The sequence below is a fragment of the Lissotriton vulgaris genome, chromosome 12, assembly GCF_964263255.1.
Source record: "Lissotriton vulgaris chromosome 12, aLisVul1.2, whole genome shotgun sequence".
Classification (NCBI taxonomy): domain Eukaryota; kingdom Metazoa; phylum Chordata; class Amphibia; order Caudata; family Salamandridae; genus Lissotriton; species Lissotriton vulgaris.
Window position 1 is genome coordinate 499,310,926 of NC_141700.1, and position 144,179 is coordinate 499,455,104.

Sequence of the window (144,179 nt, forward strand, 5' to 3'; positions counted from 1 at the left end):
GGGCCTTCCGATAGAATTGCACTCTATGCGGATGGCGTCCTACTTTTCCTCATGGACCTGAATAGATCCGGTCCGCGGGTCCTTGACATTATGCGAATATTCGAGGAGGTTTCAGGCCTCCGCCTGAACTTACGTAAGTCTGTGCTGTGGGTGCTGGGAGAACGCGGTGGCCTGGGGCCCTGGGCGGCTGCGTTGCAAGAGGCGACGGGAGGCCTTAAATACCTGGGCGTGTTCCTAACGGACATGCGTGAGGTCTCCTGGACACCCAGCATAGTACCCGTGTGGGATTGTGTCCGATCAGACATGGCCACATGGTCCCGCATGCCCTTAAACGTGTACGGCCGATCGGCCATATTTAAGATTGTGGCCCTCCCACGTTTATTATACCAACTGCAAAACCACCCATACCCTATTTCACCGCAGTGATTCAGGCAAGTGAACTCCGCTCTTAGTCAGTTTCTCTGGGCGGGGGGAGTGGCGAGAGTTGCACTCCGCACATGGTTCCTATCTACGTATTGTGGCGGTCTAGCAACGTCGGACATTCTGTTCTATTATCAAGCCTCTCACTTATTGATACTGAACGAGTGGTGGTATGGAGACCGGGGTGACCCGACCTCTGTCCTTGAGAGACATCTAATGGACCCTGACACGCTGCACACCATACTTTACTCGACAACTAAGAGAAAGAGGCTCCCGGTGGTTACTCAGATATATCATATATGGCGTGGAGCACTTCGCCGCATGGGGTGGTGGAACAGACTAACGAGGGAAACCCCATTGTGGCAAAACGGACTGTTGCCGGAGTTGGCGTCCCTGCAGGGGTTCCGAAGTTGGGACACAATCGGTATATCAACCTTAGGCCAAGTTACGGGAAGGTTTGAACCTCAAGTCGTTCCAGGAGTTGCGGGAGGAATTTGACATGCCTCAGACTCAATTTTTTAGGTATCTACCGTTCCGTCATGCTATCACTCTTACCCTGAACGACCTGGACTCATTGCCGGAATTCAGCCCACTGGAAGCTAAGGTATTTATGGGGGAATTGGACAGTAAGAAAATATCTAATATCTACCAAACACCAGTCACACACTGCTCCTCCTCCTTAGACAACCTGCGGACTAAATGGGAGAGTGATGTTGGGGCGTTAGAGGAGGAAGACTGGAGTGAAGCGCTTGAGGCTCCAAGAGGAGCGGCAATCACGGTACGCCTACGGTTCATTCAGTTCAAATATCTGCATAGAGCCTATTATACTAGGGAACGGCTGTGGAAGGCGGGCATGATTGCGTCCCCTGATTGTTTGCGATGTGGTCGAGAGGTGGGAACATTTATACATACAGTATGGTCGTGTGACGGACTGAGGAGGTTTTGGTCGGGAGTGTGGGACTGCTTGTCTGAGGTGTTGGGCTGGGAACTCCCCCGCTCGCCACAATTGGGGCTACTCCATGTTTTGGAACAATTGGGGGGGAATATTTACAAACGCCATTTGCTGCTCTTGGGCCTCACAGTGGCTAAGAGAGATGTGGCCCGAGCCTGGAAGGACATGCTTTTGGTTTACAGACTAACTAGACGCTGTGCAGGGGGTGGGGGGGGGGGGGGTTCCGGGTGGGAAGGGCGGGAGAGTGAAGGGAGGGGGGATATAGGAATGTTACTTTATTATTATTATTTTTGTTTTAAAAACAAGAAAGCACTGTTGTTTGAATTGCCTAAATGTGATTATTCTATTAATGCTCACAGCTTCTCCGGTCCCCGGGGCGTTGTGCTTGTTTGACATCTCTTCAACAACATAATAAAACTGTGTTCTGAAAAAAAACTTGTTATATAAATGTTAAAATGTTAAATAAAAATGTTATTAAATATATATCTGTAATAATAATTACAAATATTATTAACAAAGAATTTTTTTAAATTTCATAATTTAAAAAAAAAAAGATTAACAATTTATTATTCTAACTCCAAATCCAACATAACTCAGGGAAAATGCTTGACAGTAAACCATAATAATTTACTATTCTAACTACAATCCAAAATAACTCAGGGAAAGTGCTGGACAGTAAACCATAATAATTTACTATTCTAACTACAAATCCAACATAACTCAGGGAAAGTGCTGGACAGTAAACCATAACAATTTACTATTCAAACTCCAATTCCAACATAACTCAGGGAAAGTGCTGGACAGTAAACCAAAATAATTTACTATTCTAACTCCAATCCAATATAACTCAGGGAAAGTGCTGGAAAGTAAAGCACAATAATTTATGAATCTTACTCACCCTTCCCCCTATAAACTCAACTAACAACTCCTACAACTTTTTCATTTTTTTTAAATATCAAATTTAAAATAATATTAAAATTATTTATTTTCAAATTTTAAATTTCCAAATTTTTTTGAATTATTTTCCCTAAAAAATGTATTAAAATAATAAATTTAGACACAATTTTACTATTACTACCCACCCTTATCCATTATAATCCAAATTACCCACTAATAAAACATCACACACTTAATTTAAAAAAAAAAACTTTCTTAATTTATTTCGAATTTAAAAATTAAATTTTTGAGTTTTTAATTTGTTTTAATGACAATATAACATTTTTATAAATATTTACACACAGTATTTTTATTTAGTACCCAACCTTAGCACCTATATAACCTACAACCCACTAATATAACAATCACACACTTAAATGAATATCAATTATAAAAATTCTTAATTTCAAATTTCTATTATTTTTTTTAATTTATAATAAATAAACAAACTATTTTTAAATTACTACCCACCCTTATCCCCTATATAACCAACAACCAGCTACTAAATCTTTCACATACTTAATTTAAATACATTTTTTAAAATATCCAAATTATTTTCACTTTTCATTTTCAAATTTCTAAATTAATTAATTTTTTCCTTAGATTTTTAAAATAAACACACTTTTTTACACATTTTTAAATTACTACCCACCCTTATCCCCTATAAAACCAATAACCCGCTCCTAAAAAATTTACTAACATTTTATTAAATATATTAAATTTATTCAAATAATAATAACATAAAACATTGAATTACAATAAAATTAACATAATAATTACATTTTAATAAACAAACATAACACAACAAAGTATTATATCGATATTATATACATCGATATTTCTCTCATCTATATTCTATACAACGATATTTTTAAATGTCGATATTTCTGCTATTCCAAAAAATCGATATTTACAACATCGATATTTATTTTGTCGATATTTAACAAAGTCGATATTCTTACCTCAATATGAAATGAAATGAAATGAAAACGGGATTTCTAGAGCGCATGGCTGCCCGGGGGCGTCCCAGCGCTGGGATTGTACTAGCCATTGAGGGGGGAAGCAAAAAACGGGAAGGGAATAGGCAAATTATTGTGGGAACAGGTGGGTTTTGAGAATATTTCTGCTAGTCGATATTTTCACGTCGATATTCCAGCTGTATACCGTTCTAATTGACTGTACCCTATTCTAGCAGTGCATCTCCCCTGCTCACTGTGAGGGCTCAATCTCAGATCTGATTTTTTCAAAGAAAGATCATATAGAGATCTTCTGATCTCTCCAAGTGATCTTGTCAGACCACTTTCTCGTTTATTTCAAAATATTTACCTCAACACACCTCAACACACCTTCACGTACCCTGGGAATACATTGGGTTAGGTTTTGGCCAGGGAGATGCAGGATTGCACCCTCCCGTGGCCGGAGTCGTAAAGAGGGAACAACAACTTCTGTCTCTGGTAAGAGAGCCTCGTTCCTCATGATTCCTTTTGTCCTGTTTTGCTGTCCCAGTTAATGACATTGGAGTTGTACAATTATATATTTCGAGTCAAGCCAAAAGGGCATTCTGTCCGGTTGTAGTTTCTTTCAGAATCCACGAACTAGATTTTTGTACTTGAACTATTTTCTTTTGTTTTCCTCTGTTCTTCCTACTTCTTGTTTAGCATTCAGAAAACCTATCCTGTTTGGTTAGACTGTCCTAATTCAAGGGGCAAGACCGTATGGTATGTAGGAGTGGCATTAAGGGATTTTTTATGGGAAAAGGTAAGGAAGGACCGGTGTAACAAGGGCTTTTGTTCTTTTAGGAATCTTGTTCCATGTATCATTTCGGATAAAAGAAGGAAGCTAAAGTCTGAGAATTATCAGGTAGGGGTTGGGTCTATAGAGCTATAAGGAAGAGAAGTGTGAGGGACTGGTATTAATGTATGGCATTTTGTTTCTAGAGGCATCCCTTCTTCAGCGGTTCCCACCCCGGCATTTTTCCCTCACCTGCTTACTACCGTACTCTGTAAGTAATTATATGCAGAGTGCGGGGAAAGCTGGAGGTGGACCCCTATTAGCATCACCCTGATTCCGAGGAGCCGTTGGACCGTGACAGAATCACGTGCCCACAAAATAATCTCCTCCTGATCAGGGCTTAGGTATGGCTACCATGGATGACGTACTGGCGGCCCTAGTGTTAGTGCAGCAGGAGCTGGCCACTTCCAGGGCTGAAACTGCAGCCTTAAAGGAACAGGTTGATAGGCAGGCCAGAAACCCTTTCAATGCTTCGGCAGGTGCTCAACAGATCCAGGTTACGGTTCCACCGCCCATTTCGTTAGCTAGCCCTGAGAGATACTCAGGAGACCCTCACACCATACAGGCGTTTTTAACGCAGGTCTCCTTGCATTTTTCCTGCCGTCCCGCATTTTTCCCATCTAATTTGTCTAGGGTGGCGTTTGCCATTTCCTATTTAATGGGCGATGCAGCTAATTGGGCAGGGCCTTTGGTTAGGAATGACGATCCTCTTTTGTCGAATTGGACTGCTTTTAAGAGGGAGTTTGAGCGAGTATTCAATAGAAGAGCCACGACGCTTAGTGCGGATGATTCGTGACCTTCTTGAATTGAAACAAGGTAGGAAAGACTTGGTGTCGTATATGACCTCTTTCAACAGGCTGGTTGCAGAGACTGCATGGCCGGAAGAGAAGAGAATGGCGCTGTATTATCTGGGCCTTTCTGATGAGTTGAAAGACGTGTTAGCGCAAATCGACCCACAGCCCACCACCTGTACGGCTCGGATTAACTTAATGTTGAGACTAGATCATCGTCTTTCTGAATGTACAGGAGATAGGAGAAGAGGTAATCGTAACCCTGGGGGGTTGGGTAGGGTCAAGTCTGCTACCCCTGTTGATAAGAGTGGTTCGTCGGAACCTATGGAAGTAGGGGCCGTAAGGGCGCCTTTGTCTAGGGCTGAACGAGAAAGTCGCCGCTCCCAAGGTCTCTGTATGTATTGTGGCAAGAAGGGGCATTATGTAAAGGACTGCACTATGAAACCTAAGAGATTGCGTCCTTTTGTCGCTGGAAAGAATTTTTCCCTTCCTGCGGTACAGAACAGCACAGATGTGGAGTCCTCAAAGTCCCCTAGGAACCTAGAAGGCACAGGATGGCAACTGCCGTCTTTAGCAGGGGCGTATTCGGCACACACTGAGTCACATATAGTCCTCTCTATGATTCTGCAGGTGAGAGGAGAACAACACCCGGGTCATAGCATGCTTGATTCCTGGGCCACCGGCAACTTCATTGATGTAGGGTTGGTGCACCGTCTGGGTCTGGAGAGGGTCTCTATTCTGAAATCAGAAAGGGTGTTGGCAGTGGACGGCACCCCACTGAAGTACGGTCCGATTACAGAACAGAGGGAAATAGTAGAGCTGCAGCTCCCGGGGGAGCCTTTGGACCATGTGGAGAACATTGTCTTGAATATCATTGAAGCCCCTCAGTATGAGGTCATCTTGGGGATGCCCTGGCTAGGGCTCCACAATCCTACTATGGACTGGAGACTCAAGACCATTAGGTTCCTTTCGGATGAGTGTCAGATGTCTTGTCTGAGGGAGGCGGATAAACATCTAGTGGCCTTGGCTCAGGTATTTTAGGTGGCCACGGCTGCCGAAAAAGAAGTGGTATTGCCAGCGGCTTATGAGGAGTATAGCGAGGTGTTCAGTGAGGTCAAGGCGGCAACGTTGCCACCCCACCGAGAATATGATTGTCGCATTGATCTCATTGACGGTGCAGTGATACCCTCTTGCAGAGTGTACGCACTATCGGAGCCGGAGACGAAGCACCTGCAGGAGTATTTGAAACAATTCTGTGCCATGGGGTTCATTCGTCCATCTAGGTCCCCTGCAGCTTCGCCTCTGTTTTTCACAGCAAAAGCCAATGGTGATCTACGAACCTGTATAGACTATCGCCTGCTGAATAGACAGACAGTGAGAAACTGTTACCCTCTTCCATTCATCCCCGTTTTATTGGACCAAGTACGAGAGGCCAACATTTACACCCGGTTGGATCTCCGAGGAGCATACCATCTGGTGAGGATCCGTAGCGGAGATGAGTGGAAAACAGCCTTCAAAACAAGGTATGGCCTTTTCGAATACTTGGTTATGCCGTTCGGGCTGTGTAATGCCCCGGCGGTATTCCAATATTTTCTAAATGATGTTTTGAAGGACTATATAGACCAGTTTGTCATAGTGTACATCAATGACATTCTGGTCTATTCGGTGTCTATCCCACAGCATGCCAGTCACGTCATCTTGGTCCTGAAAAGGTTGTTGGAAAACTGCCTTTACTGTAAACTCAGTAAGTGTGAGTTTGGGGTGTCGGAGGTGGAGTTCCTGGGGGTTATATTGAGTCCCCGGGGGTTTCGGATGGCAGACAGGAAGGTTGAGGCGGTACAGCAGTGGCCAGTTCCCAAAAGTGTGAAAGAGGTACAGGGCTTTCTAGGCTTTGCAAACTATTATAGGAGGTTCATAGCCCAATTCTCCTTGGTAGCCTCTCCTATCACTCGTTTGTTGAGAAAAGGAGTACCGTTCGAGTGGACCCTGGAGGCAACAGAGGCTTTTGAACTGTTGAAGACATTGTTTAGTACCGCTCCTATACTGTGACATCCACAGATGGATGTACCATTTGTGGTGGAGGCGGATGCCTCGGATACAGCGGTAGGGGCCATATTGTCCCAGAGAGACAGAGGAACCGGACAATTGCATCCGGTGGCGTTTTTGTCAAAAAAGCTGTCCTCGGCCGAACTGAACTATACGGTGGCAGAGAAGGAGCTGTTCGCTATAAAGAAAGCATTTATGGAGTGAGAGACACTATTTGTGGGGAGCAAGGTATACTGTTACTGTGTATTCAGACCACCGGAATTTGGTTTTCATGAAGACTGCCCGTCATCTTTCTCAACGTCAGATGAGATGGATGCTATTTTTTGCCGGGTATGACTTCGTCATTACGTTCCGTCCAGGGTCCGATAACCGGAAGGCTGATTCTCTATCTAGACAGGAGGAAGGTGTTGCATCCCCTCAGGTGATACCACAAGCCATCATTTCCCCAGAGAAAGTGCTTTGTGCGGTCTCAGCAGACCGATTCTTGAAGCAGGTAGTCGATCTACGTAGTCCGACCCAGTGGCAAACATGGGCCGATCAGGACTTACATCGGACATTGAAGCATGGGGTACCATTGTACACAGGGAAACTATATCTACCTTCGCATTCCCTTAGGTTGCAGGCATTCAACTGGTGTCACAACGCGGTGGTGGCGGGTCATCCTGGTAATAAGAAAACGCTACTCCTGGTAGAGCGCCAGTTCTGGTGGGAGGGAATGTCTAAGGATATGGAAGGATGGGTACAACAATGCGACACTTGTGCAGGGGCTAAAGGTGAACAGAGTAAGATGAAGGGGAAGCTTATGACATTGCCGACTCCTGCTCATCCATGGCATACCATCAGCATAGACTTCATCGTGGGGTTACCGAACGATCAGGGTTGTAATGCTATACTGGTGGTGGTGGATGGCATCACAAAGATGGGGCATTTCATTCCCTGCCGTAACCTTCCCACAGCCAGCCAGACCGCTCAGTTGTTGCTAACCCACGTGGTACGGTTGCATGGGATTCCACGAGTTATCATCTCGGACCGAGGACCTCAGTTTGTAGCTCGTTTCTGGCACATGTGGTGTAAGGCCATGCATACGGAGGATGCTTTGTCCACAAGTTTCCATCCGCAAACGGATGGACAAACGGAGAGGATGAACCAGACTCTAAAAAAATGTCTACGATGCTATGCAAAGGAGCCAGAACAGTCTTGGGTTTCCATGTTGTGGCTGGCCGAATTGTCCTACAACAATGTGTGGCATAGCTCGATCAAAGAAACGCCCTTTAGAGCCAATACCGGATTTCATGCCAATACCCTGCCGGTGGTGATTCCATGCGAGGTCCAGAATCGCCCAACTGTTGCTGCTCATATGAAGGCTCTTCATAGAATTCATGGTGCCATTCAGAAGTCACTGGATCAGGCTAATATCTTCTATAAAAATGGGCTGACAAGCATCGCCAGGAGGGACCGGAATATAAGGTGGGCGATAAAGTCTGGCTTTCCACTCTGAACATCCGTTTTCGCTACCACAGTATCTTTCACCCTCGTTTCATTGGTCCCTATGCCATTGTTCGTAGGGTCAATCCAGTGGCGTACAAACTCAAGTTGCCGGCTTTGTTGCGGATCCATCCAGATTTTCACTGTAGCCTGTTGAAACCTGCGGGGAGGGCCTGTGTCATGGCGGCTCCTCCGGTGCTGAGAGATGGCCAGTTGGAATAAGAGGTCCGCAGGATCCTGGATTCTAGGTACCGCCAGGGGAGGTTGTGGTTCCTGGTCTCATGGAAGGGGTACCAAGTGGAGGATGATTCGTGGAGCCTAGTGCTGCGGTTCATGCTCCTGTGGAAGTTCAGAGTTTTTTTTTGTGGAATCCGGGGAAGCCTGGAGCTAGGAGGCACCTGGGAGGGGGGCATACTGTCAGGGTCCGACGTGTGCCTACCCAATGGTGAAACCGGGAACTACATCTCCCAGAGTTCCTGCGGGCTAGAGGTGTGGGAGAGGCCATATAGCACGGAGAGACGCCGGGCGCTGTGCACGTGATTTTTGTCTTGCTGGGACATTGCTACATGGACATCTTCGTTCTCCGTGTTTTCCTGTTGGTTCGAGAGGAACTGTTGCTTCTTTGGAGGTAATCCCGCGGCTGTGGGATTACGTTAGTGGGAGTCCTGCCTGCTACCTGTGTCAGGGCAGAACGTGGTGTTTGTGGTCGGAGAGGGAGACGCTGGATCCATTCCTCCCGAGTCCGACTTTAGGAGCCTTGGCAGTGCCGATGCGAGAGACGCAGGAATTGCCCCCTCTCGCGTCAGAGTGGTTGTGAGCCGGTGCGAGAGACGACGGATTTGCCCCCTCTCGCGTCGGAGTGTTTGTGAGCCGGTGCGAGAGACGCCGGATTTGCCCCCTCTCGGCTGGTATTCTGTACAGCGGGTAAGAGGTGCTCTGAGTCGTTACGAGAGACGCAGGATTGCCCCCTGTCGTGATCAGAGTCCTCTTCACGTACCCTGGGAATACATTGGGTTAGGTTCTGGCGAGGGAGACGCAGGATTGCACCCTCCCGTGGCCGGAGTCGTAAAGAGGGAACAACAACTTCTGTCTCTGGTAAGAGAGCCTCGTTCCTCATGATTCCTTTTGTCCTGTTTTTCTGTCCCAGTTAATGACATTGGAGTTGTACAATTATATATTTCGAGTCAAGCCAAAAGGGCATTCTGTCCGGTTGTAGTTTCTTTCAGAATCCACAAACTAGATTTTTACACTTGAACTATTTTCTTTTGTTTTCCTCTGTTCTTCCTACTTCTTGTTTAGCATTCGGAAAACCTATCCTGTTTGGTTAGACTGTCCCAATGTAAAGGGCGAGACCTTATGGTATGTAGGAGTGGCATTAAGGGATTTTATATAGGAAAGGGTAAGGAAGGACCGGTGTAACAAGGGCTTTTGTTCTTTTAGGAATCTTGCTCCATGTACGAGAGAAGACATCTCATCTTATCATTTCGGATAAAAGAAGGGAGCTAAAGTCTGAGAATTATCAAGTAGGGGTTGGGTCTATAGAGCTATAAGGAAGAGAAGTGTGAGGGCCTGGTATTAATGTATGGCATTTTGTTTCTACAGGCATCCCTTCTTCAGCGGTTCCCGCCCCGGCATTTTTCCCTCACCTGCTTACTACCGGACTCTGTAAGTAATTATATTCAGAGTGCGGGGAAAGCTGGAGGTGGACCCCTATTAGCATCACCCTGATTCCGAGGAGCCGTTGGACCGTGACTCTACGGTATGCACTCATAAATAGATGTGAGCTAACGTTGTTAATACAATATGTCACCATGTTCAGTTCATGTCCTTTGAGGTTTTGTGCTGAAGCCACTATTACACTCCTTCAACTTTACTTTCCCTTCAGCTTTAGATTTTTCAGTGAACTGAGGAATGGATTAGGTCGTGGCACAATAATATATGTTTGATTATTATGGCTGGAACAATAGGGCTCTTTCTTCCTCTCTGCTGCAAGTGATAATGGCAGCGAACTGATGGCTCACAGGTTGAAGTGTTAGCCTACCTGCACTCCGTTGACACACCAAATACAAAATTCAAGTGAGCTGGAGATCTAAGATCATTAATCTCTTTATCGGTTCATCAGCATATCTCGCATAGGCAATAGCCAGTGATTGTATCGAACAATAGGACAGCAATTGTATCTTTAATTGTGAACAATAGAACAGCAACTGTATCTTTGGTTGGGAACAATAGTACAGCGATTGTATCTTTAGTTGTGAACAATAGAACAGCGATTGTATCTTTAGTTGGGAACAATAGAACAGCGATTGTATCTTTAGTTGTGAACAATAGAACAGCAATTGTATCTTTAGTTGGGAACAATAGAACAGCGATTGTATCTTTAGTTGGGAACAATAGAACAGCGATTGTATCTTTAGTTGTGAACAATAGAACAGCAATTGTATCTTTAGTTGGGAACAATAGAACAGTAATTGTATCTTTAGTTGGTAACAATAGAACCCTACAGGCTCTCAGCATAAATGGCAACAGCCTTCAGCCCTAGTTCCACACTAATAGTGAGGACAGCACAGATGTTTCTCACCAAGAATTGTTTTCCAGCATTTGCACTTCATATTCAATTTTCTGACCTTTTCTTATATTGTGGCGCCTCCTAGTGGTGGTATTCCATGGCAGCTGCTTTAGCTTGCCTTTTAGGCGTGCCTCCCCTGCCCAACGAATCAGTTTCTATCAGAAGACGCCCCAAATGACTACCCACCAGTACACTAAAACTTTAATAATACAGATAACAAAAAGTCTTTCCAAACGTATTCTTTCCAAACAAAGACCATGTTTGCAATATGAGGTTCACCTACTGCCCTCTTCTTGCATCATCCATTCCCCACTCCCGCTTTAACAACAAGCATGCTAGAAAACCGCTGCTCAGGCAATAACTACAGGTTCTCTCTATACTGCAAAAGGAATAATCTTCAGAAAAAGCCAGAGGTTTCACAAAAAGGAAAGAGGCTTGCGCCAAACGAGATATCGTGCACCACCACAGCTTGTGTTGAAATGTCGCTATCACTCCAAGGCCTGTGAGCAGCTGGACCTCCGACAGGTGCTACGGCTGCGTTGTTTGCCAGACAGTTCTCACTGGGCACTGGCTCAAGGTTGGAGGTATACTGGTATAAGAGCAGCTGTGTGCAGGGGGAAGTCTCTCAGAGCAGCCACACGGTGAAGACATGAGTATCCTCTGGGCCCTCTCCTGCTTCCTTCTTCTTGGCAGCACCTACAGCCAGGGTGAGTAACACTACGGCTGGACTGGGGCTGGAGTCAGGACAACATGTCCTCTTTGTCTATTGAGACCCATGCTGATGATTTATGACAAGAGGGAAAAGAAACCCAAAGTTGGGACAGATGTGAGGTTTACAAGAATGCTTATTGCAGCAAACAGGATTGCAGAACACAGAGAAGCCCTAGTCTTTAATGAGGCATGAATGAGTCTCATCTTCATCACCACAAGTAATAAAAAGCAGAGGCCTAGAACAAGGAACTGGCTGACCAACACACCTCATAATAGTTTGATCATTTGGTCACAGAACTCGTTGGATGAAAGTCCCCCTCATCACCTTCACTGAAACCCTACCTCACTGCCCCGGCTCATCTTTCCCACCCTGCCAGCCTACCACCCACCACTCTCCTCTTGGTGTTGCTTGGCTGCAGGGCCCATTTTCCCTTATGATGACAAATACTTTTGTGTTCACCTTCTCTACTCAACTCTCTTGCCACTCTTTATAGTCCCCTCTATTGTACTACACTCCACTTGGTTGCAGGTAGAAATGAAGAAAGAAAGAAGTGACACAAACAAGAGTGCTCACAAAAGAACAAAAATATATTTCCACCACGTTTCGGGCTTGAGCCTTTCTCAGGTAGTACAAGATTGTTGCTCAGCGAGCTCAGCTGAGACTGCAGCGTTTTTTAAAAGCATCATCAATGAATGTTCCATTTGGGATGTGAAAATCAATTCAGTTTTCCCACAATAGACAGTAATCGGGCGTTTTTGTCACAGTCCAGAGTCGTTAAGACATGTCCCACAGGGAATAAATTCAAATCTAATACCAAATGGTTGACTTGGCTACAGGCGGGTGAGGTTTTTAAATTAATTATTGCAGATTTAAGATTTTGAAAGCATGTATGGAGTTCATTTAACGTTTTTTACAGCTTTAGCACTGGCACTAGATCACATAAATGGTGCACGTTTATCGGCATGTACGATGACATCTTATGCAAGGTCTTTATGTTAGCGAGCTTGTTACTGATGATGTTTGTAAAAGGTATACACTTTTCCTGCACTCTAAGCCACTATTCTCTACTCTGGACTACTCAATACCACTGCACTCTATGCCACTCTACTCTGCAGCACTCTACTCTATGCCAATGCACTCTATGCCACTCTACTCTACACCACTTTACTCTCTACCACTCCACTCTAGGCCACTCCACTTGTCGCCACTTTGCAACACTGCACTCTATGCAACTGCACTCTTTGCCAATATACTCTACGCCAATGTACTCTACGGTGTACCACTCCACTCTAGGCCCCTGCACTCTAACGCCAATTCATTGTACGCCACTCTAACATAGTCTGCACTCTATGCCACTGCATTCTACACCACTTTATTCTACACCATTACACTCTGCGCCACCATACTCTACACCACTACACTCTACCCTACACCACATCAATCTACGCCACTTCACTCTACTCAAAAACAATCTACTCTATTCCACTGCAATCAACACCACTCTACTCCACTCTGTGCCACTCCACTCTATGCCACTCCACTCTATGCCACTCTACTCCAATGCACTTTATGAGACTCTACTCTACAACACTGCACTCTCCGCCACTGAATTCTACACCACTCTACTCTACACTACTGTGCTCTATGCCAATGCACTCTATGCCACTCCACTCTCTACCACTGCACTCTTCTATCCACCATTCTAATCAATGCCGCTGTATTCTATGCCACTGCACTCCATGCCACTGTACTCTGCAGCAGTCTATGCCAATGCATTCTATACCAATCCATTCTACGCTACACCACTCCACTTCACTGTACACCACTGCACTCTGCTCTACTCTGCATCACTCTACTCTATGCTACTGCACTCTACGCCACTCTGCACCACTGCACTGTATGCCACTGCACTCTACACCACTGCACTCTATTCTATACCACTGTACTCTATGCCACTGTGCTCTACACCACTCTACATTACGCCAATGCACTCTATGCCACTCTATACCACTGCACACTATGATACTCTACTTTGCATCACTGCTCATGCCACTGAACTCTCTGCCATACTACTCTGCACTATTGCATTCTGTGCCAATCCACTAAATGCCCGCACTCTATGCCACTCTACTCTGTATCACTCCACTCTATGTCAATGTACTCTGCAGCACTCCACTCAATGCCACTGCACTCTATGCCACTGCATTCTACAGCACAACACCCTGCAATACACTCTATGTCACTCTACTCTGCACCACTCTATGCCACTGTACTCTACGCCACTCTGTTCTACTCTGCATCACTCCAATCTGCATTACTGCATTCTACGCCACTGTACTCTACTATGCAACATTTTAATCCAGGGGTCTCCAACCATTTCTGTAGTGAGAGTTACTTCTGATTAGTGAAAGAAATCGAGAGCTACTGAAAGCTAAGCAATGTGTGCATTGTTACCGGACACCCTCACGCCCAGCTACATTGAGTTTAAGCCTAATGTCCATAGAACCAGATACTATGGTTAGACAAAATACTTTCAATGTGGGCACTATGACAGGGCTGCCATGTGTGGCAGTGAGTGTGTGGTCGTTAGGGATGAATGAACATGTGTGCGTATGAATATGATAAATGTGTACGGGTGAGTGAGAGTCTGTGTCATATGTACTTTTGGCACTGGAATACTTTTTTGTTTATGTGGCACCATTAATACAAACATATAACCATTTTTTTAAATGGGAGAAATTTAAAGTGCAGAAAACGTTCTGCGAAAATGTCCATGATATGGGGAATTTTCCTTCTCTTTAAATTTCTCTCACTTAAAATAATGGCTGTATTTTTCACGTATAAATATGGTACCCTGTCTACCAGCCACTGGGAGCAAGATGCCTGCTGTGTGTATAGGCGACACTTTGAAATGGGAGAAAATTAAACTAAAGAGTTAACTTTATGTTTATATGGATTCCATAAAATTCATTTTTTTGTTTAAATCTGTTTTATTGAAATTTAAAAAAAGTTACAGATGTATGAAAGTCGTCATAGGCTCTGTACACTCAATGCATAGTAGCACTTAATAGCGATAGATACAGATTTTCGTCGCACACAGGTTAAGCCTCGTAATAGTCCATGACACGTCTACCGCACCAGATTAGGTGCAAGGATAACATTCAGCTCAGTTCATGTATAGGATGTCTTGCTATTTAGTGACTACATTGTTCCGATAGTGCAATATGTAAAGTCCTTCTGCTATTTCCTCATGGACTGCTAAACAGACATAGTAGAGTAAAAACAATTAGTTAACACCCAACAATCCCAACTCAGACCGGCACTTGATGCGGTATCCCCCCTCCCGTTTTGGCTTTCCCAGCTAGACTTACAAATTGATTGCTATCCCCTTCCAACAGCATTTCTCATTATCTCCACTTATGGTGATTCTAAATAACACATACATAAAACATAGTGGTCGCACTGGGTCATAGATTCCAGCATCTACCCTTGCCCTAAGTCTCTCTGTGCGTTCCTCATCAGCCCTCTGAAGTGCTTGGAGTAAACCTTCCCATTGAGCAGCTATTGGCTCCTTCCTTAATCCCAACGTTTCCTCCCTTTTGATGGCGGTCACCTCCGCTCTAGCCCATGCATAAAGTGAGTGTCTCCATGCCTGCACGTGGGGTGGGTCCTGCGCCTTCCATCTTCTGGTGAGCAATCGTTTGGCAACCACTATTCCCAGATCCAGAAACCGGGATGTTACTTTCGTGGCTGGCGTTCTGCGGAATAGGTGTAACAAATATACCTCTCACTCAAAGGGCAAGTTGCAACCTGTACTATTGTGTAGCAATTCGCTGATCGTACGCCAGTACATGGGTAATCTGTTACAGCTCCATAGCATGTGGACTAGACCCACCCCAGGTTCGGCACATCTGGGGCACACTGCATCTGCCCAGTGGAAATACTTGTTGATGGCCTTTGGTGTAAGGTATGCCCTATGTACTATGAACAACTGAATCTGTTGGAGCCTCATGTTCCTGGGGATGCGCACTGGTCCCTTCAATACTCGCTACCATTCCCTGTCTTCTAATGGCCTCCCCAGATCTGTTTCCCACTTCTGCCGGAGAGGTTCCAGTGTGATCGCTGCATGCGTGCGTAAGGATGCTGCGAACCTGCGGACCAAATGCCTACCTCGCCCCATAACATGGAGATATTGTATGGTAAGGTGCTGTTTGGGTTCTGTGGACATGTCCCCCCATGTAGCAACCAAGGTTGCACCTAACGAGCGGTGTATGAGGAATCGCCCCAGCGGTAGTCTCTCGTCTTCCACTAGCGAGTCGTACGATGCCAGCGAGCCATCCCGGTACAGTTCTCCTAAGGTCTGTATGCCAGCATCTCGCCAAGGCGCCAGAGCAAGAGAGGTGACTGTCCACATCCCAATAGGGGAGCCCTCTAACAGTAACGCAGGTGTATAGGGAACCAGAGTTCTGGGGATGAATAGGCTTCTTCCATAGCATTTGTACGCCACCGTCAGAAGGAGTGGTGTTGGTGTCACGTGTTTGACAGCTGGATGAAAGAGTGTGAGGAGCCGTTCCATTGAGTATGGGGGCAGCATAGTTGCCGTGTCTTCCCGGCCTTTATCCGCAAACCAGCGGGCAACCCATTGCAGCTGTGCCCCTAAGTAGTAGTGTTTCAAGCAGGGCGCCGCCAGTCCCCCCTGATCTGTGGGTAGATATAATTTTGCTAGTGACAGCCTATACCGGCTAGTCCCCCAGATGAAGTCCCGGAGCAACTTAGAGAATGTGGGGAAAAAGGACGGCGGTATATATAATTGCAGGTTGGCAAAATAATACATTAGTCTAGGGGGGATCACCATTTTGGACAGTGTCACCCTGCCCGTGACTGTCAGCGGCAACGTGCCCCAGAAACGCATCTGCGACTTAATAGCCGTAACAGCCCTGCCCAGATTTCCGTTAAAAAGGTCCAGTGGTTGACGGTATATCTGTACTCCCAAGTATCGGAAGGTGTCCTCTTTCCACTTCACTCTCGATCCGTTAAGGGTATATCCCGGATCGTGCCTCCCTCCTCCAAACGCATAAAGACAGGATTTACTGGCATTTACTTGCAGGCCCGAAACAGAGGCAAAATCCGGCAGGACAAGGGCCAGCTGAGCCGGAATACTCTCAATGTCCCTCACATACACCAGCAGGTCATCCGCATATAATGATACCTGGTGTGTTGTGTCCCCCAGCAGTATACCCTCCCCCACCAGTGCTCAGAGGGCCGCCGCAAGAGGCTCAATCACCAACACGAACAGTAGGGGCGACAGTGGGCATCTCTGTCTGGTGGGCATACACACCGGCACTGCTTCAGATATGTACAGGCCCAACCTTACCCGGACCGTGGGGTTTCTATACAGGAGGCCTACCATTTGTAAAAAGTCCCCCCTAGTTCATAGCGCTGCAACAGCATTGACAAGCGCCTCCACTCTAAACAGTCGAAGGCCTTTTTCAGGTCCAACATTAGGCAACTCACTCTTGGACACTTTTTTACGCTTTCTGCCACCACTTTAAAGAACCTCTGCAGGTTCAGGGATGTGCTCCGCTTAGGTACAAATCCGTTTTGGTCCCTGTGGAATAGCCGTGAGACCACTCGCACAAAACACTCCGCTAGAACTTTGGCGAGTATTTTATAGGCAGCATTTAGAAGTGCCAGCGGCCTATAGGATCCTAAATTCGTTGGATCTCGGTCTGGCTTCAACAGGGACACCAAATACACCTTGCGCATTGAAAGGGGGAGTGTGTTTTCCTCCAGTGCTTTTGAGTCGAGCGCATGTAATTGCGGCACTAAGGACGCTCGGTAGGCCTTATAGAATTCGGCCGGCATGCCGTCCAGCCTGGCGTTCTCCCGGATGCTAGGGATGCAACAGCCTCTCCTATCTCTTCCAGTGTGAGAGGGCAGTTAAGCATCTCCTGGTGTTCGAACGAAGCCACAGGCAACTGGATCCACTCCAGGAACCTCTCTAGCTCGGGATCCGAACAGCGGACTCAGGAGTGGTACAGCTGCGCGTAGTGGTCCATCATAACCTTGTGGATCTCCCTTTGTGTGTACACCAAGGCTCCTTCCCGTGTACGTATCGCCACAATCGGGGCGCGAGCGTGGTCCTGCTTCAGCAGCCAGGCAAGCAAGCGGCCCGCCCTGCCTGCTGTGGCGTGCATGCGGGCTGTGTGGGCTGCGTAATTGTGACATTGCAGCCTCTCTAAGAGCTCTGCTAGCTGTGTCCTAAGGTCCTTTAGGCGGTTCGAGTGTCTACCCCCTCTCTCTTCTTCACGCTTGTAATGTAGTAATAGGGATTTGAGGTGGGCAATGGACGATGACAGCTGTTTCTGTATGTTACAAGTGGTGCCCAAGCAGTGACCTCTGAGTGTTACTTTGAGGGCATCCCACTCTATCAGTGTGTTACTCGCTGTGCCTTCGTTAAGTTCGAAATATGTCAGGATGGCTGTCCCTAGTGACGAGCAGAACTTGGGGTCTTCCAGCGCATTGGGTTGAAGACGCCATGTGGGAATAGGCGGTCAATAAGCTTCCCAACTGATTTGAATCCGAAAGGGATTATGATCAGAATGCGTTCGGCCTAGGTATTCCGAGGTCTCAATCAACGGCAGCTGAGACTGGGATCCCACTACCCTGTTGAGTCAAACATGCAGGTCGTGTGTCGCAGAGTAATAAGAATAAACATGGTCAGCTGGATGGAGGACCCGCCACACAACCTGTAATGTCCAGTGTGTGAGCCAGTCCGTCAACGTCTGTGCGTTGGACCGGGCTGACGTGACCTGAAGGGGGGGAAGGATCTATCCATATGGATGTCAAGTACTGAGTTGAAGTAGCCGCCTAGCAGCCAGGGGAGCCAGCATACGGAGTTAGCACCTGTGACAGCCGCGTCAGGAAGGGCGTTGGATAAGTATTCGGAGCGTAGATCGAGGCTAACAATATGTGTTGACCATTGAGCATCCCACTCACCAGGGTGTATCTACCTTCCGGGTCTACTACCGTGTCTGTGCTAAAAAACGGGACGCCCGGTCTCACCCAAATGAGTGTGCCTCTAGCGTGTGCAGAATATACTGTGTCATGCACCTGCCCTCTCCAGCGCCTAAGCAATCGGTCGAGCTCCAGCTGTGTTAGGTGTGTTTCCTGTAATAGTGCGATGCCAACTGAGTGCCTTGGAGATAAGCAAATATGGAGTATCTGCGTGAGGGTGTGTGCATTCCGCGTATGTTCCATGTGATTATATTAATGCGTGCCATTGTGGGGGTAGACCTTCTGCTGGGAGACCAGGGGTGTGGTATATCTTAGTAGGCACCGGGCGTTTCCAGGTGCGTGCGAACAGGTCTGTGGTAACCATAATAACTTGTGAACTATGAAGAACATAACGTGTGGGGCGAACTTCGCGAGGTTGTCCGTCCAAACTATGTGACCATTCATAAGGTATAACTAGGTCAATGTGTGGCCTGGTGGGGCGTGTGCACAGAAAGTAATCTGCCTGTGAATGACCACGTGAATTGGCTATGTGTTCGTAAGTGTCACCCAGATTGAGACTCACTAGTGTTTCTTCATAAGTGCAGTAGAGCGCAAGCAACAGCCCATCAGAAGGCACGCATAGTACCCCGCCCGTCCCCTCCCGCCCCCTCATATCATTAACAAACCAGCACGGCCCATTACATGGTACTTGAGTGTGCAGTCCTTTACAATGTTTGTGTTCTCGGCCTTCTCATCCCAGGATACCATCTGCAGTCTGCAGAGTGACCACCGGCAAACAGAGTTCTTCGGAAAGTTCAGTCGACAGTGTTGACGATCCACTCGACACCACTGTACGTTGCATGGAAGACTTCGGTGTGCCAAGGGTCGTGACCGCTTACAAGACATTTTGACGTTCCATTCTCATCCTCTCTGGGCTCGGGCCACCGTTCTGGCGGTGGCTCCGCAAGGTGCCCTCCAGCGTAGTCGATGTCTGTTGCTCCTTCCTGTGGCCTCACCATTGTCCGATTCTGATGGCCTCTTAACCGCCCAGAGGCCCGATCCTTCCAGCCAGTCTCACTCCTCCGCTGGCATGTCAAAGAAATGCATTTTACCCTTAGCTACCACTCTCAGCCTAGCGGGGAACAATAGGCAGTATGAGAGTTGCAAGTCTCTGAGTTGAAGCTTCACCGTGTGTAGTGATTCCTACAGAGCTGCACCAGGGCTGTATAGTCAGGGAAAAGCATAATGCAGCTTCCACCTACTGTCAGTTCGTCCAATTTCCAGGTCTCCCGTAGCACCGGGTACTTGTCCCTGTAGTTGAGTAGTTTGAACGGGAAAGGGAGTGGTCTGGCTCCCGGGTGAGGCCTCTGGGCTGGCACTCGATGGGTTTGTTCCACTGCAAACTGCTTCGATAGTGTTTCCTGTGGGAGTAGGTCTCGCAGCCAGTTCTCTGTATACTGTTCAGGGTGCTTACCTTCTTCCCCTTCCTGTAATCCCACTACTCTGATGTTGTTTCGAAGAGAGCGTCCTCCCGCGTCTTCCGCCCTGTCGTCTAGGGCATGTATCTGCTCCATCATATCTTGTAATGCAGCTGCATGACTGTTAGCGACCGGCTGGAGATCTTGGAGCACTTGACCTTGAGCAGCAACCCTGTCAGTAAGTTTGCAGTGGTCTGCATGCAAAAGCGTAAAGTCTGACGTGACCTTGTCAATCCTTGTTTCCAAGGATGTCCGGGTATGTTCTAGTGCAGATCCTATTTTCTCCACTGCCGCAAGGACGGAATCCATGTTGGCCTCCAGTGCTGGGGATGCTGGCTCCATTTTGCTCTCCTCCCTCGTGTGTGGGGGGTCCAGGGCGTCGGCTCGCAGCGGTCCCTGTTGCATTTTGGCCCTTATGCGGCCCATCACGAGCTGTTGCCCCGTGGGCATTCAAGGCAGGCACTTGGCGGGACCCACAGCAAACAGTACAACCATGTTGGGGGTTCAGTTCACGAGTTGTTGCGCCGTGGGCATTCACAGTTGGCGCTTGGCAAAGTCCGCTGTGAACAGTACAATCGCGCTAGGCACTCCCCAGATATAGTGCCCGTAGAATGAGCCCTGCTGCAGCAACAGCTTGGATTAGTGAAGGCGGCTCCAGAAGCGTGTCCACGCCCAGTATCCCCTGGTAACTAGTCGTACACTGAGAGGGCTGTTAGCTGCTTGATGTTGTGCTCAACGTCGAATTGTCTGCCTCGTCTCTCATCTCCAAATTCCCTGGTAGATTCGTCTCATTGCAATTGGAGTCCTGCGCCTGTGATTGCGGCCACACGGTTCAGTGCTCGCCAGGCGCAAGCTACATACTGACTTAATGGCGATGTGGGCCAGGAAGGGCAATTCTCAGGACACTCCTTCAACTATTGCTCCCGGGCGGCGTGTTGTGTTGGGAGGAACTGTCGACCACTTGCAGCAGTTATCGTTGTTAAAATGTCTGTTGCACCCCTTGGGTTACTAGAGATATCCGTACCACTACAATTAGAATCCCGCAGCTACCCGCAGGGTCAAGGTGAGGTTCGGTGCGTGGAATGGCGGGAAGCGCTAGTCCGCGAAGCGACAGTGGATGCGGTCCTCGTGTGCAGCCTACTCCGGATAGACCTCACCCAGTGTGGCCTCACAGGCCGTCGTCCACCTTGCCTTCAGAGCGTTTACTAAGCGCTTGAACTTTGGGTCTCCCCAGCTCGTTCCTTTGTATGAGCATCCCATCAAGTGGGTCCTCCCTGGGCGCCGTCACCACCATGCGGGCTGCACGTCCTGTCAGCAAGGTCATCACCACAACCCTTAGTGTGATTGCTTCTGCTACTCGCGCAGTCTCAGGTGGTCCGCAGTCCCATCGCCTGAGCAGGTACCACCTGGAGGCCCGTATGCGGGGGCCCCCCCGCGTGCTCAATTCAGACGGCCCCAGAGGCGCTGCTCCCCGTCACCACTGTCTCCTTGTTGTAGCGCTCCCTGAGAGGCCCTTCTCCAGGCCTGAGTTAGTCTTGTGGGATCCGGGCCTGGGCTAAACTTGTAGGCTAGTGGGGTACACTTGTGCCCAAGAGAGTGCCCCCAAGAGGTCAACACACCCAGTTCAGTCAGGCCCGGAGGTGCTGCTCCCTATCACCACTGCCTCTTTGTTGTCACGTTCTGTGAAAGCCCCCCCCCCCGAGTCTGGGTGGACTTGTGGGGTCTAGGCCTGTGTCAGATTTGTGGACTTGTGGATTTTAACTTGCGGGGTCCTGGCACCCGTGAAAGTGTCCCCAATGGTTGCACTCCCTGCAAGGCCCCCCTCTGGGTCTGACTCAGTGTTGTTGGGCCCCTCAGACTTCCAAGCGGCCAGTCATCTCGCCCCCACTCAGGCCGCTGTCTTGGGCGGGACCACGCGCTTTCCGGAGGCTGCCCTCTCTCCTCACCTGCCAGGGCGCTCCATGCCTCCTTTCCACTGCAGTCTTAATGCTGCACCGCTCCGCATTTTCAGTGTGTGGGCAGCTCCGCCAGACTCCCCACCTCCCGGAGCGATGTGGTATGGTGATCCGCTCCTCGAGTCAGGTCAGGGGAACCACGGGATCCGCTGCAGCTCCTGCTACGCGTTTAGTGCCCACACCGCCAGCGCTCGCTCCACTTTGAGCCCCATACCACTTTCATACCAAGGAGACTCATGAGACAGAAATGTGGAAAACGGTGGTGCAGGTTTATTTGCATAACAAGTAGCAGATAAGGTGGGTCATCTTACAGGCGATCCAATGCGGCGGCCCCTCGCTGACCCGCATGCCTAATTAGCCATCTTGCACGGTAAGTCGATGCTCTTGACGGTGCAATACGTTAACACTTTATTTCGTTCTACTCCCGCCCCCCCTGTCAGGGCGGAGCGATGAGGCACACCCCCGGTCGGTTCAGGCCCCCCGACCGCCCGAAGGACTAACGGGGCGCCGACGCTGTTTCCTGGAACCCCCTCGGCTCCAGGTTCTTGGCTCAGGCACCCCTACTGTGCCAGGCAGAGGTATTGACTGTATCCTTCTGCCGCAGAGGTACCCTTACTGTCCATCTGCTTCCAGATCGCCCTGTGACTCCGCCTGCAACACAAAACAGACCATTAGTTGTTCACAACTCGCCTGCCGCTCTGCTGCTGGGTCAGGGCCAGGGTGGGAACAGCGCAGAGCAGCCCAGGAAACGTGGCAGGAAAAGACCGAGCGCTGCTAGCTGTGCTAGTTATAGGTCTCGTGAGTCCGCCTCCCGCTTGCTCAGTATCGCCACTCATTGGCCGTTAGACAAAGGGGGCGGCTCCCGGGCCGGCGCGCTATCGTTCTGCTCGCGCGGCATGTGGCACTAAGACGCTGTCTCGCTTTAGCTCCCCTTCGCGTCGCGCGGCCAGCGGCATAGTGCCCACACCGCCAGCGCTCGCTCCACTTTGAGCCCCATACCACTTTCATACCAAGGAGACTCATGAGACAGAAATGTGGAAAACGGTGGTGCAGGTTTATTTGCATAACAAGTAGCAGATAAGGTGGGTCATCTTACAGGCGATCCAATGCGGCAGCCCCTCGCTGACCCGCATGCCTAATTAGCCATCTTGCACGGTAAGTCGATGCTCTTGACGGTGCAATACGTTAACACTTTATTTCGTTCTACTCCCGCCCCCCCTGTCAGGGCGGAGCGATGAGGCACACCCCCGGTCGGTTCAGGCCCCCCGACCCCCCGACCGCCCGAAGGACTAACGGGGCGCCAACCCTGTTTCCTGGAACCCCCTCGGCTCCAGGTTCTTGGCTCAGGCACCCCTACTGTGCCAGGCAGAGGTATTGACTGTATCCTTCTGCCGCAGAGGTACCCTTACTGTCCATCTGCTTCCAGATCGCCCTGTGACTCCGCCACAGCTCTGGAGGAGGCCCCCGTCGATGACAGAGCCCCCCCACCCACCTAGCTACTACAACTCGCTGTTTCGTACCACTTGTACCCAGGAGGGATATGTTCACCCCCAGTCCAGACAGCGTACCCAACCTAAGAGCATTCTTACCAGGCAACAATTTTAAAGCCCGCAGATGGTGCGGCACGTGTAATTCGGAAGCCTCTCTTAAGCCCCTGTGGAAAATTACCACAGTCTTTCGCCTCCCATTGTACTTTATTTCTCTTGTAGCCTGCCCCTTCTCACTTTGCCCCTCTGAATGCAGCTAGCTACCTCATGTATTTGTTTACCTGGTGGCGTTACTTGTCCCCGCACATACATTCGGGATCTATTACAGGGGCACCCTTCACCTTGTTCCCACCATTGCCGTTGTAACCCTTTCATTTAAGCCCATTATTCCGATCCCTAAGCCTGCAGTGACTCTTAGTACCCTTCACCACACCACAATGGGATTTCTTAGAACAGTTCTTTAGCCCGTAATCAACACATGTCATTCCCAGTTCTCCGTTGTATTGCAGTATTTCACCTCTAATTACACTTAATTACCCACTTACGCAAGCGTTGACCACGTATAATGTGCATATTACTTAAAAACGCTCTACCATCTCAATTAGGAAAAGTGGTGATGTAAAATTCGGCTGCACTTATCTGTAGAGTAAGCCAAGTCAAAAGCATGTCTTTAATCCCTGCTGAGTGTTTGCCATTTAATGCAGTATTATCCTTGTATCTGCGTTTCGTACTCCTTTGTAACATTAGCCCGCCACTTTTCTCTGGTAACACACAGTTTGCAACCAGCAGCCCAGGAAACGTGGCAGGAAAAGACCGAGCACTGCTAGCTGTGCTAGTTATAGGTCTTGTGAGTCTGCCTCCCGCTTGCTCAGTATCGCCACTCATTGGCCGTTAGACAAAGGGGGCGGCTCCCGGGCCGGCGCGCTATCGTTCTGCTTGCGCGGCATGTGGCACTAAGACGCTGTCTCGCTTTAGCTCCCCTTTGCGTCGCGCGGCCAGCGGCATAGTGCAAGCGGCCGCCACCCAGCAGGGGTCTCCACCGCGCGGTCTCACCTCGCATGGGCATGCTCCTCGGCCGAATGATCCCTCGGGTTTTGGGCGTGGATGGCGCAATGGATGGGGAATTATGCCGGCTAACAGGGGATTAGCGGCCGGAGCACTACAAGCTCAGGTGTGCCATGTTGGCTGGCTAGCCACGGCCCCTGGATTCCATAAAATTCATTATTTCAATTAAAACCCATTTGCAACTGTCACATTTATCAACACCAGGCATCATGCTCCCAGTGGCCTGTAGGCAAGGTGGCATATTTAGAACAGAAAAATACAGCCATTTGTTTAAAAGGAAGGAATTTAAAGTGAAGAAACATGCTTCATAAAACGTTAAGGTATAATTGGACTAATTGAAAGTGGAGGAAAAATATGAAGACCTAATGTTTCATTGAAATATTTTTCTTCACTTTAATTTTCTCCCATTTAAAAAAGGACCGTATTTATCAGTTATAAATATGGCACAATCTCCCCTGGCTAAAGGGAGCAAGAGGCCTGCTGTTTGTAAACTCAACACCTTGAAATGACTGACTGACTGACTGAAATATTTATAAAGCGCTCGAATGCCGCGGCGTCTTGGCGCTATAGAACAGAAAGAGCGGTGAGAGCAGGTTTTTATTTAATGCAGAGAGAAAAGCCAAGTTTTCAGTGCCTTTCTGAAGCACATGAGATGGAGAAAATTGAGAAAATTAAAATGAAGAGTTAACTTAATTATTAAGGTAACTTCTTATCAATTTTCTATCATTTAAAAGCATTCAGAAACATAATTTTGTTATTACACTCCAATACTGAGATGACAAGGGCTTCTTTAAATATCCCAGTGCTTTAGTTTTTCACCTCTGTGCCCTGGGTCATAAATCTGAGTCCACCACTGCTCGTTGTCAGTTCCTGCAATATGCAGCCTGAAGATAATAATGTAAAATAAACACAGACTTCCCTTAACTTTAAAAGAAAAATGTGACCCTGTGCTTTTTTCTTTTTAATGAGCTTAAGGCTGTGAGCTACTCTTAAGGTGTCAATGAGCTACTGGTTGGTAGTTAGTGATCAACCAGGTTGAGACACCTGCTCTAATCTATGCCAATTCTCTCTTTTAAATCCAAGGTTTATTTTTGCAAAATATGCCCATTTCTTAAAAAGATTTGACTGACCTCTGGCACTTTCTTATGATAAGTTATTAGCAGTCTCATTTCCAACTCATTCTTGTCACCAATAAAAGTGAAGTTATTTTTAAAAGTTAAAAAGTTTATGGGCCTTATTTATGAAGGCCTTGCGTCAGTTTTGCGCCGCCGGGGGCTTTTTTTTTTGACGCACCAGTAGTGTAAAAAATGCGCCTTGTTGCGCCATATTTAAAAAGTGACGCATCTAGGTAGATGCGTCACTTTTTAAACCCCTGCACCACATTATACCTGCGTCAGGTATGATGTATGCAGACGGGGCGTTCCCCCGCAAAAAGCCTCGTAATAGTGACGCAGTGAAATCTATGAGATTTCACTGCGTCACTTTTAGGACGCTGTTGCGTCAAAATCTTGCGCCTGCCTCACAGCAGGCGTAAGACTGACGCAAGCCCTTTCACATGGGGCTTTCCCCATGTGAAAGGACGCATTGCTGGAGTTGCGTCACTTTTGAGACACACTCCAGCAATGCGTCACTTTTGCGCTTACAGATACGTCAGAAATACTGACGCATCTGTAACTCCTTGCGACATGATGCGTCATACATTAAATATGACGCATCAGGAATGTCGCAAGGAGTGCGCAGTGAAAAGTGACGCATCGCTGTTTTCACGCAGCGATGCGTCACTTTTCATAAATGAGGCCCTATGAGTCTAAAAGTTAAAATCAATTAGAGTAGAGCACTGGATAGTAAGCACACACACATTAAGAACAAAAGCCAAGTTAAGTAAAGTGGCAGCAGCCTCACCAACATCCATTAGTCATAGTTGTCATTATCAGATTTTCCTCTTCTAGATATATTACTTCATCCTCACTCACGATACCTCTCTCGGTCCATGTGCGGTCGGTTTTCAAAGATGTTACAGCTATAGTGACTAGCAAGTACTTCATATTTCAAGGAACATTTTGCAATTGATGCAGCAGATTGGTAGTATCCCTAAGATAAGAAATATGTTATTTCACTTATGGTGGCGATTAAAAAGTATGGGCCTTATTTATGAAGGCCTTGCGTCAGTTTTGCGCCGCCGGTGCGTCACTTTTTGTGACGCACCAGCGGTGTAAAAAATGCGCCTTGTTGCGCCATATTTAAAAAGTGACGCATCTAGGTAGATCTGTCACTTTTTAAACCCCTGCGCCACATTATTCCTGCGTCAGGTATAATGTATGCAGAGGGGGCGTTCCCCCGCAAAAAGTCTCGTAATAGTGACGCAGTGAAATCTATGAGATTTCACTGCGTCACTTTTAGGACGCTGTTGCGTCAAAATCTTGCGCCTGCCTCACAGCAGACGTAAGACTGACGCAAGCCCTTTCACATGGGGCTTTCCCCATGTGAAAGGACGCATTGCTGGAGTTGCGTCACTTTTGAGACACACTCCAGCAATGCGTCACTTTTGCGCTTACAGATACGTCAGAAATACTGACGTATCTGTAACTCCTTGCGACATGATGCGTCATACATTAAATATGACGCATCAGGAATGTCGCAAGGAGTGCGCAGTGAAAAGTGACGCATCGCTGTCTTCACGCAGCGATGCGTCACTTTTCATAAATGAGGCCCTATGTATTTTGATGTTCTTATGAATAATAAACCTATACTATTGGGCAACCAGGTGGGTTCCTAAGGTTCTTAGGCAGTTTGGGTAAAAAGTATGTAGTTGTCATTATCAGATTTTCCACTTCTAGATATATTACTTCATCCTCACTCACAATACCTCTCTCGGTTCATGTGTGGTTGGTTTTCAAAGGTATCTTTGATTTGGGTCATCGAGTTTTCATTACATTTCTCATAGATCATAGCTGGTAATATTAAAAAATTGCCTTTTTTTGGTTCTCTTATATATTGATCTTTAGACTGGATGACAATTATTTATCTGTTTATTTTCTTATTTTTTTATCAACACACTTTAAGTTGAATCGGACAATTCTTTCGTTTTTTGTCAGATTTACTCCTTTCTGTTTTTTGCACCAACTCAAATGTTCTACTTTTCGACATAACGCACACTGAAAAGAGGTTGATTTGATTTCCTGGAGCGAAAGCCAGGCAAAATTAGCATTTCCCTTTTAGGTTACTTAACCTACCCCAACATGACCAATCCTACATTTCCTCAGTAATCCAACTGTTGGAATCATTTCAGTTACCATCTCCTAGGCACTCTCTGGGGTACAGAATGAAGCATTTCAATATCCTCTATCTTTACATTGTACTGCATTGCTTTTCCTTCCATTTTTAATAATCCTTTTATTTTCCTTCATTGCATAATACTTCAGCATTATTGGCTTCCTTGTGTATTTATAGGTGTCTATCTTCATGTGCTGCTCAGTACAGAAACTCGGGCCTTTTTCCAGTACCATTTCTTCCTCTTCGGATAGTGGTCTGTCATCAAGGTTAACTACAGCCATTTCTAATACATTTGGCTGCAGTTCTTCTGTTTCCCATATTGTGTTCCCATCTCAGTCTTTGTTTTGTGTTCTGCTTATATTTTTCATTTTTGACCTCTTGCTTTCATTTGCGCTCATCCGCTATATCTCAGCTTTTTTTGCACCAAAAGCACTAGACGCATCTCATCTAACAAAGTACATTTTGAACTTGTACTGGCTAAGGTTCCTTACCCCCTAGAATCCTAACTTTCGAGCTTTACGTACTTTCATGTATTTTCTTTGTTTTATCGAAGATTTCTCTTTTACAAATTGGTTCATATCTTCCTGAGAAAGTATAAACTAGTCCATTCATATAATCATTTTAATGCGGCAAGAACTTTCTTTGTTTTCTTAATTTAACCGAATACTCATGTTTTGATAATCTTTCATTCATTTTCTTAATGATTTCTTACATTTTATCCTGTTTTAGTTCCTTCTTAATATCTTGTACTATGTCCACTATTATCTCCTCCAATTTCTCTTGCTCTATTCTGGCATATTAAATTAGTGCCTAACCTTTCCTTCTACAGTATTGCATAATGGCTTTACCCTATCCCATTCTTACACTATATATATATATATATATATATATATATATATATATATATATATATATATATATATATATATATATATATATACATAGGTTTAAATCTTAAATTTTTAAAACAAGTGTGGCAGTCACTTCAGCTGCTGTTTGGAAAGTTTCGTCAAGTGGGGGCTGAGAAACAGAGGTGGTCTCAAAAGATTTTTCCCCATGCAATTTCTCATAGGGATTTTAGACATGACTACTGCCCGAACCGCTGAACAAAATTACACCACATTTGGCAGAAAGCTAGATCTTGGTCCAGACAGTGGTTTTTGGATTTCGCTGCAGATGTTTTGGAGTTAATAAAGAAAAAAGATTTATATAGATCTAGAGACGTGGATCCGCTGTGGGTGATCCACAGATCCACTCACCAACAGCAATGCCGTGATTGGCTGTCACCACTTCAACCAAGAAGTTGTGGCATTCCAGGTTGGCTTGGATGGAATTTTACCATTCCAAAACTGAAATACTGCGCCTGGAGTGGTAAAAGGCGTTTGTCAATTTACAGTTCGGCGTGGATGGCACTATGCCAATCATATGCTTAAAGACTTTGCAGTAGAAATGGCAAAAGACTCTGTACCTTTCTATTTCAGCATGGATGGCAACTTGCTAATGCTATGCCTAAATACATGTATAGAAAAGTGGACATTTGACGTGAGCAAATTCAGAGGTCGCTGGTGTTGTAGGGTGCGCTATCCAGGAGCTGCTTTCCACCTAAACATAGGAACTACTCAAGAGTTCTCTGCTTCTTTTTTGCATATTTTATGCAGCACTCTATGCCTGAAAGGGTATTATTTTTCGTTAGGACCAAAGTTCCCAGCTGCTGTGTTGAAAGTTTTGGGGTGATCCATCAAGCTGGGGCTGAAAAAAAGGAGTTCCCAATGCGCGTTTTCCCCATACTATGTCTATGGAGATTTTTCATTTGTTTAACACAATTGCTGCCCGAACCACTGAACAGAATTACACCAAATGTGGCAGATAGCTAGATGTTGGTCCAAAAAGTGTGCATTTGTTATTTGGTAGAAATCCGTTCAGTAGTTTCTGAGATATTTAAGTTTACAAAATCTAGATATCTGGGTATGCATGTCCTAGCAGTGGACTCGCAGAACCTACTGAAATTTGGTTGGCTGCCAAAACTTCAACCAGGAATGGCAGCCATCTTGGGACTCTGCTTGAAGCTGAGTCCCACAAAAAAAAAAAAAAGGGGGCAGTGTAGCAATTCCCTGACCCCCAGACATGGTGGAGGGTGGTCCATCAGAAACACCGCCGGGGCTAAAAGTATTTTTATAAGTGTGCCACAAATATGTGTGGGGTGCCCATGAAGTACCCCCTGCACCCAGGGGACCCACACCTCCCAGGGCAAACAGTAAATATGTGGGTGCCCACAAAGCCCCCTCGCAGCCACCTCAATAGGTCCATTTACTAAAGTAGCGTGGGGGAGGGCCGTGTGACCTCCTCGCTGACCCGGGAACCGCCAAATCCTTGGGGCTAATGTAATGGGTGGCCGCGAGCCCCCCTGCTTCAGGGACCACCACCTCCCCAGGGCTTTTAATTTTTGCTATGGAGAGATTACGGCACCCCCTAGGGACCACCACCTCCCCAGGGCTAAACTTGTTTTTGCAAATGGGAGGGTGGGCCGCATGGCCCCCTCCTGGGCCGTCCTCGCCCAGGGACTATCACCTCTGCGGGGAAGGGCCTTAATTAAGAAAGGAGTGAGACCACATGGCGCCCCCTCCTGTAGCCATTCATGGCCCTGGGGACTGCTACCCCTCCTGCCATGTCAACAAAGAAGGAGTGCACAGTTCCCCTAAATCAAACAAGAATTAAGGAAAAGACAGTTGTAAAAGGAAAGTGAGTGAAGGCACACAGGAGGGGGATCCTCCTTTCGGAACTAGAGACCTCACACACCCAGCAAGCTAGGTGTCATGCTTCATCATATGGGCTCGCCTCTCGTTGGGTCGGTGGTGCAATACCTGAAGGGCACCCATAAAGGGGCTCTTTGGTGGGGATCTTTTGTTCCTGTCGTATGGTGCTGTGGGTGTGAGGGCCCTCACACCCACAGTACCATATGACAGGAACAAAAGATCCCCGCCAAAGAGCCCCTTTATGGGTGCCCATCGGGTATTGCACCACCGACCCGACGAGGGGCGAGCCCATATGATGAAGCATGACACCTAGCTTTCTTGGTGCGTGAGGTCTCTAGTTCCGAAAGGAGGACCCCCCTCCTGTGTGCCTTCACTCACTTTCCTTTTACAACTGTCTTTTCCTTAATTCTTGTTTGATCCAGGGGAACTGTGCACTCCTTCTTTGTTGACATTGTGCTACTGGGGCACGTGCACTGGACCCCGTTAAAAAAGCCCTACCTGTCCCCTTCATTGTTTATAATAACCCCTCCTGCCATGTCTCGGGGTGCCCACCCGCGGGACATAGCGGTTTGCTATGGCTTGGTGGCAGCATCACAACTCCCGCGAAGCAATAACAAACTGTGCTCGCTTTCAACAAGCGAAAGCATAGAAAATGCTCTCACTTGCTGAAAGCAGAGCACAATTGCTTTGACACTGAGGGAACTGCATGTTAGCAGCTCCCTCTCTTTCAAACCAATGCCGGATCCCACAGGAGGCGGGGAGCTGGCAGGGACAGCGGGGGCCTTGAGGTTTCCCCTGATGTCCCAGTGGTGAGTGGGTGCCATGAAAGCACCCACTTTAAATGGGCAGATCCCGGGGATGGGGACCCCAAGGCTCAATTCAATCTGGAAAGGGGCCTCTCCCCATCTGTAGATGGCCTGGGACTGGTGGATGGGGTCTCTAGGGCCACAATTGGTCCAGTGACGGGCCACTGTGGCCCCCCTCCCTTAGTATTAATGTAAACATTTTAAGAAAAGGCATGGGCCGAGGGATGGGGTCCCCAGGGCCGAAATTGGTCTGTGAGAGGGGTCGCTAAGCTCCCTTCCTTAAATAATAAAAAGAAAAAGGCCAGGACCAGGGGGATGGGGTCCCAGAACCAAAGTCAGCCCGGGGAGTGGGGTCACTGGAGCGGAAATTGGCCCAGGCCATGCAGCCCCCCTCACATTTTAAACCAAACAAAATGGACCGGAAAGCTGCTGGAGGCCCGTCCCTTTTCTCCACCACTCTGCAAATGCACCTCCTGGCACACAGCTGGTTGGGGATGAAGTCCCTTTGGTTCTAGAGTGTCCTTGGAGGCCTACAAGCCCTCCTGTTACCTGCAGTAAGTCCCGCACAACGGAATTGCAGAGAGGTCTTCGGAGACCACGCCCCTTTTCTCCACCACTCTGCAAATGCACCTCAAATAGCACTGCTGGTTGGGGGATGATGTCCTCTTGGATGCTGTGGGTTCCTGGGGGCCAAGAAGCCTTCCAGTTACCTCCATTAATTCAGACACAGCAGGTTTCCTGAGAGCTGGTCAGAGGCCCTTCCCCCTTTCTTCAACACTCTACAAACGTGAATACTAGTTAAAAAAACATAGGAATTCACTTTAAAAACAAACGTTACAGGGACGTTATAGTTAGGAAATAGAATTTTAAAAACCTGAGAATTCACTTAAAAACTCAAAGATTACAGGGTTGTTTTAGTTAGGAAATAGAATTTTAAAAAACCTTAGCAATTCCCTTTAAAAAATCTAAGGTTACAGGAACAATATAGTTAGGCTCAGATTTCACTCGCACAAAACCAGAGAAATTCAGCAGTAATAGTTAGCTGATCTAACTATAACTTATGCCCCCGCAATGCACTGCTTATGACCTGACAGATTACATCACTCATAACATGGTCAGTGACATCACTGATAACATCTTAAATGACACCACTGATGTCCGTGGAACCACTGCCTGCTCTTAAAAAATTTTGCTTTTCACATTCACAAAGGGGAAGATGTCTGTTTGAAAATGGTTTACCGCATTCTTCATGAAGTGGGTAAATTCTGAATGTTTGGAGACAGCATTACGGTCGCAAAACATTCATACATGCCCTTGCGAGTCGTTATTAGGAAGGGACGCCCCTGGCATGCCCTTCCTAATAGCGACTCACAAACCCAATTTGCAAATCGGTAATAGCTCACCGAATGGCAAATAGGGTCTTGTACATTTAAAAATGCTTTTTTCAGGTTGCACACAGCTCTGTTGAGAGCTGAAAAAAACATTGTACATCTGGCCCTAAATTATTTACCCTATTGATAACGATATTGTTTCCTCTTTCTAGTTCAATATCTTTGATGGCAGTGTCCATGGGTGCAGATCATGTACAGTGAAGACTGTGGCCAGTACTGCTGGACACCGACATATGTAGCGATAACTGGGAGACTGCATGCCACAAGTGGCAACCAATTTGTGTTTGGTGGTTTTGTATCATAACCACAACGTCTTTTCAGGAGTTGTTTCAAAACCAGCATTTTGCAGAAATTATGCCCATACCCATGAATTATTTATCTTGCATAACTCAGGGATGTTATCCCCTTGATTTACAGATTTCAACCATTGAGAAGCCAAATGATGAGCTTATAGTACTAAATGTACTTGATTATTATGCAGTACCATTTTCAATAAACAATTTACATTTTCGAAACATATGCTGTGCAAAATACACAACAAGAGGCATGTTCTGGAGTTCGGGAGACATTTATAAACCAGCCAATCCCATGACCGATTATCATGCCACCACAACCCCACAGTGGCACAATGTTATGTTATGGTATGTTACATTATGGTGTGTTTTAGTATGTATGCTCTATTGGTATGGCGCAGCAAATTGTACCCAATGAAATATATTGGCGCTTCTGCTGAAGTATATGACCAGTAAAAACGAATGAGAACAGCCAGGTTTTTTTTAAACTTTCCCAGCTCTCTGCATAAACTAATTGTTAAGGGACGTTTATTTCAATAAAAAGGGGTCAAGTAGGAAAAAGACGACCCCTCCAAATCTGGAGGTACAAATCCGTGGAATTTGAAGAAAGGCTTTGTCTGTAGATCTCAGCACTCTAGTTGGTTGATGGTAACTGATTCTATTTTGTAGATAGGTTGGAACCTTATAGTTTAGGGTTTTTTAGGTAAGAAAGAACATCTTAAAGATGAGTCTTTTTCTTATAGTTAGCCAGTGTAGAGAGTGAAGTATTGGGGCAGAGGGAGAGCCAGACGGGAGATTACACACCACTCTGGCTGCCGTATGCTGCACCACCTGCAATTTAGATAGTAAAGTCTCATTTGCACCAGCAAGTAAGGCATTTCCATAATTGAGACAACTTCTAACTAAGGCTTCAATTATGGTTTTCCTAGAGGTAGCAGGAAGCCAAGGAAATGCTTTCGTCAATAGTCGTTTGGTATCAAAACAAGTTCTGCAAAAGGTAGAAACATGTTTTTTCATGGACATAGAAGTGTCAAGCTTCACACCAAGATTTTTAACTACCTATTTTGGGGACAGGGCAGGTCCTAATTTGGATGTTCGCCAGTCTTACTGCCATAGATGTTGGGCTTTCCAGAATAAAAGTATTTTGGTCTTTTCTCCGTTTGATTGCAGGCAGTTGTTAGACTTTGAGGAAGCAATCCTTCTCATACAATAAGAGAAGCAGGTTTTCACCCCTTCCACATAGGGGCCAAAGGAGATAACAACTGTGTGTCATCAGCATAAGAAGTTATCACGAAACCGAAGGCCTTGACAATTTGAGCCAAAGGGGCGACATACACATTAAACAATGTGGGACTTAGTGTAGACCACTGCAGTACTTCTTTCTTGACTCGAAGGGGACATGATTTAAAAGGGTTCAAAGAAATGGTTTGAGAACGGTCTTTCAAACAGTCAGCAAACCATTTAAGAGCTTTGCTATAGACCCCAGGGTCATGCAGCATACGAATTAGAATCTTGTGGGAGACTGTATCGAAGGCCGCAGTTAGATCCAAGAGCACCAGCATCATTGGGGTTCGCCATCCAGGGATGATCTAATAGTGTCAGTGACAGAGACTAACAGCATCTCTGTGCTGTAGCTTGTTGCAAAACCTTAATGTGGTGCATTGAGGAGCCTGTGCTCTTCCAAAAATGTGGAAAGCTGCTTATTTATAATACTCTCCAAAGGTTTGCTGAGGAGAGGAAGCAGTGAGATAGGTCACTGGAACAATAATATAAAGGTACCTGTTATTTATCATCTTTAAATAAGGATGTACAATATATATGGGATAATGTACCTACTGTGTTCATCAAAAAATATACATACAACAAAAAACTATTGGAATAACTGTGGAATATTGATGAAACTTGAGAAAATTAAAAGGAATAATAATGAAAAACTGTTGGAACTGTCCTGTTTATGAATTTATTTTTTGCTGTGCATCCTGAGGTGGGACCTGACGAGGTTCCATCATTGACACATAACGTACCTACTGCCATACATTATAAAGAGACTGCAAGTAACAAAGGAGTTTTCTGCAAATATAGAAGAACAAGGCCAAAAGTTGAGTTCTTTTATTAGGTCATGGAACTCTGAGGTGACTTACAATGTCCCCGCAGACATATTTAAGTCTAATACCCTTTTGTGGGTCTCATTACTAACACACGTATTTAGAGCTGTAACCCGGGCCAGATTCGCAACTCCTGGTAGACTGCCCTACTAGTCTCGATATATAAAAAAGTAGGCAGGCTACAACTGACATCCTACTGACCGATCTCACTCATCGATTCTAGTGCAAATATTTTGGGCCGAGTTTTACTGTCCCACCTTAAAGAAAGGGTTTCAGCAAATAATGTACTATCTGACGCCCAATTTGGTTTTAGACCTCGTCTAGGGGCTATCGAACAATGCCTAAATCTCTACTAAATCCTGGGGAAATATGCGAAAGCCAAAAATGAATCAGTGCACTTGTTTTTCATGGATTTATCGAGCTCATGTGACCTCGTGAATAATGATAAACTGTGTGGGATATAATGGAAGGGATGGGTGTAGAGCCGGAACTTTTACCCTTTATTCGCCGCCTACACCAAAATCTAACAGTAAGGGTGCGCTATGGCGCTTCAGGCGAATGCTCCCCCCCATGAAGTTCACACTGGGAGTCAGGCAGAGGTGCCCCCTTACTTTTCCTGCTATAGATCAATGGAAAAAACACTTTTTTGATCGAAAACAGGAAAGACGTGCTGCGTATGGGGAATAAGCCTGTTCCCATTTTATTATACCTAGATGACGCAGTGCTGATTGTACACACAGCAAATAGGCTCCAGTTTCTCCTTGATCTATTTTCTGGCATTTATGAAAGACATAGATCATCAAGTTAACTATTCAAAGTCTTTAATAATTACGTGTGGCCAACCCAGCCCAAAGACTATGATTTTTATAATTAAGGATTATTAGGAATATTGAAGCCATATTTAGATTTGCTTGAAAGCTGCAAAGCACACCAATGTTATAAATGTTGGCTTTATAAAGGAACATGTGCATCTCTACAGGCTTACATTGTGCTGGGCTGTGGGCTTATAGTAAAGCTGGTATCCTAAAAAGAGCAGAAAATACCCATAGACTGTTGTTAGTTCCGTGCAGCAGACACTTTAATATGGCATGAAGAACTGGGGCTGACACCTGGAAGACCTGATTGGCCTGGCCCCTTTATTACTTTGGGTTAAAATCTGGGCTACACCTGAGACTGTTGTGACCAGAACCTTCACTGCTGATTGCTTGTCATTAGATAGAGCTAATCAGATACAATGGCTATCTTATGTGAAAGACACCTTCAAGACCCTAGGCCAAACAGATTTGTAGGACAATCCCTCCGTGATTGAGCACCAACATAAATCACGCGTCAAACAATATTATATGTATTACTATTTAAACACATGCCTGGAAAGTGCCCAGGTCAAGGATTCAATTGCTAGGTACACCCTAGTCACCAAAACACGCATCACTGCGCCTTACCTAGGATACATTGAGAATCCCACATATCAGTATTGGCTAACAATTTTTAGGCTGGGAATATTGCATTTAAAATGTGACTTTCCTATAGCAAGGGCCTAGAAAAGTGATATCCCGCCCTGCGGGTGCGATGGTACTTCAAAACAGAGCACTAGTTACTTTTTCTTATTTTGCATTCTATACTCGAGGCCAAGACGCGCCTTCTTGGTCCCGATACCATGCAAATCCAATCTGAAACTCCATAAGGAAAGACTAATGTTCCTACAATCCTTGGGTTCCCAGGACTTGTGCTATTCATTAATAAATTTCATTAAAACTGCGGGCCATATTATCAAGCAAGGGCGATACATTAAAACCAGAACCTGGGCTTTTTTGGGAATTCACAAGGGCATATTATCAAGCCCATTATCGCCACTTTAGCAGCAGTTTCCTGGCAATAAAAGCGGCGATAATGTATCACCCTTGCTTGATAATATGGCCCTGCTTTTTATATTCAGAAACTATATGAAACTTAACATAATACTTTTAACAGATGAATTTAAATTTTTTATGCATCTTTTAGATTTTTGTTTATCATTCATATGGATACATGCCGCTGGATCTTTATAAAATTGCACTCTATGATTTTTACCTTTGTGCTATGCTTTTATGGTCTCTTAGTCTAATGAAGTTTTATTTAACTTGACTTGACTTACAATGTAAGCCAGTGGGTAGTTTATTTCCTATAATGCATTGTCACACCATCACCCTTTCCATGAACCACTTAAATCCTTGGTATGTTGCTCTCTCTTATGAAAGAGATAGGCTGTTTGCAGACGTTAAGAATAAGAATAAAAACAGAATCTGAAATGCACAATTAAGCACACAAGCCAGGAAGAGGGAGAGGATGTGGCCTAACGGCTAAAGTGGACGACCTCGAAGCTGGTGAAACGATTTCAAGTCTCAGCAGGGACGCTAAACATCCTGTGATTCTGGGCAAATCACAATCTCCCCGTGCCTAACTCAATGAATGTGTCCATCTGTAATGCAACTGTGCTCATGTAAAGCGCTCTGATACCTTCTGGTCGAGTTTGCGCTATATAAAACTAAAAAAAAGGCAGTACCTCAAAATGTGTAAAAAACATACAGAAAGAATCTATCATTCCTATCATTATCTCAAATGTGCAAAAACACGTTGCCATAAACAGCTCTGTTTTGCTTACGTAGAAAAACAGAGCAGAAGAGGAAAGAGCTAGGTTTCATTTTCTATTTTTAAACTGTAGCTTCAAATCTGTTCCCTGTCCTGCCTTTCTCCTTGTCTGCTGGCTCTGGCAGCAGGCATTGTGACATCAAAACTAGAATGTAATGCATTTTTACAGATGAGCAGCCATGTCATTTCTTTATTACAAGCGGGAGTCTGGATTGTATACACGGATTGCAGGCTCCCATGTATTTCCTTATTTAAAATATGTTTTTTCAAATTTGTATGAGCTATTTCAACATGTGTATCTTTGTATTGGATCTACAATACAAATGTATTTTTGCATTCAATTTCACCAAACTCCTCATGCACATAAAATCTACTTGGACCCCATGTACATTAGAACATGATTGAGATACCACACTTTAAATATTTTCATGTTGTAACTGTTTTTGGATGTGCGCCCAAAAAAAATCACACGCAGCCAGATTCAATAAGTATCAGAAAAACATGTGTGTGTTACTCTGCAAAGATTCCATGCAAGTTTCTGCATGTTTGGTTAAGCTTTAAATGGGCATTACAGAATAAACCTGGTATCAAGGCCTCTTCATTAAGTCTCTGGGGCACGACAAACTGAGCCAAAACCAACGTGCATTCCCTCTTATGACTGCATAGTCTACTGAACAAATGTGGATTCATTATAACAGTGGCGGCTGGTGAGATCTGAAAGCAGTAGGCGTGAAAGTTCGGAATGAGTGCCTGGTGGTGAGTGAGCTAGGAGTCTTTTGGGTTGTTCTACCCCCGAGAAAAGTTTGAGAAAAGAGTGGTCAAATGGTGTATTTTCAAGAAAATTTGAGAAACAAAGAAGGTTAATAAAGCAATTGTGAAAGTGTAGTTATGACATCAATAAAGAGATTTCATATGAGAATGGCATAGGTAGTTGCTTATTCAGTATAACCACAGAACTTCATAATGGACTTTGAGATAACAATGCTGATTTAGCGCCACACGGCCCTCTGCCCTCAGGATGAAAGGAGCCTGTTGTGTCCATAAAGGTAGACACCAGGAGCCAGGCTGTATTTTCAAAACTTCATTATTTAGTTATGTCCAAGTTACATCAGTCTTGAGTCCAGAAAGCACTGGTGTGGTACCAGCCCCACCAGGAGCAGCCTGCCTAGCTGCTCTGCCCATCTCTCACTGACCACACTCATCCACACAGACACCCAAGCATTCCACTCATCACAGGTACACCAACATTCCATCACCAACTCACACTCTGGCTGAGCAGCTAGATGCAGCAGGGCTGGAATACATGTAAATACAGCTTAGTAGGGTATAACAGAGCCCTTCACCCAAACAGCAGAGAGTAACTCAGGAGGAAAGTACCATTACCTCCTCGTTAGTCTTCCTCGCCCCCTGAGTTACAAAGTGAGCTTTAGCTCCACAACAGAACCCTCCAAAGCAAAAAGAAACCACCTCCCACCCCCTCCCAACATGGCCGACCAGTCCCACCTGACCTCTATAAGAGGCGGGCCGGCCCAACCAATCAGCCTGTTTTTTTTGTTCTGCACGATTCTCTCCAGAGCACGGTTCAGGTAAGATGGGCCGGCGTGAGCTGGCCCTGGGGTTTTAGGGTTGTGGACCTGCTCTAGCGGTCTCTGGTACCTTAAGCCTAGAAACCCCCCCCCCCTCTTCCTTCCCCCGGTCCTGTGGGGCCGGTTAGGTACTGCTATAGCATACCAGCGGTTTACAGGGGGGGGGGGGGCGGCAGGGGATAGGGGGTGTTCGGACATCCTTGTGTATCCCCAGGTCGTTACTGATGGGCCCTGGCCACTCTGTGGGTTGTTTTGGGTCCTACGCAGCTGATACCCTTCATGTGTATGCACATATGTGTGTGCTAGTCTGCCTGCTCACATACACAGCTGTGGTATGTATCCTGGTTCTACCATTCTGATGGAATCAGCTGTTAAAAGTGTCTAAGGTTTTGCATGGGGTATTGGAATCGAGCTGCTCCCCTGTCTGCCTGCAGTTTGTTATTCACGACATGTATGCTGCGGTAGGGGGTTGAGATTCTACTTTATTTGTGTGTAATTGTAAGCATGTCGAACGCCTCTAGCCGTAGCAGAGGTCTCAGGACATTCACCAGTTTCTCTTTAAATTATGAGGCTAGTCGGGTCAGTTTCCACTCCCGACTCTGGTTTGTTATTGATCCATGCTTGTTTTTTCGAGCGCCCCGGCGAGGCGGGCGCCTTCAAGGGACACGCACGTGTGTTACCCGGCCTCGAGGGGGTCGCTAAGCGCTCCCTCGCAGAGCTCTGCCCATTCCGGTCGCTCGGTGAGCGGCCGAGGGTTTCCGTACACCAGTTTTTCCTAACAGGTGCAGTTTAGGCTCTGAATAAAGAAAGGGAGTCTTCACTTCTTTTAATGACTCGAGCGAAGGGGTCTCCAACCCTGGTCCTGGCGAGCGCCTACCATGCCGGATTTTTACGCGGCTGGCCTACCTTGCCTGGCGGCGGGTCCTCGGAGGCTCCGCTGTCCGGGTCCGGTTGCTCTCTCCGCTGCTGGGCGGCTGCGGTACGCCGCCGCCTCCTTGCGTGTCTCTGGCCCTACGGGCCGCGGCGGCTTGCGGAGCTGTAATTATCTCCGAACGCCCCCCGCCCCCCGGGGGCGGGGTTTGGTTGCCTCCAGGTGTTTTTTCTTCGCGCGGCGCCTGGTGTCTCACGAGGTCTTGGAGGCAGCTGGGGTACTATGACCGCTGCGTGCAACCAAGGAGCTATAGCTCAAAGGTAAGGCTTGTACTTTTGGTGGGGACAGCCCTCACAGGCCAGGGTTCGAATCCTGCCAGTGCTGTAGAAGTGTCCCAAGGTGGGATATTTTCAAACTGTGATTTTAAACTGCCCTCACAGGCCGGGGTTCGATTCCGGCCGGTTCTGTGTAAATATCCCAAGACCCAATGGTTAGAGCAGCAGACCCTGATGCAGCGGTCTAGCCCGGGACCAGGGTTCGATTCCCCGCCTCGGCGGGTCTTGGGCTCAAAATCCCACGGAACTGATAGGTCTTGGGTCCCAGAAATTCCGCAGATCGGAGAATTCTCGCCTTGGTGCCTCTTCCATTCGGGGTGTCCCACTCTGCATCTCCTCCTCGAGGACTCCGGGGTTCGTTCCTCGGTGAGGGCATTCTTTTATTTTTCTGTGCGACATCACTGGCACGTTGTGAATCCCGTTTCACTACTGTATGTGCCGGATTGTGTGGCTCGTGGGTTGGAGCAACAAGGGCCCCCACGTCGAATCCTGCCTTTGCTGTGGCCCTGTTTGGGTGCCGGTGCCTATCTGGCGCGCTCTGAGGGGGCGCGGTGCGACATGGGGACATTCCCCCTTTGTCCGTGTTCCCTTCTTTTCTGGCGCCCTGGGCGCCCTGGGCCGTCGGGTTGAGCCGGTCGCGAGTGTTCCACTCGTGTTGTCCCGTTCTGCGGCTGTGGAGATGCGCATCAGACCCTGGTGCAACGGGGTTCTATTCCCCGCCTCGGCGTGGACTCGTTATCCCAGGGTTCAGTTAGTGCCCCGGGACATGGCACTCCTCCTTGGGGTTGGGTCTTTCGGCTTGTGATTCAGTGGTTTGATGCGTCTACTGCTGGGGCTAGTGTTGGCCTCGTGGTCGCAGGTTCACATGCCGACGGGCCCGCTCGGCTTTTCGGCCATCAGTGGTCAGTGAGATTCTTTCCGTTGAGTAGGGTCACAACTGACATCTGTTATTCGGCGCCACGATTCCCGTAGGTGTGAATGGGGGTTGTGCGCGATTTTTCGCGGCTTGGCCCCTGCGCAGTTCAGGTGAGGACGTCCCGCCCTTGCATGGGTGGGGTCCTTCGGCGGGTCCGGGCCCGGGTTTCGGCGGTGACCGGTCTCATACTGGTCGGCCGCTCCCTGTCTCATCCTTGGAGACTGGCTTTTTGCCCTCTCACTCCAGGGGGTCCCCTGGGGGGGAGGGGGGGGGGGCGGTTGCCTCCGTTGCCTCCCGTACTGGGACGTGGCTGTCCCGGTTCTCGGACTCTTCGGGTTTGCGGTCCGGTCTTGCGGTTTTCCGCAAGGGATTTGTTTCGATCCCCGGCACCGGAGGCAGGTTAGCCCTGCACCGTTTGACTCTGGACTATAGCTTGTCCTTCCCGTAGGCTCCCAGTGCAGGTATGCCTTCGGGTTACTGTTCGCTTTGCATTCAGGTAATCCACCCACCGTCTCGACGAGGGTCCCCGCTCTCGGTTGCGGGGGCTTCCGTTGTGCTGGCCTTCGGGCCCATGCGGGGGGGGGTGCTGTGCTCCTGGCCCGCCTGGTGGGTCTTCTTCGCCGGGTGTGGGTCTTGGGGTTCCCTGTCTGGCCGTGTGCTTCCTCACGGCCTCGTCCCCCACCCCTCCCTACCCGTGGGTGGGAGGCTTCACAGCTAGCGGTGTCTCGCTGCCGTCGGCTTCCGGGCCGATGTACGGTGGTCCCTTCGGCCCTCGTCTCGGGCTTGTCCTCCTTCGGGGGGGCGTGTGCCTGGTCTCGGTGCTTCCCTCTGGTCTTTCATCTCCGGCGGCCGCTCAGCTCCTCGTGCCTCGGGGGTTGCTGGATGTCTTCCTGGCGGCCGTCTTTTTTGCTGTGCTCGCTTCAGCAGCACTTTTGCTACTCTGGGTCTGGCTGGGCCCCGGCACAGTTTCGGGTGGCATTGCCATTGCCGGTGCCTAGGTCCCCGGGTGTTGCTCGGGTTGGGCGCCCTGGTGGGGGTGTCACCGGTCCTGGCCCTTCGGGCTGTCTTCCCCCGGGGTCCGACGGAGTCGGGTCTGGCCTTCGTAGCAGGGTCTCGCCCTGCCCCGGTGGTGTTTCGTCGCCTAGGGCCTCGGCTCGGTCTGCCTCCGTGGTCTCTGTACACGAAGGGGGGCTCGGCCCTCCGGCCCGGGTTCTGCTCCTCCTTCCGGGTCCTTATTACCTGTCTCTCGCATGGCCTTTCGGTCTGCTGGGCGCATCTCCCCCGTGCCCTCTGAGATCGCGGTTCCTCGGCAGGAGGCGCTTGGGCAGGGCCGGGGTGCTCAGGGGCGATCGGCTCGGAGGCACATGGCCTGGTTTTGGAACGTTACAGTGGTGTGGTGCCTGGCACCCGCGCGTGGTTGCCACGCAGGTCGTGGTGCGTTCCTGTTTTTGGTTCCCGGCGGGGTCCACCGCCCCGGGTTCCTTCTCCTTTGGCCGAGCTGGCGAATCGTGCCTCCTGGCCGATCCCGGATCTTCCCGTACGGTGGTTGGGTCCCCCGCTCTCGGCGTCGGCGTTGAGCCGGCTCTTGTCGGCTGGCCTGCCTCCTTGTGCAGGCCTGGTTCTGGAGCGGAGGTCACTGCTTGCTCGGGCTTTGCTGCTGGGTTCCCGCAGGTATTCCAGTGCTCGCTTCGGCAGCACGTATACACACGGCTCCTGCGCTAGGTGGACGCGCAGATTCGTGGAGCTTTCCATGTTGTTAGTGTAGTGTGTCTCGGGACGACAGTCCCGGTGGCTGAGATTGGTCCTGGACCGGGGTTCAGTTCCCCGCCTCGGTGGGTCGTAGGCCTACATCCTTCCATGGACTCGAGAATTCTCATGCCGGTACCTTCTCGTCTCAGATGGTCACGCTCTGCAACTCTGGGCAGATGCTTGCTTAGTCTCCACTGGGGCCCCTTGCGGCGGGTTGCCTGACTCTCACCTGGTATCCTGCTGGGGTTATCTCGCAGGGGTATCCCAGGTCGGGTTCCCAAGGCACGCTCCTTGTTGCCTTTGGGTGATACGTGCGCTATGCACATCGCTATACACTTGCATACTCCCGCTCTCGTTTTACGAGCTCTTCGGGGTCCGCCCTTTTGGGCCCCGGCCCTCGGTGGCTCTGCGGTTCCTCGCCTGTCAGGTGGTTTTCCCTGGTGGCGAGGGTGTCTGCTGGGCGGATGGGCGTGCGGGGGTCGTTCCTCCGCTCCCCGCCCTTCTTGCGGGTTTTGCCGGACGAGGTTGTTCCTCCGGCTTGTCCCCATTATCCTTCCCGGGGTCCCTTCCGTGGGGCCTCGGACTCGGGTGGTATCTTTGCCGCTGTTTCCGGCCTACGTGGCCACTCCCTTGTCCGGGCTGGTTGTTCGGCGTGCTGTTTTGGCCTCTCTTGGCCGCACGTTTTTTTCCTTTCCCGGTGGGATGACCTGTGTTATGCCTTCAGGACCCGTTTCGGTCGGTCCCCTTGCCCTCGTTCCTCCTGGGTTCGCGGGCTTACACAGGCTGGCATCCTTCCCTACTCTTCGCTGGGTTCGGTGGATCCGGCGGGGGCCCAGGGTCGGTCCGCGAGGTGTGGCTCTGTTCCCTGGGCCGCCTTAGTGGGGTCTCCTCTGTGGAGTTTTGGGCTGACTTCGGCGTGGTCGTCACCCGCCTGGTTCATGGGTCTCTAGCAGTCCCTGGGGGACTTCGCTGGGGCCGTTCTGAGTGCTGGAGCTGCGTCTCCTGGTTGGCCTCCTTTTTCTGGAGGCCTTGATTTCAGGTTTCCTGTGAGTCCCTGTTTTCTTCTCAGTAGTTTACATCAACCCTGGGTTGGTTTCTCTGCATCACCATGTGGTGTTGTGGTTATGGTGGTCAATGAAGCCTTGTTGGCTTGGGTATTGGCTCACTTTGTAACTCAGGGGGCGAGGAAGACTAACGAGGAGGTAATGCCCCGGTTACTTACCGGTAATCTTCATTACTCCGAGTATAGTCTTCCTCGCCACATGAGTTCCCTCCCCCCCTCCCTGTCTGGCTATCGGCTTCATTGTTTGCTTGGTAGATCAGGCTGATTGGTTGGGCCGGCCCGCCTCTTATAGAGGTCAGGTGGGACTGGTCGGCCATGTTGGGAGGGGGTGGGAGGTGGTTTCTTTTTGCTTTGGAGGGTTTTGTTGTGGAGCTAAAGCTCACTTTGTAACTCATGTGGCGAGGAAGACTATACTCGGAGTAATGAAGATTACCGGTAAGTAACCGGGGCATTAATGCACGAAAGGGCACACAGTGCTTGGGTTGCGCAGGAAATCCTCATATCATTGCGCTGGGAAGCTGGGAAGCTGGGAGCTCCAGCTTGCAACTGCCTCATGATTTCACAGCTCCTTAAGCATCATGGGCCTCATTTATGAGCCCTTGTGTCACTTTTACGCCGCCGGTGCATCACTTTTTGTGACGCACCAGTGGCGTAAAAAATGCGCCTTGTTGCGCCATATTTACAAAGTGACGCATCTAGGTAGATGCGTCACTTTGTAAACCCCTGCGCCACATTATACCTGCGCCAGGTATAATGTATGCAAGGGGGGGCGTATTGACGCAAGAAAGGGTCGTAGAAGTGACGCAGTGAAATCTATGAGATTTCACTGCGTCACTTCTAGGACGCCGTTGCGTCAAAATCTTGCGCCTGCCTCACAGCATGCTTAAGACTGACGCAGGCCCTTTCACATGGGGCTTGCCCCATGTAAAAGGACGCATTGCTGGAGTTGCGTCACTTTTGTGACACACTCCAGCAATGCGTCACTTTTGCGCTTACAGATACGTCAGAAATACTGACGTATCTGTAACTCCTTGCGCAACGATGCGTCATCATGTAAATATGACGCATCATTGGTGTCGCAAGAAGTGCGCAATGAAAAGTGACACATCCCTGTTTTCACGCAGCGATGCGTCACTTTTCATAAATGAGGCCCCAGCTTTGCAGATGAATTCTATGGCCTGATATCTGCTCAAGGTTTGCAATTTTGTGAGACACGCTTTTCTTGCTCCTACTGCCAGTACTGTGCTACTGATGGCCCTGCTTTAATTATAATCTGCGTCACAGCGTGCACTGCACATTCCCCCACAGTTCGCAAAAAAGCGCCACCCGTAGGCACGCACAAATCACTTCACACAGGAAAAAATACATACTAACAACAATCATATTTAACAAGGAATAGGAATGACAGTGAAACAAATGGTTTACTGTCAAGAAGATCCGAAGCGAAGGAAGTGAGGCAATTTAACATCTTCCCGAGTGTTTTCGAGTTAATGGAAATACCGCCAGGCTCCGATGAATCAAACAAGAACAGCACCTGTGGCGTCTATTTAAAAAGCACAGTCTGTGCCCTGCACTCTCTCTTGCTTCGAGAGAGAGTGGGCAGAAGTGCAGAGGAGCACACGTTCCCACCTCCTGTGGCGGCTTTGAGAGGCACTGTTTATCTCTTTATCCACGCAGCACATGAAGAGCTGTTTCACCCCTGTGCCTTTGTGTGAAGAACTCGGGGATAAGTGCAGGTGAACAGCATTTAAATTATGCGTCACACTCACAGCTGCCGTGATGGAGAACAACAGAGAGGGCAGTGCTGTGCCACATCAGCGTCTGTGCTTGTTCGCGTGGTAATCATCTCTTGACGCCTTGAAGAAAGGGCACCCAAGACAGGAGAGCTGGGAACCTTCTCCAGAGTGAAGGTCACTTTAAGATGTGATTGCAGGCGAGGCTAGGGGAGGGAGAGAGGGGAGTCAGTGCTTAGAAGCTGCAGCAAATTGTTTTCAAGCAAACTTCTGGTACTTCCCCTAAAAACTAGGAAAAATATTTTAAAGTGAGTGAAGCTTCACTAGAGTCCAAAATCTAGACTTTGAAAGTGTCTTTACTGCTGAGTTCCCCGAGAAGAAAAGCGAAGCAAGTCACACGCACAAAAGGCTCTGTTGTACAGGACTGATTTCTGTTAAGCAATCTTAAGGAGACCCAAGTGCTTTACAAAAGTCCAAAACAAACATACAGATAAATACAAACATACATTTAAAAATAATAATAATACCGTGCTTTTGGATCCGTGCTGTCCTTCCTCAGATGTTTTTCATCTGTGCTAGCTTTACTCTCCCTTATGTTGGCCTCAAGGCTCATGCTAATGACACGAGAGACTGGTCTAGGCTTTCCTGGGGTGCAGGGTGGAGGAACCAGCTCCATGCATCAGAATCACTGCGCAGCCGAAGGTTGGTGTATGTGAAGGAAACTATGAGTGATGCTAGCATGCGGCCTTATGGATGCATTTATAAGGCCTACCTTCCCTTGCAAAACGACATTAAATGCAGCCGCGAGTTTCATCAGCACGGAATCCAGACTAAATGATAGGTTTTCACTGGCAATGTACAGTGGCGCTCTTTAGTTTTTTGTGTTCGCCCTGAAATAATAAAAATAAGTACAAAATGTACTTACCCGCACTACTCCGCCCTAAAGGAGTTACCGCCGCTGGACAGGGAAAGGTAGGAATTTTGATTTCCACCTCTCCCTTCAAAACAATCCTAGCTAACACCCAGTGCCCTTGTTGGTCTCTTTTGAATTTTTCTAGTCTGACTTCTCATTGCTTTTGAATAACCAAGAAAATCCCTCTGTTTACTACTACATTCTTCAACTGTATTACCTGCTGGACCCATTGATTTTCTAAGGAGTTTATTAACCTCTATTGTAATATGTATTTCTTTAAGTATGAAAAGTTTGGCCTTCACTAACTGTACCGTTTACATGTGCTGATACCACCTTCAGTTTCTAAAATGTGTGTTCAATCATCCACTCTCTTTTTAGCTTTGTTCCTTTTCTGTCCTATCAACCCCCAGGCCCCTCACTCCCTTCTCCCATGCCTTAACCCTCTCCAGTCACCCCTACTTCCATATCTCCCTCTCCAAAGTTGGCAACAAGAGCCTGAGCCGGCTCCTCTGATTGCATACACCGTCAGTGCTTAATAGTGCCAGGGCGCTCGCCAAGAGGCTACTGCAGCTTGCACCACAGGTTGCCCTGCCAGCGCTGCCAGCGATGGTAACAACACAACTACTAACAATCAAAATCTATATGTGTGACAATTCAGACTATTTCAGACCTCCAAAGCTATCAGAATGGCTTGAGCGACAGGTAATAGTCATTTTTGATGTACATTGAATTACTATTTAACTGCTGTTGTGGTCAACTCTAACTTGGTCAGACAGCGCCACCTTGTGGCAGACTGTCACAAGCACCGGTGTTGACAATTAAGTGCAAGTGCAGAGCACCGGAAACCACGAGCTCAAAATAAACACTGACACTCCCTGATCCGAAGAAGGTGGAATGCATATACAGGGATTGCTTAAGGAAACTATGGTGTGAGACCTGTGAAATGTGACCCCATGACCCACTAAAGCCAAATGTGATATATTACCAAGGGGTTAACAAATCAGCATTGTCCACTTGTTTCTACATCCAAGCTTGTCACTGAAAATTCTAAGTATACAGTACACGAATCTGGTGTTTAGCAGACTTTTCTCAAACTAATTCCTCCCTTTTCTGCCTCCAGTCCCTTTTTTATCTTTTTTCCTTTCCCTTTTGCCTTCTCCGAGGAAACAGCAGGGAGATATGAAAGGCTATCATTCTATCTCTTATGACACTCCTGTGGACCAAGTGGGATATTTATGAAAATAGTGGCACAGGGTAGTGTAGCAAGTCACCTTGCTTCACAGCACTGCATCACTGGAAAAAGGCAGGAATATGCCGTAACTAAGCAATATAGCTCATTCCTGTCCTCTTCCCTTGTGCTGGAGCTGTCTCGGCAGCCTAGCACCAAAGCAGGCACTCTTACAACATGGTGCAAGGGTGCCTGTGTTGTGTTCTAGGCAGTATTTTATTCTGCTGGAAGGGGCACCTTCCTGCACAAAAACAATCCATAGAGGTGTTTTCCTCTTTCGATGTGTGCAGCAGAGTTCAGCACACATAAAGAGGAAAAAAGAGGAGAAGTAAAGATATTTATCCTTGTCACCCCTGGGGAGGCTATCTTTTTTAATGTATTGCCAGGTTTACCAGGTTTGGTAACTTTGGCAAAGCGTCAAAACCATAGGATTTGCATCTGAACACCCACCGCAATGCCCATAGAACGCTTCCTTTGCAACGATTTGTGCTGCATTGCCTTCCTTCAGTTTTATGAAGCCATTCAAAGCCTTGCAATGTGGCTTGCGAGGCCTCATAAATCTGACTTAGAGGCTTGCGTGGTGCAGAGTGAGGCAAGCTTCTCATAAATATGCCAGTAGATTTTTTTTATCTGTTTGAGAAGTCTTTGGTCTCTTTAGGCTTTTGTAGCACATAAATAGAGCCTTCCTAGCTAACCATAGGATTTGATTTCAGGATTATGACTATGGATACTCCAATATTCTTTTTTTAATTCACAAAATGATCTTCTCATCTCTTATAGTCTCTTGGCTGTGGCAAACACTAAATCTGGAAATGCAGAGAATTCGTGCTGGTTAATAGTCTTGTATGAGCTTTAGTTGAAATCATTTCATTGATCATCAAATCTTAAAATAAAATCAATGAGTGTTCTTTGAGACACACTATTTGTAGGTGCACTAGATGGTAGAATATATGGCTCGGCTATAATGAGGTGAGAGGGGAATGCTGATTTTTTGTGTCCAATGGTATATTGTTGTAAGAGTTTAAGACCCAGTTGATGATTACATTCTCAGATTCAGTGCCAGGGCTAATTCCTTCAGACCCCTCTCAGACTCCAACTATGCAAAGGTTGACTGGCTTGATCTCTTTTCTAGATCTTTATATTTTCTTTCTACCTACTTAAGCCGGCCAACTTGGTGCATGAAGGTTGCGTTGACAGTATCCTCCAACAGGGTGACTGTAACCTCTCTTGTCACACAGGTCTCTCCAACAGTTGAAATCTTGTCTGCAATGCCATTAGCCTTCTGATTGAGATGGTCAGAGTTTGAATTGCGTACAGTTTGCTTGGATTTTATCTCTTTCACTTCTTGAAATATTGATTTTATTAATCCATTGCCTAGGAGTCTGCCAAAATTGAGCTTAGAAAGTACTATTTCTCCTCACAACTATGTTTTTTTTAATGTATTCCGGGGTGTCTCTAATGTGTTTCCTTTGAGGTTGATTCTTGGCCATTATCTAGCTTGATTCTTTTAATTCACTAGTTACCAAGCAGTCTGTAGGTTGGTACAGTGATCGATACCCTGAACCTGCTCAAGTACAGATGAAGCATAATCCTTATGCTGCAGTTCAGTAGTGGCCTCTTCAAGGTGATGTTTTCTTACACTCAAATGTACATGAATGAAGGAGTATGGGGAGGGATAAATGTAAGGTATTGGGGGATTGAGACTGATGGGATGTATACTTCTTCCTTTCTATTTCTGTTTTTCATTTATAATTTAAAAGAATAAGGTGTATTATAAAAAAAGTTCCTTTCACTCATTGAATGCTGTATAACTACTGCTGTCCCCAGCAAAAACGACTCTGCCTTCTGACTCTAATTGCTGACCTGTTTCCCTTAGTCAAAGTGGCAGGCCTTGAGTACAAATTCAATTTCTGGTGTACTTTCTTAATGGGAATAGCAGTTTGAGTGAAAATGAGTAGCATGTTGAAAAAATCAGAAGTTTGAGTCATGTCACAGATCTTCAAGATTGCAAGGTCTCATGTGCGGCTGACCTTTTTGTAATAGGGGATATTACTTGCGACCTTCTCTGGAGATACCATTGAATCAAACTTTTCACTTTTGATGTGCACTCAGTGTCTTTGGCAAGATATGTCTTACTCATCAAATCTGCAATGCTAGGACTCCAGACCAGGGTGTTTCTTTTCCACTAGCTTCATTAATTTCTCCTTCTCCGTAGGATTCACAGCTGTTTCAGGTCGACTTGCAAACATCAAATCATACAACTCTAGAAGTGTTTCTAAGGTCCTCTTTTAGCTAATGATTATAATTCCTTATCCTCAAAATTGTCAAGAGTAACAGGTGTCCTCTTCATCAATGATTGACTTTTAGAGCTTGGATCTGCATTCGAGTTTATGTTTGGCGGCCTGGGAGATTTGGCGAGGTCTGCAATGTCACTTCCAATTTTAATTTCTGACTTGTTTAATGGAAAAGGAGCATTCAATTGTTCGACTCTACCATCTTTCACCTCTTTGTCACTTTCACCGTAGAGCTACTTCTGTTGATTTGACTCCAGCAAAATTAACTGTTTAGCTTCCAGACTTCAACTTTTCAATTTTTTTCTGCCTTTTTAATCTATCACAGCCATTGCCTTATCACTGCCACAGTGGTTGTGGTCACAAAGCGTCAGCATTTCAGGTTTCAATTTCCGATTCTCAGCCTCTTCACTTCAGCCTTTAAGTCACTTTCTTACTTTCCCAAATCAAGAACATCTTCTGTCGAAAGTCTTTGTTCCACATTTTCATAGACAATGTAACGAGAGAAAGAGACTACTGGCATGCATGGCTGTTGTCCCCTGCTAACCACAAAGTTGGCACAATCCTCTGAGATGCTACTGAGGAGGCATCATATCCGTTTGAGGAGTTTTCATTCCTAGCACTTCTTGCTGTGTCTCCCACATCACCAGTGTGGACAGGCGTGTCCCATCACCAAGGCTCCTTGCATAGTGCTGCCAGTGCTGGTTCTACTGCTGTCAATAGTCTCACTATCATAGCAACACAGTTGTGTATCCACCTGGGTGCCTCCACCTCTGTAGACAGTACTTCAACCTGAGACTGGTACTGCTAATGATGGTCTTGACTTGAACAAGCATTCACAGACAGTTCTGGTGAATGCAATGTGCGTTTTTCGCCTATGGGTGGTTGCTGCAAAGTCCCATTATTCCAACCTTCCTGGAGCTTAAGCAGCCTGCTGTGTCTCAGCAAAGCTCTCGGTGGCCAGCTTTCTACTGCAGCCTTACCTTTGATACTAATATGTAGTCACACATCTAAGATAAAAAGTACTGGCTGTAAATCCTCTGAGACATATATCTTGTGAGGAAAAGAAGTCAGAGACAGACCAGGAAGAGTAAATGCCCCTCACCCCCTCAGCTACACCGCCAATAGCCTATCCACATATCTGACAGTGAGCTTAACAGCTACAGGCCTCAGAAAAGGGAAAACTGTTTATTCTGTGGGGTATTCTGAGAGCCCACCTTGATTCTCAATCTTGTAATGTGTTGTGGTGAGAAAAATGTTTTTACCATCGGCCTGTATCAGAGAATGTGGCTTCTTATGTGTTAGTGGGGTATTTGGGCAGGAGCAGGCTCTGGTAATCTTTTGAGGGGAGTGGCAGCAGCTGTATCTTGAGGTTCTTCTTGATGGGATATCACCTCTACTTGCTTTCACAACTTGATTTATTGGGGCATACATGTGGGTATTGATCTGTGGCCTAAAGATAAAATGCATCACATAGTATTTACAGTCATGTAACCCTGGCATAGGTGATGCACATGAATGTTGAGTAATGTAGGAGATAAAGTAGTTCAGAAATGACTAAACACATTTTTCCATAGCCCCACCTAAGTTGTTTACCATAAAGACTTCAACCAATGATTTTCTCACTCCTTAGAATGTGGTGTTCCCAAAATTCCACCAGTGGTGAAAGATTATAACCGGATCATCAACGGGGAAGACGCTGTGCCCCACTCATGGCCCTGGCAGGTGTCTCTACAGGTAATATTACACTAGTATATCTTTAATGTAATGAATTAAGCTTCCTCCTGCACTCACTCTTTTCACATTACGAGGTAAGTTGCTTTAATTAAATCTCGCTCACTGCACATGTTTTTGGCCTCAGACAGTCTCACCAGATTCTTTTGCAGAGCCTGGAGGACATTGGCATCAGTGTCACTGCCCTGGGGTGGTGTTCCTCATTCCTTTCGGAGAGATCTTTTCAAGTGATCGCCCCCCCTTTTTTGTATAGACGCACAGCGTCTGCCAGGGTGTTCCACAGGGCTATGCCCTGAGTCCAACCCTTTTTAACATTTACATTTGGCCCTTGGCAGTGTAGGCAAAAGATAGGGGCTTGACTGTTGTCTCCTACGCAGACAATACACAGTTAGTGACTGTCCAATAACTCTGCTATAGATGCTGCTAAGTTTAGGGAGGATTTAACAGAGGTCACGGACTGGATGACATCAAATTGCCTTCAACTTAACGCCACAAAATCAGTAATCTTGCTGGTGAGAAAACACACCCATTTGTGGAGTGAGCAATGGTGGCCTTCTGTCCTTGGTTCTGCACCCTCACCTAAGCAAACAGTTAAAAATGTGGGCATCTGGTTTGATTTGGCCCTTTCCTTCCAGCCATAAACAAGGCTGTGGCCGCATTTTGCTTCGGCGTCCTTCGAGGTCTTAAACCTCTGTTGGGCTTCTTTGAGCCCAAAATGCAGGAGGTCATCATCCAGGCTACCATATTGTCTAGGCTGGACTATGCTAGTGCTCTATATTTGGGAGGTAATAGAGCAGAGACACAGCGCCTACAGAGAATACAGAATGTGGCAGCCTGACTGTTGTTTGGCCTCCCCAGGACTTGCCACATCTCAGAATTCATTAATAGACTCCATTGGTTCCCTGTGGAAAAGCATGTTCTTTGAAAAACTCTGTGTATTACTCACCGGATGCTCAACGCCTAATCCCCAGAAATCCTTGCAGACCTTCTTACACCGTACACGCCAACCCGCCTCCTGAGCTCCTTTAATCAACACTCTGCGGTTATACCGCAGATTAAGAAAGCCAGAGCCGGAGGACGTACGTTTCGAGATTTAGCTCCTAAACTTTGGAACTCCCTCGCGGTGAACATCAGAAGCATTGATGATCATATAGCTTTCCGTAAGGCCATAAAAACATTTCTGTTCTCTAATTCATGGGTTGGGGCGTTGTCTCTGTCGGTCTTCCGTTTGCTGTCTGTGCTTAGCGCTGGGATGCCTCTTTGCTGGGACAGCCATGCGCTCTACAAATTGTATAACATAACATAGCAGTCAAATATAGAAGCACAATATTTTATTATAGACTCAGTCCTCAAAGCAGGGCAGGTGTACCGTAATGGAGCTTCACTCATTTACACATCACTCATATTTCCCACAGAAAGCTCATTGACTTTATTCACTCTGTGCTTACGTGCATTCCCACAAATAGTCCCCTTATTTTATTTCTGGAATGTTCAGTGGTGTTGGTAGGTCGAGGGAAGCCTTATTGAATATTTAGGATTTCAGAGTTTTCCAGAGTGACAGTAGATGCAAAGTATCTACTAGGTTGTTGAATAAGCTACGCCAACTCAAAAGAACTTCACCTTTCTGGCTTTGGTGCCTACTTTTTGGCACTGTGAGGAAGATTTGACCCAGTGATCTCTGGGGTTTGCTGGCTTAAAGAGCTTCACAAAGGTGTTCTCAATGCCCTGCAAAGCACTTTAAGGATAGTTTTTAACATTTAATTTGCATTCACTATAGGTAAAACACTGTTGCCAATGTCCGTAAATGGCGTCACATGACAATGCTTGTTAGACTGAATTTAAGATGAGTATCCCTACTTTGCAATGTCTACTGTTTCTGCTAGAGACAGCTGCTCATTCTCTCCTGACAAATGCTGTAGTTGTTTAGTGTGGTGCACAGCAGCTTCCACCATGGTGTCTGAAGAACTTTGCTTACAAAAAAGTAACATTTGCTGTCCCTTTAGAGCATGGAATCCCTTAGATATTTATTATAAAATCAATTCGCAACATTTTCTGCTCGCCCCAGCCGAATGTGGGTGCACAACATTTGTCATGTACATCCGCAAATGAAAGACCCTGATTCACTGTGGATATACACCAAGGGCATTTAATACTCCAGAACATATGGACACTTGACAGAACTTTCTGCAGTTGTAACAATGAGTCAGAGAGAAATGTTGGGGAAATGGGTATTTCATTGGATTAGCCATCATTAATGTGTTGAACACACACAGACTTGCATCTTTGTGAGTATTCACAAATATTTGCAATGTATTCGCCACTCCAGCTGCTCATGTAAAGTTAAATCTAAAAAAGGTACATGAAAGTGGTGAAATTACCGTCAGAAAAGGTGAACTCCCCCATATACCGTGGGGGTGCAGATGAAGTGATTTCTCAAGATAGAATTTTATTTTCCAGTGGAGAAACAAATGTGCATTTTCATGTAGGATGCAACACTAAAACTGTGGAATTTCCATGCAGCCGACAAGCTATAGTTATAGAATCTGCAATTACTAGCGCTTGGTTGCATTTATGTGGCAATGTCTAGTATGAGGAAGATGATGTTTTAGGTTGGGTACACTAAGGTGATTTGGGAGTTAGTTTGAATCACAAAAAAAATAATGAATTTGTTGATGAATTCAGCAGCTTAATTTGAAAACTGACTGGGGAAACGTATTGAATATAAATTTAAAAACTGATTGGGAGAGTCAGCTGTACCAGTAGTAGCAACAATGATGCGTTTTCCTTTATGTATGCAAGATGTAGTGACTGAGAAGTTTCAGAAAATGAGTGATGAAGGGGTCAGAGAATCCATAGAGGCAACAGAATGGTTATCACCCACTGTGGTAGCACACAAGGGGAATGGAGATGTTTGCCTTTGCATTGAACTGAGGGCTTTAAACAAAGAAATAGTGGAAGACATGTTTCCATTTCTCGATATAGCAGAAATTATTTCCACGTTTGCAGATGCAAAGAGTTTCACTACTCTGGTTTTGGTATCAGCATACCATCCAGGCCCGGTTCTATAGGGTGGGCCGGGTGGACCAGGCCCACCCAAACATGAGCCTGGCCCACCCAAACATGATGTGAGCCGTTTTTTTTACCTCCATCTGTGTTCAGGCTGGCTCTCCTGATCCGATTCAAGAGGCTGCTGCAGCCTCTACGCAGCCCAGCACAGATTATTGCGGCCCATTGTCACATATAGAATGACAATGGGCCAAAGCCAGCAGTCACAGCATGTGGTGGGAGCTCCTGCCCTGGCCTTAGGGCGGAGGTCTTCAAACTTTGGGTCAGTGGCGGCAGTCCCAGGAGGGTGCAAATGCCTCTTTAAGTACTGAAGAATGAAGATGGCCTGGAAGAGCAACTTTTTTTATTTTTGCATTTCTAGGCTGTCTTCATTTAAAGTCAACAGCTTTGCTAAAAACAACACAATATTTGTTGTATTTTCACGTTCAGCAACTGCACTTAAAATAATGCTCACGCCTACAAGTGAGTAAAGAGGTGTTAAATAAATGCACATTAAAGTAATTGATGGGACACACACATCATGAAACTTGGTTAATGTGATACCCGAAGATGTCTGTATGAGAACAGTCACAAAATTGAATCCAGGATGGTGGAGTGCATAATAGTGACGTGTATTTATATAGTTTTGCGGTCCCAGCATGTAACAGAAAGCAATGTGAATATGTAGGGCATTATTCTAGAATTGTAATAAACACTGTATAACATAGGTTGCCACACAATGATTATGTGATCAGGGCCAATGGAATTATGTGGAAGGGGAGCACCTTAGACAAATTATGCAGTATAATGCAGCACATTGTTTACTAGTATAAGTTAATTATTTTGATTTTTTTTTTACTTGGTAGAACTGTCTGGGTATAGATTTCACCCCATTAGTACCAATTTAACAGCCAAATACAGAAATAAGCTACTGAAAGATGGCAAGTTATCCTTTGAAAAGGGCTTCCAATGCGCGCAAACACGTCACCATGTTTTGTAGTAACGTTTGATCCATTTGAGCTTCAATTGTTTTTTAAATCTGCATGTTATACTGCATGTGGTGGATTATGTGGGAAATACATAATTATGTGAAAAATGTCACAGATGCAGAATCGCATAATTCCAGCAGCCCTGAATCAGATAAAACAGTGCTGTACGCTAACCAGACTGTACCTATTGCAGACATTTTTTATGACCATTAAAAGTACACGTTTTAAAACTCAACAACCTTACATTGCCTCTAAAAAAAATTTGTTTTTGTCATCATGATGCTTCAAGTTATTCCATAAATGAAATCACATTAGACCCCCTCCTTGAACTCACACACAGAGGTACCTCCAGGTACCCATTAACACATCTGGGATGGTTGTTTTTACCAAAGGGTATGGGAAGTCTTTGCAAAATGGGCGCCTTAGTCCCCAGCCCTCAGCCAACTTGGCCTCTGTTTACATGCAGATGTCCTTTCAGGTGAGTTGAGAGGGTACACGGGAAGAGACCCTGCATTCAGAAGTTTGTGGGTTGAGTGGTGCTGTACGCGGTGGGGATTGAGTGGCGCTGTAGGCATTGCAGGTTGAGTGGTGATGTAGGCGTTGTGGGTTGAGTGGTGCTGTACGCGGTGAGGATTGAGTGACGCTGTAGGCATTGCGGGTTGAATGGTGATGTAGGCGTTGCAGGTTGAGTGGTGCTGTACGCGGTGGGGGTTGAGCAGTGCTGTAGGCGTTGGGAGTTGAGCGGTGCTGTACGCGGCGGGGATTGAGTGGTGATGTAGGCGTTGGGGGTTGAGTGGTGCTGTAGGAGGTGCACGTTTTCAGCAGGCACACTCCTTCAGCCATCAGTGCACACTTTCACCAGGCACACACCACTATCCGTCACTGCACGCTATCACCAGACATGCACACCACCAGTTGTCAGTGCACGCTTTCACCGGGCACAAACACCACCAGCCGTCAGTGCACACTTTCACCGGGCACAAACGTCACCACACCTCAGTGCACGCTTCCACCAGGCACACACACCACCAGCCGACAGTGCACGCTTCCACCAGGCACACTTCCACCAGCCAGCAGTACACACTTTCACCAGGCACACACACCACCAGACGTCACTGCACGCTTTCACCAGACACACACATACTACCAGCCATCAGTGCACAATTTCTACAGGCACACACACCACCAGCCGTTAGTGCACACATAATTTGTTAACGCATCCACAATTAACTATTGTAGCAATCGCAGTATGGCGCACTTTACTTTTAAACATATTTTATCTAAAGCGCAGCATGCCACCATTGCTACAAAAATACATACACATTTTTTTGGCCTACAATTTATTGACTTTTGTTGCAGTTGGTGTTGCAATATTTAGCAATGCCAATAGCTCAAATTTAATTATCCGGAGACCTATTGCATTGTAAATGCTTGTTATCATTTTATTGACCATGGATGCAAGGCAACAATAAAAATGTCCAGATAACTGATGATTACTGATCCTGCTGGAGAGCAATCCTTTGTTGGTAGTTTTGAAATGCAGATCAACTGTATTTTATGTGGATAGCTCAGTGGGTTACTGTCTTTGTCACAGTGATTCTTGTTTTACTTGCAACTCAGAAGTTACAATCCTAACATAGAACAGTGATCCATGAACTGTCATCAAAGAGCTGCATACAAACCTGAATGGTTTAGTTAGAACTTCACATTTTGTTTGTGTTATATAGTTAGAACTTCCTCAGTCTTTCATTATTCTAATGTTGCTAAAAAGAGTTAGCTTGGGCAGATATACATTTTTATTAGTATAGCCAACCCACCAACCATTAGGGTATGCTTTAAATCCTGAGTTTGTGCTTCTCCAGACCATACCCTCTTAGAATATATTGCCCACCAGTATGGATGACACGAGTCCTACACTTTCTAATCCTCAGTGGCTTATGTGACATTCCCTATAGACGGATTTACCTACTTGCATCATTCATTATCTCTGTATAATGTGTGTGTGATGTGAAGTACTGTGACACCCTACACTGATATGAGTAGCGCTATACAACAAATGAAATGCATATGAGAGAGGGGCTACAGAGGGTTGAAGGGCACTGTTGAAGGGTGGTAGTAATGGTATCTACGGATGAAGAGGTCATTGGTGGGGCGCCAAACAAGACTTTCGCATTAGTGCTAAAGCCGGCCCTGTCATGCCCTTTCGGTTTTTGTTTATTTAATTAGCTGTCAGGTCATGAGTGCACAGACTGTTTGGTCGGCCCTCTGGGGCTGCCCAAACTAGTCATGCCCACTCTGTCTTTCTCCATACAAGCTGCATTGGCTGCAATGCAGCCTGCATAGAGAACATGGCCTCCACATAAGCCCTGGCTGGGCGGTGTCCCGACCAATCACAACACTGCTTGCAGCGTTGTGATTTGCTTTTAGGGAGGGAGCCAGGCTGCCTGCATCTTGTTCCTACCAGAGGCAGGAGAGCAGGAGCCGAGAAGACGTGGGTCCCAGCCAACGGAAAGGTAAGCTATATTTTTTAATAATAATTATTATTAAATTAAACACCACCCCGCGTGCCCCCACCCCGCGTGAACCCCCTGCCCCGTCTCCCTTGCCCCGCGAGTCATGCCGGCCGCGAGTGCCGCAGTGGCCCACCCTAATGCACCATTGGCCCACCCAAATAAAAATTCCTGGAGCCGGGCCTGATACCATCAAATAGAATTAGAGGAGTCATTTCAAGAACTAACAGTGTTTGTGATTCCAATGGGTGGATTCAAATTGAAAAGAATGCCATTTGGTTTCATCTCAGCAGCAGCTGTTTCTTAGAGAGCCGTGCAAAAGATTCTAAGTGGCATCTCAGGGGTCAAATGTTGCCAAGATGATATTATGGTCTTTGGATCATCTACACAAAAGCATAATGAGAGGGTCGGTGAAGTTCTTGGGAGGCGGCAAACAGTGGGGTTTACAGTAAAGGTTATAAAATGTAAGTTTGGCCTGTCTGAGGTCAATTATGTGTGTTACAGTGTTTTAGGATAAGGTATTCATCCCAGACAGGGGCAAATTAATAGTAATATGGCCTTGAAAGAACCCACTGACAAAGAAGAGTTAGCATCCTTTCTGGGAATGATAGATTACTATAGTACATTTGTACGGAAATGTCCTAGTAAAACATTTCACATGAGGCATCTTCTTAAAAAGAAAGCTGAATTTTAATGGAGTAAGGAGTACATGAGGAATTCAACAAGGTGAAAAAAGATTTAAGTCTAGCTCCTTCATTAGTCGTTTGCCCCAAAGTGTGATACTAAAGTGCTGAGTGGTCTAAATTCACAAGTAACTTGGAAGTGGTCAAGTTGTTAAAAAATGTTGTTAAGGCACATGGCAGCAGAATCTGGAAAAAGAGTAGAGTTGCTGTAGTACATTTACCTCAAGAAAAAAAATACATGGTAATGGTCATCATGTTGTCAACAACGAAGGGAGAGAGTAAAGTCCAGATTCTGTGAGCTCAAAAACAGGTTTTCACAGCAGACAGTTTCAAAAGGAGAAGTCACAGAGTATGTAGGAATCCTTCTTACTTACAGGAGTTTGACCAGTGATAACAGACATTTATTTGTCATCACCTTTCTGTCATAATCTTTCATACATTCATATTCAAAACAATTATTGTTCTGTAGTTGCCATATTTGTAGAAAGCACATTTTTAGTTTCATGATCACTTTAAGCTGAGATCATTTTCTGTAAATTGTTTTTATTGCAACAAAATTACTGTTAGATAGTATAAGGATATTTTAGTCCTTGCATATTTGTTCTGAATTTGTTCAACAGAACATGTTATGGGAGGGAGATGTGTGGCACACTGACAGACATTGCAGCAACAGAGGATTTAGAATGCATTGATGAAATGTTTTTAGAATGATGGGATGGGGCAGTTGGTGTGCGGTCAGCTGGTGGCTGAGGTGCTAGAATAAAGACCTATTTGCAGTCAACAGCGTGTTATTGAGTTTTTAAAGGCAACACTACAGTGCGACGGTCAGTACTCTCAAACTAAAAACCTAGGTAATATTGTGCAAATTATTTTTGGGTAGTTGCCATTTTTGGTGAAACAGACAATGCAGCACTACATATTGTAGAATCAACAAGTCAAGAATTAAACATTTTACTGTCTGGGATATCAGAATAGCAGAACCTGGGACCTCATATCATGACACCTGTGGAGAGGGTCTTTGATTACTAAGCGCCATGTCCAACTGTTGAACGAGAACATCCACATTCTGCAAGGATCTTAGGTACAACAGGATGTCACCTGCACTGTATTTGAATCCTCTATCCCATGCCAGGGGTATGGAATCAAACATGATCACAAATCACATTGTATCTAACTATGCCTTCTTCAGCTTCAAGGTAGTTGGCGTGTTTCTCAGTTGCTCTCTTTTCTTTTCCTGCCAGGACTTTGGCTTCCACTTCTGCGGAGGATCGCTGCTGAATGAAAATTGGATTATAACCGCCGCCCACTGCGGAGTGATGTAAGAACAGCACTGTACTTCCAATGACTTATGAATCATGCCATTTACTGCGATGATGAGATATTTTAATACTGACTGGCATAATATAAATTGTTCAATTTGCAACTAAACTGCAGAACATTGTTCACTTTGGCTACTTGTGAAGAAGTTTGAGGGACAGCGTCTTAGCATAAATATGATTCATTGAAATAATCATTGCGTGTTCTTGCTGAAAGCTTACTAAATGACTTGAAGCATCATACACCTTGACAACACATCTCTATGGATTCACACCATGCCTAATGCAGGCAAATCATTGCAGTTGCACGACTACGGAAAGCAGGGCAAACTGAAGGGCACAGAAAGGGTATTCAGAGCAGGGACTAGAATGGACAGTTTAAGATAGTCTGTCTGGTCCCTATAAACAAAAGCAGAAGGTAGAGGAAAGCCGGGCTACAAACTTGGACTGGCTACCAAGGAGGCCTCCTTAATTGTTTCAGGCCAGTCTCCAGAATAAGCCATCACAAGACAAACTTGAGCTTGGAGATGGTGATTTGTGAGTGAGAGAAAATAAATGAGGGCTGCCCCATGGGCACCATTACCCTCACAGGTGATGCCAACAACTGCCAACTTTGCCCACAGTGGGGTGGCAGCAAAAGTATGACGTCTTTCCGAGATGTCAGATATCCTGTGGGGCCTTCGGCTCATGAACAGCCATTCTTGGAGTGACAAAACCCACTGGTCATTTGTGTGCCTATCACTGAGAGGTAAGGGGGCGGGCACGGTTTTAATGTATAAACACCGGCGGTGATAGGTGCCTGCCAGGCACCCTCGCTTGTTCAAAAAGGACCCGATTGCAGATATTTACGTTTCAAACCAATGAATGACTGATTGTAATGTGAACAGAAGTTTAGATTGTGGGATGTTGAGCAATATTGTCCATAATATACGCTTGGAAATGTTGCCAAGTTGTGGTACATGGGTGGATGCAGTAACGTTATCCTAAGTATGTTGCGACCTACTTCTAAAGTAGTTTACAGTGTTTGAACGTTTATAGTGGCTTTAGAGCTGAGAAAAGAAACAGCCAAGAACACAAAAGCACCATGCAGCTATGGTCATATTTTATATGCAAGCATATTGATTAATTGAACCCTGTTGATTAAATGTAAGTGCTGATGCGAAGACGTTTAATGCTGCTCTGTGCTAAAGATGGGACCTGCCATCTAGTTTGGAATAGGTCTATTCAGAATTGGCACTAGATTGCGGGGGAGGAGGGGCCCAGGATTTAGTGTTCTGGCCGCAACACCCCAGAGTTCCGTTACTAGGGATAGGGGTCATCTGTCAGCCTCAGATTTATCTAGCGCGGTCAGTTGGGATTACAGCAATAGTGTACAGGGAGCAATCCTGTGGCCCTTTACAAAACTGATGAGGTATATGCGTCCTACCAAATTTGCTAATTATATGAAGGCACCAACGTGGGCATGAGCAGGTCACTGCAAACTTGTGTGCTCGAGGGCTTATTTATGAGAGCCCTACGCCACTTTTGCACCACGCAAGGTGGTACATGCGTGACGCAGGGCTCGCATAAAGATTTATGAAGCCATGTAAAGCCACTCTGCGTGGCTTTGAGTGGCCTCATAGCTCATGAGTAAGGCAACACAGCGCAAATCGCTTCATCACTTTACTCTGAGCCTGGAACACAAACCATGTGCATTGCAGTGAGTTTTCCCACGCAACACCCATGGACTTTAACGCTGCCCTAGATTCACAAAGTGATGTAAACCTGGGGAAGCACCAAATCCGTATGCCTCCCAAGGTGAGGTGTAACGAGGAGAAATATCTTTATTTCTCCTTGGTTTTTTTCTCTTTCCGTGGGTGATGCAGCACACACAGAAAGAGCAAAATTCCTCATAGGATTGTTTTTGTTCAGGAAGATGCCCTTTCCTGCATGAAACAATCCTGTCTGCAACTGAGGCACCCTTGCACCATGTGCAAGGGTGCCTATGTGGGCACTAGGCTGCTAAAACGCCAACAGCGTAGGCAGAAAAGACAGGAAGACATCGTATTGCTTAAATATGGTGCATTCCTGCCCTTTCACTTGGGAATAGGGCTGCTCTACGCTAAAATGCCATAAATAATGCCCTAAATGTTTTGGGTCCTGAGTCAATGTTAAAATGCCACAACAAACTGGTGCACAGATGTAAAATTCTGCTAAACAAACTGACTGGGAAATAACAACCACAGAATGGCAGAGGGTCCACTAAGGAGGGATTTCCTTATTGTTAATAATTGGTTACTACATAAATAGCTTTCCTTCTTTCTTTGAAAATCAAATGTTGGAATTTACACGTAAATCACTACATTTTTTCTTGAAGAAAAGTTTGCAGATTGGTAGTGAATTTCTGTATACTTCCTTCGGTATCTACGTTAAACATTCCTCAACATGTGCTGTTGTTATCCGATACAATATGAGTCGAATGTTGGCGCGCTTTAGTGGTATATGTGGGGGCTATTAATACCACATTGGCCAGAGCACTATTGCCACACAATGGAAGAGACTTGCTGTTCACCTATCCTGAGTCCTAGTTTGCTCTTTCAATGCAAATATCAGCTTGTCAGATCCAGGAATACCAGACATGTCCATGATTTTCTCTCTCAGACATTCTCCTCCAGTCCTACACAAAACAACCCTTCGCTGTGCGGCATGTATGTATCCAACGACTGCCGGGGAAACAGTGAAATCATGTCATGGTCTATAATAATCATGTATGGAAATTAATGCTTTATCACAGAAAGTAAGTTTACAATGTCCATGATTTTACTGGCTTTCTAAGAGTAACAAGGTCTAAGCCCCATGGTACCTCTACTGTAGTCAACAATAGTTTTGTCCTTAAGGTAGGTTAGTGATTTTCAACTATTATTTGTGTGTTATTTCTGCCTACACTGTCTACACTGTTGATGCCAGACTTGAATGGCCTGCTCTTAAACTCTTCTGCTGTTGATCTTACAGAGTAGGTAATGATGTGGCTGTGCTGGGTGAACAGAACAGAAGCTCCAATGAAGAAGATGTCCAGGTCATTGGTATTGTCAAGGTATGGGACTTCACCAGTGACTCCTCCAAACCTGCTCAGACAGTGTTCATTGGACAGTCTTTGATCTTTGACCTCTCTGTGCATGTGAACCTTGTCTCAGTTGAGCATTTCACGGTTTTACCTAACGGTAAGAAAAGTATTAACTTGGTATTTGTACTTACATTATTAGTCTTTGTGGGGCTCCTAACCCCTGATCCAAAGTACTCCTGTTTGTTGAAGAGTACCTCAAAGAAGATAACACTAATTTCCACACATCCTAAGTTTGGTTGGTTTGTTATGTCTAACTTCAATATGGATTCCATAGAGGTTACTTATATCTTGTGCCAGAGTTGACTATCTATTCTCTTTGCTTCATTCCTTTGTGCACACTGCTGCCCCTTGAATACCATCTCTTCTCGCCATATCTGAAACATCGCTTGCTCTCCTGTTCTAATGATTCTTGAAAGGCGTTGATGTGTCTGAAGTTGGACTAGTGTTCAAAGAAGTACTCTGATTAAAGGGGTAGATGGCAGTGAGGCGAGTCAGAAACCAGCTTGATGCTTCATTTCTGCCCATGTTTGGGAATGGAGGTTGTTTTTTAACTAACCAAAGAGCAAATGGTGTTGGAGAATTGAAGTGTTCAAGCACAGCTTTCATGTTTGAAAACTCACCTATAAGTACAGCCACAGCATGTTAAGTTGCTAAAGGGCTAATCTTATACTCAACACCTAGCGTGCTGTTCTTGCTACTCGTGTGTGCTTGTCATGTCTATGGTTTTCAGTGCCCCGAGACCTTGCCTGTGTAGAGAGATGGGGAGAAGAATGGTAGCAGAAAGGAATGAAAAGGACAAAGAAGCTCGGATGAAGATGGCTGCATTGATGGTCGCAGTCTGTGGCTGATGTGTCAAGCGGTACAGCTTCCCGTGGAATTGCAGACGAGCGTGAGCAGTCTCTTGTGACAGCCCTCTCTGAAATCTGGGTGCAGAGTGTCGCTTCTGCCGTTGCCAGTAAGTCCCAGAGAGCACCATTGGAGCTTGAAGAGTCACAGGTACAGCTTGAGGACATACAACATCAGGAGACTCCAACACTAACTGCATAGCATTAAAAAGTATTGTGGCCCTATAAAAAAGGAGTTAAAGTCTGTGGAGAATACACATAACCATAGTATCCAGTGTAATAATCTCGATTAGGCTAGGTATAAGAAGCAAGGGGGAGGTTTAGATTAAAGATAAGAAAAGGATGAGATAAAAACACTGCCCTGTTAGTGAGTCACCTCTTCATAAAAATGGTAGTAGGTGTATAAATAAACTTACCCCTGTGTCATTAGGGGGCACTGTTAACATGAAAGAAGGAGCTGGAAGTACTGTAAGAGAAAAGGCTGGAAAAATTAAATATATATTCACCCCACATAATATGTTGTCCGGGCCCTGAAAGATGTAAAACAAGAAAATAATATAGGAGAGTCTAAGAACCAATAAGATATAGAAAATCCAGGCAAGCTAAAAAATGTTTAGAGTCTGAGCAGAAGCAACAGAGATATTGGAAGAATCCATTGAGGAAATAGAAATAAGTCATTCTAATCCTAAGGGGACAAGCTATGAAGAAACTGCATCAAGAGAAGAAAACTCCACATCATGCTATTTCCAGCTATTTGCATGAATGAAGCTGGAATCCCAGCACCCATCAAATAAGTAATTGCTGTTTGCAGATGATCCTTAAAGTAGAAGGAGTCTACCACCCTTCATCTCTGGCTATGCTTCCCTCTACCTAAGATTAAAGGAAGTAGTGCAAGTAAAAAGGTAAAGGACGATAAAGAAAGCTTGAAATGCTGTTGCAGGAACATCTTCAGAATATAGAGTCTGTGCGAAAGAAGTCAACGTCCAAATCCTGGGTGTATAACGAAGACCCCATCTAGTCACCTATGAGACCCCTGGAGGAGGCTGCTATTAAAGGCATGAAACAACAGGAGCCCGAAGCGGTAGAGAAGGCCTCCGCTCTCCACCAACCAATCAAAAGTCTTCATATATCTCCAATATAGTCACAAACCCATTAGTGCTCTCGGAATAAGGCTCCAATAAGGAGTAAGTAGAAAAGACTGTAATTCTAAACTAAGTAGATCTTCATTCACCAGCAAGACAGAAAGTGAGGAAGGTATGATACAGCAGGAACACGTAAGGAGAAAAATGCAAGAGTCAGTTGCAAATAATCCTCATGACAAACAACGGGACAGTTGTATTTTGTTGTGTTGTAATTGGACTTATAAAGCACGTACTGCCTCTAATGATGCATTGAAGTACAAAGTGATGAGTGACAAACTACTCCAGAATCCACGGTTAGTGGTTAATCCAGTGGTTATTGATTATTATTGGTTATTGAGATAAGTCTTGTGCTCACAAGGAAATCATTCCATGCATTTGCTTCAGTTTGTGGTAGGTTCAATTAATAGGACTTGGGTGGGATCATTAGTACGGGCAATGGTTTGTCGGGTGAACCTAGAGGATGAGGGAGATTAAGTATTGATAGATTTCATGGATACAGTTTTAGAGAAGGGGAGATTGTCATTTTTGAAATGAGGAGCAGACAGTTTGCAGGAACTCAATAAAAGTGAATAAGGCATGCAACTAAGAGCAGGTTAAATACTCAGAGAGGAAGCATAGAAGATGGAGATAAAAAGGGAGGTCATTCAAAAGATTGAAGAGGAAACAATTCCCAGTTTTATGTCAAGATAACACATTCATGCAAGATTTTAAAATATTATGGAAGGTTTTTTTTTCAATAGCATGCAATCAGAGGTTGTAAAATTGAAATTGTAGAAAGAAAGGAAACAACACAATTTGCATCTGAAATAGTGTTTATTGGATTAAGTAATTTGATAAGCGATAGAATCTGGTGAACAATCTGTTTGATGCTAGGATTGATTTCTTGTGGGATGGGAATGTCCTGTCCATGGGAGACCGGTGTGCACAATGTGCCCCTAATGCACAACTGTTTGGGTATCTAATACCCGGTATACTGATTTTATTTTAGCCCTGGTTTCTCGCTATGACCTGGTGTAGTGGAGGCATATCAAGTTTTATGATCTGAAGTAGTTTCAGTCTCCTTCACTGTGTGCCTCTGGGAGGATCTCCAGGTTAACAGTAAAGTGTATTTTGTGATCTATCGTTCGGTCTTTCTCGCTTTCAAGTCTCCCCATGTTTTTTCACATTCAGCATTTCTCTTTTTTTTCAGTGCTTACGCACACTCACTTTCTGTTTTGAAGGGTCTCAGTGCCGCTCAACCTCAAGGACTTCTTTTCTATCTCCTGTGGAAGTTCACAGTCAAGATCTTTTTCGCTATCTTCTTTAAAGTCTCACTTTCCCTTTGAGCCTTCCTAGTCATGGACAAATTGGGGATTTCATTAGTGTGTAATGATCAGCTCTTCATAGAGAAACTTGTCCCCAGATTTACAAAGAGTTGAAACAATGCAGGGCACCAAGTAAAATTGCTGTGCTATGTTGTGTGAACTGTAGAGAGCAGAACAGCTCTATATCTACAAAGAAGTGGTGCGATTCTGCTCTCTCATAGCCCTGGTACACTTTCAGCAGCCAAGCGTTGCTCCTCATCCTAACGTGGACTCATTGCTCCACCTTCAGGTACACCTCCTCTCAATCTGAAGCGTTCGTTGGCTCATTTTGATTCCATCACTACTCTGGAAATGGAAAAGGTTATGCAACTTATACGGTGTGGTTCTCCAGAGAACCCTTGTGCCCATCACATTATCTTTTCTAATGCTTCTTGTTTCAGGGTTTACATGACTGATTTAGTTCCCCTAACAATTCACTCAGCGGATTATCTGGCCATCTGGAAGCATGCAAACAGGCTCCCTCTACCTAAAAAGCCTTCAAATGAACCATCTGATTTGTCCAACTTCAGGCCTATTTCCCAGTTCCCATCTCCAGCAAAAATTCTTGAGAAGCTAATCAACTCCCAGCTGTCCTTTTGTTTAGAGAAAACTACCCAGATAAACCCCTTCCCGTCAGGCTCCAGGGTGGATTTTAGCATGGCCATGTCCTGCTGGCCACCAAGGACAACATCATGTCAAGTCTCGATGAGGGCAGGCCAGGGGCCGTCATTTTAATTGATATGTGTGCGGCCTTTGATATGATGTTGCATTCTATTTTAAAGAGGAGACTATATGAGTGCAACCTTTACTTTAAGGCTTGAGGAAGGAGCGTCACATACACTATTCAGTGTTTGTATGGTTTTGCTGTTTCCTTTCTGTTTCAAAAAGGTTGTAGTCCTTTCTATTGGAGAGAAATCAATCCATTCATCTGCCATCATTCAAGTCTAATCCTGCTCTCAACTGCTGTGTCTCACAAAGGTTGTCTCTTAGTCCTAAGCTCTTTAGCATATTATATGGCCCCTTTGGAACCTATGTTGAGAATGTAGGGCCTCAACATTATATGCTATGCGGATGACACGCAACTGGTAATATCTGTTGAGGGCAATGTTGAAGCAAGGAGACAAAGGTTCTTTTATTGCCTTGGTAAGGTGGCCATATGGATGAGGGGCAACTCCTTCATACTAAATGGCAAGAAGACCAAGGTAATCTTGCTTGGCAGGTCAGATTCCATCTGGTCACACACAGTGTGGCCTAGTGATCTTGGCCCCTATTCCTAAAACACAGCTAGATATCTGGGCATTCTTTTGGAAAACACTTTTTCCAAGAAAGAGCAGTTTCAATCAGTCTAAGGGTGTCAGGCTCCGTCTCTATCTCTTCGGAGCTGTGTTGCAAGACCTCTACCTTCCCTCGAAGAACCACCCCATCGCCTGAAATATACACAGACCATTAAGGTAATTCCCCCAAGGAAGGAAAGGAAGGGAACAGCGGGGAGGGAGATCTGAAACGACAAATTAACAAACATTAGAAGAAAGCTCCCCCCATGCCCGCTGACTCTAACTTCCTTCTTCTACAAATACTTAGTCCACGACTTAGCCTTTCTTTCCTACCTGAGGGGGGGAATGTGTTAGGGAGTAAATGCGAGGAGAGGAGACTTGAGGCAATACCAGGGATTCTGTTTCACTGCAGAGAAGACAAAGGGAACCAGTATGAACCTGAATGTGAATACAGACTACGAACTCATTCATACACCTTCACGCATTCCTTCTCAGAACTGCTCACCTTACAACACAGGATCCCTACTTATGGTACCCCTCTCTCAGTTCTCCTGCATGTCAAGATAAAGCAAAACAAGGTTGTAGAAACAAACAGAAACAATATCAAACATTGTTAATACTCCTTAACGCTGTTTACTGTGTACATAGTCACCGTGATTCAGTCTCCCTTATGTACTTGTTGCACTGCCTGCAACTCTGAATGAAGGGCAAGGTGGCAATCCTTCTTGCAGCCTCACCACGCTCTTCTATAAAGCAATGTTTATCCCTCCAGCCTAGTGTTCATACAGCTGAGAAAGAAAGCTCGTGAAGATCCTTACACACGCAGCCTGCATGCAACTCTGCTCAAAAGCAAGGTGGCAATCCGTCTTGCAACCTCGCATCTCCTGTGAGCTACGTACTGTTTCCCCCCCCCCGAGCCGTGAGTCCTTTCTCCCTAAACTGAGAGAGAGAGCTCCAAAAGTTTCTTTGCTCACACGCTGCCTGCGTGTTAAACACCAGACCAAAATCACCAAACGTTCTGGGGAATCCTTATGCACACGCAGCTTGCGTGTACAACACCAGAACAGGCTTCTCCCCCGAAACCACGAGGGGAGAGAAGTTCAAGAAACCAGCTTACCGCTACCAGAAACCGCACACTCCAAAACTCCGTGTTCCATCGAATAATCGGCGCCGCTGCTGGTTTCCGCGTTTGTTTTGTTTCCGGTTGCGCACCTGATCTGCGTCTCCTGTGCGCCGCTGAGTACGGCATGCCGGGAATTGTAGTTTTGCCGCCGGCTGCCTCAGGACTTCATGGGTTCCCCGGTTATACACCTCAGAAGTGTGTACCGAGGGGGAAGGGGGGTTCGAGGTCTGACAGAGAGACATGCGATGGGATTTTGCAAATGCTTTGCAAGTCTTTACCTGGCCTCTAATGCAATACCGAAAAACTATCATACAGGCTCTTATCAAAAGCTAATTAGACTATGGTAATGCGCTGTATTTAGGCCTGACAGACTATATTTTTGCTCAACTTCAAACTGTTCAGAACACTGCACCTCGCCTGGTGTGCAATCTTCCTCTTAGATCTCCATAAACTGATGTGCTCAATCCACAGTCTGCTTGTTTGTGAACAGGCTGTCTTTAAAGTACTATGCCACACACATAGAGCCCTTTATTCGTCAGGCTCTTCATACCTATGAAGCGCATTCTGGTTCTGCAGGTCGACAAGAGCCTTCAGATTCACTAATCAGGCTGTAGCACACAATTATTGCGACACGAGAACGTGGGCGATCTTTTTCTTACCTGGCGGCTTATCATTGGAACTTCCTTCCTTGGAATCTCTGTATGGTTGTGAGCTTTTCTTTGTTAAGAAAAAAACTAAAAACAAGGGGGCCTACTTACAATGGGGGCTTATTTTTAATATGGGAAAAGGTGACTTACCAGCTGCTCAAGGGGCTTGTAAATAAGCCACAGGGCTGTGTCAGCTGCATCTTTTAATCCAGGCCCGACGTTAGTCCCACACAAAGCACTGAAACTTCTCTTTGCCAGGATACCCCTCTCGGGGGATGAGGCACGTTACAAATTTTACTAACATAACACAAGATTAGGATAACATAACGTATATGTAATCTAATATTGTTTACTGCACTGATCCTACTTCACTTTATTCTATGGCCTTTCTTTTCTTCCCAATGTTCCCTCTTGTATCACATTCCGGTCCACTTAACTGTGTTCCTTTGGAACATGGTTCAAAGGCCCCGAACTACACACAAGGATTCTGGTTCTTCAAAACTCATCTAAGTCTGGGATCTCTCATAGAGCCCCTAATTTTTCAACAGGTGTTTTTGGAGTCTGTACTTTCATCTGTTACCCATTTTGTAACAATAAATGTCACTAGGCTAATTGGTGTAATACAATGTTAGTAATTTCCAGGATTCTTTGATAGTCCAAAATGATGGCATTCTCATTGTAGCACAGGGTGTCTCATTTCTGACATCTTCATATAAAACACAACTCGTCAAAACAGGAGGCAAGGTGATAATTTTGAGTTCTGGTGCACGGAGTGCCTGTTATAAAGGGTGGCCAGGGGTGGCCTTAGGCATGTGCAAGCTGTGCACTTGCACAGGGCCGCCAAACCCCAGGAGCCGCCACACCAATATATATCCTTAATATAATATCCTCTGAGGGTGGATACATATTTGCGTGGGGACCCCTGGCAGGGATTTGCGGCCTCCGGCTCTGTTCCACTTGCAAACACACTGACCCCTCCCTCTTCACTGACCTCAGCGCTCCGCCCCTCCCGGACCCCCTCTTCTGTGGCCCCCTAAATGCGCTCCCTGCCCAGGGCTGCCATGAGCCTAGAGCCACACCTGGGGTGGCAGATATCCTGTTGGGCGTATTACAAGTGCATTAAAGTCAACAGCACTCGGAGTAGGCGGACTGGCTGTCCGCCATGTTTGATACCGTGCCCTGTCACCAGAATACAAATACGGCTGAGAGTTTCCTCATCACCGCCATATGCAGAGCCACACCAGGTAAAGTCCTTCACATCTCCATGCCAATATCTGATAACAGAATTAACCTTGCGCGAGCACAAACAAATATTTATTGGTTTCTTACCTCATTACAACTGTCCAGTGTAGTAGCAGGCCTCAGCAAGGCCCACCAGTGCAAGGGGTTCGCCCTTCTCTGCACAAAGTCCTCAGACCAATAGAAAGAAGTTGGAACAGAAACTGGAATAGAAAAGATAACATTTATCACAGCTCATGAGGTGTTGCTACGATTCAGACAGTACCCTTCAGTATTGCAAGAAGCAGCACCACAAACTAAGAAAGCATGGTCCATTTATACCCACACAGGGGCTCAAAAGAAGGCGGTACAAACACAAGAGCAAGATTTATGTACATATACGGTAATATTGAAAGGCACAATCAATCAGTGGGAGGAGCTAACGGTTTTGGGAACTGGTAAACACATTCCTGTCCGGAACTAATCACTAACAGATGTGGACCCTACTGGGCATGCGCAAAAGTGGGGGATGCTAAATATAACTCGTTGCCGGGCAGATTGCAAGCGCAGCTGACAGGAAGATAGGACAAAGCACATGGTTGACACGCGGCAGCATGTAGCAGACAAAATGGCTGCCATGAATACAAAATGGAGTCTGTTGAATGTCACAATAATAGCTAAAACTAAGATGTCTTCTGCTAATGCTTAACCTAGTCGCTGTTAAATTACAACACCAGGGAAACATATTCTTTCACTACATGTAGACCGTACCCCAGTATTCATGGAATTCAGGGTGTATATTTATTTTGTGCATTATAATCATGTCTGCTAGAGTACAAATGCGCCCAACCATTTCACCATTTTTTTTTATTATTCCGTAAGAGTATGCGGACCCTTTAAGAAGTTCTTCTACTCAATAATTTCCTAACTTCTATTTCGTTAGGCTCGGCTGGTCATAATCATAAACCAAATCAAATAAAAATGTATTTTCATGGACTATGATCATTACTGAACAATTAAAGTAAAACAAACTACTTACCATTCACCTAAAAAATGACTGCAAATAAAGCCCCATGAAAGACATACCTTGCACACATAACTCAAGTTGCACAGAGGCAGTTGCTTTAAAGAGAGCCAATGCCCAGCTCCAAAATGTACCTTTAACAATGTGAATATGGTAGTTTCACAACCCACCTCGTATCTCAGAGCCATATACCACAACTGATAACATATTTGCATTAAACAACTGTTTCAGTGATAAGAAATTACAAATGCTGCCCACTACAATTTGTGATTTTTGAGTATGAATCAATATTCAAAATAATATTGAAATAAATGACAATTTCATTAATGAATTCTCTCATGCCAATCGGAGTTGGAAGCATTTATAAGTAAACCACTGGCATAAAACATTATTGGAAAACCTGAAGTTGCCAAATAGATCAATCTGGGCCCATTGCATTGTACCATTAAAACATACTTTATTAAAAATTGTAATCACCTCATTAATCAAGTTCCATCACATGCATTATCCAGAAACATCTGATGACTGCACTCCCCAAAAATTAGAGCTGGTACAAAATTACTCGAAAATGTCCCTGTGATAACCGATCGGAAATGTCCACTCGATACTTAGCACTTTTTCGTAAATTGTACCCGTTCCCTGGGAAATCTCTTCTTAAACCATTATTTTTTCAAGAAAGAATTATTTATTGTTCAATTTTGTATGAACTAGGGGATGCAAGAGTATGCTATAGGATTGTCCCGTTTCTTTACAGAGTAGTACGCATAAGAGCCTTCTTAGATGATTTAGGAAACCTGAAAACTGAAAAAGAGTTCATGTGCAAAATATTAATTCCTTGTTTTGTTTTATTGGTGATGCCATTAGGGCTTCATGGTTAAGTGTAAACAGTGTCAGTAGAACTCGATTTTAACCATATGGTTATAATTTGATTTGGTGTATTTATGCATGACGTCTGGGTATAATTCTATTTTATTCATGTTTTGCGTTTTATTTGAACTGCCTTGGCACCGTGTAAATGTTGCTTTTTGCAGACTTATGTTTTTATTAATACTGTAATAATTTGTTGTAATATTTTGTGCTTTAATGGCTCACAATATTTGTGCCAAATAAAGCTTTTGTGATTGACTGACCAGATGTTGTACTTCAAAGTGGGACAAGAAGTTATTGTGTTGCAAACAGTCCCTACAAACTGGAAAAGGCAGTGGACTCCTGCAGCCCGAACCCCGACACCCCCTCCCAGCCATTGACAGTCAAGAGTAGATGGACCTACAGAGAACTCCACAGTACTCAGTGTCTCACTCAGGCCCCCCACCTCTCCCCCACTGCTTTGTAGCACCGCAGAGGTTGATGATGAACACCATCTAGCAATATTAAAACTGATCAAAGTATTCAAGAACAAAAGCTATAAGCGATGGACTAATAAAAAGAGTCAGATGTTGGGATTTCAAAGAAAGAAGTGTGTGGGCAAGTGGGCACCAGCACAGAGGCAGAGTGCAATAGGGCAACCACAGGGCCCACAAGCCACACTTGCATCTCTCCAAGGACAAATCCCAGTCGCTTTCTCTGGCTCCCCAAAGATTAGGAAGCCACAGCAATCAATGGTGCTCCTCCCCAGCTGGTCAGGGCTTGTATCTCTGCATCTCCACAGCTTCAGGGCCTAGAGATGGGACTGAGGCAAGACAACAAGCTTGCCACCACAAACGCAGGTCTCAGCTTTGCTGCTATCGTCAGTTCCATAGAGTCTGTCATCATGGCCACCCAACCATGGGCACCCGCCCATCCACCCATGGCAGCCGGCCACCCACCCGTGGCCAGCTGGCCAACCACCTATGGCAGCCGGCCACCCACAGAAACTGCAACGTGCGTTCAACGTCACAAGGAACAGCCACAACTAGTCCTCACTTCAGGCTTGTAATGTTCATGACCGCGGTTAGCGGTCTAGTTAGCCGCGCACCAGAGGGTGCGCATACGCGAGCGCGTGACGTCACGCGCTCGCATATTTAATAAAGGGGGCGTGGCCGGCGGAGTTAGTCCGGACCACGCGGTCAACTAAATCTGGTGTCCCGAGTCTCGTTCCTGCCGCCGCGTCAATGCTACCATGCGCAAGCGGCCTTGAGACTCTACACTGGCGACGAGGGTCTGAGGACCCATGCAGTGCCCCGGTTCACTGCGTCTCAGCTGCGCCCCAATGTTGAAGGAGCGCACAGCGGTTATCGGGCCTCTTCTGAGTGGCAGGCCCTCAATGAGCAACCCGCCTCGGGCAGGAAGCCGGCGGACGGCAGCAGCCACGCGCGCTGGCTCCCGCTGATGCCCCACTGGAAGGCTGAGTCGCCGACTGGCGTGGTGTGCCCCCACGTGGCTTTGCTGAAGCCCCTGTCGCAGGAGAAGAGGGTGAACACGCGGTCCCTCCAGTGCAGCCGCATTTACTGGTAGTCGCCTGCAGCCCACGTGCAACGACGGAAGAAGGTCAGTGCCGGGGTGCAAGGCCCCAGACAAGCACGCCAGGCAGCACACGCACAGCACAAGTAGCCCAGCATCGGGGCAGGACAAAGTCTGAGCCGCAACCGGCCAGAGCGCACATGGCGTCTATTCCCGCCATCAAGCCATTTGTGGTGGACGGCGCCCTGGCATCTCTAGCGCCACGCTGGAAGGACTGGACAGATCGCCTGCAGATATACTTTGAGGGGGCAAGCATGGCAAGGGAACGCCGCATAGTGCTACTCTTACACCTGGGAGGGAAAGACATCCACAGGATTTACAAGACCCTAGTGGAAGCGACGCCAAAGACATACATCACACTCCTCAACGCGCTCAATGCGCATTTTGAACCAATGGCAAGCAAAGATTATGAAAGGTTCATCTTCCGACAAGCCAAACAGGAGGCTGAGGAATCGCTTGACGCATTCCACGGCAGGCTTAGGGAACTGGCCAGCACCTGCAGTTTTTGCGACGAGCAAGAGGAGATACGAGGCCAAATCATACAAGGGTGTTACTCATCAAACTTGAGGGTAAAGATCCTGCAAGAGGACGGAAAACCATTGGCAGACATCTTGAAGGTAGGGCGCTCCAAAGGACTGTCGCAAGCGAGAGCGTCACACATGGAGACAGCTCTCCACCGGCCAGTCAAGACGGAACAGGTCAACACGGCGGAGCAAGTCAATGTCATCCGACCGAAACCACGCCAATTTGGAGGGAAGAAACCACAAGACAGGCGCAGGGAATGTGGATACTGTGGAGGCCAGCCCCACCGCATTCAACACAGTCCAGCACGCGGAAAAGGTGCAGCTCGTGTGGACGGATGAACCACTTTGCGGCAGTATGCAGATCCACGAAGTCGAAGAATGAGGCGGCCCATGCTATAAGGGAAAGCCAGGACAGTGAAGATATGGACGATGACTCCAACGACTACCCGGTCCACTACGTGTTCGCCATCGGCCAGCCGCAGAGAAAGAAGAGGCGCCTCCCGAAGTGTCGAATAAGAATACACCAGCAGGAAGTAAGAGCTACAATTGACACCGGAGCCTCCATCGAACTCATGGCAGCGAATGTATATAACCAGCTGCGGAGCAAACCGAGCCTGCAAGAAGCCAGAATCCGAGTGTTTGCATACGGACAGAAGACACCGATCCCCCTGATCGGTTGTTTCCAAACAGAGCTGCAGCACCAAGACCGGAAAGTCCCGACGACCGTATACGTCACCAAGGAAGGCAGTGGCATGCTCATCAGCGGGCAGGCAGCAGAAAAACTCAGGCTGATATAGTTCGCAATGGCCGTACTGGAAGAAGAGCTAGACACGATACTGGAAGAGTTCGAAGACACATTCCGAGGCATTGGATGCCTCAAGGGGAAGGAGGTATCACTTCACATTGATCAATCGATTCAACCTGTCGCCCTCAGACACCGGAGGATAACCTTCCACCTCAGAAAGAAGGTCGAGGAAGAACTAGAAGCCCTTGAGCGACAGGGCATCATTGAAAAAGTCAGTGGGCATACCCCATGGGTGTCTCCAATCGTGCTGGTGCGCAAGCCCAAGCAACCTGGCCAGGTCCGCATCTGTGTGGATATGCGCCTACCCAATGCGGCGGTCAAGGGAGAAAGACACCTGACCCTCACAATCGATGACATTTTAGGAGAACTAAACGGAGCAAGGTGGTTCTCCAAGATGGATCTCCGATCAGGCTATCACCAGCTGCCTCTCCATCCAGACTCCCGATACATAACCACATTCTCCACCCACGTGGGCCTCAGACGCTACCGACGCCTCAATTTCGGCATCTCCAGCGCCGCGGAAGTTTTCCAGAATACTATCCGGGAGGTTCTGAGTGGACTCCCGGGAGTCCTGAATGTCAGCGATGATCTGCTCATATATGCAAACTCGATCGAAGAACATCACCAAAGGTTGAGAGGCGTGCTACGGAGAATCAAGGACTCTGGCCTGACCCTGCATCGCAAGAAGTGCCAATTTCTCCAAAACAAGATCAGCTTCTTCAGTTACACCTTCTCGGATCAAGGAATAGCCCCGACCCGGACAAGGTGAGAGATGTACAGGAAGCCCCCGCTCCCTCCAACATATCGGAAGTGAGAAGCTTCCTAGGAATGGTGAATTTCTGCGGGCGATTCATCCCGGACCTGTCAAACCTCACCAGACCTCTCCGAGAACTCACTAAATCCACCACCCCCTGGCAGTGGGGCGAAGAACAGGAGACGGCGTTCCGGGATACCAAAGCAGCATTGTCGGCAGACAAAACCCTGTCGTACTTTGACCCGGCGAAGCCAACCAACATAGCTGTGGATGCCAGACCTTACGGCCTGGGAGCCGTGCTGACACAACGCCAAGGCGAGGATGACTGGGCACCCATCGCCTATGCCAGTCGGTCTTTAACCGAGACCGAACAAAGATACTCCCAGATAGAGAGAGAAGCGATTGCGATCCATTGGGCCTGCAGACATTTCCACGTCTATGTGTACGGGCACCCGTTCACAGTATCGACAGACCACAAGCCTCTCATCCCGCTCTTCCGAGGGTCGGTGTCCAAACCGCCACCCCGAGTAGGAAAATGGATTCTCCAACTGCATGAATACGACTACCAAGTGGAGTACAAACCGGGTGCGACAAACCCAGCAGACTACCTCTCCAGGCATCCCAGAGCGGCCACCAACGTGGAAAAAGCGGTCGCAGAGTAGACCGAAGGATACGTGAAAGTCGTGCTGGAAAGATCAAGACCCCTACCGATGAGTCTAGAAATGATCGTTGAGGCACCCCGGAACGATGAAATACTCCAACTAGTGATAAGTGCACTACAAGCCAACGACTGGAGAACCGTCCAAGCATCGATGAACAAAAGGACACCACAAGCAAGAAGCGCCCTGGAGACATTCCTGAGAATGAAAGAGGAACTGTCGGTCGAGAGCCAGGGGTGCTTACTGAGAGGACCACGGATTGTGATGCCTGAAAGCCTGACCCAGCAAGCAGTCGAGCTAGCACACCGCGGACACCAGGTCATAGTGAAGACCAAGAGCAGGCTCCGGGCCAAGGTGTGGTTCCCGGACATGGATACCAGAGTGGAACAGACGGTCAAGGAATGCCGATGGTGCCAGGCCGCGGGACAAATCGAACATCCGGCCCCAGTCCTCACAGAAGACGACCCGCAGAGACCGTGGGAGCGTGTCAGCGCGGACTTCGGACATCTCCCAGATGGAAGATACGTACTCGTCATAATAGATGATTTCACCAAATACCCCGAGGTGGAGGTCGTAGCAACACTCACGGCAAAGGAGGTCATCGCAAAATTTGAGAAGACCATAGCCATGCATGGCATCTTAGAGAGTGTCAAGACGGACAATGGGCTGCCGTTTCAAGGACAAGAATTCGCAGAATACCTCAGGGATTGGGGAATCCATCACAGGAAGGTGACCCCCCGATGGCCTCAAGCCAACGGAGAGGTAGAGAGGTTTATGCGCACACTGAATAAAGTCATCAGAATCGCCCATGCAGAAGAGGCTCCCCTGGAGAGAGCAATCTACACCTTCCTGAGGGAGTATCGGCTCACACCACATCGCACGACGGAAGCAGCCCCCGGTCTCTCTGGAATGGGGTGGATAGTCAGAGACACTCTCCCTAGCCATACCCACTGGGCTCCGACCAAAGTAGATCCACGGAAAACTCTGTCTAACAGGACTCGGTCTAATAACTATGCCAGCTTTCGGCGAAGGGCCAAAGAACCGACAATCCAAGAACAAGACCGTGTCTATGTGAAGGACAGATATCCGGGGAGCAAGTTCCGACTCCCATTCGAGCCCCGACTGTGGACCGTCCTGCGCCGCACAGGCACTATGGTGACGGCTCAACGAGGGATGGAAACGGTCACACGCAACATCTCCTTTTTCAAAAAGGCTCACCCAAGTTCCACAAGCCCCCAAGAGCAAGAACCCGAAAATGAAGCATTCAGCCAGCCTGAAGGACCGAGCAGCCCAGGAGGAGGGGAAAACGAGGCTCAGGGTGAAGACCTGGCGGCGAGTCCCTCGATCACTGAAATCCCCAAAGTCAGCAGTCCCCGGTCCCCGGACGATCCCTGGGGTGCCCGAGGATTCCCTCTTGGGACCCCACAGAGGGCACCCTCCCGGGGAGAAGCAGCAGGATGCGGGCTGAGAAGAAACCCGGCCCTGTCTTCCCAGCTGGCGGACTTTGCGGTGGGCTGATCATGAACTACTTATTCACCAGACTGGTAACCGGCCGGATGGCCCAGTGTTTTTCTTTTACTCTGATTGACAGTGACTTTTGAATGTACCATTTTGTATTAATAAAGGTTAAAAGGAATGTAATGTTTATGACCGCGGTTAGCGGTCTAGTTAGCCGTGCACCAGAGGGTGCGCATACGCGAGCGTGTGACGTCACGCGCTCGCATATTTAATAAAGGGGGCGTGGCCGGCGGAGTTAGTCCGGACCACGCGGTCAACTAAATCTGGTGTCCCGAGTCTCGTTCCTGCCGCCGCGCCAATGCTACCATGCGCAAGCGGCCTAGAGACTCCACAAGGCTCTCACCCGACCTTTTCAAACACCCAAGGCGTGGTTACTTGCAAACATTTAGATTAATCATTCCAAAATACTCTGTGCTCTAAACTGCCCTCTCTGCCAGACAGATTTGGGATTTTTTCTGTCCTGCACTGTTTTGGGGTCCTGTACTTCTTGACATTTCCAAACTCTACAATGGAGCCTCATGTGGGACTGTAGCAACAAGGAGCACATCGCTATACATTCTCTTCGGTTCAAGATACCACTTAAAGATTAATAAATTAAATATGTAAATTTGTAACACAAATCTCCATTCATTGTCATCCCGGGGTGAGCATTCGAGCGAAGCTGGTATCTCAGACACATCTTCTATAAGAGTGTACGACTGCCTTGGTTTACTGAGGCCACTTTGAAAGGCTGCTGACCATTGCATCTTCCGCCCTCAGGTTGTCACCCATCCAGACTGGCACCCGCCCACCATCAACAATGACATAGCCCTGGCGAAACTGGCTTCTCCAGCCAAGCTGAACGCCCACGTGTCCCCCGTCTGCCTGGCGGACTCCGAAGATGTCTTCCACGGAGGTCGGAAGTGTGTGACCACAGGCTGGGGAAGGCCGAGCACCAGCTGTAAGTAGATCACTCCTGCTGCCATGCCTACAGTGTGCCCTCCATGCAACAGTACTAACTATAACAACCGCTTGGTTGCATGGAGCACGCGCTGCTATTGTCTCCTAGCTTTTTGTTTTCTGCAGATAACGTGTTACTTTACTAACTCCCATCTATCTCAACAGTAGTCATTGCATCAATGGTGCTACCACCAAAGCCTAAATTATTCACAAAGGAATATAAGCCTGAGGTGTCCTATATGTACACATATTTTAGGGTAACATTTATTAACCGCCAATGACGTTTCATGCAGCGATTCATTACAATCATTGTAACCAAAATAGATCAAACAATATGACAAAACCACGTGAAACCATTGAACAGCTCCACATGGCTTCAAGTTGAAACTATGAAGAAAGAACTGAAAAGCGCTATGTGGCCTAGTTTAGACACAAGCTGAAAAAAAGTTAATTAAATCTTTTGGCGTGGGCGAAAAACCATTGAATGCAAGGTGTTACAGAATTCATTGTAAAAACAAAGCAACTCATAAAAGTAAAGCTGTGCAGACAACAAATGTTTTCCTCACAATTGCAGAAAATGAAACGTTGTTAATGAGGTCACAGGTCGGCCATCTTGTTTTCGAACTCAACATGGTGGCGCATATTAGGTTACATTCATTTCTCTTGTAATTAGCCAGCTGCACTCACCATGAGGGCAACATTAATTTAACAACAAATGATAATTTTCAATACGAAAAAACTGAGGAAGACACAGCACTAGCTTGGTCGGTTTAAGAGAGTTTGTTATTTACAGAAAGTCCAATATTCTTAACACAACTGAGCAGAGATGGAAGTTTTGCTCACCTGGCAGAATCCACCTTGACAGCAAGGAAGACATTTGGCACTCTCTGACCAAGCTTTCAGATCTTCGAATAATATTTGTCTATAGTACTTCGCTTCCCAGTCCAGAAGTTTGATGAACCTGTGAGTTGGTCCTTTGAGTTATTCACGTTTCTTTTTTCAAGAGGAGAAGGAGGGCTGAACCGCACCAAGAGTAAAGGATAAATCTAACTCAGGAGCGGCCCGTGCAGGTAAGAGCGGTGGGGCAGTGAGGCCGGGTGTGGGGGGGAGATTCAACTGATTACCACGAGGGAATATTAAATAACGAATTAATTTTAACTAATTAATTTTCCCTCGTCGTTGTCTGTCAAAATCCCTCCCTCCAACCCAGCCACACCGCTCTTGCCTGCAAGGGCCGCAGCTGATCTAACTGCAAAGCAGGATTTAAAGAGCACAGCTTAGATTCTTTTCAAAATTATAATAATTGCCCCTCCATTGGACCCAGCGACTCTCAAGTCCCTCTACAAACCTTTCCGCAGCCGTGAGGCCATTTGATCCTAAGAAGTACCAGTAATAAGCACATTGTCGCTAATGAGATTGGCGGAGGCCATTTGATCCTAAAAATCACGGATAATAAAGTATGATCATCAATGAGGTTGCATGCTGTACCAGTCGAAGTATCAATGACTACTTGCATGTTGCACTTTGCCTCCTCCTGAAACCAGATTACAATTATGTATAGCCAGTTTCCCTTCCAAGTTGTTCACTAGATCCGAAAAGCTTCCTAATCTACATTGCCTAACATATCAATAATTTCAATCCATTTTTTATCATAAAAAAAAATCAGACTTGTTTCCTAAATATATTTTTATAGTTTTTGTTTTATGGCCCTTAGTTCATCATACATCTCCTTACCACAAACACACTTGTTAAACTGTTTAGGTTAATTGGCAAATGAGCTCTTCTTGATTCTTTGATTAGGAGAGAACCACGAAAAGAGGTTATTGGATTCCTAAAATAATTCGGTCTGCTTTCATAAATCAATACCACCTGAAGAATCTTATGGTATATTGAGGTGGACTCGATGGTTAATGCTCTATTCCAGCAGTTATTAACCGTTTGACTTCTGAGGACCCCCACAAATCATTATTGGGCTCTGGGAACTACCACAAAGTCACTAATGGAAGCCGGAAACTGGACTTAACCAATTCAATGATTTGTACCTCGAAATATTTTTAAAAAATACAGAAACAAGCATTCCTCAAATACACAAATGATGAAAAATATCATTAAATTCACAAACAAATAAGAAAACAAAATCAAAATTTTCATTTTAATGGGCAGGTTGGAGCTTTTCTAAATTCAACTGAGGCCACACATCATCCATACAATATTCTGTATGACACATTTGCACTGCTCCCATGAATCAATCTGAGGACACCAATATAATTATTAGCCTCCAATTTCAAATTCCTACACATTTATGGAACGTTTTAACACTTTCAATTCTTCTTTATACACGTTATTAAGTTTGTAAAATTATTTAATTTTCTAAGCAGTTGCGGACCACCTCAGTAACCACTGCGTACACATAAGAGCCCCCAGACCACCATTTAAGAACCGCTGCCCTATTCAGGTTTCCATTGCTTCAACTGGTCAGCTCGTACTGTCCTAATTTAGTGGCATTAAGGCAGTGAAGGACCATATTTCCAAGATACTAAGACCAAATGTACTGAGACTTTGTATCAGGGTGGCATCACTTTTTTGACGGATCCCCAAGCAAAAACTATTTTGGTATCCACTAAGTCAGATAAAGCCGGATGAGAGTGGCTTTGTAAATAACAAAAAAAGTAACAACAAAAAAGCCACCTTGCATCTGGGAAGCATTACATGGGTGGATTATGGATTTTCCTGAACATCCACCCACGATTACGATGTAAACCCATAGCCTATATTTACTAAAGTCAATAAACACGGGTTTGCACCTCTGGCTGGCGTAATGAGGAGAAATATCTTTATTTTTCCTTGCTACTTCCTCTTTGCATGTGTGCTGCTTTCTGCTCTGAAAATATTTTACCAATTCATTAGGTTCTAAATCAGCTTGATGATCAGCCTCCAGAGAACTGTATGAACATTTGCATCGTTTCTAAACCTCTAGATTTCAATCACATTACAGCATCACCGCCCCTTCCGCTTCATGTGTGGGGCAACGGAAGGATGAGCCGACAAATTCTGCTCACACATCCTTTCATGCTAATAACAACCAGCTCTGTATGACCTTAAAAAGCCAGCAGCGTGATGTGACCAGCACTTAGTCCACTATCATGCAGTTAGGAAGTCAGTCTTACTAACATCTAAAAACTCACTTAAACCTATATAGCACACCACAAATAAGAACAACTGAATCTGTGCTTCAGTTCCCTGGTAACATCTAACCACAAGGACAAAAGTTAATCTGTATCAAGGCTGGCTCATCTAGATAACAATGATCTAAAACCAATGTACCTATGAGCTGGGGTCCCCGGATTTTGTCGCCAGATACCCTGGCCTTCATCCGCCCCCCCCTCTTCGTTTGCACAGAGGTGGGCATTGTACCTAACTTGCATCTCATTCTCAATTAGGAACTTGGAGAGACAATGGAAAGGTGAGGACTCAGTACAAAGAAGATCAGCAATGAGTAGTCATAATCTTTAATGAAAAAACTTCAAGTGATTTAAGTTTCAGTTAAAAATGTAAAAAGACATGATCCCCATGTAATAAAATTCGGATGGTAAAAAAAAGCTTCACTGACAAAAGAACATCAAGAGACCTAATGGAAAGACTCATTCCATGAGTAGAAGACCGTGACAGGGAGCCCCCTGAAGGTCTCTTTTCAAGGGAAGAAGAGGATGAAAGTCAGACACTGAGTGGGAAACCTAGAGGGGAAAATGGGAGCTCAAGTACAAACTATAATGGAAACAATGGCAGAGAGCGGAAGAGAAATTGGGCATGGACTGCCCTGCGAAGGAGGGAATACACTGCGTGTAGCATCATTTCTGATGGTTTCATGGTAAATTGCATTACCAGTTATTACTAACTGATATATGTACTACTGGGAGGAGCAGGAACTATAACACAAACTCTTCTAAAAATAAATTTTTCGTTTCCTGCTGTTTTTGGGCGTTAGGAGATATATTTTAACACTGCACTGAAAGCTATTGTTAGGGGCTTGAGGGTGCAAATTGGGCCTTTTCTGAAGAGGACACCTCAGTGAGTTGGTCACTTGTGGCTGAGATCTACAGGCTATATTGAGCTGAGCAATAGTAAGATAGTAATACAGCTCCCGATTCACAGTGATAAGAACAGCGGATCTGCAGTAGCAAGCACAAATCTGGTATTAATATTTATGGAATAATGAGAGCTCACTGATGAACGCATGGCAGCAGATTGGTAAGAAAGCAATGAGAACTCTCACGTACTTTGTAGTGGCTGTGTTGGTGTAGTATTAACGCAGAGGATAATAATAGGCACCTTAATTGTGTTTAGATAATTTAATAAGTTGTAAGCACATCTCAGATATGTACTACAGCCTTAGAGCCCAGCGAAGCAGGCTCTACTGGCCATTAAAAGCCCGCTCCAGCATTAAAGACTGGAGACGAGGGCCTCTAACAACAAACCAGGCCTTTAATGGCTGTTAGAGCCCGCTCCAGGGGTCTCTAAGGCTATTAGAACATTCCGCCCCTAGAGGGGAGAATGTTCTAATTTGTAAAAGCAAAGGCCTCTCGGAGCCCAAGGCGTTTTTAATCCCCTCATGCTCCAAGAAGCCTTTGTTAACAGCAACAGCTGTGAAATTAAAATAACATTGGAATGTTGCTCTCCGGGCTTCTACCAGCCATTAGAAGCCCAAGGAACTCCATTGTCTTCAATGGAGGGCTCAACATTCCAATATTGTAATACTCTTGATCAACCTGGGAAAGACGCAATGAGCCTTGCGAGGATTGAAACTTGTGTCCTACAGTATCGTATGTGGCCACTACACCTACTGTGCTATCTTACTGGAACAACATATTCTCTACCCGTACAATGTAGAAGGGATCATGGCAAGCATTGCGGTAAATGGGCAACGTGGAAACTAGTATGGCAGTAAATAATGTTCTTGGGCAATGTAAAAACTGTCATGGAAAAGGTGCATTCATAGATGTATCTGCTTAACCACTGCTAGGTGGACAGCAAGCCAAGTTTCCATAGTAAGAGGTTTCAAAACAACGTCAAGTTTCGGCCAATGGTATTGGGCCTCAATGTGATTTAAGTGCAGCATTTGCCACTTCTTTTTCCAAACAGTGATAAGTAACCCAGAGCTCCATGTAAGGTATTCCCTAAATCACGTTAGTTGACCAATATGCTTTATAATAAGCTATTTGACCACATTTTCTAAACATTCTATGAGGACAGTCACCGAATCCCCTATAACGTGGGCTTAAAATAATTGCATGCACTGAATAATGATAATGCCAAGTGTGATTTAAAGTCAAATATCTAATCTCGTCCAAATTTTCTAAAGGTCTCCTTGGGTTAAACACCTAAACCCTTAAAGGAGAACCATCTAAACCACTTGCAAAGCTTTTTTCAGTACTATCCAATTTTGATGAATGGAATCAGTCAACTTTATGTGCATACAGCTTTTTTTTATTCTTCCAAGACCAACATTTTAGAGCAACGGGTATCATTCACAAAATGTCTTCCATTTGTAGTAGGGACTCACTCTTGATATACTCCTGACATACACATGAATTTCCAAGAATAGGTCGCAGCTACTCATGGAGTGAATATTTGTGAATTGATTCCAATGCCGCTAAGGAGAGTGGGTCTGATCACAGCTCTAAAATACAAGTCAGCAGGCGTATCTATTATGTGCAAGGTAAAATAAGTGAGCAAGGTATCATTTAGCTGGGTAGGGATAACTCGGCAAACATGCCACTAAACTCTGGGACACCATCACCACCCTCACCCCAACATTATTTTCATCACAGAGACCTGGCTCTACCCTTCCTCCATCCCAAATATCTCCACTGCGACGTCCAGTGGCTACAAGATGAGACACCCGGACCGCACCAACAAACACATAAGGGGCTTCGCCATCATCCACAAACAAAACATCCATTACACTACCACCGAAGATGGCACTACACCGATCATGGAACACCTCAACCTCCAACTCCAAACCGCCGGCAGAACAACCATCCGAGGCACCCTCACCTAAAGACTCCCAGGACCATGCCCCGGCTTCTGCAACGCCATTTCTGAATTCATCACTCCACTCGCCATTGACCTCAAGCGCTACATCTTCCTTGCTGACTTCAACTTCCACCTCAATGACCTCAAATACATAAACACTGCTGATCTCCTGGAAAGCAGGAGCAACATCGGCCTCACCCAACTGGTCATCAACTCCATACACAGCGCAGGACACATGCTTGACCTGATCTTAACTGCCAGCGATGGAGTCAAGTGCAGTCATGTCACCGAACTTACCTGGACTGACCAAGCCAGTGCCCACTTCACCATCGCTGGATCCACATGCCTCACCACCAAGTCTCCAAGCTCCTCTCACCGTAGCTGGAACAAAGTGACAGAGATCCAATGGATGGGCCCTCAACACCACCCTTCCTGATCCCACACCCAACCTGGAACAGGCCCTTAAGAACTTCTTCGCCTGGATCACCAACTGCGCTGACAGAGTCATCTATATGAAGCCCACCAAGACCGGGAGACCCACCAAACATGCCAGCTGGTAAACACCACAACTCAGAACCATGAAGCACAACTGCAAATGCCGAGAACAATGAAGGCACACCAGCAAAGATCACACAGACTGAGCCACCCTCAAGTCAGCCCTCAACAAATACAATTAACACCTGAAAGACACGAAAAAATGCAACCTGGCAGACCGCATCGAAGCCAGCTCCAACCACAGCAAGGAACTCTTCAACATAGTCAGAGAGTTCTCCTGCCTATCAGCCACCAAGGACATGATCTCCCCTTCCCAGGAAATCTGCAGCACCCTGGCGGACTACTTCCACAACAAGTTAGCGACCATCTACATTAACTTCGAAGCCCAATCCACTGACCTCAACAGCCTCCTCACGCCAACGGACGCCAGCCGCAACCATCTGCTCACCTCATAGCAACAGCTCACTCCACAGAGCACCATCAAGGCCGGGCTGTCTGCGGTGGCAGAGTGGTTGACATCTACACTAGGGAAAGCCCCTGAGCCAAAGACGGAAGTGAAAAATCTGGGAGTCTGGCTATACTCGACATTAAGCTTCTCTACTCATACAAAAATAGTTGCTGCCACCTGTTTCGGCATCTTAAGCAGCTTTAAACCTGTCCTGAATTTTTTTGATTCAGCCAGCAGGTATCATCCGAATGCAACGCATTCAAAATGTGGCAGCCAGAGCACTAGTAGGATTGCCCAGATTTAGCTCTATTTCTGCTACCATCCGAAGGCTCCATTGGCTTCCAGTAGTCCAACGGATACAGTTCAAGACTCTCTGTATCTCGTTTAAAATCCTAACACTGACCCCTCCTAAAATGCTCTGTACGCTTCTCAACTTGTATGTCCCCTTGCGGGCACTACGTTCGACTGGTCAAAACCTGGTCGAAGTTCCCCGATTCAAACGAAGTAGAGCGGGAGGGCGCTCGTTCCGCGTCCTAGCAGCAAAATCATGGAATGCCTAACCAACTCACATTAGAGAAATGGAAAGCCTGTCCGTCTTTAGGAAAGCCATAAAAACATATTTATTTCCGTAAAAATTTCTTTCTGTTGTGCCTATTCCATTATTCCACTCTTGGTTTCTTCTTCTGGATTTAGCGCCGGGACGCCCCTTGGCTGGGGCAGCTGCGCGCTTTACAAGCTCCAATAACATAACATAACATAACCATGGCTATCATGAACTCAATCTATTCTGGAGCACCCATGGACCCCTGCCCCCACTGCATGATGAGACTCGCTAACTGGATGAAGACCAACTGCCTGAAACTTAACACAAACAAGATGGAGGTGCTGATATTTGGAAGCAACACCTCACTGTGGAACAACACCTGGCGGCCCCCGAACACGGACCCACCGACAGACCACACCTGCAACCTAGGCATCATGCTGGACAGCAAATTCACCATGAAACGCCAGATCAATGCAGCCACCTCTACCTACTTTCATACCCTTTGCATGCTCCAAAACATCTTCAGATGGCTCCCCATCAACACCAGGAAAGTTGTCACTCAAGCACTAGTCATCATCCGGCTGGACTGCAGCAACCCACAATATGCAGGACTCACGACTTAACTCCTAAAAAGACAATACAGAACTCCGCTGCCAGACTCTTCCTCGACCTCCCCAAATGGACCCATATCTCCCCCCACCTCAAGATCCTTCACTTGCGCCCCATCCAGAAAAGATGCTAATTCAAGATGCTGATACACATCAACAGGGCTCTCCAGGACCAAGGACCAGCATACATCAACCATCGCCTGAACTTACACCAACCTTCCAGACACCAGCGCTCCTCCTCTCTCGCCGTTGCTCTCACTACCCGCATCCACCAAAGCAGCAGTGGAGAACATTCCTTCTCCTACCTCGTACCCAAATCCTGCAACAATCTTCCCCTGCACATCTGAACATCATCCTCTCTCTCGGAATTCAGAAAGGGATTCAAGACCTGGCTCTTTGACTAAACCCAGCAAGAACCCAGCGCCTGGTTACTCTTGCAGGTGAATAGCCTTGCTGTACAAAGCAGAGTTGATTGATGCCAAAACAAATACAGTTATGTTGTAAAGCAACTGTGAAAAGTCAGTTATTCTCACATCTCCAGTGTTTAACACCATATATATATATACCTGCACTCTGGGTCTTCCGTGTTTTTCCTGTCAGACGGCTAAGAATTCAAGTCTGTCGCAGTAAAGGCGCAGTGCGGAATATATATATATATATATATATATATATATATATATATATATATATATATATATATATATATATATATATATATATATATATATCTGGAACACTCCAAACTTTCTCATGCAAGTAAGGCACTGACTCCGTGAAAATAGTTGATTCCAAATAAGTTTATTCTCTCATTTAGGCTGCTTGACGCGTTTCGGCGGTAAGCACCCGCCTTGTTCACATATATATTCAAAAAGTAGCCTCTTGTGGGGATGCTCACACAGAGAGTGAGCCTCTGCAGGTAAGTGTTTGCAGCACAACCAGCTTACGTGCTTTCTCCAAATTTCAAACAGCTCAACGCGTTTCGGATGGCAAATCCTTGATCACGAGCATGAGTCAAGAAACATCGCAGACATGCTCAAACTTCTTTCAACAACTTTATTAAGTCCGCCTCAGTGGGAGTGTACTTGCAGTCATCGGCAATCCCAATGTTTTCTGGTATTGGTAGTTTCGAGCATCTTGTTATCCCAGTGGACTCTGCAACATTCCTGAATTATAGTCAATAAAACCCCAGTGGGTGGGTGAAATTCACGGGCTGGTGATGTTGCCAATACAACCACTTACGATTGAGCCCTCCGTCTTTTCAGTAGCGCCCAGATTTCTGAACGCCATATATATATATATATATATATATATATATATATATATATATATATATGTATATTACAAAGTATTGGTATCCTCTGTGTAGTTCAGGTTTCCATTGAAAAGGCATTTTTATGTTTTGCCTGGAACTACTGACCCCTTGATCGGATCTGCACCAAATTTTGCAATTGTTTGGTGTAGTCAACCATGGTCCAGCATGCCACTTTAATGCAGATCTGTGTAGGGCAGAAAGAAGTAAAGGGGAGTGGGCATTGAAAAAAGATGTGCTTTCCCATTTTAGCTCCCAAAGGAAATTTTTACTTGTGTTTAGCTGGTGTCTACAGCCAAGCCCTCTGATCGGATTTTTACAAAACTTCGCAAGAAAGTAGAATTTTACTCAGTGTGCTCTTGATGCTTTTGATATTAATATTTTCAGTAGTTTTTGAGATATAAGTGTTTAAAAGAGGTTCAAGGTGGGCTTGAAAGAGTTAACCAGAGAACAGAAGACACACAGAGGAGAAGGCCAAAGGCTGTGTGCAGTGGAGGGTGTGTAAATTGGGGGGTAGAGTGTATGTGGTGGGTGGCCCAGCTAACAACCTATGCTGTGCATAGCCAAAGGCTGTCCACAGCGGGGATTGGGTGCCAGCAGATTGTTGGGTATAGGGGTTCCCCCCAAATTCTGGACTGCAGCTAGACCTAGCATTCAAACGGTCATGGGTGGCCAACACCCCCTGTGTTTGGCCTTCGGCTAACTACCTTACCTTTTCTGGAACTGATTCCCTTAAAGTGATCTTGTGTTGATTTATACCCCTTATTTTGCGTTGGTGCCTTTGATGTTAAAGAGGCCTTAATGGAGCCTTGGTGCTGTAATCAAATGCTAAGTACATGAGTGGCTTAAAGTCACAAAACAGCACCAGAAGTGGGAATAGCATGAAAGTGACTGATGGTCTTCTGTTTCTTCTCCGTAGCAAGCGCTGGCGCAATCACCCTGCAACAGGTGGCACTCCCCATCGTAGGAGAAACTGAGTGCAAGAAGCGATGGGGCGACGACGTCAAGGATGCAATGATCTGCGCCGGCGGTGCTGGGGCTACTTCCTGCCATGTAAGTACTAAGCTCGGATCATTAACCACAAAATTGACTGTCATGAGTGTATAGACGAGGTAGGGTGTTGGAGAATTCTCCAAATCCTAAATATCATGTGGTGCTTACAAAACCCTCTCCCCCCCACCCCATTTTCTAGTCTATTTTAAAATGGAGATGCTTTAAAAACAAACTGTAGAGCAGCTGAAGAGAATCACATACACTGTTGTAAACAGGGGAATACATTGACTTTGGATGCTACATCCCACCGACAAAAATGCAAAACTGCCCCTCATAAGTGGAACAAAGTCCCTTTCAACAGGAATGTAGGATGACTAAGGAATTTAGAGTGGGAAGAAAAGTTGGTTTCATTCAAGATGAGGTGCAAAGACTGCATTAGATTTGAGAATGTTCTGTACTCACTGATAATGAAGGTTACTCATAAGTAATTGTAGCCCTAGCATGTCATCTATCTTCACAGTTAAAGCCCTTAGCAATGCAAATGTGGAGAGTTGTTCAAGAGTAAGTTCATGAAGACCAGAGAATACAATAGTGGACAACCAGCTACCTTTAAGAACACAGTGTACATGTACAGATCTGAACTATTCACTTTAATGCAGAGATAGGCACACCCCGAACTAAAGGAGACTGCAAAAGCATTTAACCTGAGTTTCTAAAGAGGAATATACTTTATAGGTGAAGTCAATGTGCAAACCTATAGATCGCCACAATGAAATACCCAAAGTGTGACACCATGAAACAGATGGACCTCTTGTCAATCGACCGAACACTGAACCAAATAGTTGTATCCCAATGGTTCATGTACAATGGAGATACCAAACCTGGTTCAACTATTCAGTGTCTCAGATGTGCTGTTTCAGTTTTTTGTAACATTCACTCAGAGTCCAATGCACGAGTCAAGTATATGATGACAGCTCTACCCACGTCAACACAGTGGAGGAAAGACTATTCCGTAGAAGAGTCAATTGAACTAGGTGGAGGAGCAAAATTGGTATGCCAAGGAACAACCCCCGTGGGGAGGGTCAGTAGTAATGGCTTGCTATCAAGGAGTGTCCTTAAGACTGCAGACCCTCTACCTGAGGTGTTGGATACTAGAAAATGTACCATAGCATACAACACCTTCAATGGGCTAAATTCTATAAACTTGACAGAAGAGAGAGGTTGCATACCCTTCAGAACCATTGGACGATCTCCTGTGAGAACCGGATACCTGGCCTGGGGGCAAATCAGCTCAGTAGATGAAAATTGCCTAGACAAATTGACAACAATATCATTAATGGACACTCAAGGACCCCTCACCTTTAAACTTTCTGCTAGGTATAATTTCAAGGTGGAGGTTGAGGGGTGCAAAACACACTCTGCCATCAGGTAGGCGAGGATCATCAGGAAGAAGATCTACAAGTGGAATGCCATTTAGAAACATGCAGAGTCAGTGCTACCCTTTCAAAAATTCCAAACATATGAAAATGGAGTCCTTACTAACCCTGAACATCAGACCCAACCTACTCAATGACTACAGGGCCAGGGTCGGCCATGATAAAGATAAGAAAAAACGTTCAGGTTTAAACCCAGGGAGACCGACCGCTGGAGTCGAGGTGAAATGTCCCACACCAATTAGGACTTATAGGATTATCATTTACCCTTACCTCTTGCCCTTCAATAGATTTCTCACAAGACAGGAAAAGGAGGCAAAGACAAATAGAAGAGCTTGCGTCTAACAATACCCCTGGATCCAGACCCTTGTACAGTATGCACAGAGAAGAGCCCTCTTTCCCAGAAACAATGTTTTTCAATAACTGCTGGATGTAGTGAAACGTCCGTCTTGTCTTGTTTAGATTGCTGGATGTAATGGTGACCCCTTCCTGTAGCCAGGGTGTTGTCATACAAGCTATTTTACGTGAAAGGCAATAGGTATTCCTCAAAAAGGAGCGGTCTACGTATTCCAAGCACTGGGGTGATAAAATGGTGAAAGCTTCACCCAACATCCTATTGCTTGTGCAGGCAAAGAATGAAACATTATTAAAGTGAATTAAAAAATATGAATATATTATGATAAGATTTCAGGTAAAAAGTGAGACTCAAATGTGGCACACGATGGCTCATCACAGGAGAAGAATGGCAACATGCTTTGGCGAGTGAGACCGTCGCACACAAAGGAGCCAACTTTATATCCAAGAGCAGGAGGTGTTGGCGTGGAATGTAGGTGCACCAGTGCCTAAAGCGGCACCCATTTATGGTATCTGGGATGTCAATACCCACAGTGCCTTCGGGGTCTCCTCTTGTGGTCTCAGCTTGCAAACCAGAAGGAGCAAAACTCTCTGGGAGATCAAACCTGATACAAATGTGTTGGATGGTTTTCAAGCTGATTATTCTTTATGAGATGGAGAGAACACTGATGAGTTGGTCCTCTATAGCATTTAGCATGCTATGAATTGGGACCTTACCTATCACATAAGGGAAATGTCTGCCTCCACCAGCAATATTTATCATGTCACCATATTATTTTAAGCAAGACCGGCTGACTGTGTTGCCTATATCCACTAGGCTAGGATAACCATGGAGTCTGCTTGGAAATGGCTGAACAGTTCTCAAAATGGCCAAGCATTTCCTCCAATTTTAGGCTACCCTGGCCTCTACAGGTTACCACTTTGTAGATGCAAATCTCTTTGGTTGTCATCCTACCAATGAAGTTTGTATTCATGGTGAAGATTACATTTGCGAGCACGCCGTATTAGCACCGTTTGAGAGATCTGGAAAAGCTATCATTCAAAGTCCAGAGCAACACAGAACATACTGAAATCAAGGAAGTGCAGTCCCATGAGTCTGGATCCCAATAAGCCAGAACGTGGAGAAGCAGAGCCATGAAATCAAAAGCATGCAATAGCCTGATCATTCTCCACCTGTGGCCATTGTTGCGTTGATGCCCCCCTGAGTCAGTGAAGACATTGTAAATGGGAGTTAAGCACCTCCACTCTATTCATGGGCAGTGAGACCTTCCCCACTTCCCTACTGAAGCGAACCCCAGGCAAAGTCAGATGTTGCGATGTGATCATAATCAGGCTCTTTGGGTACACTAGCCACCCAAATTTAAGAAGTAGCAGACAGATCAAATTGGTATCTTGAAGTCTGTGCATTGAAGAGACTGAATATGACTGTATTGACCAGTTTGTCCTCAAATTATGGGTGGAGTAAGTTGCCTTTGTCATGGAGGATGCAACCAAAGGCATCTAGACCTTAGTGAATATACTTGGTGCTGGTTGGAGTTCAAATTGTATGGTGCAGAAGTGTTTCTTCCCCCCCATAGAACGAACCTCAAATATCTCAGGCGAAAAGGGAAAATGGAATGTGGGATAAATATCTTCCAGAGTGGCAGTTGTCACGAAGTCTCCCCTTTATACCTTGTTGAGATAGACTCAGAATGGATGTTTCCTGAAAGACCTGAAAAGAGTGCACAGAGTTATTATTGGGTGTGAGGAAATCTCCTAACCTCATTTTTCTCTGAGAACTTGAACAATCATACCATGCGGTTTTGGGTCAGGACCCAGTCTAAATTGAACCTTTCATGATCAGATTAATGGGGAAGGGGATCTGAAAAACCACAAGCCTTGAGGCTGGGGGAAACACAATGCAATAGCGTAGTCTCTCAATGTCCAAGAGGCATGTAGGACACTGTCCCAATCTGTGAGGAAATATTGATTTCACTCCTGGGAACATATAAGACAGCAACCTCAGCACCAGGAGAACTGGCTAAGAGTATGAGCTGGTAAGCAACCCTTGATTGCATTCTCAGGGCGGCTCTATCAATCTCAAAACGGCAACCGTGCTCTGGTAAAAGATTGTCTTCGGGACTTAATTTTGCAGTGAGACTTTTGAAAGCTTGAGAGGATAAGGAGTACTACATGGCGCTAGCCTTGGACACTCAATTAACTGAACTGTAGTAAAAGGATTTGGTGGATGCGGCTCCTACGCTAAGGCAGAAGAGCATTGCCCCACTGCTCAGAAGGAAAAATAAAATGATAATAATGTATTGTTATCATTTTATTTTTCCTATTGCAGTCAGTGGCGCGGCAGGGCCGGTCAGAGCAGGGGAGGAGTGGTTTGCACTCCCTAAGTACGCATGACCTGTTTGGCAGGCCCTCTTGGGCCGGCCAAACAGGTCATGCGCACTTTGCATCTTCCCCACCTGGCTGCATTACACAGCTTAGTGGGGAACACGCACAGGTTCCCTGTCCCCGTCTGAGCGCCGAACCATGGCGCGCAGTCCAATCACAGCAGCGCTGTGATTGGCTCAGGGGAGCCTTTGTGCCCAGGTGCTTCCTGTTGCCGGCCAGGACTGCAGGAAGATGAAGAGGACGGAGGAGAGACCGCGGCCAGTCGCTAAAGGCGAGTCCTTTTTTTCTTTTTTTTTCATTCCCGCCCGCACCCCCACCACCACACCACTACCCCCGTCCAGCAGCAGCTGCTACTCCGATCAACTTCTTCACCATATTGGCACTTTCAACACTACCTCTTTTTAGCTGGCTTGCCTAACCTTTCCAAGCTGGAGTCAAAAGTGTTGCCATGACCAGATGCCCCTGACAGAGGAAACAACGCCAGCTTCCCCTGTATGTACCAAATGAGATGTCAGAAGCAAACTGCATTGAAGGAAACTACTAGCTCGAAGCCATTATTCAGATGAGAGAGGAACAACTGGAGTGACCCCGATTTGGAAGTAAATTGGAGGGATTGTGCTTTGCAGGACGAGCAGATAATAACTCTGAGGGAAACGGTGGAGGTGGTATGGTCATACCAATTTGTATACACTAGATATTGACAAGAAGTAAATTACATTACAATCTAGTCTGGGCAATCTTTTACAAAAAAGAAAACATTCTCAGGAATTTATGTTATACATTAAAATATCACACTCTTCATCAAAACAAAAAACAACAAGAATTCTCTATAATTATTGGCATCTTAGACAAAGCATCACTAACAAAGCATAGCGCCATTGGCCTTCATCCCAAATAACTCTCATCTTCTCTCATAAATCTAACCAATCTCCGTACGCGTTGCACATTTTCGCCCTTCAGGCATACTTATATTGCCTAAATATATCTGTGAACCCGATCCTTTTTTTAAAGTGGTATTTCCACTTCTTCAATTTTTCCTTACAATGTTGAAGGACTGACACATGCACAAACTATGCCCTATTGATTCTTTACTCAAACCACAGAGGTGACAATAACATTTACAAAAGGGCTTCCCAGGACATCTACATTCTCCCAATGGAATTAAAAGAAATCTTAAGTAGAATACAACTTACTAGACTGACTTGGACAAAGGCGTTCTCAAATAAAGCCATAATGCATGATCCCAACATTACAGAAGCAAAGAATTATCTCTCTAAAAAAGAAAATTATTGAGGGTGATTCAGTGTCCCAGCCCTCTAAGGTCTAATTCATCTATGTCGGCCTAGGTGGCATCTCTACCTGAACAATGCACTGCTGAAGCCAAATTTCTTAAAGTATCCCAGATCAACTATTTCAACACATCGCTCTTATGACATCGATGTTTAAAGCAGACATTAACAACATTAGCCACCAGACATTTTGTAGTCGAGGGACATAAATTCCCTTTAACTTTGGAGACAAGCCCTTGTCTTATAAATTCCTCCAGCTAAATCTACAACATTGACTGAAAAGCTTTTTTCAGACCCAATATAGTTGTGGCTGAGCCTAACTTCACATATGTTCACATATGATGATTTTATAACAAGTAGCAATAGCATTTAAAACCCCCCAACCGGCTAATTTCTTCTCTGTCTCCCTGCACTAACAGGATTTACATCCTACATAAGGTCAATCACATAGGAAGATCGCTTCCTGTACATAAAGGAAACCTTTGTAGGAACATGTTCAATTCTACCACCATCCTTTTATCCACATATTGGCACAAAAAGAGTTTGCAAAATTTCCAGAAGAGAAGATACAGACATCTGCAGATGAACTGAGTGTGGGAATTCTGTACCCAAAAGATGGGTGACCTTCACTTGGGATATCTATATATACATACCTTTACTACAATTTAGTGTCTGGCTACGATATTTTTGTAGGACAATGCTCTGAGATACAATCACAGGAATATATTGTCTCTTTTCATGATCCCAAATGTCCCTCCAAAAACTGATATTTATCCCCTGCAGGGTGCACTGACAAAGGCCACCTATGCCATGGGAACTTAGTACTCCGGTATATGTGATAGAATAATTCATATGACATCCGTAATGCCGATAGGATCCATGGTCCATCTGGTTTTCTAACTCCTTTACCAACTTAGAAGAATTGTGGTTTGCCTCCAGGGACAGTATTAGATACTAAACCTTGTACGACGGCCGTTTGAACACTAGGCTTACGAAGATCGAGAGATGATACAGTTTCAGGACCTGTAAGAAATGTAATGGGGTATAGTAGTGCCCAAAAAACATAACCTTGTCAATGATTTACAGGTAAAAAGCGATGTTTGCGTCTTGTGGACAGGGCACAACAGTTGTAGAGACTGTTCATCAGCCTCCAGCACTGTACCAGCCAACTCAGTCGCCTAAATCTCTCCCGAGCAGAATGGCTCGAACTGGTCCGTCTGTCTGTCCCAGAGAGTCTGTCTGTCTGCAGCGGATAACTAAGTAGTACCTCTAGGGGAGTTTGCTAGAGCTGGGGGCTGCACAATATGTATGGAGCAGTACCTGTAGAGACAACATAAACGGATCCAATTCTTTTCTCCCCCTAAAAATTAGAAGTGAGCTGGGTCCCAGTGGAAGATCCCCAATGTCCGGGAGCTTTACCCAGCAGAGTTAGCCTTACCCAACCCCTGGCCTGAAGGTTGTAGAGAGGGCATCTTCTGGCAGTAACATAGCAGTTACATCTCAGATCCAAGGTGGTAGGTTTGAATCCCAACTTTGTTGCCAAAGGTGTCGTTTTATGAGTTTATTAACTGTTTAACCTCATGCGCGCTAGCGGAATTCCGCTCACACGCTGAGATTTTGTAAATCGCATGTTACGTGACGAGCTGGGCTCGTCATCAGCGTGCGAGGAGGCTACGCCATGACGAGCCCAGCTCGTCATCAGCGTGGAAGGGGTTAAAAGTTCAGGGAGACGTTTAAGTAAGTCCTCAGTGCAATAACCCCGTCGAGCATGGATCTAGAGGTCAGCATTTCTGCTGCTCGCCTCTCTGACTGATCCTGGGCTGAAACCTCTCTCCTTCTACACGGACCAGTACACATACCACCTCCCACTCAGACTACAGTCACAATAAGTGCCACACACCCAGAGACCACAGCAAGGCTGACAGCTAAGCTGCATCTACAACAATCCTAATGTGACAAACCAACAAATTCCGGCATGTCTTGCACCCTGGTACAGCATGCAGACGCCCTGTACACCCTATAGCTTGGGTTGTTAGTGCCTTGGTGCAGTGATGTGTTGCAGGAGTGTGTTACCTGATTGTATGTTAGGGTGATCCTCTGACCGTCTAGATGGTGCACGATCACCTCTAGGATAAATGTGATCCAGAGGCAGCCCTGAGGGAACAGTTCAGCCTTGTTCAGTCTTTTATGGGATGTCGGCATTACAAGGCATGATTGCAAGCTCTTGAGAAGTTGTTGCCTTTAACCATCTCTGTGGGACAACATGATTCCTGTCTCCGATTCCTGTCGTGGGAGCCTCTCCGCTTTGAGCTGTTACCTACAACTGGCTCCTGAAAGTCTGCATTGATCAAAAACTCACTAAAATGTTTCCCAGCCTCAAATTATCTGAACAGTTTAAAAAGATCATTAATTTTTGTATTAATTACATGCTATTTGTAGCAGCTAGCCAGTCGTGTGCCATCCACTCTCTGTCTCCTGCTGCAAAGCAGGCAGAAGCATCTATCTTTCAATCCAAAAAGGGAAGCCCTCTCCATCCAGCCTTCTCCCTCTCTGGGAAAAGGACTGCCTTCAGTTGTCTCTCCAATCAAGCAGCTGCTTTAATGCAGAACAGAGTCTTCAGTCAGAAGATGTTAATCCCAGAACCTCTAGTCCGCTTGTCGATTCCCCGCTCGGTAAACTCGGCCAGTCTCTCTCTCTCTGGGCTGCCACTCCTTTTTAGACTTAAGATCTCCACTTTTTAGGACAAAATATCACCTGTCTTCTAATCCAGTGCTCTTGGTGAGCACCAGCTCCACTCCACCTTGGGTCTTTCCATACAGGCAGTGTGTTCTGGTTGATTCCGCTGCAGTTGGCAAGCCGGGTGCAAACTGCGACTGGCAACAGTCACTTGGTGTTCTGGCTGGGCGTTGAGCAGGGGTTATAGGGTCTTCTGACTGGTGGGATCTTAAAGGTGGAAAGCATGCTTAAACACAGAGGGGATGCACTAATTCACTTAAGTACTCCCCGTGTGTGGTGACAGCTATGTGGACTGGAGGGTGTCTGTCTTCAAGGCAAGCCCATAATCACATTTTTAGAGCCTTGCCCCACTCGCAAGAATACCAATGGTTGCCATGGAAATGCATACACCTTGCTATCTCTGCGACAGGCATGCACCTCCTATTAGGTCTGGCATTACCAAGAGCTTCTGATTTTTGCTACATTTATATGTATAATATACTTACTCATGGGGGCGTTTACCCAGTCCTCTACATCCACTGGTCAGTTACACCGTCATTCATTGGCGGCTGAAAGTACCAAAGAGTGGTAGGGCGGGTGGGAGGAGTGTGGGCGATGATATGGGTTAATAATAATAATGAAAAAAAATTACCTGATGCTGCCGGCCACTTCCCGCGTTGCGTCTTGTCTCTCCGGCTGGCCTCTTCCTGGGTCCCAGCAGCCCCTGGGACAGACTCCCAGCCAATCCCTGTGCTGCACAGCAGCACAGGGATTGGTCTGAGCAGGCATGAAAGGTTCTCCACTCAGGCCTGGGAGTCTCTGGGGTTTCTCCAGCCCGGCTGCTCAGAACAGCTGGGCGGGAGTAAACCTAAGTGCGCATGTATGTTTTGATTGGCCTGAGACGGACGGCCAAACACACATGAGCACTTAGGGAGTGCATACACACTCATCCTTCCCCCTCCCATGCCCCGCCACTTCATCCTGGTTCAGAGCCAGCAAACTAAAAATTATACGATGCTAGAGCATCCTTTTATTTTTCATTTGCTGGTTCTGTGCCATGCAGTGGGGCGACACTCTTCTGCCATGGCGGAGGAGCCGCCCCTACCATCATTCACACTTTTCTTCCACCTATTACAGCAAACAGCACTGGGCAATTAGTCAGCACACGTCAGCCACTGGCAAACTTCATTGAAAGTGACAACATTCTGCCCTGTCTCAAGAAGCACATCCATACACATGGTAATTCCCTACTATGGCAACGGGTGTCTTTTTTGTACTAAAAAGACATTTTGTTTTCAGTGAATGCAATAGAAAAGAAATTCAAATAATAAGGTGCAAACCATGTCTCCTAACCCGGCACGTATTATCAGGTCTTGTCGGTATTTACACACTCAACTCAGCAAGCAAGAAGAACATAAACAATGAAACCCACTGGAATAGGCCAGTATGGGGGCTATTCTGGACCGTCTCAGGACTCCCCAGCTCATGCCATGAGTCTGGAAGTACCGGTAGCTATGTGTGCAGACAGTCTTAATTTCTACTCCTTGTGTCTCACAATCACTATCATGGTCAGATGTAAGTATCACTTCTCAGTCACAGGCAAGAAATGCCTCCATCACCTCTGCCCAGATCCTCGCTTTAGGCTGCCTCCTCACCCCCTGCCTCTCTTCATCTCACAGTGCTGCAGCCTCCCCCCTAGCCCTAAAGACGCACGCCAGTTAGTATGTGGAGATCCGTGTCGCGATCATCAATGCTGGCCAATGTCCCTCTTCCCCGGAACCATTGCTAAATCAAGGAACCTATCTCCTCCCTTTATGTTGCCTGCTGCAGGGATAAATGCCCTGTAGACCAATCACCTTGGAGCCTACATCTCTCCTGTCCAGGGTACGTTCCACGTCAACTATCACATCATGCCAGAATTGCTGAATCAAAGGGCATTCCCACACCATATGCAAAAACCCAGAATCTCTCAGGATATAACTGGGGCAGTGCAGGTGGTCAGAAAGCTGCTTGACATTGATCCTGTAGGCGGTAAAGTAGGTGGTATGGTTGTAGTTAAACTGCTTATATTTGAACCACGTATTCCTCAAAACCTTGTGGATGTGTCCCATTCCCTGTCCTATAGCACCGTGCCAAGGGCTGCATCCCACCACTGACGTCTACTTGGTAAGTCGTGAGTGACCATTCCTAGTGCAGAATGATGCAACCCCGAGAACAACCATTGCGATGCGCCCAGAGGTTAGAATGACTTGCAGCAACTCATGCATCTTAGGTTCCGTCTGACCCCTAGCCCACAAATTCCACATGACCGCTCCAACTGCCCCATTTGTGAGTAACTGGGTGCCAGAGAGACCACTCTCCTCCATCAGTAAGTCCAACTTACGCATGGTCCCTCCTCGAAGCAATCTTCAACAGTCTCAATGCTCGCCTCCAGTTATTGCTCCATTTTGTAAAGTATTGCACCCTGCAGGTAGGTAAGCCCACCAATGTCCTTAACAATAAAGTTAAATGAAACAAGCATTGACAAATCCCCCCAAAAAACCCTGACATCTAAGGTCAGACCTCTTGGGCTTTGCCAGTGCTTTTTTGTCAATATTAGGATATGACATACCGTTCGATTGAGTGTACTGCTCTAGTTACACTTTGTACTTTATATACAATGTTTTGCTGAACATTGTCTTTTTTCTGCTCAGGGTACTTTTTGTATTTTATGTTGATATATGTGTTTTTATGACTGTGATGGTTGATATAAATTATTTTTGATCATGATGAGGATATGCCTTCATATAGAATACCGTCAGACAGATCCAGAATCCTCTTTGAAAGAAAGTTTCAATGGGTGGACCTTGCCGCATCTGTCACCTACACAATGTAATATGAAAATGTACCCTCCCCATTCTCATGTTTTGAGCACTCCTACCACACCTGTGAGCTTGCACCCCTTTAGCCTTACCGCTCTCATTCTCGTCTGATGGTGACCATCTTAAAAAATACAGATCATTACATTACAATTCATTATTTTGTCTGCAGCAGTAAGGCACGTTTTAGCACTGATACTTTCCCCAAAGATGCTTGCAGAGGCTAGCAAGGACAAAGGAGAGAGCAGATTAAGGTACCCTCTGATGTGCTGTGGCCTATCTATGGGTGGGCGGGGTCAGTGTCTGCAAAGAGGGGAGCTGAGCTGAGCTGATTCTAATGCTGACTTTGTTTTATCTCCAGGGTGATTCAGGAGGACCCCTCGTCTGCCAGAAGGGGGAGCCATGGTACCTGGTGGGAGTTGTCTCTTGGGGATCAGGTGCTTGCGATGTAACCTCACCAGCAGTATACGCGCGTGTAACCTACCTGCGTAGCTGGATCGACCAAGCTATTGCATCTAATTAAAATAAATAAAAGAAAAAGAACAAACGATCTGTCAAACAAATCTGTGTCTGACTGTTATGAATGAATGTGATGCTCAATTACTCTCTGTTTTAGTTATGTCGATTTGGGCTTGGCTCAAAGATTCTGTATTGTAGGGAGCGGCATCACAATATCTGGCCAAGCCAAAATGAAGAAGTTGTGTGGAGGGAGAAATGGCAGGAGTAGGGATCACTAAAGGTTCAATTGTTTTACATCAGTATGTTTACTAGGTAATAACATACCCACAGAAAAGTGTGATGCACCCATAGTCTTGTGCATGTAGTTTTGAAGATGTACACACTTGGAATCTACTTTGTTTCAATTTAGCACTAATAGTGGTGAGGGACCCATCTGAAAAACTTTTCGCCTGCAACAGAACTCCTGCAGCACCAGGTGATGCCATGAGATTTCACCATGGCAACATTGTGTATATATTAGGCGCCAACTGGAGAGCTTGTGGCAGTTCAGTGTTTATCTGAGCCCCATTGTCTGGGGTCAGGAGCTCTCTTGGTGCTTCACCAACTAAGTTCCTCTGTATTTTGACAGTGGCTAGGTCAAATGGCTCTCCTGAAAACCTTCAGGTTATAACCTTGCTGACGTGCCACAAGATGTTAATGCCGGAACCACATGACATCTGCTTGTGATGTCTGCACTAGGAACATGTCATAGTGGCCTGCAACTCATGTTCATTGAGTTATCCAAAAGCCAATTGGCAGGTCAAACTATTTTTTGGATTGGCTCCACCAGCATCTTCCTCTTCATCAAAGAAAATCCCAACATGAAAAAAATAAAGCCTGCTCCATCGGCAACCTTGCACAGGTCCAGAACTTCTGGATGGTGATGTTGGATTTGTTCCGGATGGCTCTTGTACCTTCTGGACTTCTCCCCAAGGGTGAGTCTCACGCATCCTGTGGGCTAGTCCACTCCAGCATCTCTGATCCAAATGCCTCCTGACTCCATGCCTTGACAGGCTACGGACCTGGTACCTAGGAAGAAGCCGAAGAATGCCAGTTATCATCTGTTTGACCCATTATCTTTAGGAAAAATATGGGTTTTTCCAGTCCATCTGGATCTGCACCAGTAGCCTGATCCCTCCAACCATTTAGTGCATCGTCCCTTTGGCCATCTGCAGGCGCAGACTACTGTGTCACAAACATTTTTTCATTGGGTAAGGGTGCCCATCTGGGCGACTTGAAGGTGGGAGGACTTTGGTCTCCTTCTGAGCTCAAATGTGCTGGAGCAGTGTTCAATGAATTTGTTTCTTTCAACAATCCTGCAGAATTTATTGAAGGATCGCTCACAGCTGATCATCCAAGGCTGGGTCAAGAGGATCTGGTACGCCAAATCTGTTGGCCCTCAGCAGTCAGCCACCACTTCCTCTTCTGCACAGGGTTGACCTGCTCTTGCAGCTGGATGGTCAGATCCTCCACCCCACTCCCCAAACACCACAGCTTCATATGAGGAGATCGAGCACTGTCAGCAACAGTTCTTCTCCCTTCCTGCTGAAGTTGTGGACGTCAGCTTGGCTGCCATGAAACCTGCTACAAAATCTATTCATACAAAGTCTCTAGAATAAATGTGTTCATTGGTGCAATACGGAAGGCCTGAGAATCGCTTGGCCTCTTGCCCAGCGGGGCCTGTCAGCACTGAAGGTTAAATTTAGCTGCCTTGTCGGCCTTAATGTGCCCTCATGACCAGCCATCCTTGTTGAGATCAACATTTTCTGAAAGGATTGCTTTACTGGTTTCCTTCTAATACATTCATTGTTCCTGAGTTGGATTTGAATCCTGCCTTGACTTTTCTTATGGCGCGTCCAGTCGATCCAATGAGTTGCCTGGCTTGGCTGCTCACCCTGAAGACTGTAGCGTTGATGGCAGTAACTTCAGCCCCACGGCTCAGAGAAGTTTCAGCCCTCTCAGTTCACATGCTTTTCACTGTGTTCTTTCTGGATAAGTTGGTAACCTCTGTACCTGCCCAGCATTTTTTTCAAATGTGGTATGTGCCTTTCACAATGGCCATTCCATTACACTTCTAACTTTCTTTCTTCTTCCCTACCCCACCAATAAGGAAAAGCGGCTGCATAGGTGTGCTGTGTCCTACTATCACTTTAAGAACACTGGACATGACAGAGTGGACTGCTAGCCTATTGTGGGCTTTTCTGGGTGTAAAAAGGTCTAGGTGGTGACCGAATACATTATTTCCCCTTGGGTCATCCTTTGTATGAAGAGCCGACTCAGTTTAGCCAGGAAAGACCCTCCTTGCAGTATTCATGCTCATTTCAGTAGGGTGGTGGTTGCTTCCACAGCTCTCTCTAGAGGTTTTCCAGTGGCTACAATATGCAAAGATGGACATGTGGTCATCTGGAATACTTCAGCCAAACGTTACTGCCTCACAGTCTAAACGTGAAACAATGGGTACCTTGGCTGGGCTGTGTTGCTTGACTTCCTTGGTTAAACAAGCTCCTCCTAGACAGGTCATTATTTCTGACTCATTCATAAGAATGAAAATCTGTAAAGAACTCATCAAAAGAAAAAGTTGCTTGCGAATTTTTTGGTGACTACATAATCTTCCTGCATATTCCTCGCCAAGGGCTCTCCTCTCTGATGAGTTAGTCATCTTTGAAAGTCTCGTTATCCCCAAATACCATTTTGTAATTCCCTGAAAATATGCTACTTTTGTGCCCAAATGACAGCTTTTTTTGACAACAATGATTATTATTATTTCATGAAGCAAAATATGTGGATTAAAAAAGGGAAAGCGCACGAGTCACCTGTACTTCGAGGTGCAGTATTTCCTGAAAAAGCAATTTCTTTTCATACTACATTCGGTATGGGCAACATAACACATAACACACACCACAGTATCCAACACGGTGAGAAGCCTTTACAACGCGGGCATTGCCACGCGCTGCCATTACTACTCTGCTTTTACAACGCAAGTCGTTACGACTTGCGCTGGAGGGCGCTGTTGGATAGGGAATAGTTTAATTTTCTATTCAAACACCTTCTGTACTGTAACGTGGGCTGGAGTTGGAATAGAAAATTAAACTATTCCACTATCCAGCGCTTACAGCGCAAGTCATTGTAACGACTTGCGTTGTAAAAACAGCATTGTAATGGCACGCGTGGTAATAGCCCGCGTTGTCGTGTCATACAACTCTCATTTACAACGACCTGTAAATAGAGTGCGGAGTGTGCAGGGAATACTCTAAGGGTGTTTTCTAACCCTCCCAATGTAATCTCTGCCCGGGATCTTTTGTACTTTATGATTAAATAGTGCTTTCGATTGAGTTAGGGGAATGGTCAGCAAACTTAATAAAAAGATACAATCTTCATGTAACTTCAAGATGAGTTTATTACACACCCACCAGACAGTCCACACCAGCAGCGAACGCTACGGCTGACACTCCTCATCTGAGGTCTACACATTCCCCTGCTGATTTGCCCAACATTCCCAAAAGGAATTAAACATTAAAGGGCAAGTTACAACACATCTTTCCTTCACAATGTAAAGAAGAGCAGTAAGAACAGAAGGAAAAAAAGGAAAAGGGGAAGGCAAATGAATAACAAAGAACAGTGTGCTCGAATACAAGGAAGCATAATGGAAAACATGAGGGCGAGCACAGTGAAAGATAACATCATGATTTAAGAGCATAATCTTGGAGATGTTAAGGTGGCCTCCTAGCTCTAATGATGCGACCTGGAGAGTCAGCTTGAACTTTACTATCACAACCCTGGGAACGTCTGGCCTGAGATTGAAATCCCACACCACTTCTGGCCTGGGATTGAAATCCCACACTACTTCTAGCTTGATACTGAAATCCCACACCACCACCCTCATACCCACATTTTGAAAGGCGGGATATGCTCCATACATCACCTCCACTTAGCATGACAACATTTCTCATAACCTTAACCCCTTCGCTGCGGAGGGGGGGGGCCGCGCGCAGCGCCCGCATGCTGGTGACGAGCTGAGCTCGTCATGGAGTACAGTGGAGCTGTCCTCATGACGAGCTCAGCTCGTCACGGCCGCACCCGTTTTTGGAATGTTCAGCACAGCGGGGAAATTAGCCCCGTGTGCGAACGTTCCAACGGCCGTGACGAGCTGAGCTTGTCTGCAGCACCCATGAGGTTAATGATGCGTTTATCCCATCCTCGTTGCCAGTAATAAGACGATACAATTAATCAATCAATCAATATTTAGCTTTATTCAACCATAATATTCACAGTCAGATTCAGATTCAGATTAGCTTTATTCGATTTTCCAGTATAAAAATCCTAAAAGCAACAACAATACATAAATATACACCAATACATTTCATTTCATAATAAATAACATCTGTTAAAATGAGATTAAATCAGTAGAATAAATCAGCTAATCATTGAAGAACGATTCCTTAAGACATTTTTTAAAAATCCAATCATTACCATGACACATGTAGTATTACCCAATTGCTGCAAAACTGTCGAATCCATCTTTTCTGTTCTTTCACATAGAATTTACAAAACAGCACTACGTGAAAGGTGGATTGCGACGACATATTGTCACATGGGCAACAAGCAAGCGTTCTAGACCTGTCATTTTTAATCGGATATGTGACCAGCTGATGAAATAGGTTAAACCTAAATCTGGTCAGAATGAACCGGTCAAAGCCCATGTTACACAAAGTTAAATATGGCTGTATTTTAAAAGTGCTCAATGACAGTTGATGTTCGATTACCGTTTTCTTGGTAATTTCCCCTGAGCATCTAAATAAGTTAAAATGGGCCATACATACATTCTTAAGTTCTTGTTTCGAGACAGTCCTGATTGAGATCGGGTTGGTAAAAAGATCAAGGCGTTGGAGGTCATTTAGGGTTTTCTTAACATATTCTAGTCATATGATACGCTTGGCTTTATCTAAACCCATGACGTCCTTTATTATGTCCTGGTTTAGACCCAGATCTTCTGAAACCCACACTCTTCGCCACAGCAATATGGGCTGCAATTTAATCAGGTCTGCAATATGGTCCATCCCTAGTTCCTCATGGCAATTAAAAACTGAGGTACCCTTCGGGAGTGCTAAGAGGTATCTAAAAAATGTATTTTCTTCAATTTATATTTCTGTTGTGTCCTGATATTCCCATATCCGGGCCCCATAGAGTGTGATGCTCCTGCATTTGGCTACGTAGATCTTTAACATAATTTCCGGGGGTCATTTGCCCAACTTGGAGGAGAAATTTTTCAGCGCTCCAATAGAGCGTTTGAAAGATAGGGCCCTATTCTTAACTTCTGGACCCCAGGAACCTGAGCCATCAATTAAGACCCCCAGGTATGGGAAAGTTTTGGTATATTCAATTTCTAGGCCGGGAACTTTAAAAGTTTTACACGTTCCCCGGACTTTACCACACTGTATCACATAAGATTTCTTGGCATTGATGCTAAGGCCCCTAACTTTCATAAAATCAAGATATTTAGTTAGGGCCTTCTTAGCTCCCACCTTCAATCTTGCCATGAATACCGGGTCATCCGCGTACAGTAGTGAAACTATTTGCTTATTACCATACCTCGGGGAATCGATTTTACTAGCCCCTAATTCTGCCTCAAGGTTGTTTGTATAAAGGGAAAAAAGAAAGGGGGCCAACACGCAACCCTGTCTTGCGCCTTTTTCTATGCTAAAGGGTCCAGTACACTCTCCCCTCAAACCGTATCTTACTTTGGCCGTAGCCCCAGAATAGAGCTGCCTTAGAAATAAGATAATGGCAGGCTCGACTTTCATCTCCTCTAGAACTTGCCACAATTTAGAGTGTATTACAGAATCAAAGGCGGCTGATAAGTCGACGAAGATTGCATAAAAATAGCCTTCTTTAGCCCTGGTGTATTTAGCTTGGAGTAGGACAAAATTCAGGACCTGCTCAACCGTGCCCATCCCTTCCCGGAAGCCGTACTGAACATGACTTAAAAAGCCATGTTCCTCTGCCCATAATTGCATTTTATTTAAGACCACTCTCCCTACCATTTTCATAAGGGAGTCTAATAATGATATGGGTCTATAATTGGGCGGACTCTCCCTATCCCCCTTTTTATATATCGGTATAATAACCGATTCTGCCCATGTACCAATAAAGCCTTTTGCGCAACATGCCCAAAGGACCCGTGTGCAAATTGGTGCCCATAGGTCAGTGTTTAGTTTATAAATATCATTGGGGATCCCATCCGGCCCCAGGGCTTTATTATTTTTGCTAGCCTGCAAAGCTACATATACCTCTTCCAGAGTAATATCCATTTTTATTTGCTGATGGTCACCCCCTCTTTGTAAGAGACCATATTCACCATCCTCAAACGCAGTAACCTCCTGCGAGTTACTGTATACCTTTGAGAAGAAGTCGACCCAGGTTTCATCATCTATTGCTATTTCTAGGCTTGCTGCTTCCTTCTTACTGAAAAAAGGTGCATTGACTGCCTGCCAAAAGGACCTGGAGTCTCTGCACTGGGATGCACTCAGCAGGTTCTGCCATGCTAATTCCTTTATATCCTTTTTCCGTTGGTTCCTGGCCAGGGTGTACTCCTTCCTGCACTTTTTTATTACCTCTTGATCCCTTGGTTTGTTGCCTAAGGCAGCCTTAAGGGCAGTGTATGCCTTTGTACACCGTGTATCAAACCAACCACCCCCTTGGTTTGGCTTATTTCGCTGCACCCTAGATAACTTATTTTGATTTTGAATAATATTGGTGATTTTATTATATGCCTCCAGAATTTGTTCATCAGAAGAGTTCTCGCCCAGACATACCATGATATACGTAAGAGCAGTAGTTATGATTTCTTTAGACTTTTTCAATGGGTCTACTATGCTCCATTTTAAGGCCAATCCGTTTTGGCGTGCTATGGCAATATTCTGTGTCCAGGTCAGGCACTCAATAGTGGAAGCTTTAGTACACTCAGTGGTACTTATATTCAAACTAAGTGGGAGGTGGTCACTTAAACCAATATTGGATATCTCAAAGTCTTCGATACAATAGGAATATCTATTTGGTATAATAACATAGTCTATAACAGAGTGGAGAACCCTAGCTAAAAAGGTAGCACTAAATTCAACCTTTGGTGAGCAAAGCAGATTAGCAAAACTAAGATCGAAATCGGCCATCATGCCATTTATTATATCTCCTCTTTCAGAGTGCGTGAAATGACACCTATCCACCTTCTCCCCCCTTCCGTAATCCTCGAACCCACATGTTACTCAGTCACAAATAGTAATGTTAAAGTCTCCTAGCCATATCAAGATTTTATTCCCCCCCCTTTAGTGAGTTATACCCATCTAATTCCACTTGCAGTTTGGATAGGACCTCCTTAAAATCCTCCTTCTTTATATTATTGTAAAAGTTAACAATTAGTAATTCCACCTGGTGTTTTAAAGTAACTGAGACAATTTGGAAGTAGTGCGTGCAATTTCTGTTGGTAATCTTGACAACTTTTAACAGATTGGACACATATATGCATAACCCTCCTTTGTGCTTACCAAACATAGAGTGCACTGCCGGGACATGGTAAGTTTTAAAACCATCAAGATGTTTCTCTTTGATAAGCCAAGTTTCCTGTATGCATATTATGTCAGTGTTCTGCACAAATTCCCCCCAAATTATATTCTGTAGTTTGCTCTCTAGCCCACACACATTCCAGGTAGTAACCCTCACTTGGACTCCCCGCTGCCTGATAGAGTTTTGATTTATACATAAATTCTCCTTAACCGCGATCATCTGCGGTAAGTTGTTCGTTAACACAGGCCCCATAACAACTTGGTCATCATTATATTCATTGTTCCCAGCCATCGTGGGCTCCATGCCCTTACCATCCCCTTCAGTAGGTGTGCCCTTACTTGCTTTATTATTTAAAGGGTTTACAGTAACAATGTATTTTTCAAGTCTGATAGTATAAGGCTGTGAGTGCAGGACCCCTGTTACTTCATTACACTCGGTTTCATGGTCACAGGTGGAAAGTTGGATAGGATGCTTCCCCGATTGCACTGCATTAGTGGGTGCCTGAGTTTCTATATCTTCTTTGTCACCCAGTCAGTCGCAGTTATTTAGCCCAGAGAGGGCTGCAAACCGGTTCGGTCCTTCAAGGTTTCGCTCAAAACTCAGGCGTCCCCGGTGTGACCAGTGTGGATAGCCTTGGTAACTTCTTCTTGGATATTCCCATCCCTGACTTGCTTGTGGGTGCGGTATCCTATTGTATACCCATCCTTTACCTCTGTTAGAATTTACTCTATTCAAATCTCTATAGAAGTACTCAAGGGGGAGAATTTCAATACCCTGCCTCCGGTGCCCTATTTGGGAATTTACATCACCGAGGATTCTCTTTACTGGTTTGGGGTATTGAAATTGACTATCACACAATCCCCATTTCTGTTCTTTCTTGTCTTACCCACCCATGACACCCTTCGTACCATTATAATGGAGTTCCATGTATTACTACCCGCTGTGGTGTTATTAGCAATCCAATGGGCCACCTTATTTTTAAGTTGACCGTGGTTCTCTCTCAGTCCGTTGTCTAATGCTGGTACATACCCCAAAACTAGTACTAAGGGTGAAGACTCAGGCGGTAGGTTAATTACTGGCAAAGGAACCCGATCTTCCTGTCGAGCAGTTCCACCATCAGCCCCCCATCCTCCGCTGATTTTACTATCGGGCTTTTATTTACCCCAGTATCTTTAATTACTTTATCTAGACTTTTCGATAGGGTGCCAGCATTATCTTGCTTTGCTATTACAGGTTTGCTGGTTGGACAAATAGGTAGCTTTGGTTTAATTGTTGCCATGTTGCTACCCTCGGACACATGATCCTTACTAGGTATCGGGGAGCTTAGGTGTCTAGCCTGCGTGTGTTTTCAATAGTTACCTCACACAAAGCATCCAATTTTCCATTAATCACTCTGAGTCTTTCTATCAAGGGAAGGGTAAGGGATCTTAGGAGATGTGTTATATTGGAAAAATGCATTTCTAGGTCCTTTTCTTTCACCAGTGCACATTTCTGTTCTGGGCCCAGGATAACTGGAGTAGTCAAGCCTTTTGATGGTAAATTATGCTTCTTGGATCTACCAGTGGATTTTCTAGGACTGTTTTGCGTACTTTATTTGCCAATTTAGCAATTTTTGGTTTCCTACCCATTTGGCGCCCCTCTTTCTTTTACCTACTTGCTTAGAACAGGGGGTTCAATGACTTGTTAATCAGTAGGCTGTATGCTTTTCCTAGCTACTATCGGGTGGAAACCCCCTGAGGAAAGACTACTACATGAAGAAACATCCAAAGTTAGTGAGTCAGCGTCCATATCGCTCTCGCCAGAGTTTACCACTACTAAACTACGTGGTTCGTCATGGACCGGTGTCACAGCGTTTTTAAGGTCACCTAGCGAGGAGCGTTTCGCAAAAATGAGTTCCTGTGAGACGCGTTTTTCTGTCAAGGCGATCTCTCTTTCAACTACTCCAGTAGCTCTTATAAAGAAGTCGTCCAGTGTTCCATTAAGACTCCCCTTAGGTACAGAAGCAGTACGTTTCCCCCCTCTTGCCATATTTAGTCACTTCCCACAATACAATAACCAGATTGAGGTGCAAGTCTTACCACAGTTTATCAGAAGGTGGGGATGTCAGAGCCATGGCCCAGCCCGTCCTTAACCGGCCTTGAACGGCCGTAAACGGCCCGGGCTTCGCCCGGCGTGTCCTCGCGGGACGATGGACCGGTCGCGTCTTTATGCGCCTCCTTGCGCGCTGTGATGATGGGTCTCGTGCCCTGAGGGCTGCTGGGGCCAGTAGTTTTCCTAGCTGACCGGCGGAGCAAAGCCCGGCCGGTCAGCGTCTTGTTGCAGCAGCGAGCCCCGTAGGTTGGGAAGAGCACAAGCACAGTGCGGTGGAGCTGGAATCAAGCCCGCCTACGGGCGGGGAACAGGTCAGTCTCTTTCACCAGGGTTCTTTGCAGTGCGCGAGGTACTCCTGCACCGGTCGCGTCTTTATGCGCCTCCTGGCGCGCTGTGATGACGGGTCTCGTGCCCTGAGGGCTGCTGGGGCCAGTAGTCTTCCTAGCTGACCGGCGGAGCAAAGCCCGGCCGTGTCAGTCTCTTTCACCAGAGTTCTTCACAGTCATAAAAGCGCATAACACAATCAGTAAAATTGAAGTTAAAAAGGATTATTACAATACATAAATTAACACCATCAGTGCTGCAGCAATTCCCCCTCTGTGCTACTCATGATTTATTCCCATTGTTCATGACGAGCTCAGCTCGTCATGAGCACACAACCAGTGTACTGCATGATGAGCTGAGCTCATCATGAGCATCGAAGGGGTTAAGAGAAATAACATACAAATCTCACGTTTAAAAAGTTACATCAGATAGTATCCAACAGCATTTCAGATCCCACTATTCCACCTAGAACGGGGCCTCCAAGGCCGCAAATAACATGCTTTTCCTACGCCACAGGACCTTTTTCAAGAACTTGGAGACCCTCCAAGCCACATGATCATTCTCTAGTAATTGTAGGCGAACAAGAGCTGGGCGGCGTTGCCTAAGGCCTTGCTGTTTTAGAAGAGGTAGTAACCATACTTTCCTTAATTCAAAGAACAGCTTACAAAAAAGGAATAAGTGAATAGTGGGCTGCTCTGAGTGGGATTCGCACACACACTGGGGTAGAGGTCTTGACCAGTCATTCATCTTGGGTGTAGTCACTAGTCTGTGTACAGCGCCTAGTCTAAATCTGGTCAAAAGCATTCTATCATATCCACTAGGGACATAGCTTAAATAAGGTTCCATAGCCAGACAAGTGAGCCTTAACTGATGTTGCAAAACTGTCGGTTTAACGGCTTCATCGGCTACTCTTAATAATCCCAACATAGCAAAGTCCTCTGTCTTCAAAGTTTATCTCGAGATTCCAGCCATAGAGCAAGGGTTTGTATAATAATATGGGTGGCCAAGATCTAACATGAACCTGTGAACGAACCTAAGCCAGGGAATCTTGTGCGGCCCATCCAACCCAATACAATCGCGCAGGATATCTCGATTTAAATGGGTCTGTTCACTAACCCATATCCTGTGCCAAAGGAGGATAGGCTCCAGTTTAATGAGGTCCGTTAAGTACAATAGGCCCAGCTCCTCATGACACACAAATGAGGACGTGCCAGGAGGAACTGAAAGAATATACCTGAGTAAGGCGTTTTCCACGGTTTGTAGAGGGAAAGAATTAACAAAACCCCAGACCCCTTTCCCATAAATCGCCGCGGGATACACTGCTCCTTATATATTTGCAGGAATTCCCCCGGTGGCTTCCTGCCCAACTTCTTCACAAAGATGGCAAGGGCACTAGTAGATCTTCTAAAGCCAAGTTTTTTCGACTCCATTGAGCGGGTCCAAGTATCGTTCTGATTGAAAAGGACACCAAGTTACGAGAAAGTTCTTGTTGATGCTAACTTCCTACCATCCAGACAAATGTCCCTGCCCTTATCCCTGCGTTTCCCTATACCACAACTCATTATAAAAGTCTTTGAGAAATTGATTAAAAAAAACAAATCACGCAAAAAACTTTAAAACTGTTCAAGACCCTTTGCAAGCCATTTTGTGTACGCGCCATTAACACTGCGTCATCGGCATATAGCAGGGCCAGAATCGGTCGCCCGCCTGCTTGAGGGAAATCTTGTCCACTCTTTAGGAGTGCCTTGGCTAGCCCATTAGTGTATAGATTAAAAAGGAAGGGGGCCAGGACACACCCCTGCCTTACCCCTCTCCTTACAGGGAATGTTTTTGTGCACTGACCCTCCAACCCATATCTGATGCTGGCCGACGCTCCCTCATAGAGTCGCTGCAGGAAGGTGATAATATTGGGGTCTAACCCTAAGTCTACAAGGATCTCCCAAAGCCTGACATGGATTATGGAATCGGATGCTGCTGTTAGATCCACAAAAACTAAATAAAGCCTCCCTTTTTTAGCTCTTGTGTATTTCCCTACGGGGATAGCCAGGTTTAAACTCTGTTCAATTGTACCCATCCCCTCCCGGAAACCGTACTGAAAGTCTGACAGCACCTGATTTTCAGCTGCACAATCCTGTAAACGCTGTAGGACAACTCGTCCTGCCACTTTCACCATAGAATCAAGGAGGGAAATTGGTCTGTAGCAGCCAGGATGTTGAGGATTTCCCTTCTTGAATATAAGTACAATGATAGACTCTGTCTAAGTCTTTAAGAAGGTAGTGGAGTCGCTAGCGTTAACCAATTGAGTCAGGAGTGGGCCCCATAGCGCAATATTTGACTTGAATAAATCAGCTGGGACCGCATCGGGGCCGGGGGCCTTACCCCCCTAGCTACAAGCAAGAGCTAAATCCATTGCATCCACCGTTACATGAAGGTCACCATGGTGGATAGGATTAACACCCTGAGATTGTTGATCATCATGAAGGGCTGGGCCAATCTTCAAGTAACTTCAAGATGAGTTTATTACACACCCACCAGAGTCTCTGCCATAACAAAAGTGGGTGTCGCTTGATGTCACCTCTATATAATCAAGCCCAATCTCTTCATGGCAAAAGGCCATCAGGGTATAATGTGGAACTGCTAGGAGTCTTCTTATAAACGTATTCGTCACAATTTTTAAGGATTAACCACTAATATACCTCCATGCGCCTGCTCCAAAAGTGGCGACAGACACGCATATACTTTTAAAAATATAAAGCATTTCTCTGTGGTTTATGGCCCAGTCTTTTGGAAAGTCTAAAAACTGTGTCTACTACTCTTTGGAATTGCATGGCTCTTACGTACAAGAGGAATTTCCAGTTAAAATCTACATGAATAAGAATTCCCAAAAATGTAAAATGCTGAGTTTTCAAAATTTCTTCCACACCAAGTAAAATCTTTTTAGTTTTGGCTAGTTTGGGTAAGCATTTCATTACAAAGGACTTAGTTTGATCTGTTTTGAAGTCCTAAACTACTCATAAAAGAATTAAAATCGTCTAATAGAATCTGGAGACCATTCTCAGTTCGTACAATAAGAACGGAATCATCTGCATAAAGCAGCACAGGAATTTCTCTCTGGTTGCTCTTTGGCAGGTCCTTCCTAACCGTTATCAGGTGCTCACCCAGAGAGTTAATGTAAATTAGAAAGAGAAAAGGTGCCAGGACACAACCCTGTCTAACACTGATGTCCAATCAATGATGAAAGCAATATCCTCCAGGTAAAATCTTTGTATATTTTTCTTAGATGTTGCTCGTACGCTGTCTTTTCCATCATAGACTCCAGACGTTGTTCCACTTTTTCCCAGAACCCCTGCCATAAGGGCAAAGCCAGGCAGCGCGGTAAATGTCTCTAGTTTAAATAACAATCTTTGTTAAAAAGTCTTGTCTTTTTTAGTGTAATAGATTCTATGCAACATCTATCTTGATCTCTATCAGCCTGAATCCTGCTCTGTGGGCCATCTCACATGGGTATTGTAAGTCCTTCTCCCACTCTGTGTCTTTTAGTTCCCCTATATCCGTTTCCCACCAGAGTGACAATGTATGGAGGTACTTTTGTAATGTCTCAAAGATTTGGGACACCAAATTCTGGAGCAGGATCTCTGTGAGTGCTCTATGTTCTAGGGAAGCCTCTTCTGGGATCTCTCTGTTGCTCGGAATATGTAGTGAAATGGCATGTTGAAACTGCATGTATATAAATATATCAGCATGTGCTAAGCTGTATAAATCTTGTAATTGTGCAAATGTTTTCAGTTCCTTTGCCACCAAACATCTCAAGGCAGAGATCCTTATTGTAGTCTTTTGACTGAAGCCGTGCAAGCTTCCCAATGCCTTTAGTTCAACACTATTCCAAAATGGGATAAATCTTGTCAGCATGTGTTCCCAACCTAGTCTTTCTTTGTAGCCCATTGCTGGGTGGGACATCAAATCCCTAATTTGTGCAAGGATAGACTGTTGCCAAATAACCCAAATCTCCCCATGCAGGGCTGTCTATCCGACACAAACGGATATCATGGCATCTTCAACCCTACGGAAAAAAAGCTTGTAGTCCCAAATGATGGCTTTTACATTTCAGGAAATCTACTAGTTTGTCTGCAAACAACAGCACACCTTTTTATTTAAAAATATATCATAGTCACCAATTCATTAACATGTAATTTCTAAAATGTTCTGTCCTCAGATACCAGACTGTCAAAGTCTGGAAAAACATTGTCTACCTAAAAAAGTCTCATTTATATGTAAATTAACTAATTTTAACTTTAGATCAAGCCACATAGCCCACGTACTGTGAGATATGCAACAATACCACTAAAATGTGCCAACAAATGTTTGTGGCTCTCAAGGATGCCCTCGCTTCCCCCACAGCAGTCTTAAGTGCTCTGATGTTAGAGAATTTCCCATGACCCTCGAATGGTCACTGTGTAGTTCTCTAGTGAGTTACTGATTTTCCACAGGAGTCCCAGGGCCTCGGGTAAAATAGCACTGCTCATTGGATTGCATACATTCCTATTTGTGTCTTGGCTCACAGTGTAGTTCTCTAGTAAGTAACTGGTTTGCCACAGGCATCTAAGGACCTTGGGTAAAATAGCACTGCTCATTGGATAGCATACATTCCTATTGAGTCTTGGCTTTCTTTTTGTAGAGTGGATAAGCAGACAGAGCTTAGTTTAAGAAGTGACAATGGTTTGGGACTCAGATATAGTAGGACACAGAGCAATAAAACTCAATTAAAGTCACAGTCCAGCCATCGGGCATATGTCTAAATTTTAACTATTCTATATTTTGTTGTTATACATAAAGATGAACACAAAAAACAGATGGTTCAAGCACCTGCTGCCAAGCTATTATTTCAGCTAGCAGCACTGATGCTCTAAGATGCTATAGAGCAGTAACATTGAAGACTATGGGCCAGCACGCTGTGGGCTGTAGATTGCAAGTTTTTGCCAAACTTTGGAAAATTGGAGGGATGCTCTAGAACTGGACGTCATGCTTAAGACTGACATAAAGTACATCAAAGCTGGTTGGCCCAAAGAGAGGTGTGTAGATTTTGATCTCAAAACATTTGTAAAAGTTGCTGATGAGATGTCTGTTGAGGACGGGTTGCTGTTGAGAGCGGACAAGTTTGTTCCTCCCATCACGTTGAGGAAGTAAATTATTGTAGGAGCACATGGTGGACATTTAGGGGCTACAATGACGAAGAAAAGAGTACACTTATCTTTCTGGTGGCCAGGTATAGATCAAGAGATTGATTTGTTAATAAAGAATTGTGCCATTTGCTCCAGTTGTGACAAATCAATTAAGACAAGAACTCCCCCTCGTTGTCCTATTGAATTGCCTTGAGGTCCTAGGGAAATAGTAGGGATTTATATTGTTGGACCGTTCAATGCTCTAGACAGTACATCTAGGTTTGCTATTGTTATGATGGACTATTACAGCAAGTGGCCAGAAGTAAAGTTTGTCAATGATGTAACCTCTAAAGCAGTTGTTGAATTTGTGAAAGAAGTTTTCATCAAGGAAGGATTTCCTGCTACGTTAGTTTCTGATAATGGTTCCCAGTTCATCTCTGATGAGTTCAGAACATTTCTGGTGACCAGTGGCATTAAAAGACTTATAAGTTCTCTTTATCTTCCACAATCTAATGGGTTGGTAGAGAGAATGAACAAAGTGTTAGGAGAATGTATTCAGTGGGCTACTGCAAAAAAATGTGTAATTGCAAATGCTGTCAAGAGCATGCTGTAGTTATATCGTACTACCTCCACCCAGCACCGGTGTCTCTCCTTTTGAATTGCTGCAGGGTAGAAGAACAACAACATGTTTTCGTCCTGCTTGGATCAACAAATGGGTACGGCCCAAAAAGGATCTGGTTTCTCATGAGGTTGTCAGGAAAAGGGCCTCTTCTTTTCAGGAGAAACAAAAACGCAATTTTGATATGAGAAACAGAGTTAAGGTTGTAGAAGTAAAGATGGGTGATTTAGTTGGCATTAATGAACATATTCATGTAAACAAAGGCAAAACTAAGTTTGGACTTCCCTTCAAAGTCATCAAGGTGTGTGGGAATAGTGTTTAAGTTGAGAGTAGGCAATAGTGGAATGGTAAGAGAGTGGTTCAGGTTGTGCCTGAGCGAACTAATGTGCAGAAGGATCAGAGTGGAGAAAAAAAAATCATCACATTGTTGGGGTGGAAAGGATGCTGATTGTTCTGATTATGTGTCTTCATCTACCGGTGTTTCTACTAAGGGCGAGGAAGTGAGACACAGCACAAGGAAAGTTGCCTTTCCCAGGAAGTACTGTGATTTTGTTTGATGCCCTTTGTCTATGTTCTCTTCCTGGTTACTCTGTGTATTACCTATTGTGACCATGTTATCATTTCAATGGTTTATTTATTTATGTATTTATTCATAAAGTTTTATATAACGCAAACATCTTGATTTCAGTGGGGTGTTAGTTTTGCACCTCTCCTGATAAGTGCTTTATGTTTTATTTACATTATGAAATGTTTACGTTGGGTTATTTTTCACAGTTATTATATTTTAGATGCTCATCTTTTTGTGAAATTTATTGTGTGAGATTCCATGCTCAGGACGCTGGCAACAGTTGGAGAGTGGTCTTGCTGCCCGGGCTGCTCGCTGTTACATGGACAAAATAAACTTTGCTTATAACTTACCTTAGTTTATATGTCGTGCCTCCACAAGACAACGTGCATAGAAGCCTTTCTGCTTCACATTGTTTATGGAATAAGTGAAGACTATACATTTTTTTAATGGGCTATAAAGTGAGACCCTTGGAAGATAGTGCTGGAAATATGCTTCTCAAATTATTATTATCATGTTCCTCTTCATTTTTACCAAATACCAAAATGTCATCCTGGAAAGCTGTTGCCCCCACAATTCCCTCCAAGGTATCCGCAGGAAGAGAGAGAGGTAGAGGTGAGGGCGGAGGAGAATACATTCTTTTTTTATTATACATCCGAGTTTTCAGGCATAGTAGGTGACTTGAAGCTGGAGCCATTTTGACAATCCCTACTTTTCTATATTTCATGCTATGTAGTCATAATACACGGATAATACAGGGATACTGACCAGGCAGCTGTGACTTGAGTGATTGCCAAAAGGTTGTGACTAGGAGCTAAAATCAATCCTGGAAAATATTTTAATAATAGACCTATATTGGATGGAGCGAGAAAATATTGATAACAAATCAAGCCCTTTCAGCCACGGTTTTGGTTTCTTATTCCACCTCACCTCTAACAAAATTGTTGTTTGCAGGACATGTCCCAAATATATTGGCTATAAAGCTATACATTTTAGATACAGTTACAATAACACACTTATTGCATAGTTAATGGTGTGGCAAAGTACTCACAAGCAATAATTGTCTGGAGCAGATTTTGTCTATAAGATGATGGTGGGCTGCTCTGTCTGAGCTGCTTTCAGGGCTAGGAGGGCTGAGGATTCTTTACCACTTCAACAGTGGCAAGGAGCTCTGCCTCCCAGCCTACTAGGACTTCTCCTCAGTACCTTGTGGCCAGTGTCACCCTCTTTAATCTACTTCCACTGAGTCCTTTTGATATAAAGAGCAAGATCTAAATTGCCTGGTGGTCTAGCCCACCTCTTCTCTTTCTGGGTGGTGGAGAAAGTTGCTACACTCACCTTTAATTCACCAGCTCCATTAGATAAAAATGTCAGCTACTTCTTTCTCTTCAGTTCATTAGCTCTCTTGTGCAGGGGACTGCTCATACTATTATGCTAAGAAAAGGGAGGTGAGAATTCAGGACTGTCCAATATGGCCCAATGTGATTTGGAAACTTGAGATAGTTAACCTGTGAAGACTATGAGGCAGATTTCTGTTCATATATATTATGGTTTGAGACATCTGTTCAGAGTATCTTATCTTCTGAAGAGGGGACCCTTAGCTCCCCTGCAGTTCCTTTCTACAGGCATCAGTCTTTGGAAAACTGACAAAGCACTGGCCAGCACAAAAGGCATTCCGCAGAAACTAAAAAGCCCCCCAGGAGTAATAAAATTGGTTAGATCTTTAGAATCACCATCAAGACAAACCTGATGATATGCACTAGCCAAATCTGTACACGAAAACGCACAAGCTCCAGCCAAAGTGGAAAACATCTCATGAAGATTGGTAAGGGGATGAGCAGCCACCCATATTGTGCTATTGAGGCTGCGCAATGCCAAACAGAGCCTCAATTCTCCTGAAGATGTAACCGGAATAATTACCGGAGAAACCCAAGGAGGAGACTCCACCGGTTCAATTATGTTGTTCTTGCATAAATCTTTCAGCAATACCTTTAGTTTTTCCCTGTGCATAAGTGCTACATTCCTTGCTATGGGCCTCATGTGCCTCATGGGGACAGCATGATCACACAACTTAATACTATGCTTAAATACTTTGAATTCTCCAAATGTATCGCTAAAACATCAGAAAAATTGTGTTTCCAACTCCTAATGAACTTGCTCACTTCACTACTCTTCAACTTTCCTTCATTCTCACTACCGTTCCTGACAATGTAAACAGGAGGATCTGCTCTTGGGTCAAGTTTTATGCTCATCTCCTCCTGGTGAGGCCACCCTAACAAAGATTGTCCATTCCTAGTGCCATACACCTTGCCGCACGTGCATCTTCCAGAGGAATCCAAATCGCCCTAGAAATATCCCACCTAATCTATTTTGTGTCCAGTGTTCCCTCTAGGTGTCACATCAGGAGAGACCAATTTCCTGTTTGGCCATTTCTCCTTCACAACATTGTAGGCAAGAATAGTGTACCATGCACATGAGTCAACTAACACTGGAATTAACACACCATCAAAAGCAATCTCACAAGCTGGAATGTTGTTACATTTTTTCCCAATGCAAATGTTGAAAATAGTATTGGGACCTTGTTCGAAACCATTATACTCATTTTCCTCATTATCCCAGGGGTGAATTACATTAACTTTCTTAAACAATGATCTGCACACTCTACTTAAATGTCCTCTTTCCCCACACATTGAGCAATTTTTATCTACAGCTGGTCAAAACTTAGCATTGCCAAAATGTAACTTATTGCCACACCTGTAACATATTGCTCCAGTTCTTTTCCCTTCTGCTCTTTGCCATAATGGTCTCCTTTCATTCTTTTATTCTTCAAATTTTTGCCACATGTGCTTTGTTTCAACTTTCTACCCTCCTGTTTTCCTCATCTTGTCCCCGCCATTTTTTTGAAACAATATGAACCTCATTCCCTCCATTCTCTTTAATTTCCTTCACAAACTGCTCAGAATGTTCAATAGACTTAGCAATTTCAATGGCTGCATTCAGTGACAAATCAGAAGTGGCCCACAGTCGCTCTTGAATTTTCTTACTGTTCGTTCTCATTAAAATTTGATCTCTTAACACTTGCTCCTATGTGATGTCCTCAAAATCACATGCAACTTCTAATGATCTTATAGGCACATGCATCAACCATTTTTGCGAGCGCAAACGGTGCACTTCGCAAAAATCGGCCGTTTGCGCCCGCAAAAAGGGCTTCTGCAATGCATCAACCAGTCAGCCTCTCGCAATTTAAGAAATCGCTAATTATTGAGTTTTTTTTATAAATCTTATTATTAAACAAAATAAATAAATAAATAAATACAAAGAAAAAACTCAGGTGAAGGCAGTCGATTGCAACCCACTGGTCAATATGGCACATTTGCAAAATCAACACACAACAGTTGAAACTAGGGTCCAGTGGATTCTTGCGCTCCTAAGTCTAGGGCTGATGTGGGCGTCTTACAGATTTCCCCACGGTGACTATTCCATGCCCCCCAAATCTTACCCCACTTCTGCGGGCAACCCCGGGCCACATACACTGACGTTTCTCTGAACATACACCAATCAAGGACTTCTGCCCATTTGTTAGTTCGGGGTGGCTGGCCGGCACCCCAGAGCTGAGTGATATTGCGTTTGGCCACCATATACGTTACCGTAACCCACTGCTACTGATACACACTTAAATCGGATGGCTCCCAAACATTCAACAGACATCTCCAGGCTTCCGGCTGCAGTTCCACCCCCAGAACTTCTCTCAACACATCGTGAATCTCCGCCCAGTATGCTTGTATCACATCACAATGTCAAAGGGTATGTATCAAGGTGCCAACTGCTCCGCATTCTCTACTACAAACGCCACTCTCAGCACGGCCCATTCGTACCAGGCGAGGCCCTATGATGTAGGATCTATGCAGGATCTTTAGCTGCACCAATCAGAGCCTCATCTGGATAGCGACTACCTTGAGGGAGGACACTGCCTCCACCCAATCTTCGTCGTCAAGCTCCAGCCCATCCGCGCTCCACTGAGCTCTAATCTTCAACAACGGGTTCTCAGAGTTATTGACTAATTTCCGATATATCAATGAGTTGGTTTTCTCCGGAATATGGCCATCCAGTACACAATCCTCAACAGGAGACACCTCTGGAAGATCCGTGCCCTTGGGGATATGAGTAGTGAGAGCGTGCCTCACCTGCAGATACCGGAAGTATTCATTCTGGTTCAGACTATACTACTCCGGTAGGGACTCAAATGTATGCACCGTGCCTTTACCCCACACATCCTTTATCCGGGTAATTCCAATGAGATCCCATCTATCAAATCCTTTCGTCTTCCACATACTTCCCAATTTCTCAGAATTAAATAAAGGGGTGGCTAGGGTCAGTTTACCCTCCCACCCGAGACTTTTGTTGGGCGCGTGCCATACCTGTACCACATGAGCAGTAGGTCCAGTCAAAGGAAATCTTCCTGGTCTAGAGTACAGAGCCCTATCAATTCTCCCACCAGGGGTTTGACCCCGGTCCATGACATAGCCTGGGTCTCCCGGAACTCCGTAAACTATGTGATTCACTGCGGCCAACTGCAAGGCCCAGTAATACTTAGGCACATCCGAAAGTCCGATCCCTCCATCGTACCACGGGAGAGTTAATTTATTGAAGGCAATACGGGCACCACCATTCCAGAGGAGCCGCCTCTGGAGAGCCTCTATCTCTTTGAAGTACGCCGCCGGCACCTATGTCCATTGAATTCTGTAGAGCATACAGAAACCGGGGTAGGGCCATCATCATGAAGAGAGCAGCTCTCCCAAGCAAAGAGAGAGGTAGGGACCTCCAGCGCCCCACATCTCTCCTACACCTGCTCAACGGAGCAGCTAAGTTACTTTCATACCGCAGCTTTGGGTCAAGTGTAATATATATGCCCAAGTACCAAAATCCCGTTGTCTCAACTCGCACAGGACATGTTCGCGGGATCGCCGGTGGGTCGCCCATCACCACAAATAATACTGATCTGGCCCAGTTAATGGCCAATCCAGAATATCTGCTAAAGATGGCCAGCACATCCAAAAAGTTCCGAAAGGACTCCTCGGGCCTAGTGAGATAAAGCAGGACATCGTCGGCATATAGCGAAATCTTATCCTCCCAGTCAGGAGTCCACCGCAGACCCCAGATCGACCCATCCCATCTACCCATGCAGCCAACGGCTCCATCGCTAGTGCGAAGAGCAGTGGAGACAGTGGGCACCCCTGTCTGGTGCCCCTCCCCAGCGGGAAATCATCGGACAGTTGTTGACAAGCACTCTAGCCAGGGGTTTTGCATACAAGAGGCGCACCCAGCTGACAAATTCCCTTCCAAAGGCCAGCTTCGCCAGCACAGCAAATAGGTACTGCCACTCCACTCTATCGAAGGCCATTGTGGCATCTAGAGAAACCAAAACCGTTTGCTCATGAATTTTCGAGGCCCCCCCGAGGACTCTGTGCAGCCGGCGCAAGTTCAGCGCTGTATTGCGGCATGGCATGAACCCGGATTGGTCCGGGTGATTTAAAGACGTGATCACCTTGACCAGCCTGGTAGCTAGAAGTTTCGCAAATATTTTGGGCTCTGCATTAAGCAGCGATATAGACCTATAGGAGGAGCACAGTGTCTTAGGTTTGCCCACCTTATGAATGACCACTATGTTCGCTACACGCTGTTAATAGGGAAGCTCACCACTCTCCCTACTCTCCATAAACATGGCGCGAACATAAGGGGCACTTTTAATCGAGTTCAGTTTGTATAGTTCAATAGGTATACCATTTGGGCCAGTTGCTCTACCCGATTTTATCTGCCGAATTGCTTGGACAACCTCGTCATCCGTCAGTGCGGAATCAGAGTTGCTCCTGTCCTCCTCCGACAAACAAGGCATAATAATATCCCTGAGCATCTCACTATTCTCTGTTGCCGTGTAAGCACTGCCGGTAGCATAGACTTTTTGATAGTATTTAGAGAACTCATCTGCCACCGCCTGCGGAGCCGTGATCACACATGACTCCGGCCCCTCCAACTCCGGTACCAGCCTGGAGGCCCGCTCCCCATGTTCAAGCCAAGCAATCAACTTCCCGGCTTTATCACCGTGTACGTAAATACGGCTCTGAACGGCATTGTGGCGGGTCACTGCTCTATTCCTGGCTAGCGATCTATATTCCTCCTCTCGGAAACGCAGCAGATGCAGGTCCGCCGGCGTGTGTGTCTTTGCTATCTCATCTTCCATATGCAAGACTTCCGCCTCCTTCCGATCAACCTCCGCCTGAGCTCTCTTCTTCTTTCCTGACATGAGGGACAACACTTCACCTCTCGCTACAGTCTTGTACGCCTCCCATAGGGTTTGAGAATATTCTACCGAACCCTGATTCTCCACAAACTAACGATCTGACATCCGGAGAATTCCTATCTTAAAAGCGGGGTCCTTTAACTGCAAGGCACTAATAGGAGCCACTCTGCCAACCGCTGGCAACTCCAAAGTGAGGTCCAACCACAGCGGGGAGTGATCAGATATTACCCTCCCAAGATAGCGCACCTCACGGATTCTAGGTGCCATTGCCACCGGAAGCAACACATAATCCAGCCTAGACAAACTACCATGAGCTGTCGAGACATGGGTGTAATGCGTGGACGTCGGATTACGTAGTCGCCAACTGTCCACCAAGCCCAGCACGTCCAGGAAGTCAGGCAACCATTTCTGCGACTGCCTGAGCGCACGGGCGGGCTACGATCCACCTCACCATCCAACACAGAATTAAAGTCACCACCTAATACTAAATCTCCAAGAGGTAGTGAGAGGAAAACATTACCCAGATCTCGATTGGTCTCTGTCTGGAGGCCGGGTGGCACATAGATAGACAAAAAAGTAACAGTCCGCCCCCCCCCCCCTGCCCAGAAACACCTGCGTATCTGCCCCTCTGATCGATCCAGGTATCTTGCATAAACAAAAGGAAGGAATTCTTAACCAGGATCCTGACTCCCCTAGAGCCGGTTGTGAATCCAGCGTGTACCACTAATGTATACCCCCTTGTGGAGGGCCAAGCATCTGTTACCGACTAAATGCGTTTCTTGCAGTAGTATCATGTCTGGGGAATGCCGCCTAATGAGCTGACTGACCATCCCCCTCTTAATCTTGTCCCCCAGGCCGTTCACATTCCAACTCAATACTTTCATCCCTGACCCTTTGTTATTACGTGCCGCTGTACCCATGCAAGACGAGCATCACTACGCTTTCCTCCCCTGAGACTAAAAAAGAAAAAGAAAATGAACCACAATGACATCCCAATGCATTCAATAACATTCCCATCTCCCCACCCCCCACCCTGCACCCCTGCTCACGGCATTCGCCAATCCCCAACTCGCAGTGTGCCTGTCGCCCCATACTCTAACTAACCATCTATCTAAATGTAGATCTGAGGAGGAGTACAGCACCCCAAAATCCCATCCCGCCCCTAGGACATCACACCGGTATCAAATCTCTACCCAGGAAAGCGTGCGCGTAAAGAATGTCTCGTATATGCCCCCCCCTCCCGGGGGCCGACCCTACACCACAGTCAACGGCAGTACTCATCATTCCAGTTCCGGCGGGCCTCCTCCATCTTCGCCACTTCGTCTCTGCGACTCCGCTCGTGAAGAAAGGCCGTCAACCCAGTCCGAAGCAATTTCAGGATTATCGAAAAACCAGACCTTTCCCTGAGCCTCGACCCGCAACTTAGCAGGGAACATCATGGCATACTTGTATCCCTTGTCCCTGAGTCGCTGCTTGACTCCAAGGAAGCTTTGCAGCTGTTTCTGAATTCTGAACCCTCTGGGTAAAGTCCGGATAGAAGTTGAGGGTAGAGTTCTCGTACTTCAAAGGTTCCTCTGACCTGGAGGCCTGCAGGATAGCGTCTCCATCCCTAAAGTTAAGGACCCTCGCAATCATCGGCCGAGGAGGGGCCCCCGGACGCGGTCTTCCACCCAGTATTCGGTGCGCCCATTCTATAGTGAAGAAGTTCCCCAGCCCCTTGGGTTTCAGATGGTTGAGTATGATATCTTCAATAAATAAGTCAGGGGCCTGACCCTCCGCCGTCTCCGGGACACCTATGATACGCACATTGTTTCTCCGGGCCCTTCCTTCAAACTCATCCAGCTGGTGACCCGCCGCCTCACTAGAAGCTCTAAGGCACTGAACCTCCTGCTGCAACTGCGCCACGTCGTCCGTCAGACTCGCCGTTTTAATATCCAACTACTTCACTTTTTCGCTCGTTTTGGTGAGGTCGGCCCGGTTCAGATTGACCTCGATGGTCACTGTGTTGAGTTTGTGATCAAGCGACTCCATCTTTTGTCCGAGGGATGTTTTGACTCCGTCTATAGCTATCATCACGTCGTGGAGCGTGAGCTCGGGTGTAGGGCCGGAGACCTCTGCGCTTCCGTTTTGCAAACGACCTGACCCCACGGGCGAGCCTTTGGGCTGCGTGTAGCAGTCCAGCTTATTGGTCTGTACAAAACGGGCCCCTCTGATAGACTTGGTCTGCGGCTTCTCCGCTTTAGGCTTAGTCGCCATCGGGATATGGGGAGTGGGACCGGCCAACTGGCCTTCAAATTGACACTATAGCCGTGAGTGGTGGCCCAGACAGCCCGCTGCACTGTCAATCGCGGTCAGATCGATCCCTGACATCCACCGCCTATCACACCACCAGGGGACCGGAGGATCAACTAATTCAATCTGCGTGCTCGCCCGTCTGCCGGTCTGCCGACACCCCCTCAGCACCGCAGCTAGCTCCCAGAGTCGTTCGCCACCCCCACTTCTCCCACCACGGTCACCACCAGCACTCGGTTGCGCAGGCCCGCCAAGACATCAGCCTCCGTCAGCCTCAATGTTCCTGCACCTCTTGAAGTTATCGCCCTCCCCGGCAATGCTATTCAGTCGAACACAATGGCCATGTCTCTGTGGACCACCACTGAGACGCTGGCACCCTCTCCACAGTGCGTCAATCATGGACACCTCTCGGTCCTCATGTCAGGGTCTCCTCAACATCGCCCTTATCATTCATATTGAAACGTCTACCTGCGCTGTGGGGACCAGGAGCTCCCTACGGTTTGAAGACTGGGAGGAAGAAAAGGAAGGAGGCTCATATCTTCAGGTCTGAGCTTCACCAATTAAGATGTTCAAAAGACTCTCCCAGATGTCCTTCGAATATTTATTGCATCTTCTCAAGATCAAGATTTGATCAATTTCAGATCAAAAGTGCACCTGAAAAACCTTCAGATTTTGTACAACGCGTCCTTTGGACAACAAGTTATCTTCCATCAGTTGCAGTTCTCCAAAATTAATTTGTGAACTATTTTAGCAGTCACTTTTCCACAGCTTGATGGTTTTGTCGTTCTCTAGTGCGGCTGATGCAATTATATTTTCTGTTTCCGGCCCCGGCATACTCGGGGCAAGGCCACCGACCAGCCCGGCACGATCTACCGACGTCTGAATGCCGCACTCTGCAACAGGGCTTGGCCGTTCTGCAGGCCACCCCGAAGCGCCACATCCGTTTCTGCCAAACCAATGGGGCCCGGCAGTCCAGGGATACCGTGTCTGCAGTCAATCATCCCCCCTCAGCTCCCTGAAGGAATGCCAGCTCACAGCGTTGTCACCAGATGAAAGGGGGGGGGGGCCGGCAGCAGTCACACGACTAGGATTCACTCCTTCTCCCGTTTTCCAATGCCCTGGGGAACGGGGGGAGGTCAAGCCACTTCTGTGTCGACCGCGATCGGCCGTCGAAATGGGCTGGACCGGCAACACTCAACAATCAGCACCGCTGTTGTTAGACTTCGGCATGGGCCGAGTTCCACTCGAGACCCCAGCTTCCCCACAGAGCAGGCCCCAAACTCGCCGACTTGATCTCTCGGCAGCACCGCAGCGGATTTGGCTGCGAAGCGTCATGATCGACGCCGCTTCCTTTCATCCTCGTCATTCTAAGGCACCGGTTCAGGATATTCCGCAGGATATTCCCGGCGGCAGCGGGAGTCTTAGGAGCTCTGGGCTCACGCGGCCATTTTGGACGCTCGTGAAGCTCCTCCTCTATTGAGGTCTTTTAAATTGCAATTGCATTTAAGGAATTGCAAATTGTGATTCCTTAAATGCAATGCATGATGCAATCGCAAATTGTGATTTTGGTAATAGGGAGCGCAAATTACCATCAATATGTACTTGATGGTAATTTGCAAAAACTTTATAAAATGCAATACAGTGCATTTTTCAAAGTTGTAGTTTACACACACACATGAGTGCACAGATCAATTTCAGGGGTGTAACAGGGTGTCCTTTTGACACCCTTGTATACTTAAAATTGCATGCGCAATTTGCGAGTACCTATTGGTACTCGCATGCAATCTCCCATTCATTCCTATGGGCCTGTAGGCCCAAGGGAATGAATGGAAAGGCAATTTGTGAGTCGCAATTACGGAATGTTTGAGAATCGCTAATTTTATAGCAATTCCTACATGCATAGGCTTTTGCAATTCCTTAATTGTGATTCCTTAATAATCTCAATTATGGAATCTCAAAAGCCTACATTGATGCATGTGCCTGTATATGCTGAAAGGTAATCTTCTATACTTTCCTCAGGCATTTGTTTCTTAGAATAGAAAGTGTAATGCTCCATAAACACATTCATTTTCTTACCATGACGAATATGTATCTGTTTTGCAGCATAAGCATATGCAATCCAAATTCCCAGGTTTAATTAACTTAGACAGGTTTTTTAATTCCTTTAGACCTACACCCCCCAAACAATGTTTCAAAAGTGCTAAACGTCTTTCCAGCTCACAATTGTCCCTTTCATCAGATAAATTGAAACAAATTGATCCTTTTTCCACTAACAGAGGCTATGGAACCATATAACTAAATTCCCACTAAAGAGGGCAGAGGAACCGGCCAGATACCTTGGCATATGGCTGAGTAGAGACCCAGAGGAGCTTTGGAAGGTGAATTACGATGCCCAATGGATTGGTTAGAGACGCATATTAAGATGTGGATCAAACTGCCACTATCCCTTGCTGGCCTTATTGCCATTGCAAAGATGGTGATACTCCCAAAATGTCTATATCTTTTTGCTAATGTCCCGCTTCCACTCACTGCGCAATTCTTTAAGCGTTTACAGTCCAACATGATTACGCTTATATGGGAAGGTCTTCAACCGAGGGTGGCCTATAAACTCCTAACATTGCCACCTGCGCATGGAGGATTGGGAGCGCCGGACATGCAGCTGTTTGATCTATGTGCCCGGGCCCAGTTCTTGCACTTTTGGCTCCACCTCACCCCTTTCCAACCACACCTAGCGGCAGAATGTGACCAAACATTTCCATGGTTGCTTGCTACTGCAACCATACAAGACACCCAGTAGCTGAGCTCAGTATAGTGGAATGCGTGCATTGGCTATTAGCAGGCCTCCACAAATAGGCAGGCCTCCACAAATGGGCTGGCCTCACAACACTATATGCACCTTTGTACTACTGGCAGAAAATCCAGTGTTTCCCACTTTACAAGATGGAGTAGCCGCTGAACGCGCAGGAGCACTGGCCATCAAAGTTTTTGCGGCTTTATATCCGGACGGCCAGTTTATCCTCCATTTCGCCAGAACCGATACACACATGCTCACGCCATTGGATATACTACTGTATTATCAAATCAGAGCTACCTGCTGTACGATGCATGTACACTCCCTGCTCCCCCTGTCTCTGTGGCACTGGAATATATCCACACAATTACATTGCTGCGCAAAATCATCACTACGCTATATACACTTTCTCTGGCCACTCCCCTGGTGGACACTTTGAGAGCTCCTTTGGTCTGGGAAAGAGAACTGGGCTCTGACATCTCAGACGTGCAATGGGTCTATTGCTACAGCCAATCTGTGTGACTGTCCTCAAATCCAGGCTAAGACTAATATACTTTACCTACTTACATAGAACATATGACACCCCATCACTCCTCTATGGAATGGGACTGGTTACTGGCTCGCGCTGTCTACGCTGTTGCAAGCTAGATACTACATTCTTACACTTGTCCTGGACATGCCCAGCGGCGGCGAGTTTCTGGGCTGATGTCTGTAGCATAGTGAGTGCCATCTTAGAGGCCTCATTCCCACCTGATCCCGTGGCATGCTTACTTGGGTATGTCAAGGATGCTCCAAATAGATATCGATGCCTCATTGCGATGCTACTCCTGCTGGCTAAACGCAGAGTGGGAATAAACTGGGGGAGGAAGCCGATTCCCATGAGTCAGGCATGGTTGTATGACGTCTCCTACTGCCAGGAGAAATGCAAGGCATATGCAATGCCTCCTGCCACTTACAAACCACCCCAAAGACATCTGGGAGCCCTTTTGTCACTTACTTTCGACGTACTGACAGGACAAACACTGCAACTCTGTCTCCTCTCAGTGTACATACTGCTTCACAGTGACAGCCCTCGGTTGCATCGGGATACCTTGCCATTGACATAACCACTTTGCCTAGCTCAGCAGGATAGTAGCTATCATACTAGATTCACATTGAAGATATATGTGCTTTGTGAGAGCTGCATTTACTATACTCTGCGCTTTGATCTACCGTATACTGAAACACTGTGTTGTGGATCCGTGTATGACTCTGTTCAGGGGGTTCTTTTTATGATTTGTAACTTTTGTTAAAATCAGAAAATGACAATAAATACAAAACATATATATATATTTTTTTTTTTTTAAGTCCTTGCCAAATAGGTTTGCAAATTAACACATATCAGTTTTAGAGAGAGAAAGCACTGGGGCTTGGGCAGCAGGCTCCAGTGCACTTTCACTGTCATAACCATCAGCAATGGAGCAAAATGTGTGTGGTGGGGTGACCATACAAAAAGTGCACTTTCCTACATGACCCACCCCCCCCCCTCCCGTTCCACCTGCGAAAGGTGATGAGCAACTAATCTATCCCCTAGTAGTTCTCCTCATCTAGGTGGAAAACCCTGGAAAGGCGATCTGCATTGTCAGGGTCAGTCCCTGGTCTGTCATCCACTGAAAAGTCCATATACTGTAGGAAAATGGACCACCTCAACAATTTAGGGTTCTCTCCTCTTATCTGCATAAGCCATTGAAGAGGCCTGTGGTCAGGCTGAACCTTGAAGTGAGTCCCAAACATGTATGATCTCAACTTCTTCAGGGACCAAACGACAGCAAAGGCTTCCCTCTCAATGGCACTCCAACACTGCCCTCTAGGGAGTAGCATACTGCTGATATAGCCAACTGATTGATCCCAGCCCTCATCATTTCTGTGTGACAACACTACCCAATCTGATGTGCAGAAGCATCTGTTTGGACAACAAGCTCCTTTCCATGGTCTGAAGCCTTTTGGACAGGTTCGGACACATAGCCTCCTTCAGGGTGTCAAAGGGCTTATGGGATCCTGTGGTCCAGAGGACCTTCTTAAGCCGCTTTTCGGAGATAAGTTCAGTGAGTGGGGGCACAATGGTCCCATTCCTCTGCACAATTCTCACGTAGTACCCAGTCAAGCCAAGGAAATTCCCAACTTGGGTCTGTGTTTTGGGATCCTCCCACTCCAGAATGGTCAGGATCTTGGTTTGGAAAAAATTGGACCTGGCCTCCACCTAAAAGATGTCCCAAGTACACAACAGAACTCTGCCCAACCTGGCACTTACTGGCCTTGATAGTTAGGCCTGCCTGATGCAGGGCATGTTAAACTTCCCTTAGTTGGACCAGGTGATACTCCCAGTTGGAAAAGAACTTAAGACAGCTATATCATCTAGATATTCTGCAGTAAAGTTGTCCAGGCCGGAGAGAACTAGACTCACCAACCTTTGGAAAGTGGCATGTGCATGTTTCAGACCAAAAGGCATCACCTTAAATTGAAAGTGGCTTTCTGGGGTTGAAAATGCAGACATCTTCTTTGCTCCCATAAATCAAAAATACTCAAGAATTAGGCTGCACCCATCTTGTCAATAAGCTTATCGGCTCTCGGTTTAAGGGGTGCATCAGTATTAGTGACTGCATTTAATCCCTGTAATCCACAAAAAAACTCATCCCTGGTTTCCATCTTTGGAGTGAGGTTTTAGGACCAGTACCACTGGGCTAGCCCAGGGATTGTTAGAGGGACTATCACTCCAGCTCTAGCATCTTTTGATCTCAGTCGTGATGCAAGCTTTGACTTGATCAGACAGTATGTATATTTTGTTTTTGACAGGGAGGCTGTCACCATTGTCCACATCATGCGTACACTATGTTGCCTGACCAAGAGTCAAAGAAATGAGCTCAGCAAACTTGCCTGAAGTCAGATTGTTGTTGCACAGTCAAAGAGTCTGATAAAACAACACCCTCTACTGAACCATGTTGTGGGTTATTTGACAGTAGGTATGGGAGGGGTTAACTTTCCTCCTCCTGGCCTCCAACAGTGATCATAAATGCTCATGGTCATGTCAGTTCTGTCCTGGTTTGGCTTTAGGCAATTTATATAGAGAACTCTATGAGGACTCCTAGGGGCAAATAAGTCTACCAAGTAGGTGACTACCCCTTTCTTCTCCAACATTCTCCAAAATGGGAAAGGTCCCAGGACACGTGTCCTGGAGGGCCCTGGGAGTTACAGGTTCCAGAACCCACGCCAACTGACCTGGTTGGTTCTTAACCAGTACTGACTTTTGGTCATACCAGTGCTTGATAAGCTCCTGGCTGAGTTCGAGCAGTTTGCACTGCTGCTGCAGTCTGCGTAGGCAGACCTGCAGTCATTAGTTTAATTGGGTCACTCAGGGTGGCACAACCAGAGCTAGAAGCCCTGGGGACGCCTTTACCATCCATGCCCAGGGTACCATTGGTACCATCCACTATGAATTTATAAGGGGGTAAAGTCCTTGTCACTTCGGATTGCCAATTTACACATAACAGTTTTAGGGAGAGAGCATTGACACTGGGGCCTGGTTAGCAGGATTAAGAGCACTCTCAGAGTCAAAAACCAGCATCTAGATGTCCAAATGGAGGCAAAAATTGGGGGGACAACAGCATTACCCCTGTGTTCTCACACTGTAACTGCTTTCCTGTAATTAGCCTCTATCACAATAGGTGCTGTTATTGTGAATTGATTCAATTGAATGTGGAATCAAAGAATTAGAAAACCCACAGATTGAGGAAAACCGTTTTGGGAGTCAAGCTTTACAAACCTATTTAATAGGTGCTCCTTTATCAACGGTAGCATATAACTACAGGTAGTACAGACATCTCCGTAATGACACCATAATGGTTCATTTGGTGGTGCTGAAAGCAGCTTAGAAAAAGGAGGATGGCCCAGCACTCACACAGCCGCACGGCCGATTATGGTAAGCTCTCACTATGGCAAGACATTCAGATATTTTCCGTAATGATTTTAAAAAAATTGAGTTTATTTTGGGACTCTTGTTTACATACCTGTCCAGATGCCTTCTGCTCACTGCATGCCCTACACATACCAGAGCCCTTCACCTGTTGCAGTTGTAATCAGGAACTGTAGATCCATTGACATCTCATGCCACCCCCAATATGATTATATACTATAATCAGAAGCTATCTTCTCCACAAACCCTTGTTTAATTTTATTGTTCGATTTATCTCATTATGTGTGTAACTGTTTTGACAGCAGTTCTGTAAAATGGTTATGTGAACTTATGGGTAATCCCTCAGCATAATAGACACTGTACTCAACATTGGCAAGGGATTGATGATTGCGGGTCATAATGGAACTACTATCCTGTTACTTGCTGACTTTATAAAACTCAATAAAAACAACTTGACAAAAATGATGGTTTATGTATGTGAATATTGAAAAACTACTCACGATGTAACAGTAAGATGCGAGCCCCCATAGGGCACCAACTGCTGGGTAAACTACGAATTTGGTGTAGTTGTAACAAGGTATGCTTTACCAATAACGGGTTACACAAGTGAACTTGGTACAGTGCACCAGCACTGGATGTGAAAGACAGGTTATTGCAGTCCAGTAGAACCCTACCTTATACATTGTTGAGTAGAATCATTGCTTTTGGGTTGCTAACAATCATTTTAAGGGGATCAGGTGCAACGTGGCAACAGAAACAAACCTATTTCGTTCTTCGCAATTTCACGCACACACTGCACTAAGAAATAGACAGGTTTAAATAAAAGCATTTTGACAAGAATAATCTGTTTCTCAGTATGTCTAAAACAACTACACAGGATATTATAAACCTGCAAGAAGGCACGTTGTAAACAACAAAAATAAAATGAACATTTCTAACATGTTTAGAATGTCATCTAAAATCTAACACCCTAAAACCTATTTCGATGGGCTACACTGAGAGAGCATGGAAGGCAGAGCAACTAGTAGTCTACAATTTCTTGCGGAGAAGAGATATACCACATACCTTATTGATAGCAAGAGTTGTTGCTATCAGTGGAAGCATAAATACAGTGTTCCCTGTGAAGGGTAAACATGCATTGCAGTAGCGGCCTTCCTCCAGGATTTGGCTTTATCAGCACTGGGCTCGATGCAGCATCTTCGAAGTGCCCTGGTGATAGGTGAGATCTTCTTCTGGTAGACTCTCATATGTTAATCTGGGCAAAGGACCTCTCCTGACAAATTATCAAATGGCAGTCCTTACATACTTAATTTTGTCAGAGATTGGAATTTCTGACATAAATTTAGGAATGTCTGTCTTAGATTATGGGCATCCCAGACATTTCTGTAATGGCATATAATGAGAAAGGACGTCAATTCATACTAGACTATTTCGGCTATATGTCTGTACTTGTTCTTATTTGATCTTGACATAGTGATAAGTACACACTTGTCCCAGCCCGATATCTCATCTGGTGTTATATCTATGTCATTAGTCGAATTGCCTGTCATTTTTACAGTTCTTAGAAAGATAAGGTCAGATTACATTTGATCAAATGGCAGCCATCACAATTATTCTGCATAAATTGAAAAAGATGGTGACCTCCATTGTCTAAAGATGACAACCTACATTGCCTAAAAATGGCAACCTACATTGTCTAAAGATGGCGACTGAGCCTACTTGAAATGGAGTCGGATGAGTTGGACCTGGTGCAGCGCAAAACTGTCCACTCTTAATTCCTCACAAAATATGACAGAAAGCGTCCATAGAGGTGTGACATGAACGTGCACATAGCACGTGTCTTAATTGACAATGATTGATGACAAAGTTACGCTTGACATTACTATTAAAGAGTGCATTTATTGTAGAAGTAGAAAATCTACTCACAAGTGTGTGTTTAAGCATGCTGATTAAGATGTTTAATGAAGCTTGATTAATGGAAAAACCATCCTCGTCTAATAATTTACTTTCACAAATTAAGAAATCTGACTTTTCTAAACGTGTGCTAGGTTGTCTGTATAACATAATTTCTTGAAAATTGGATAATAACAATCCTCACTTGTGTAGAATACTACTGCAATTGTAACAATCATTCATATGTAATGTACGCATGAATGTTACATATATGTTCTCAGTCATACTTACCTTTGAGCAATTTGATTATTTACAGTATGTCTTATACAATAGAAACTAAAATGTATTAAAGTATTTATATTTGTTTATGTTAAATTGTGCACATGCATATTAAAATGTGCACCATAACGTTTAATGGTTAACTTGACTTTATAGTTAGGCCTGTCTTTCACCATGCTGCATTTCATAAAATACTATATTCCAGTTTCTGCTGACGTGGCTTTCTTGTAGATATTCACATGCATTGTTAGTTTAGAATAGATACATTTCTGTACAAGAGATAGATACACAGCCTGAGAAACAGACCTTGACGAAAGTACATGGGAAACCAGAAGGCAAATGAATGGACTATTACTTACGGACTTAGGTATGAGAAAGAAATGTTGTTCCCATGTCTAGTGGGGGGCTTTTTATGAATGTTACAGTCTGCATCGTGGAAAATGGAACAAAGAAAATGGACATTTGATGACAATGTGACCTAAGGGGTGTCACTTCCGGACTTTATGGATTATAATATACTGACAGCCTTGTTGGAGAAGAGAGATGCGCTTGTCTCCTTCGAGAAGACTAAATTCACTCATTTGTTCCAGACTTCTATTGGACTTCTTTGCTGAACCCATTTCTGCAGACTCTATGCAAAACCTTCCCTGGTCTTCTTGCTTACCCCTTTTATGAACCCCAACTTCCCTTTGAATGGACCTTCCGAGGTTTAGACCTCTAGGTTTCCTTTGAATCCTGTCCTAAGTGTGGCTTAGGCCAACACTTAGTCCAGACCTACTGAATACACATGACTGGGCTTCTGAGATGCTAACACTTGCCATACGTAAGCTTTCTTTCCTTGTTCCGATCCCTTACATGGAACTCTTTGATTTCTGAGACTCTTTAGATATTCAAACCATCCTTTTGCTTTGGACCATTCTTGGAAGATTTAGATTACTAATGTATAGAAGAGAAAACTTAAGTTTGGTTTCTGAGCATCAGATTCAAATGTTATTGTTCTGCATTGCAGTCACTAAATATCTGTTTAATATTGGTACGCCTCAATTTCTTTAGGAGGCTTGGACTTCCAGTTGTCATTTTGTATCTTTATAGCATGGTTTTGAGAGTGATCTATTTGAATCTGATTACGAATATGTAATAAACATTCTTAAACTTGGCTACCGATTCCTCGTCCTCATTATTTAGCCAAATGGGTTGCACTGTTAAATGTATTTGATTGGATAGGACATAAAATACTAACTACTTTTCTCCTCAGTGTGACAAGAAAAGTCCATTGGAGGACCAAGAGTAAGGAGAGAGAAGAAAAGAAGTTGTGGGCCAGAAATGCTGGATTAAATCAGGTAACACGTCGGATGGTTTGTCCACTGAGGTGAGAGAGTTAGGGTGTCCTATTTAGAAATTGCCCAAGCCCAGTACAAACCCCAAATGCCCATGGTTCGGTCGGATGATTGATAGAGTACCACCGGTTCAGAAATTACTTGTAGCAACGGAGGAGTCTGAGTATTAATAGGGTTGTGCATTGTATTTGCTTGTTCTTAGATTGCAGTGTTTTGTAATGGATGTGTGGTGTCATGCGGAGTTGATTATGTGGTTATCGGGTCCGTTGTAGCCTAAGATCCGGGGCTAAGAGACGTAAAGTTAAGTTAAAGTGTAAAAAAAGACATTGGGTGAGTTTCTGCTGTGTTTTGGGGCTTGTATGAGACTTGATCAACAGCATCTTTGAGAGAGGGACTTAATCTTTGTGTGGTCGTGAGGTGTGGGTGGTATAATTGATCTCAGTGCACAGGGAAATACGATCAATCCAAGTGAGATCCCACTGGTTTAGGTTTCACTTCTAGTGAATCTTAGAATAGGTTGGAAAGAAGTGTTCCGAATTGCCTTGTGAGTATGAATGATCTTTCATTTCTTTATTGGAGCAGCCAAAGTTAGTTGTTGAAGTTGCTTGCATTGTTTTGTGCGAATTGCATAAGATAACACACTCAATAGAACAAAGCATTTGCAATGCAATAGGTCTCGTATTAGGAAAGTTTGAGCTATTGGTCTTGTAAATGACAATTTTTTTATTTATGTGTTGGTTTTGAAAATAGCTAAATTAATAGCTTTGTCATTTACAATGCCAAAAGTTATAACTTTCGCAAATGTGACACCTATAGCATTTGTAATGCAACACGTTTTGTATTTACGTGACTTAGATGTATTGATATTACAAATTACAATGGCTTTTAATTTCTTTAAAATAATTAATACTTAAATAAAAGTGATTGGAATTTATAATGGCAATAGCTTAAACTTTTGTAAATAACTTTTGTGAAGATTATGTTCAGTGTATTTTATTGTGACGAAAATTCAAGAACAGAAGTGAAATATTAACATCTTTTTGTGACATTTGTAATAAAGCTTGACATTGAGAGAACATATTTTAACCAGTTGTTATTGAATGGTTGCGCAGATTGATGCTGGGGTGGCACTGAGTGATGCTGTGGTGGTGCAGAGTGGTGCTATGGTGATGCTGAGTGGTGCTGAGTGATGCTCGGGTGGTGCTGAGTGATGCTGGGGTGGTGCTGAGTGATGCTGGGGTGGTGCTGAGTGATGCTGGAGTGGTGCTGAGTGATGCTGAGTGGTGCTGTGGTGGTGCTGAGTGATAATGTGGTGGTGCTGAGTGATAATGTGGTGGTGCTGAGTGATAATGTGGTGGTGCTGAGTGATGCTGTGGTGGTGCTGAGTGATGCTGTGGTAGTGCTGAGTGGTGTTGTGGTGGTGCTGAGTGGTGGTGCTGAGTGGTGCTGTGGTGGTGCTGAGTAATGCTGTGGTAGTGCGGAGTGATGCTGTGGTGGTGCTGAGTAATGCTGTGGTGGTCCTGAGTGATGCTGTGGTGGCGCTGAGTGGTGCTGTGGTGGTGCTGAGTGATGGTGCTCAGTGATGCTGTAGTGGTGCTGAGTGATAATGTGGTGGTGCTGAGTGATGCTGTGGTGGTGCTGAGTGATGCTGTGGTGGTGCTGAGTGATGCTGTGGTGGTGCTGAGTGATGCTGTGGTGGTGCTGAGTGGTGGTGCTGATGCTGAGTAATGCTGTGGTGGTGCTGAGTGATGCTATGGTGGTGCTGAGTGATGCTGTGGTGGTGCTGTGTGATGCTGTGGTGGCGCAGAGTGGTGCTGTGGTGGTGCTGAGTGATAATGTGGTGGTGCTGAGTGATACTGGGGTGGTGCTGAGTGATGCTGGGGTGGTGCTGAGTGGTGCTGAGTGATGCTGAGGTGGTGCTGAGTGATTCTGGGGTGGTGCTGAGTGATGCTGGGGTGGTGCTGAGTGATGCTGTGGTGATGCGATAGATAGAGTGTAATTATGTGGCTTGTAACTATGTGGCACTGAGTGGTATTGTTTGGAGTGTATGTTGCATTGAGTGCATTGTAATTATGTAGCATGTAATTATGTGGCACTGAGTGGAATTGTGTGGAGTGTGTAATGCATTCAGTAGAGTGTAATTATGTGGCGTGTAATTATGTGGCACTGAGTGGTTTTTGGAGTGTATGTTGCATTGAGTGCAGAGTAAATATGTGGCGTGTAACTATGTGGCTCTAAGTGGTATTCGGAGTGTATGTTGCATTGAGGGCAGTGTAATTATGTGGCATGTAATTATGTGGGACTGAGTGGTATTTGGAGTGCATGTTGCATTGAGTGCAGTGTAATTATGTGGCGTGTAATTATGTGGCACTGAGTGGTATTTGGAGTGTATGTTGCATTGAGTGCAGTGTAATTATGTGGCGTGTAACTGTGGCACTGAGTGGTATTTGGAGTGTATGTTGCTTTGGGCGCAGTATAAATATGTAGCATATAATTATGTGGCACTGAGTGGTATTTGGAGTGTATGTTGCATTGAGTGCAGTGTAATTATGTGGTGTGTAATTATGTGACACTGACTGGTATTTGGAGTATATGTTGCATTGAACGCAGTGTAATTATGTAGCATATAATTATGTGGCACTCAGTGGTATTATGAGGAGTGTATGTTGTATTCAGTAGAGTGCAATTGTGTGGCGTGTAATTATGTGGCACTGAGTGGTATTGTTTGGAGTGTATGTTGCATTGTAATTATGTTGCATATAATTATGTGTTCACCCAGTGGTATTGTGTGGAGTGTGGTAATTAGTAGAGTGTAATTATGTGGTGTGTAATTATGTGGCACTGAGTGGTATTTGGAGTGTATGTTGCATTGAGTGCAGTGTAAATATGTGGCGTGTAATTATGTGGCACTAAGTGGTATTTGGAGTGTAAGTTGTATTGAGGGTATTGTAATTATGTGGCATGTAACCATGTGGCAATGAGTGGTATTTGGAGTGTATGTTGCATTGAGTGCAGTGTAATTATGTGGTGTGTAACTATGTGGCACTGAGTGGTATTTGGAGTGTATGTTGCATTGAGTGCAGAGTAATTATGTAGCATATAATTATGTGGCACTGAGTGGTATTGTGTGGAGTGTGTTTTGCATTCAGTAGAGTGTAATGATGTGGTGTGTAATTATGTGGCACTGAGTGGTATTTGGAGTGTATGTTGCCATCCATCTGCGGGGCCCTGATTTCCGAGAGCGCGTGTACAGAATCAGAGCACGTGGCACTCCCAAATGCAGTAGATTGGTTGGTAGCGCACACCGAAGCACAGCACAAATGCGAGCGCACAGGACAAGTAAAGACAATCATTCACCCATTGTGGCTTTCAAAAAGGATGTGCGTCATCTGGTAGGATACAAGGTCACACAAACCCTGTAAAGGGTGGAGAGCGGCAGGAAGATTATATGTTTTATGAAATGCCTGAAAGACTGTAGAGACGAACATTAAAGCAATACTGAAAAAAAGAGTTGACTACGTCTTCTGCATTCCTCCTGGCCTAAATGTCTGACTTACCACTGGAATATTATAATTACAAAGCTGGCATAAAGCAGGCTGAGGATCAAGTTACTAATTTCTTGCGAGCAAGCGCTGTAAAGCGGTTTCTGCCAGTAGCGGCTCTCCTGACAAAAACCGTGTGTCTCGTTCATGATGTGACCTGTGGGGAAAACTGGCTTTAATCAAGCAACCTAAAAATGGTATGCAGTTGTGGTCCTGGCTCAAATATCAGACAGTGGGGGAAGAAAATGAAGGGGTTGGAAAAAGCTTTCAACGCAGCAACCTGTGAAAACAACATTCTTAACCCTCTCTGCCGTCCGTGCTTGTACAGAAACTGGGACGGAACATAGGCCAGGGCCAAAATAAAAGTGGTCCCTGTTACAGAATTAGATAATTAAAAAGTTGCCTGCGTATGCAAATCAGTGCAGTTTTGAATATGTTAAGACAAGCGGTGTGAGTGTTTTGCAAGGAATGGGAGGGTGTATGCATTTGTCCTCGCTGCGGGCAATGTTTATGTCAACAGTAAACAAGGCAAGGCCTGCAGCCGTGAATAAGTGACGGCGGGGCAGCTGAAGCCTTTGATGTGGCAAATGCTGATGGCAGGGGGAAGCCTGTGGGGAAATGCGAGGGGCGGCCGTGAATAAGTGACGGCAGGGGGCGGGGAAGCTGAAGCCTTTGATGTGGCAAATGCTGCTGGCAAGGGGAAGCCTGTGGGGAAATGCAAGCTCGTGCACGAAGGAGCTTGTGGTCACGTGATTTCACGTGAACTGTTGAGAATCCTCTTCATAAAAAAGTGGATGGATGGCAAAAGGTCTCTCTACAAGACCTAAAAAGGAGAGTGAGCTGCTGCGAGGAGTGAGATTGCCGTCACAGTTTGCCACTTTGGTAAAGGTTGGTTGGTGTAGAGCTGTGCTGGTATTGGTTGAATAAGTCATAGAGACCCACGCTGGGATTGGTAACCATTGCTGAATAGAGAATTGTGGGTGAGAAATTGTTTCCTGCTTCTAACAAAAAGTAATTTGTGAATACTGCATATTTTGATTGAAAATAAAATTCTTTGAAGCATTACAAAGGCTAGTGAAGGGAGATGTAATTATGCCTGATAAAAAGCAGTAGAGCTACTACCTGACTGTTTGTGTATCAGGATGAATTATGGCATTTGACAAGGGTTTCCACACGTGTTTGGCTCGCACAGTGGCACAGGATCACTGAGAACAATGGTTCTTTAGCATTTCCTCATTATGGGACATTGAATTTGATAATCATTGAGTATTTAAGAAGGACGCTGTATGAAATAAAGCCGCCTCCCAGACCTAAACAATACAAAGCACTTAATTCTTGGGAACATATGGCTCAAATTAGGCAGAGAGAGAGATATCAAAGGAGAGTCAAGAAAGCTATACACACTTGTGCAGATTGTAGATTTTTTTTAAACCATCTTTATTGAGGTTTGCAACATAAACAGCAGCAATGTGTGACATTTTACTTTCCTGTTATTTCAGCATGTTTCAAATAAGTCGAAGCAGTGAGGCATATATACATTTTGATACGGGATGCATTCGCCAGTTAGGGAGTAATGTCCCTTCAGTGCACTCCCTTGGATAAATTAATCTTAGTGTATCTGGGTAGCTCTGATCATCCAATTATTAATCCAATATGTAATCACAGTTCTCTCAAAAGTTCAGTGTTATGATTCTTCTTTATTCATCAATGAGTAGCATTTTCTTCAAAGACATATAATGTTGTATCATCACATTATTTCATTCAAGTATCTCATGTATATCATAATCCCGATGCTTTTCAGATTGTTGATTAGGGTAGAACGGATACATGGCTGATTTTGACCATTCGTCTTGAAAGACCTGCAAAGGTGTCATACTCCACCAGAGTAGCACTGATCGGCGCGAGGTCGGTGGCAATGTCTTGAGTAAAGGAGGAGTACTTCAACCACGTATAAGGACACTGAATTTGTTCTACCTGTGAGCGGGATGCTCCATGTGCAACCCTCCTCGTGCAGTCGCACCACTAGGGGCTCCATGTTGAGCGCAATCAGCAAGGGATGTGTGGGACCCTGCCTCGTCCCTCGACCGACCGAGAAGGTGGTGAGATGACGCGGCTTAGGCAGACCCAGGAGGTTGGTCTAGAATATAGTAATCTGGTGCATGCTAGTAGCCTGGGCCCGAGAGAGCACCACAAACAAATAGTGCCATGTTAGGTTGTGAAACGCCATCTCCAGATCAATAATCAGGAAAGCCGACTGTGAGAACCACTCTTGTACCTGGTCCTGAGCATGAAAGAGGTGACGAATATTCTGTGAAGTGATGCGTCCAGGAACAAAGCCATTTGGATCAGTGTGCACTAGTTCTGGGAGGATCTGGGTATACTGATCAGCCAGGATTTTGCTCGTGGTTTACCCTGCCGTCTGGTCCGTGGCCCACAGGGGCCCAGTGTCGGTTTGGCATGCTGTGCTGGAGGTGGCCCCTGATGTTGATCAGTCCAGTCCCAAGCCTACTTAGGATGAGTGAAGAAAACAGTGGTGTCGCCGGTTATTATCTTGAGTCGGGTGGGGAACAGCAGTCAGTACTGAACCCCCTGATGGCGGAGGAGCCACTTGATTTCCAGGAAGGAGGAGTGCTGTCACTGAACAGCTCGGGTATAGTCAGGAAACAGCATAATGTTTTTGTCTTCACCCAAAGTGGGCTTGCCAGTCAGCTGCACGGATTGTAGCATTGCGGGCTTTGAAGTGCAGTAGTTTCACCAGCACATAGGTTGGGGGTCCGACAGTGGATGCATTGCTGGGACACGATGTGGTGCTCGCTCCAGGGAGTAGAAAGAGGTAAGATCAAAGGACAGAGTCAAGGCCTTGAACCAGGTCTCCATATAAGCGAGCAGGTCCGCTTCTTCAATTCTTTCTGGGAGCCCAAGATACAGATATTGCTCCTATGGTAGCACCCCTTTAAGTCCTCCGCTCTGTTCTCAAGATGTGTGACCCAGCCTTACAGGTCCCGGATCACTGATTGGTTGCCCTTTGTGAGCTGCTGCAGGCCGGACAGGTTCCTCTTCTCACCATATGAGACCCTGTCTGCGAGCTTATGGTGGTCAACCTGTAGAAAGTTTAAGTCTCCAGCCCGGGAGCCGAATCTGGCCTCCATGGAGACTCTGGCTCTATAGCTGCTAGGACCTTGTCTAGCTTGTCTGACAATGAAAAGGCAGGTGTGTCCCCCCGCTGTGGGGTGTGGGGTGTTCAGGACTGTAGAAGGTGGATTTGTGGAG

The 144,179-nt window shown here is 45.7% G+C and overlaps 1 protein-coding gene and 1 long non-coding RNA gene across 3 annotated transcripts; both read left to right on the forward strand.

The window, feature by feature from the left end:
• The first annotated feature begins 11,494 nt into the window (after positions 1-11,494).
• On the forward strand, positions 11,495-102,278 carry LOC147677597 (chymotrypsin B-like). Of its 2 annotated transcripts, none has more exons than XM_086945252.1 (7): positions 11,495-11,697; positions 52,251-52,354; positions 60,820-60,896; positions 63,886-63,967; positions 80,072-80,252; positions 90,608-90,741; positions 102,077-102,278. In XM_086945252.1, exons 1-7 carry the CDS (start codon positions 11,640-11,642, stop codon positions 102,236-102,238), a joined length of 798 nt encoding a protein of 265 aa, XP_086801378.1. In that variant the 5' UTR covers positions 11,495-11,639; the 3' UTR covers positions 102,239-102,278. The 2 variants fall into 2 exon arrangements, 1 of the variants encoding a protein (XP_086801378.1); XR_015302445.1 differs by lacking the exon at positions 102,077-102,278 and adding an exon at positions 91,623-95,667 and having other exon boundaries at positions 11,547-11,697; positions 90,608-91,589.
• LOC147677598 (uncharacterized) lies at positions 66,391-72,440 on the forward strand. The gene is made up of 3 exons (XR_015302446.1): positions 66,391-68,678; positions 69,963-70,281; positions 70,566-72,440. It is a non-coding gene; the product is annotated as an uncharacterized LOC147677598 (long non-coding RNA).
• Positions 102,279-144,179: the final 41,901 nt, after the last annotated feature.

Bases quoted from the DNA above. Each gene is read 5' to 3' on its own strand.
- LOC147677597 (XM_086945252.1), top strand. From the start codon at position 11,640: ATGAGTATCCTCTGGGCCCTCTCCTGCTTCCTTCTTCTTGGCAGCACC. The intron at 60,897-63,885 runs GTAAGAACAGCA...TTGATCTTACAG, and splicing joins GCCGCCCACTGCGGAGTGAT to AGTAGGTAATGATGTGGCTG. The intron at 63,968-80,071 runs GTATGGGACTTC...TTCCGCCCTCAG, and splicing joins AGGTCATTGGTATTGTCAAG to GTTGTCACCCATCCAGACTG.